This window comes from Gigantopelta aegis, chromosome 9 (assembly GCF_016097555.1).
Source record: "Gigantopelta aegis isolate Gae_Host chromosome 9, Gae_host_genome, whole genome shotgun sequence".
NCBI classification, from domain to species: domain Eukaryota; kingdom Metazoa; phylum Mollusca; class Gastropoda; order Neomphalida; family Peltospiridae; genus Gigantopelta; species Gigantopelta aegis.
This window is the reverse complement of record NC_054707.1, coordinates 44782902-44927080: the sequence shown is the minus strand read 5'-3', so window position 1 is coordinate 44927080 and position 144179 is coordinate 44782902. Positions and strand designations below refer to the sequence as shown.

At 38.7% G+C, this 144179-nt stretch overlaps 2 protein-coding genes across 2 annotated transcripts; both read right to left on the bottom strand.

The window, feature by feature from the left end:
- Positions 1-46204: 46204 nt before the first annotated feature.
- On the bottom strand, positions 46205-94731 carry LOC121381595. The gene is made up of 32 exons (XM_041510931.1): positions 94417-94731; positions 81324-81435; positions 80641-80740; positions 79744-80049; positions 78121-78175; positions 77048-77152; positions 75884-76033; positions 75610-75715; positions 74985-75132; positions 74411-74474; positions 73376-73481; positions 72733-72821; positions 72176-72287; positions 69378-69509; positions 68846-69106; positions 68162-68386; positions 67603-67743; positions 66996-67105; positions 64228-64346; positions 63040-63161; positions 62474-62606; positions 62109-62227; positions 61412-61549; positions 59456-59629; positions 58927-59083; positions 54461-54564; positions 53486-53614; positions 52486-52617; positions 51916-52107; positions 50821-51028; positions 46985-47273; positions 46205-46309 (listed from the first exon to the last, which is right to left on the bottom strand). The coding sequence occupies exons 1-32, from the start codon at positions 94729-94731 to the stop codon at positions 46298-46300; spliced, it is 4665 nt and encodes a 1554-aa protein (XP_041366865.1). The 3' UTR covers positions 46205-46297.
- On the bottom strand, positions 93020-102554 carry LOC121381860 (macrophage mannose receptor 1-like). The gene is made up of 9 exons (XM_041511237.1): positions 102387-102554; positions 101877-102033; positions 100904-101007; positions 100297-100425; positions 99247-99378; positions 98509-98700; positions 97617-97760; positions 94417-94705; positions 93020-93189 (listed from the first exon to the last, which is right to left on the bottom strand). The coding sequence occupies exons 1-7, from the start codon at positions 102505-102507 to the stop codon at positions 97633-97635; spliced, it is 963 nt and encodes a 320-aa protein (XP_041367171.1). The 5' UTR covers positions 102508-102554; the 3' UTR covers positions 93020-93189; positions 94417-94705; positions 97617-97632.
- Between the last annotated feature and the right edge of the window lie 41625 nt (positions 102555-144179).

The following is a 144179-nucleotide window of genomic DNA, read 5'->3' as shown; positions in this document are numbered from 1 at the left end:
TGAAAGCCACCAACCAGAGAGTTTTGAGATGGAGTCTTCTTCTGCAGGAATTCCCAATTACCATTGAACATATCAAGGGCACATCCAATGTAATCGCTGATGCCCTGTCCCGAAGTTGAACGTTGTGATAATGTGTTGACGTTCTTGATTTCTGTTTTGTTTTTATATATTTTATTGTATACCAGGTACTCAGAGACTCAGTGTGATTACTGGTAGTCACCTTATTATTATGTGTTATAAATGCCCGGATGCGTCGGTTAACGCATCTTTGGTTTGTTTAAATGTAGTATATTTCCCTATTTCTAGAGTAGAGGAAATATCCTTTTTGAGGTGGGGGTGTGTGACGGAACATGCTCTTATCTTTTCGCCTGTGGCGATGTTAATTGTTTTAGAGGGCCGTGTGCAGCTTGGTTACGTAATACCCCCGCGCGACGGTGGTAGTCTTGTGTCCCAATATGCACTTAGACCAGGTGGGCACTTGGTTACGTAATACCTCCGCGCGACCGTACCCCCTAATACACACTTAGACCACGTGCGGAGGCCATGTGGCCATTAGTTACGTAATAACTCCGGTAGAACGGTTTATGAACGGGGTATTTCTGGCGAACTGGCGACAGTATGGCTGGTCATCTAAGAAAATATACCGTCTCTGGGAGTTGGGGAACTATCACATGATAGGTGAGGTACTGAGTTGTGCCCCAAGGCGATATTCGGTCTTTATAATAAATAGCTAGGATTTTAGATATATCGAGGAGAAACATTGGAAGGCACCCGGGGAACGTTTGTCCGTCTGGACTGGTAAATATATATTTCTGCTCTGTTGTATAACCTTGATGTGATTGATGTGACTTTAAATATTTTAATACTGTATTATACCAATATTATTTGGACAGTGTTTCCGGTAATCTGACGAAGTAAATTGTAGACTTCACTGTTCTAAAAATATAAAGCTTAGCCGGTCATCCTAGAGGACCTAGGTAAACTGTAGGTTATTGTCTTTATTGTGATAGGTACCAGTATTAATTCCGTATTACAAGGTTACTGAATGAGTAGTTAAAGGTTAATTAAAGATTAACCAGTTAGGAATAGAGTTGTAATTCCTTTATTAATTAAGTTCCCCTGGCAGCGTTTCTCAATTATAACGCGTGTGGGTGTTGTATCACGGTGAAGTGATTAGAATATTGTGTACACTAGACACCTAGAGATTAACTAATTAAGTCATTAGCTCTGGGTTGTTATTATATTGTTGTTGTTAATTAACTACTGCGGCAAGTACATTTGTCAGCATAGTGTTAATACAGATTCCAAAGTGTATTGTGTTTTGTTGTGTTTTCTAGTGAACTAAACGTGCTATATTAGATCTTATCTCTGATCATACCTAGAGCCGAGCCACTCGGGTATTGGACTGCCCGATACAGAGAGATCTAATAGATATACAGTTAGGAGAGATATTTGGATAATCGTGTTTTATTCAGTTACGGGTATTATAGGATCCCCGTGACACCAGTGTTAAACCTAGGTTTTGATATAACCCGGTGTTTCGAAACCCAGACATATGAAATCGGCCCATAGGGTCTAAACAATTGAAAAGGATTATAATAACAGCAACCGTTATCAGACATTCAGACCAATACATTCGGCAAATTTAGGGGATAACCCTACTGTGTTTTCCGATTTGCGGACGTATATCGGTGGTTTTACTGTCTCAAAATTAGTTTAAAACGGTAAATTTGCTACTGTACGTAATATGAACGCTACAGAAATTGTCTTTATGATGTCATTACAAAACATATTCTACATAATCTGCATTGTCGCGTGTTCTCTTATTTCATTCTAATCAGTGTGTTCCACTTTCATTTTAGCAAGCGCTGTCGTTTACATCCAATTAATGTTCAAACACGCTGCTCTTGCTTTACATCTTTTTAAGTTTTATTTAACGACACCACTAGAGTACATTGATTTATTAATCATCGGTTATTGGATGTGAAGCATTTGGTAATTTTGACATTTAGTCATAGAAAGCCCGCTATATTTTTCCCTAGTAACGAGGGATTTTTTATAAGCACAATCCCACAGACTGGATAGAACTTACCACGACCTTTGATATACCAGGCCGTAGTGCACTGGCTTGAACGAGTAATAGCCCAAATGGGCCATCGACGGTGATCGATCCTAGACCGACCGCGTATTAAGCGAGTGCTTTACCACTGGGCTACGTCCCGCCCCTATAGGTAGTACTCAACCAAATAACTTCCGGTTGGGTCAAAGTTCGAGGTGCATCCAACTTTTGATAGAGAAGTGAACACCCTCAAGTTCTGCGATTGGTGATAAATGTGAGTGTGTTGGTTGTAAAAAAAAAAAAATTGTTTCATCTGGATAAAAAAATATGCAATTCTATTTCATCTAGTACCAATGTGTCAAGTAGCCTTGTGCTTGAAACATGTATGTCGTACCTGTTAAAAAGTACTCTAATTTTGTAGCAGAACTATGGTAGTAATAGACCCGACCCGTTTTCTTTACCGGCCTCGGTGGCGTCGTGGTAGGCCATCGGTCTACAGGCTGGTAGGTACAGGGTTCGGATCCCAGTCGAGGCATGGAATTTTTAATACAGATACCGACTCCAAACTCTGAGTGAGTGCTCCGCAAGGCTCAATGGGTAGGTGTAAACCACTTGCACCGACCAGTGATCCATAACTGGTTCAACAAAGGCCATGGTTTGTGCTATCCTGCCTGTGAGAAGTGCAAATAAAAGATCCCTTGCTGCTAATCGGAAGAGTAGCCCATATAGTGGCGACAGCGGGTTTCCTTTCAAAATCTGTGTGGTCCTTAACCATATGTCTGACGCCATGTAACCGTAAATAAAATGTGTTGAGTGCGTCGTTAAATAAAACATTTCTTTCTACCCGTTATCTCAGAAATGAGCAGCTTGACCCCGATTGTTTATGATTTACTTTAAGGGTGAGGGGTGGTAGTATTTATGTCCGTGGCGTTTGTCTACTGATACGCTGCAGGTATCAATTTTAGCCACATATGTTTCTATTGTCGTGTATGGGATTTGATTTGGTAATATACACCCTATATGGACTGTATATCAAGGAAATGAGTGATTGAGAGAATGTTGCGAGTTGTGGTCAGTCATACATTACACACACACACACACACACACACACACACACACACACACACACACACAAGCGCGCGTACACACGCTTGACATTTTGGCAATAATCTTATATTTCAGTTTCAGCACCATTTAGTAGGACAGTTGGTCTGTCATTATTTATTGTAGTAAAGTTCAACTATATATACTTCTGTTTAGTTTTCAGTCACCATGTGAACTGTTCTTATCTTGCAGATTAGAGTTGGTGGGAATGAATACCGTCGACACTGGCAATGAGCAAGTCAGTAAAGTTGACATTAAGCCTGCTGAGAGAATCGCAGTACAGAAGAACGACATAATCGGTTTGTGGTATGGCAGCCCACCAGGGGGAATCCCTTACAAAATCTGCTACGACGGCTCTGCGAAGGTGGTCTCGAGTCAGTATTCCTACTACTACGCCAGAACCTTCTACCCGGGCAAGGTTTTACAGTTCACGACGCGACTAAGGTGCCTTATTTTCTCGTTCGCCGCAGTTATCGGTCCGGTAAGTAGAAGAATTGCATTAATGTTGGTAAATAGCGCGTGTCTTGTGTACGGTCCTCAGTTTGCAGCCATTGTAAGATGTTTCCGACTATGTCGGTTTTTTGGCGACTAGGGTCGATTCCCGTCGGTGGGCTTGTTGGATTATTTCTTGTTGCAGCCAGTGCTCCACAACTGGTGTAACAAAGGTAGTGGTATGTAATATCCTATCTGTGGGATGGTGCATATAGAAGATCCCTTGCTGCTAATCGAAAAGAGTAGCCCATGAAGTGGCGACAGCGGGTTTTCTCTCAATATCTGTGCGGTCCTCAACCATAAGTCCCGACGCCATATAACCGTAAATAAAATGTGTTGAGTGCGTCGTTAACTAAAACATTGCCTTCCAATTTTGGCGAATGAAAATTACAAATTCAAATGTTTGTAGCAGTTATTTTTCATTTTACTTATTGATTGATTTATATCGTTTACGTATGCACGAACTTATTAGAAGGTACAATCTGGTTTGGGCTAGCACAAACATTAGGAAGACAACAGACCCCAGTTTTATACACTAATATTTTAAACAGGAAAATATATTTAGTATATAATTTTAGTCATTTAAAATACTCAGCTAGTCGTAAACCTGAACATTAGTAGGAAACACAGGAGAGTCCCGACGCCGGGACAGGGAATAGTTCAGTGGTAGAGCACCCTCCTGACGGGCGATGTGTTGTAGGATCAGTCTCCCTCGATAGACGGGAATTCGTAGTCCCAATCAGACCACTACTGGTATGTACTGTTCTATCAATTAGGAAATGCATTTAAATGCTGGATTTGGAAAGTTTATGACGGCTTGTTTCAATTCTAATTTTCCTGACCTGGGCCCGTTTCACGAAGCGATCCTAGCGCTAAGATCATCTCTAGTGTATAACTACCTTATGCACTTAAGGCGATCTTAGCGCTAATATCGCCATTTCGAAACGGGGTCCCAGATGACGAAATATTCCGATAGTGGACACCGAATAGCTGTTGAATGAGGAACGTGTAGCTCGGTTGATATTTTATACGTTTACCTGGGGTACTTGGGTCGTAAGATCGAATCTCCATGGCATACCCCTTGGGTTTTCCTATCCAGTACCCGACGACGGGTTTATCAAATACCTTGGCATGTGATGCACTGCCTGTGGGAATGTGCATTTAAAATAGTCCTTTTGGTCAATAACAAAAGGTAGCAGGGTTTCTCTGAAGACTGGCAGACTTGAGAAATATTTAATATCCAGCGGTCGATGAGTATTTGATCAATGTGCTCTAGTGGTGATGTTAAACAAAATTTGTGACGAGATGTGAGGTTAAGCATGTTTTAATATCGTTCCTTTAAGACGTATAAATCCGAATAAAATGTATTTAATATGATAAGCGTCTACAAATCTAAACCTCCACATTACCAAGTAACAAGACGAGATATAGGTATCACTGTCCTGGCGGGGATGACGGCGTTAACGTTTGACTTAGTTTAGATCCCTTACCAACAGTCCTAGATCAATGGAACTTGGTTTGTAGTTGCACCTATGGATGTTCATCACAATGCATGTGTACAGGATTAGACCGGCCTCGGTGGCGTAGTGGTTAAGCCATCGGACTACAGGCTGGTAGGTACTGGGTTCGGATCACAGTCGAGACATGGGATTTTTAATCCAGATACCGACTCCAAACCCCGAGTGCTCCGCAAGGCTCAATGGGTAGGTGTAAACCACTTGCACCGACCAGAGATCCATAACTGGTTCAACAAAGACCATGGTTTTTGCTATCCTGCCTGTGAGAAGCACAAATAAAAAATCCCTTGCTGCTAATCGGAAAGAGTAGACCATGTAGTGGCGACAGCGGGTTTCCTCTCAAACTCTGTATGGTCCTTAACCATATGTCTGACGCCATATAACCGTAAATAAAATGTGTTCAGTGCATCGTTAAATAAAACATTTCTTTCTTTCTTTGTGTACAGGATTAATAAATTAAAACATTTGTAATTGAAACATTTGTATTTTTAGCCTACAGTTCAACATTTGCATGTGGCTACGTTTCTACGAAGCCGTAGAGTCCCAGTTTCTAACGTGTATTGAAATGGATGTTTATGGATGCAACTGTGAGCAACACCCAACAAGTTTTATTACGCAGAATTCCTCTCTTCAAATTATCGTTAAATTTGTTCAGTCATCCTCCCATTAGTTTGGGTTTTGTTTATTTGTGTTTCACTATTTACACTTTGTTCTGACTTCTTCTAATTTCAGAGAAGTACCTAAAGCAGAACGTCTGGTATTATCGGAACACATTCCAGCGACAATACATTACGTCTTGTAATATTTGGAGTAGAGAATCATCGTGTGCAAATGTTAGTTCTTCTCTAATAAAACAAACTGCATCATACTGTCTGTTTTCCTATTTTCGACCTATATACTGCTGGAAAGAAATGAGGGAACACGTAAATGAAAATACTGACTGCTACCAGAACCCTCGTCCATAGTACGAGGAAATTAACCGCATTACTGTCATGCATCGACAAAGTACCGACATTCTATTGACATTCATCGGCAGTGTACAGACATTCATAGGCCGTGTACTACATTCTACTGATATTCATCGACAGTGTACCGACATTCTACTGACATTCAGTACCATTTGTATTTTACACCTGTATATCTACTCGTGTAGTTGAATTAAACTTAGTCTCAAATACCACGTGTTCCCTTATTTCCCTCCGTCAGTATGAATGAAATGAGACATTTGATAATTGTTTTAACAAATGGTGTTTTGACGAAGGGGTGCTTCAAGGGAATTGAGTAACTACATTACACGAACCAACCAAAGTGGCAATATCGGCAATCGGCTTGGCGGTCGGCTTGGCGGTTTCGGCGGTCTTGGAAAAAAAGAAATTTCAAAACAGTCGCCGATCGGCTATCTGTGTAAAACGTTTATTTCAACAATAATTACGTTTGCACTTCGCCCAACGCGTAGAACTGTTCATTATTATTCTATTGACCATGCTTACATATGTATTGTTATTAACAGTTTCATGTCATAAAAGTGAAACGTCAATTTTGTTTTGTGTATGTGTGTGTGTATGTGAAACTGACTCACGTGCAACTTGCATTAGCTGTGGAAGAATTCATTATATATGATGGGGATCAGTTTGATCCATTTGACTTTTTGATATGCTGCCGATTTTAAAACAATAACAAACAAAATTAATAATTTAAAAAAATGGGAAGGGGATGGGGTGATTTGAAGGAATGATGGTTAAAAACAAATTGGCTATCAGAAGAATTTGTTCCATGCCAATGACAACTTGCTGTGATTCTGCAAATTTGCGCTGGTCACTTTGCTGCGAACCTGTGACCTCTTTATCTGTCGATTGCTGTAAACTGCTGATATGTTACAAATTTAATTTTTAAAAAAAATAAAAAATTATGCTTTGACGTATTTTTTAAAAACAGAATTATTAAATTATCATACTAAAACTTATGATATTGATGTATTCCGATTGGCACCTTAAATCATTTACTCCATACTGATTATAATACACTTTAAAACCAAACCTATTATATAATTTAACTGACCCACAACCATTGTAGATAGATGAAAAACGAAAACGATTAGAAGTATTAAAGGAAAAAGGGCGTCACCGCATGTGTCGGCAGCGGGAGGGGTAATGCGGTTTTGAGAGAAAAGAAGTGAAATCGACAAATAAATTTACATGTGGCTTGCCTACGTGACGTCTGTCACAAGCGGCTAACACAACCTTCATTTTATGTTATTATTATATATAGTTTTGTTTTTGCCAATGCAGGCGCGTATGGAGGAATGTTAGCAGGGGTGGGGGTCTAGACTGGCGAGCCAAGTTTGTGGGGGTGGGTGGGTAGGGTGTTTACATAACAATGTACCAATACAGGCGCATGTGCAGAAAATTTAGTACGGATGTTTAGACTGGCGATGGATGTTTTATGGGGAGGTCAAAATGAAAATTCGGGAAGGGGAGGGGGTAGACCCTGAAACACACCCCTGTGCACACGCGCCTGCAATATCATTATGTTTGCGGCCAAATTTACCAATGGTCCAAACGATCGTAAGTCTACAACCTGCTTTGTTAACAGATTTCCAAAAGGAAGTTGGGTACAGGTTTTATCTGAGGCTGTTTGTATTGTGGATATATTCCCTCGAGCCCCCATTTACTTTTTTTCCACTAGCTGTACCGATATCATGATACATGTATGTTTACCGCCGATTTGACCACGGTCGTTAGTCATTTCGTCTGCGAGCTGCTTTGTTAATATAAAAATGTGTTGGGAGTGATTTTCGATAGGAACTTGGGTACGCAGGCACGTGGTAACAATATCCGGGTGTGGGGTTTGGAGCACAATATCTAATGAAGGGGGCTCAGTCTCTAGGGGGGGGGGGGGGACGGGACAAGCCATGTTTTAAAAATCTTGATTTATATACAGGTCCCCCCCCCACCCCCACCGCCCAAAAAAAACCCAACAAAACAAAACAAACAAAAAAAACGTACATATTCGTCGACCTGTGAAAGGGGTGTGTGCTCAGTGGCGTAGGCAGGATTTATTAAAAAAAATGGGGGGGGGGGGGGGCACCTGTGTAGTGGGATATGACACAGGAACCTTTTTAATGTTATTAATAAGCGAAAAGGTAAATATTTCTTGTGTGCTACAGGTGTCTGGAAGAGGTTTTGTGTGGGGATCTTGTTGCTGCAAGTATGTTAAATCTAACCCCATTTACCTTTTCACTAGCTGTACCAATATCATTCTGTTTACCGCCGATTTGACCAACGATCCCAACGATCGCCGGATGTTTGTGTGCTGATTTGTTAATATGAGAGTTGGCGTGATTTCCAAAAGGAACTTCGGCAGAGGTTGTATCTGGGGCTATTATTGTAGTTGTTGCAAGAATATTCTTTCTAGCCACCATTTACCCTTTCTTCACTAGCTGTACCAATATCATTATGTTGACCGCCGATCTGACCAAGATCCGAACCGTCGTTTCGTCTGCGAGCTGTTTTGGTAAATAAATGTGAGTTAGTCTGATTAGTAGTAATAGAGATAAAGGAGCGTCATTACTTGTGTCGGCGGCGGTAGTGGTGGTGGTGGTGTGTGTTGGGTGTATTGCGGTTTCGAGAAAAAAGAAGAGAAATCAATAAATAAATAAAAAAAAAAATAATAATAATAAATAAGGTGGCTTGCCTATGTGACGTCTGTCACAAGCAGCTAACAAAGGTTCGTTTTATTTGTATTATTACATATTATTATTATTATTATTATTATTTTATTTTTTAAACAATAATTTCTATTTTATTTTTTGTTTGGTCAATGCAGAAGCGTATGAAGGAATTTTAGCGGAGGCGGGGTGTAGACTGGCGAGCTAAGGTTATGAAGGGAGGGTGTTACTAAACAATGTACCAATACAGTCGCATGTGCAGAAACTTGTGCAGGGGGGGGGGGGGGGGGGGGGGTCTAGACTGGTGAGTGGGGGTTTATGGGGAGGATGGGTCATATCCATGGGAAATATATTTTTTAAAAAGAAAATTTGGGAGGGGGTGTAGATCCTGAAACACAAGCCTCTGTACACACGCCTGCAATACCGTTATATAGGAACTTTGGTACGCAGGCCTGTAGGAACAATACCCGAGCACAATATCTGTCTGTACAGACCCGGCCATATTCTTTAATTACAATATATATATATATATATATATATATATATATATATATATATATATATATATATATATATATATTCACTAACTACAAATTGCATTTTATTCACTATGTAGATTTTTTTTTCTTTTCTGTAAATATATTTTTACTCTTATTACCAAAACATTTTCTTCCATTATAGATGATTATGTTGAGTTGATAAAAGAACAGAGGGAATTCAGCTTAGATAGCTTAAAAGAAGCTGAATATTTAGATGAAGGTATGTTTTCATTTAATTTACATGTATTTCATTTATCCTGCATTATGTTGATTAGTTACCAATCACCTGCAGGTATACCAGTAAAGATTGTGTCAGTCATAATACTGAAATACAAGCCACTAACCAGAATTTGTGGGGGGTTTCAAATCATATTAAATTAACTTCAATATTTAGCATTCAGTGTCTTGTTGAAATAGCTTTTTATTTAGTAAGGTATCGGAAGTAAAGTAAAAATGGAAACTATGTAAATTGATAATTACAATAACGAATATATTATTTATGCTTTACATGCATGCATAAAATACCAAATGGCTTAGATGGATGATTTGCAGTGACACATGCATATACAATAGCTGCTCCACACCCTCATGTTGCTGGCCTATGTATACTATCAGTATATAAGGTACCGGTATGTTAGGGGAATATTTAGGAAAATGTTATTTTTGGTATGAAGCAACACACTAATACAATATTATTATAAAAATGTAATTTTGCAAAATTATGTAAAGATTACTGTAAATTATCTAAAAAAACGAAACACCCCCCCCCCCCCCCCCCCCAACAACAAAGGCAACAGCTGCTGCATCAGGTGGTAAAAGTACGAAGAAAACTGTGAAGGTTTGTGTTCATTTATTATGACTATGTTTATGCCTACTGATCCAAGACAAAAAAATTATATACAAGCCATATGAAAGTAAATGTTTTATCATTTAAATATTTAAAAACTGCTAAGCCACCTGGTAATCCACAAAGGTTTTGTAGTATTCAGCAAGTCTTAAATTGCACTCATGCATACTGAAATAGTTGGTAGTTGACAAGATGTTTAATGCAATTCTTTATTCTTCCAGCCCAAAGCAGTTATAGAGGGCATCGGAGTGGGTGGAAAGCAAAAAGAAGGAGAAACGTCTAAGCCAAACTAGTCGTATCAGCATCTGGCTGTAGAGGAACTTCAGAAAATCAGTGCTGTCGTACATACTGTACACAAAGAAAGATTAGAATCGACAAGCCTTGGCTCTCAACCTTTGAGTCCTCCTCCTGCCAACCCAGCTACATGTAGCTCACCTAACTCCAGTTCTGGTCCTGTCAATCCACCCGAGTCCCATTCTAGTCCTGTCTATCTTCCCAACTCTCATTCCAGTCCTCTTCCCAACTCTCATTCCAGTCCTGTCTATCGTCCCATCTCATCTTTCAGTTCTCCTGACTCTCCATCCATTCCTGCCTTTCTACTTCGCTCACCGTCCAGTCCTGCCTTTCTACTTCGCTCACCGTCCAGTCCTGGCTTTCTACTTCACTTACCAGACTCACCGTCCACTCCTCCTGTCTCTCCAATAACTCCCCTCCTTTCTTCAGCCAACACCCACACATTACAGACTACATTAGACACTTTGATCGACACAATACAAGATTTGACACAAGTCTTTGCACAACAAAACAAATGTAGATGTAGATGTACATGCGCAGGAGAAACCACACACCAACACACACCACAACCTGCACCACCCGAACACATGTCACCAGAACAACCAGAAGGCATCACTGACAGACGAATCTTGAACCTTACACCTTTTGAAGTATTCAAAACAAATTATAATCTTGCAGAAATCAAAACAGCACTGAGAGTCTTCAACAGAACCGAGAACATTGCCAAACAGGGAGGAGATCCTAGAGTTAATAAATCATTGGAGCTCCCCATCTACAGTGGCCAGAGAAATTATGAAGCGAATATTCACAGTTGGGGAACTGCTTGATAGAACCATGAGTGGGAAGGTGCAGAGTCGTCTGGATGATACAAAAATCCAGTATATCAAGGACATCATTCTGCAAAAATTCGGTGGCACTTCGCCCACATGTTGGACGAAGTGTCCCGAACCGATGCAAAGGTTCATACGATATGTGTTTGAATAGTTAAGGAAACATCAAATTAGATATAGATTTTAAATACCCTAACACTGTATTTCAGAGTTTCTGCCAGAGGGTAAAATGTGTATGGCACTACACACAAATTGTTTTGAAATTTTTTTTTTTTTCAAGTTAACCATTTAATAAAATTAATTACTCTTTATTATTACTGTATGATTTTCTTAACCGTAAGTCTAAACTTAACACATTTTCGTTCTGTGGGAGGCACCCCCATGCCCCGTTGACTGTGGTTGCATTCAATTCCATAGCGCCATACCCAAAACTTCTTTCTGGCAGAAACACTATATTTGTATGTAAAGAAGTTCCCATTACACAATTTTGATTTTATATAGTAAGAACGTTTCCCAGTTTGTAGACATTGTGATTTTCGTTTTTTAATTTGTTAATTTTTTTTTAGATTCTTGAGGATTTCATCTGATAATGTGACACAAAATCTGAAGCATAGAATCGCATTATATCTGTAGCCTATTTGATCCTAAATGTGTTATCTTATATTTCAATAATAATGTCAAGATGAGATTTATTTGTGCCTTTAAAAAAAATATATATTCTTTATTAAATATTACAAACACTAAACAAATGCAAGCATAATTTTGTAACTTTGAAATATATATATATATATATATATATATATATATATATATATATATAATTCAAGTTACTCGCATAAGTAATTAACTTATTCATCGGACTAATAGAAGTATTTTATTTTCTGATAAGAAATTTTTTTTGGGGGCAGCCCCAAAAATATGATCAGTTGTGAAATTATAAACCAAGCCATTTTTTTCATAACTTGATCAGTTTTTTAAATTGGGAGTTTATGCATTTAATGTTAGCCTACTTTGTAGGAAAGTATCACCATACATGTATGTGTCTATTTTAATGGTTACGAACTCGGGGTAGTCCACTTTAATAAAGTTTTAATTTTTTTAAATCAAATATTTAGAAGCTTTTTATTTTTATTAAAACAATATTTATATAAAATTGACATGATATATAATGATGGGATGGAATATAGTATCATGGGTGAGCATAAGGATTCGGTTCTAAGGCATATCAACATTATAAACAGACAGTTTTTATTCAAATAGCTACCTTTTTATTATGGTCGGACGACAGTCACTTTTCGCACCCTTGTTTTGGCTTCGTACAAAATAAATATAGCATATCTTACCGTAATTTCACTTGAAAACCATATTTCGTAAAAGGTACAATTTTGTGATCACGAGATTTTCTTCAAACACATTCAGGTGCATCAGTAATGTTAAAAAAAAAAAAATGCAATGGAATTTTTCCAGCATTTTTTAAACGGAAACGTTATGTACCCAGTGTGTATGGTTATTGTAAGGAGATTCAAAGTGAAGTCATTGAAGTAAAGATCACCGCACGTGCGTCAAAAATCAGCAATAAATATTGTTAACTTTGTAACCTGTTTCGGCTAGTGAAACGTTTAGATACAGCAAAACTTTGTAGTTAAAATCGGCGTAATATTTGTTTTAAACAATATTGAACCTAATCTGATTTAAAAACGAAATCACAGCAGACGTCAAGATCCCGACTTGTTTAGGGTCAGCTCACTTGGCACCTCCTCGCATGGTGTTTTGACTTGGGCATTAGACAAAACTTCACATATGTCGCGCTGATGGCTGTGACCAGTCAAGCGTTGGTAATCCTCTGCCACGGTCATGCCAGTAAATACAAATTAATACTTTCATTTAACATAACTACAGATTATCAACTACTGAGTAATGTCATGTCTTTAATTAAACATCCAATGAAGTAGTATTTTATATTGAAATAATATTGTGGAACCGAGTGTATAATTTGGAATTTTTCCGATTAAATGCGGAACATGGTGAAACGTTACGATATGTACAAGCGTAAGTTCAGCCAACCGCTTGTCGCTAAGGAGGGGCTGGATTTAATTCAGTCAGTGGAGTGCTCGGTTGAGGTGCTTGTCGCTAAGGAGGGGCTGGATTTAGTTCAGTCAGTGGAGTGCTCGGTTGAGGTGCTTGTCACTAAGGAGGGGCTGGATTTAGTTCAGTCAGTGGAGTGCTCGGTTGAGGTGCTTGTCGCTAAGGAGGGGCTGGATTTAGTTCAGTCAGTGGAGTGCTCGGTTGAGGTGCTTGTCGCTAAGGAGGGGCTGGATTTAGTTCAGTCAGTTGAGTGCTCGGTTGAGGTGCTTGTCGCTAAGGAGGGGCTGGATTTAGTTCAGTCAGTGGAGTGCTCGGTTGAGGTGCTTGTCACTAAGGAGAGGCTGGATTTAGTTAGTCAGTTGAGTGCTCGGTTGAGGTGCTTGTCGCTAAGGAGGGGCTGGATTTAGTTAGTTGAGTGCTCGGTTGAGGTGCTTGCGTCGCAGGATCAAACAACCTCGGTGGATCCACTCAGCTGAATTTGTTTTTCGTTCCAACCAGTGCACCACAACTGAACAAAGGCCGTGGTATGTGCTTTCATTTCTGTTGGAAGGTGCATATAAAAGATCCCATGCTACATCAGTAAAATGTAGTGGGTTTCCTCGGATGACTACGAGTCAGAATTACCAAATGTTTAACATCCAATAGCGTATGATGAATTAATTGATGTGCTCTAGTGGGGAAAAAACAAACGAAACAAACGTTTTATTAGGCCCTATAGGATTAAAATGTACTACTTTTAGACTACCTGTAAGGTATCCCCTGTTCTTGAATACCTCGTGTAGGGCTACAGCGTCTTTACGTGAAACCTCTTCCAGTGTTAAATTAGTATACATGTGTTTTATATTTATAATAAAATATTGTGCTTACATTGTATTTGTGTTTGCTTATTTGTTTTACTAAATAGTGTTTAATTACTGTGAGACAATGTTTGAACAACTTCTGGCAGGTGATTGATGTAGGGGTGCTCAATCTACGAAGTAGGGGTGCTCAATCTCGGGATGGGGGAAATCAGCCAAATTGTTTTTACGACAAATAATAATTTACAAACCGTATATCTTTGTCAAGTGGGTGGGAGGGGTAGGTGGGGGCATAGCATTAAGTACGCCAAAACGATGGAGTGGAGATTGTCTGTCGTGAAATGTTTGACATTAGTAGTTGCATTATTTCTTTTGACTTTTATCAACAATGTACCTTCGGGGGATAACAGCAACATATGCGGATGAACAAACATTTATTGTGATTTTTGTCACTTCCATGAAGGCACTGAAAAAGCAAGGAGGGTGGGTCAATTCCCCTCCTCGTATCCCCCCTCCCCACCACCCTCGTATTCCCCCTCCCCACCACGTTATTATAGGATATTAAACGAGCTTCCATTTCGTATCATGTTTATATCCCGAGTTATTTTCAATTGTCACGAGAGACATAAACAGAAGACGATATGGTAGCGAGTTTGACATCATATTTATTATCCATAATCGATCTTAATTTATACCACTCGTTTGGTCGACGTTCCTGTAAGATTGAAGTGCGCTAATCGATGACGTCAATATATTTTATGTTACCCCATAACATTGCATATCAATGTTGTTCCCCTCTCCATGTGGGTGCATGAGCACCCAATATAAAATCCAGTGCACGCAAGCAGGGGCGGGAATTCGCTCTCAACTGATGACTTGTACATTGTAGGATCGAACCAACGGGGTTTTCCCCCTCGTCTCAACCAGTGTCCCACGGCTAGTATATTAAAGGCTGTGGTTTATGCTGTAGGAAAGTGCATATAAAAGATGCCTTGCTGCTAATGAAAAACAAAATGTAGCGGGTTGCCTTGGCCCACGGGTCAGAATTACATTCCCTCATTAGTATGCATTTCGCATACACAGTACAGCACACACCACAACCTTATATACCAGTCATAGTGGAGGTTGCAATAGGAACGATGTTTGGCGTGTTATCGTCATATATGAACCTGCGTGTGTGTCACATTTTAATTTATTTTTAATCCATAAATTAGTTATAGGCTGAGCTGATGAAACTGGTATAAAGTGGTTTGTATACAAGTATGAACGGGTAGAGTAAGAAACGTCTGTTTAGTAGGACCACTCAATTCTCACGCGAGACGTTAATAAGATATTAAAAAGCCTGAGTAGGGGAAAAGTCGAGCTCTTGCCGGTATGTCGAAAACGCCTTCTTTTGAAAATTAGTTCACTCACTGCTGCAGTATGTTAAAGCTTATACGATGAGACAGACGGATAACAGTGTAAATGTGTTTGTGTTTGCTGCAATATCAAATTGTATGTGGTCTCCCTCGCTATCGTCGTATCGGGGGCGGGACTTATCTCAGACTCTGTGGTAGTCTAAAGCGCACGCATAATGCACGGTCAGTCTAGGATCGATCCCAGTTTCTCGTTGATGCCAGTGTATATCAAAGGCCGTGATATGTGATATCCTGTCTAAATGATGTACATGTACAATGTAGAAATTTCCCCACAGTATTAACCCACCTCCCTCAATTTAAAAATCCTATTATTGGTTACTATAAATGAGTTGTATGTAACGCAGTTTCAATATAATTTTGGACTTCCTGTCCGAACCAAAATGTTAACAACTACCAAAAATTGCTCTCCTACCTTTATTTTTCGTTAGATTTTACTCACATTTTGTCCTGACAGAAATTTAGGAAAAACCATTGCAATGACACAGATTCCACATACTAGATGATAACCAAATAAACCATGTCACCAATATCGACTTCGCTGAGATCGCATAGGGCAAAAAGCATGTAATTTTGTGCCGGCTGCCATTTTGACTTTTTATGGAATATTCTCCAAGAAGGGTGAAAGGATATGACTTAATCTAGCAACGTCATAACATGTTATGATATAAAAGCAAACGTGATGACGTCATATTAAGTTTTTAAATTATTTTTTGTTTGTTTAAATATACCACTAAATATCATTGATTTTATATTAATTATGTCACCACTGTTGAAGAGTATTCCATAAAAAAGCAAAATGGCAGACGGCAGAAAACTGCATGTACTTTGCCCTATGCTATCTCAGCAAAGTCGATAGTGGCGACATCGTTACGGTCTCATATGTGGAATCTGTTCACTGTAATGTTTTTTTCACAGCTTGTGCGTGGACAAAATTTGGGGGAAATGTAACAGTAATTAAAGGTAGGAGAGTAATGTTTTGTAGTTGTTAACATTTTGGTTCGGACACTAGTGAACAGAGAAAAATAAAATAATCCTCTGTTACAACAACATGCATTGATATTTCATGTGCCTTTTACCAGCTGCAGCCAAAAGAAGGATATTTGATCTGCTCTTGTAGTTTCTAATATAGTTATTAAGCTTAGCTATAAATAACCCTACCTCGTTTGAACAAATAGACCGGCCTCGGCGGTGACATGGTTAAGCCATCGCACATAAGGCTGGTAGGTACTGGGTTCGCAACCCGGTACCGGCTCCTACCCAGAGCGAGTTTTAACGACTCAAATGAGTAGGTGTAAGACCACCACACCCTCTTCTCTTCACTAACTAACAACTAACCCACTGTCCAGTAGCTGATATGTGTTCCCAGGAAAGCCTGCTTGAACCTTAATTGGATATAAGCACGAAAATAAGTTAAAAGAAATGAACAAATAATTGTGTAGTCTTTCAAAAATTAAGTTCTTCATTAATAACATACATGTTTCCTAAACATTAATCCCTTATCTTTATATCCCCCCACCCAAAAAAACAACCACAACCAAACACACAAAAACATGTATAACATTTTTTTTTAATTACTAAAATACATCTAAGCCATAGCAATTTTTAGGGCAACAATAAACAGTTTTATCATGAAATAAACTTATTAATGAATTTTAAAATAACAAAATAAGGTAAATTATGGGTAATATATAGGATATTAAACTCTTTCGTATCATGTTTATGTCTCTTGTGAAATAATTTTCTCGCTAAAGCTTGTGAAGACTGCAAATTATATCACTCGGGACATAAAAATGATGCAACACGGAAGCTTGTTTAATTGCCTATAATTATGACATAGGATAAAATGAACAAAAAATATTCGCATTGATAAAAATTAATTCATAAGAAATGTTTACATATATAATAAATTGACATAAAATATTCACATTGATAAAAATTAATTCATAAGAAATGTTTACATATATAATAAATTAACAAAAAATATTCACATTGATAAAAATGAATGTATAAGAAATGTTTACATAGATAAAGTGAACATATATTTACAGATACATATAATGCAATTTTCCATTACTGTGCTGAAATCAGAAGCTATAGTCGAGATAATGTGACATCCCAGTTTAAGATTGTCATTGAAGTAAGATTAGAAAGTCTTTACTATAAAACGAAAGGCAAGCTAACGAATTATGCATTGCATGTGAACCTACAACATTTATAATTAGTTGAAGACAACAGACACCTTTTTAATGTAGGAGCTAAACATTAACTACTAATAAAAAGAAAACAGAAGTTTTTTAAATGACCAAGCTGTCATGTGCTTTACACAAAACAGATAATAACCAGTAGCCTCACCGTTTTTGACCACAGTTGATGGCAAGACTTTGTACAGATGGTCAATGTAGTTGTTACATTATTCTGGTGTCACCATTTCCCAAAAAGTTTTTATTCCTTGAATAAGGTCATCTTTATTTTTTGGTTTGCACCGACTACGGATATACATTTTTAGTGCAGCCCACATATTCTCAATCGGGTTCATATCTGGACTCTCTGGTGGTGTAGGCCAATGGTTTATATCATTTTGGTTCATCCATTCCTTCGTGGATTTACTTGTATGTTTCGGATCATTATCCTGCCATAAACGATGGCCATTTGGGAAGTGCTTGTTGACATATGGCTGCAAGAGAAGTTTCTCAATTAAAACTCAAATAAATTTGATGTAACTGAAAAATTTGGGAAATTACATTTACATCACTATTCTAGAGTTTTTATCTTAGTAAAAAAACTATTTTAATGCAAGATTTTAAATATTTTGTATAAATAATATTTGTTTGTGTACAGGGATTTGTGCATTTGGTCTGCACTGGTATGCAAAATTTATAGGTGTGTGTGTGTGTGTGTGGGGGGGGGGGGGGGGGGTTAGTCTGGTCATGCTCCGACAGAAAATGTTTTTAAAAAAGAAAAGAAAAAAAAGACTCCCTAAAACTTTTCTACACACACTTTTATTGGAAATGAAAACACACATAATAGCAACTTCTGATATTCGACTTCAACTTAACAATATATTTCACTTTTAAATCTGGTTTTAGCTTTACTATATTATAATCATCAAAGGCTGTGGTATGTGCGGTCCTGTCTGCGGGAAAGACCCCTTGCTGCTTATCGGAAATAGTAGCCTATGTGGCGACAGCGGGTTTCCTCGAAAAAACGAAAGAAATATGTCAGCATGACCATATGTTTGACGTCTAATAGCCGATGATAAGATTAAAATCAATGTGCTCTAGAGGCGTCGTTTAATAAAAAAAACATTTTTTTTACTCTATTATAAAGTTAACCGTTAATCAATTTTAATTTCTACATGTATGCATAAATGATCTAGAACATGACATTTTGCCCTAAACATGAACATTTTATATTAGGCTACATATGTAAATGCTAAAGTATTTTAGTTGTCACACATATTTGTTTTTTACATGCAATGAGATGAAAGCACACACACACCCACACACACACACACACACACACACACACACACACACACACACACACACACACACACACACAGACAGACAGACAGACAGACAGACAGACAGACAGACATACATACATACATACATACATACATACATACATACATATATATATATATATATATATATATATATACACACACACACACACATACATCAATACATACATACACACACATTACATTTTTCCAATATGCCTTGATAAACATGGGAATCCATTCGTCCTGTAAATATGCATATATTTGTTGTACCCCGTCTTGATATCCCTGCCCAGACGTGAACCTGAAATTAAGCATGGGTTTTATTACATAGGTATATAATATCTTACATTTTCAGTGCAAATCAATGTAGGCCTATGTGATATTTTTCAGATCAAATCTGATGTAAATGAATGGAGGTCACGACATTACGTTTATTGACATTTAAGTAAATTGACGTATGCATTCGGTCATCAAACAAAAACATTTCAATAGCAACGTTACATTGAAAGCTACCCAGCGTTCAGAAAACTAAAAAAAAACGTTAAGCACTGTAGTCCGTCCCATCATGCTATAAACATGTGTTTTGTAAATAATTTCACTTGGGTTTGACGTAAGAAAAAAAACCCGAAAGTGTTTTAGAAATAGCAAGAATGTACTATTAGTGTGTGCAATTTATAAATCAATCCGCTCAGACATAAATAACGTGTAGTCAATTCCAGGAGATCCAATATGGCGGCCGGCGAGAATGGTGGTTTGTAAACAGTGGCAACAAATTCAGCCATATTGTTAACTTAAAGTATTATTTACAAATTGAGTTATTGTTTACTATCAGCTAGGAGTCTTCCGCAAGTGTGTACAAGTTTGTAAGTCTGTTGTTTTGTTGTGTACTTTGTAAATAGCTTCGGGGCTATTTTCTATTGTTTACATTGTGTTGTGACCTTGGCAAGTATTGCCAGATACGTGCCGGGTGTGAACACGTGTTTATAAAGATATTTTAGCTCTCCTGTTCCAACCATGTCATATGATGCTACCGATAGGGTTATTGCCAATTTGGACAGGAGTTTAAACAGTTTAAACCATGTCGCGGCTACTGATGCTGTTGATAGGGCCAATCTGTCAGTCGCTTCCTCCCTCGGGGGGGGGGGGGGGGGTTGGACCTGTCAGATTTGCCGGACGTGTCACATGGCGCTCAGAGGTCCCTGGCGTGGGACGCGTCAGGAGACACGGGTATGGTAGAAAAATTAACACCGCGTTCAGCCTCTACACCGTCGAAGCGACCCAGACGCGACACTCCACTCCCTGATGGTGGCCTTCCCCTCAGGGTAGATAGATACCTGGGGGGGGGGGGGGGGCCTGCCCGGGGGAATGAGTTTTTACACACGGAGGATTCCGATAGTCTCGCCCGCCAGATTCAGTTTGACCGGGAACTTGAATGCAGCCGTATTACAAATTCGGTTGGTGATAATTTGTCGATCACCAACCCCACCCGGTCAGAATTTTGTGTGGTTTCAAACAGCTCGGGGGTGACCAGTGAGAAGTTGGAGTCAGAATATGACAATAAAGAATTAAATAAGTCAGTCTTTTTTATTGATGGGGGTGAGATAAGTGCCGCAAATTCCGAGTCACCAACACTCTCAGCCGAGCAGCCAGCCTCACCGAGGTCCCCGACCCCACCCCCGGGAATGGTGGAAGAACCCAGAAAGAGGAAGATACCTGCTGCTCGGCTGGGAGTCGCAGTACAGATGAAAAAACAAGGTGAGAGTAGGCGTAACAGCGGTATTGATAGTAATATTTATGCCGTGCCAACCAGCAACCCCTTCGCCGCCCTCAGTGGTGCCTCTTCTCCTGCTCCTCATAACCAGTCTAAAACTAAGTTAAACTTAAATGCAACCACTCCTAAAAAAGGAATTCAAAACGTGCCGGGTTTGAGGAGAGTGATGTTTGGTAACTTTGACCCCACCCCTTATGGTTTCGAATTTTTTCAGGCTACCATTAGAGATTTACAGAGTAAAGCCCCCGTGGGTGTTTTTAAAGAAACTGCTTTTTTCTACTCTAGATTAGCGAACGGTCAAACGTTCATTCAAGCATTCGATAACGTTCCCTTTGCAGCCCTAGGGTCAGTTCTTAGCATGAGGCCCCACCCTGATAGCTGCGATGAGGTTGCTGTGTTGCTTAAGGAGTGTACTGACTACCCCAGGGACAAAGATAATAATAATTTGTCAAATAGACTGTTGGAAAATAATTATGTGCAGGCTTTTGGAACCGGCCCTGGTCAGAGCTTGGCCCTGGCAGGCTCCATACATAGCAGCATTAACAAATCCTTTAGTCCCCGGGCCGACACCGCTGTCATTGTTGACAGTCAAAAAGGTGTCGAAACGGGGATTCAGACTGCCAATAAGCCACTTGTGCAGGGCTACGATTGCGTCCGCGCTCCGATAGCGGAAGCCAGTTTCGATTCCTTTTTTGAGCGAACTGGTAATTTTGCACGTACGCATCGTGTCAAAGTGCCGACCGGCGTGGTTACTCGACCAAACCCGAAGCAGACTTCGGTAACTCCCGGAGAGACTTCGGAGGGCAATACTTCGTGTGCTGCAACTCCGGATATCGACGGGAGTAAGTCCCAGTACTTTACAAAAGCGTACGGCTTCTGGGATGGTTGTGTCGCCGAGATACAAGCCCGGGACCCCCACGGTGGCGGGTTCAAGGAAGTTATCCACAATAAGAGAAAGCGCCGGTATGCAAATTCTTTCGACTCTAATATTGCTGAATCCCCCACCGTGGGGGATTTTCTTAAAACTAAAACCGTCACTCCACCCCCCGCCGCTAAACGTGTTAGAGCCAAACGGAGGGTGGAATTAGCTTCCACTAAAGGCAACACGAGTTTGCCTACAAAATTAGATTCTGTAGAGATGGAGGTGGACTCGTTCCCCCCACTTGGGTCGAGTGCCCCGGGACCCCGGGGAAAGGTGGGGGAGGTGTCTGATTTTTACAGAAAAGTCAAGCCGACGAGAGAGGGTGGGGGAGCGAGCCAGGTGCGGCCACCTTCCACACCCACTACAAATGATGTCCCCTATCAAACTGTAACTAGAGGAGGGTTGACTCAACAGGGTAGAGCCAAGCCTCCCCCCTCTTCTCTTAGGAGGATAGTAAAAACTGATATGAGGGGAGTTCAGGGCACTGCACTGCTCCATTCTATCAGAACGGCCAACCCCAACATGTCCATCACCAATGCCACGGTATGGAACAATGGCTACTTGGACATCCTCTTCGCCCGCCCCCCCCCCCCCCCCCGGGACCGGGGTTATTCGGGTAAGGGGGGTGGAACATGTACTCCACCTCTATCAGGCAAAACCTGTTAAGTGCGCCAAATGCCAGAGGTGGGGCCATACCCAGAAAAAATGTAGGTCCACACGGGAGCACCCCATTTGCTTTAGGTGTGGGGCCGCCCACCCTAAAAGAACCCCCGATAGTCCGTGCACTAGACCTGTCTCTTGCGCGAACTGTAGGGGAGATCACTGCACTCACTTTAAGGGGTGCCCTGATTACAGGAGAGCGGTCCGCCTTATGGCGAGAGTGGTTGCTCCGGTGTCTACTATGGGTAGTTGGTCCGATGTCCCTCACCGTCCTGCCTTGGTAACTGGCGCATGGCAGACTACAAAGACTGAGCCGTTGAATGTGGCTACCAAATCTACCAAATCTACCAAATCTAAAACTTACGCCGGCGCTGCCTCTGGGGCAACAAAATTTCGAACAACCGATTACTGTGCTCGATTTGGTTAGGATTATTTCTGGCATTTTTCTGACCCGAGACATTCCAAAAGCCCCAATTAAAAAATTCTTTCTAGATGACATTGTAGTGGCGTCTAGAGATGCGTGCAGGGTCCTGAATGATCACCTGGCCATTAAGATTAACTCAGCTGCCATTGAAACACGTAGTGTTTCATGGTATAAGGCCAGGGATCTTGTTGTTCTGGAGACGCGAGCTAACACTAGTGTGGATTAACTTTTTGTAGTTTTCTCCAACTAGTACTGTTCCGTCCCCCATTATGTCGTTACATATTAATACTAAGTATAATATTGATATTAATAATAGTGGTGTTAACGGTGTTAACACCAATAATAATAAGAAGGTTGACCATCTAGGGCTTACCATTTTACAATGGAATGCCAGGAGCCTGCGCGCAAATGGACCCGAGCTTAAAAAATATTTACAATTTAATAAAGACATAGATATTATTGCCATTCAGGAGTCATGGATTGCTAATGTTACAGATAAAATTAAACGTACTAAATTATTCGTTGAATACAAAATTTCAGGTTACACCGGACTCTTTTTTACGAATGACAATAGTACTAGGGGGGGGGGGGGGGGGGGGGGGAGTGGCTACCTTTGTCAAAGATAGTATCTCCCACTCTCAAATTAAGATAACCAGGGGTCATACAGGAATCGAGGCGGTAGGAGTAACCATACATGCTAAATCTGGGGATATTAATATATTTAATTATTATGTACATCCTACTACTTCCGGTACTAAGTATAAATTAAATGATTTTCTGGCACCGATTGGTAACTATGATAAAAATTTAATTATTTTAGGGGATTTTAATTGTAAAAATAAATTATGGGGTTCTAAAGTTACCAATCTTCAAGGCCGTACTGTGGATACCTTTATTGAAAAATTAGGGTTAGTCTGTTTAAACGATGGAAGTAGTACCTTTCTTTCGGCCTCCTATCATACTTGGTCCTGTCTTGACATTACCTTGGTGTCGAGCACTCTGGCTGCAGGTTGTGAGTGGGAGGTCCTTGATGACCTGGGTAGTGACCACCTTCCAATTAAAACCAAATACAATATCTCGGATTTATGGATTAATAAAACTAAATATAAATCTAAATGGAATTTTAGTAAAGCAAATTGGTCCCAGTTTGGGCGACTGTGTGCCGAATTAGATCATGAGCAGATTAGAGATTTAAATATTGATAAATTTAATAATAATTTAACTAAAGCTATTATTAATATTGCCAAGCAATCTGTTCCGGTCTTTTCCTTTAAAAATAACCATAACCCAGTCCCTTGGTGGACTGAGGAACTTACTAAACTAAAGAAATCTAGAAATAAATGTAGAAAAATATTGCGGAAAGCTAATACTGAGGAAAATATTAATAATTTTAAGGACAGTAAATATAAACTTAAACTCAGTATTAGTAAAACTAGACAAGCCTCATGGACTCAGTTTTGTGGTTCGCTTAACAGGAACTCTAATGTTAAAGAGGTGTGGTCAAAGATCAAAAGGGTGAAAGGGAAGCCATCTAATATTAAAACAATTCTTAAAAATAATGTTAATTGTAAAACTAACCAGGATAAAGCTAATATCTTAGGAGCTGCTTTTAGAAATAATTCTTCCACTAATAATTATAATAAAGAATTTCAAGATAGGAAAATTACTATTGAAAAGAATAGTCCGATCCCTCATGAACCCTGCTCCTTGAAGGATGACCTACCGTATAATGCACCATTTAGATTCCAAGAACTTCTTAGTGCTTTTGGTGGCCGAAAGGCCACGGCTCCTGGCCCTGATAATTTTAGTTATATTTTTCTGAAAAATATGCCCACCAAAACTCTAGAATTATTCTTGGAATTGTTTAATTTAATATGGAGTGAGGGATACCTGCCACTTGAGTGGAAGCACGCAGAAGTGTTTGCACTCCCCAAGGTGGGTAAGGATCTCTCCCTCCCTACTAATTATAGACCAATTTCATTAACATCAAGCGTCTGCAAGACCATGGAATCTATGGTAAACACTCGCCTTATCCACTTTCTGGAGGTAAATAGTTTGTTGTCTACCTTCCAGAGTGGTTTTAGGAAACATCACTCCACCACCGACCATATTGTACGTCTTCAAACCGAGGTAAAGGATGCCATGCGGAATGGACACAAAGTTGGTGGAGTGTTTGTGGATATAGAAAAGGCTTATGACATGGTCTGGCGAAGCGGTTTGTTAATGAAAGCGTATAAAATGGGGGTAAAAGGTGCAATGTTCACTTTTATTTCACAATTTTTAATGCAGAGAACATTTGCAGTTAATGTTAATGTTTTTTTTTCTCCCCAATCTTTACATTGGAAAACGGTATCCCACAAGGCTCAGTGATAGCACCCACCCTGTTTGCGATTTTTATTAATGACTTGGCCGAGGTGCTTATCACAAAAAACAAAAGTATTAAATCTAAGGTAAGTATCGGTCTCTTTGCAGACGATACAGCCTTCTGGAGAATCTCAAATAATTATGAGGACCTTCAAAAAGATCTCCAGGTAGATGTTAATAACTTAGCCCTATGGTCCAGAGCTTGGGGTGTTACCATTTCCATAGCAAAAACTAAAAGTATCATCTTTCATAAGAAAAGGCAGTTTAAATCGATTTGTGACCTTAAATTAAAATTTAACGAAGTGATCATTAATCATGTGCAATCAGTCAAATTTCTTGGAGTAATCTTTGATCACAATCTTAGTTTTGGGGAGCACATTACTGAGGTGACTGGTAACTGTACTATATACCTTAATTTATTAAGGGTACTATCAGGCACACCATGGGGCGCAGATCGAAAAACTCTGCTTATGATCTTTGAAGCATTCATTGTGTCGAGACTGCAATATGGCGCACAGGCCTTTGGCTGTGCTAGCCAGACCCAGCTCAGGAAACTTGATAGCGTATATGGTAGGGCTCTCAAAATTATAGTTGGGGGTGCTATCTGTACGCCATATGATAGTGTTCTTGTTGAGCTGGGAGTAATGCCATTAGCCCTTAGGAGGATCAGGCAAGGTTTAAAATATATCAACAAAATACGTAGTCTGGTGCCTGATTCTCCAGTCAACCAACTTAAACCTGTACTAATTAAAAATATTAACAGAGATAGGGACATATCTGTTATTTCATATCTTAATAAGTTTGCTAATGACTTTGGGATAGTCGGCCTTCCATTGGTTAGTTTGGGGATTAACCCGACTTTCCCGTGGCAGGCGGGCTGCCCCAGGGTTCATTACCACGTCAGGGAAAATATTATTAAAACAGAAAATCTCAATTTCAAGAAAATAATTTTTCAGGCAGTGGTTGGGGAACTCTACCCGGATGTGGTTCAGATATACACAGACGGGTCGAAGGACCCAATCACTGGTAAAACAGGGATGGCCTTTATTGTTAAAAATAGTAATAAAAATCCGATAGCTATTAGGGCTAGGCTGTCGGATAATATATCAGTTTATACCACCGAACTCATGGCCATACTGTATTCCCTGAAGTGGGTTGAAAGATATCATAATTATAATGGCCCGAGCAGATATGTTCTTTTCTCTGACAGTCTCAGTTCCTTGCAGGCAATCAATGGCGCCCATAGTGTCAGACCCGAAATTATTTCTAAAATTGTCAAAAGCTATAATAAATTGTTGGATAAAGGAATTGAGCTAGCCATGGAATGGGTCCCAGCTCATATTGGAATAACTGGTAATGAGTTGGCCGATGCAACGGCTAAAAGGTGTTTGCTGGACCCAGTAGTCAGTGTACCAGTGGAACATAACTTTAATGAAATAAACTCAATAGCTGACCCACACTTTGGTAACCTGTGGCAGACCGAATGGAACCACAGAGCCAGAGTGTGGCATTCTTATATTAAACCAAGGGCGACCACCCCTGGACCGGTTTCATTTAATGTCAAGGCAACTAAAATTATTGCAAGATTACGTATGGGTGTCTCTTCGGGATTAAACGATATCAGATTTAAAATTAAGAAAATTAATTCACCCAACTGTGTTAATTGTAAAGTTGTTGATAGTGTTAACCACTATCTTCTTGAATGTACTAAATATACTAAATTCAGAAGTAAATTGGTAAATTTCTTTAATGTAAACAATATAAAGTTTAATGCATTTAATGTATTAAACCCATCTAAAGAACATAAAATGACAATCGACAGGTTAGTGGTCGCCTTTGTTTATCAAACTAAAATATATATATAAATGTTTAATATAGATTGGGCAGCGCCTATCGCTGGTAGGGGTGGGGGGCGGCCGCCGCTAAGGCATTGTTAGATTGGTGCGAAGACGGCCGCCTGCCGCCATGCTGGACGTGTATGGTGCTGCTCTTTTCCTTTCGATGGTTGCTCTTGGGCGTGTCAGTACTGCTCTTTAAACTTTAGTTGCCTCTTCTCCCGTAGGGATTTGGAAGGACGTTGACCGCCCCTTCTCTCCACTTCTCGGAATCCTCCGTGTCTTTGTCGCGCCTGGCAGGCTTTGGAGTAGGCGTTTCATTTTATTTTAAACATGTACCGAATTTTAAACTGTATATACATTTATATATAACTATTTTTATAATGTCTATATTATTATGTATGGTTGGTGATGGATGAATGTTTTATTACTCCGAGCTGATAGTTGGGGGTGCGTTATCTGGCAGTAACAACCCCCCTTCTCGCCGGTCAAATATATTGTATAAATCGTTTCAATTTTTATTTTGGTGTTTATTTTTTAAATTAAATAGGTTACCAGCGTGCTCTTTTAAATATGTGTTTTTTATGATAAGTTATTTATGTTTTTAACCTCTTTTTATAATAGGAAATAGGAATTTAATAGGGCGGTGCGCTGCTCCTATCCTAGGGTATGCAACATGGTTCTATACCATACTTGTATGCGCTAGGTTTCTAAATTAAAGCGGTGCCAGCGTCTGATGAATGGCATAACGTTCTGTTTCTCCAGGATTATGGAGAGGCGCCCCTGGACTTGGAATCGCCAGGATACGTTTTTATATTGCCAGACTCACCAGACGCTTAACTTTCCCTGTTTAAATACTTTTTAAAAAAAAAATGTATTATTTATTATTATTATTATTTTTTTTTTTTTTTTTTTTTATTATTATTTTTTTTTTTTTTTTTCCTTCTCTGGTAGAATCGTTGGCCCTTGGGCCTAATTTTTGATGGGGGCACCGAGACTGGAGGGCACGACGGTTGGGTTGGCCGGGGGGGGTGCTGGGTGGGTGGGGGATACTCCACCGGAAGATGGTTAGGGCGGTAGGCGTAGGCGGTTTTGGTCGTAAGAGTTGTTAGGTTTGTCCGGGGGACTGCCCCCCCCCCCCCCCCCCCCCGGAACCTTCCCCGGTTTCGGCCACACCGAAGTCCCCAATACGATGGGTGCCCCTAAGGATGGGGGCACCGAGACTGGAGGGCACGACGGTTGGGTTGGCCGGGGGGGGGGGGGGTGCTGGGTGGGTGGGGGATACTCCACCGGAAGATGGTTAGGGCGGTAGGCGTAGGCGGTTTTGGCCGTAAGGGGTGTTAGGTTTGTCCGGGGGACTGCCCCTCCCCCCCCCCCCCCCCCGGAGCCTTCCCCGGTTTCGGCCACACCGAAGTCCCCAATACGATGGGTGCCCCTAAGTAAAACATATTTCCCTATTAAAAAAACCTTTTTGTGGCTGAAGCCTAACCTCTTAGTCACCTGCCACCCCTATTTTGAGGGCTAATTAATATATTTAAAAAATTATTTTAAAATATATTTATATTTAGGACTGCCCGATCTAAATTTGCGTTACAAATTGTTAGTTGTTTGCTGTATATTAAATATTGTTTGGGAAAATAACGCACAAAATTATTTATTGTAAAGTCCTTTTTCCCTGTTTGTTTAAATATCAAAATTGCCCCAGTAATTGTTCTGTCCCAGGTTGGACTACTGGCATCCGGTGGCCGAACCTGGGATAGACATGCTCGAAACCTTCGTGGTATAGGAGCATGTAAATATTTTATTGATTAACAACAAATGTCCAGTTCCTCTGACTATAAAAACAGGCTACTCATTGGTGCATGATTAGATTAATAAAAATAAACCTTATAATAACATAAAAAGAAAGACCACAATTTGGCACTGAATCGTATTTTGCGGTGGCGATGCTATATTCACTTTATCGCTGGTACTTCTATACTACAGTGACGTTCCAAATGTTTGTTATTTAAAGCTCATTATGCGATGTTTGTATTTTTCAGCTTTTGTGACATTTGTGCATTTTTGTTTACGTTAAACCTGTTTTCAATCTTTGTAAAATTATAGGCAATCCCATAGAATGTCTACATATATTCCTTTAGAGATAGAATAGCAGCAGATAATTTAGGCGCCTTAGCGGTCCGTGCACATTTCTTTAAAACTTTTGGCTCGACTCTATACTGAGCCTTCGGTCTCAAGTTACAACAGTTGTAATATACCGTTGCCTACTGGTTTGCCGCGCATCAAGTACTAAAAATCAGTCTAAAACATTTGCCGGAATACTAGTAGTATGTCTGCGCGAATAAATTTCCTATAATCGTGAAGTTTGCGAGTTTTAATTTCTGACAGGTCACGACGTAACCGATTTGCGGTTCGCGTAAATTTAATTTTGCTTAACCGACACGCGAACAGAACGGCGGTTCGCGTGAAATAGTGTGCCCTGCTTTACCACTGGGCTGCGTCTCGCCCCTCAATGTTGTATTAACGACTAGCACTGCTAAGGTACACAACTAACCCTAACCTAACTTTATCATTTCGATACACTTGCCATTTTTACTCATTAGTTGTAGTCCATGTACAAATGAAAAGTTATCAGATTGCAATCTGTTTGTTTATAATCCAAATTTTAATAAACTTTACCCGATAGTCTGGCATTTGTTTAAAATCACCAAATACGGTCAAAAGCAGGCTGAAAAAGAATCACAATGGTTGTCGACACTGAACCCGACGATCACGCCTCACATGTCAAGTCGACCACTAACCACGCCTGTCTGAAGATTTCGTACACTCGTGCCTTTTATGTACCTATTGTGGTGCACGTGCAAATACAATCACGCGTGACACGCCCAGAAGCGTATGCTATGCATACGAAAACAAAGTAACACTGTATTTCGCATGTATCTGTTTAGGTCAGCGGATCTAAGGGACGTCACAAGGGTTCCTTGACGCCTTTTAGGGGGGTCACAGGTCAGCTTATATTGCATTAAAATAAATGCTGTTCATCATTCTCGGATCAACAGATTGAACAAACACATATGTTTGGAATCTCCTAAGTCAGTTATTGCTTCTTTGTCTCGTGTATTTCATAACATATTACAAGACTCCTCGACGTATACGAACACAAAGTTGCAAGTTAAAGTTTAACTACATGACTAGAGCGCATTGCTTTATTTCATTGTAAATAAGCACATTAAAATAAATAAATGTACTCTAGTGGTGTCCTTAAATAAACAAACCTAATTTCGAGGATTGTGACGAATGAAAACTCGCTATGGTCCAGGGCCGACTGGGCAACACCGACTTCACGAAACGAGCATTCTGACCATCTGCCTAGATAGAATTTGTTTGTTTTGTTTAACGACACTACTAGAGTACATTGGTTTATTAACCATCGGCTATTGGATATCAAACATTGGTCATTTTAACATATAATCTTACAAAGGGAAAAAACGAAAGTTTGTTTTGTTTAACGACACCACTAGAGCACATTGGTTTATTAATCATCAGCTATTTGATATCAAACATTGGTAATTGACATATAGTCTTAGAGAGGAAACCTGCTACATTTTTCCATTAGTAGCAAGGGATCATTTATATGCACTATCCCACAGACATGATAGTACATACCATGGACTTTGATATGCCAGCCTTGGTGCACTGGCTGAATCCATAAATAGCCTAATGGGTCTACCGACAGGGATCGATCCTAGACCCGACGGCGAATCAGCGCTTTACTGTCGGCGGGCCCATTGAGTTATTTCTCGTTCCAGCCGGTGCTTCACAACTAGTGTAAACATATGCCGTGGTATGTACTATCAAGTCTGTGGGATAGAGCATAATATAAAAGATTCCTTGCTGCTAATTAATCAAAGATAATGCAGTCCAAAATAGGAGTGGCGGGAACGAGTTTCTTAGTTCGCGTTATTTGTCACTATTAATCATACTGGCCTCGGTGGCGTCGTGATTAGGCCATCGGTCTACAGGCTGGTAGGTACTGGGTTCGGATCCCAGTCGAGGCATGGGATTTTTAATCCAGATACCGACTCCAAACCCTGAGTGAGTGCTCCGCAAGGCTCAATGGGTAGGTGTAAAACCACTTGCACCGACCAGTAATCCATATCTGGTTCAACAAAGGCCATGGTTTGTGCTATCCTGCTGCTAATCAGAAAGAATAGCCCATGTAGTGGCGACAGCGGGTTTCCTCTCAAAATCTGTGTGGTCCTTAACCATATGTCTGACGCCATAAAACCGTAAATAAAATGTGTTGAGTGCGTCGTTAAATGAAACATTTCTTTCTTTCTTTCTATTAATCATAATACGTTCGAAGCCATATGACCGTAAATGAAAATGTGTTGATGCTTCATTAAATAAAACAATTCTTTTTTATTCTTTTTGCTACTTATTAGCTGTAACCCATGAACAAATAGGTATCGTTGGTTTGTCACGTGACAAGATGGTGGTCAAGTGTTTTTCGTTGTCAAGATTGTTCGGGTAAAACAAACATTATCTGGCCTACTCGATGAGTAAAGACCCCAAAACAGCAACTCAGGTAAACTTTGTTGATTTTACAAAGTCCCCAGAACATGGAAACCCTAACATTCAACTGCTAGACCTAACAAACCGTCAGATGCAACAATCACCATTCCAGCCAGGTCCGACAATGTGATGTCCGCCATGTTTGTCCGAACAACAACAACAGCAACTATTCACTCAGTTACCACAAACCAATGTTAACACGCAACTAAGCGGTATAATGGGACCCCCCATGTGGGCACAAACACTCGGTGATCAAATCACTAGATTGACTATGACTGTAAGTGAAATACATAAACGAACTGAGAAAATTGAAATCATTGAAACGAAAATGTGTACCATCGAAAACACGCTGAGTCAACTGAGTGCTGGTATTAAATCTGCCCATGACCGCATCAGCAAAGTAGAAGACAGCTGCCAATTCATCAGTAATGGATTTGACGCAATAAACTCTGAAACTAATACACTTAAACAAACTGTTCATAACCTTTCAAAAAACATGAACATAGCTCAGGAAGACATACGCTACCTGTCGAAAGGTATGAATGACATGCAGATTGAAAATGACTACATGACGATATTCTCTATCTCCAGCACCGGTCCATGCGATTTAATCTTTTATTTTATGGTGTACCCGATGGTGGACAAAGTGAGAACACTGAAACTGTACTGGCGTCTTTTCTCGAAAAGGAAATTGACATTACCGATGCACCCGTCCAAGTGACACATACACTTGGCCCGTTTCGTGAGTCCCAGACCAAGCCTAGAACAATTGTGGCACATTTTGTAAAACTGAGTGATAAGGACAAAATCAAACTCGCAGCAAAAAAACTTGCAGGAAAACCATACGGAATTAGCGATCAGTACCCCCAAGAAATCGCTGAGAGTAGAAAACAGCTCTACCCATTATACAAAGAAGCCAGGAGAAACAATAGAAGGGCATTCCTGAAAGTTGACCGCCTTTTTATTGATGGACAAGAAGTATTTCCTGAACAAAGGTACCATGGACCAACACCCATATACACCTCTACAACTGCTGAAAGGAAGACATCACCACCAAAGTCATCCCCACCTAGGAAAAAACACAGATATGTCTCACCCACCCCAAACACACCTGTACCTACCTCTAATAGATTCGCAGGTATGCCAGAAGATGCAGAAGCTGGAAGCTAGGACACGCAAGGTCGACTGCATATTTTGAAAACGCCTAGTATCCATCAGAACTGCCCAATACCAAATACAGGTAAAATGGAATATCCTTACCACAATGTGGGTGGTCTACAAAACTATGGACCTAGTGTTATTCAAGCTAGGTGTGACTATGCTGATACACTTTTGTCAGTACATAGTGATATTCCCATTATTAATCCTACAAGTGACTTACCCATACATAATTCACATAACATCAGAGACACAGACTCTTACTTTACTTACCCTGGTCATGATAAAACTGTTGCAGACTGGCCAGAACATGGTGATGAACATGCTGATCATTATTCCTATGTACATGCATATAACCGAGTTGACAAAGTACATGACCATGTTAATGAATATATAACAGTAGATAATGAACTGGTTACTAACCTCTCCCCAAATGTATATACTGATACTTACCCCAATCATCACACTGATATAGGTACATGTATACCTACACACAATGAGCCAATAAGTAACAACACTGCTAATACATTATCAGTGAGCAAATTTCAAACCCCTTTACATACTGATAACTACCTTATCCATTCTAGTTATCAAAACAATCTCACTAACGCTATATATGTTAGTAACTCACACCCTATTATAAGAACTGATACTTACCGAACTACATGTACCTATCACAGATGTAATAATGTACCTGAGGGTAATCCACAATGCACTCTATGTAATGAAGCTTGCTTTAATTATTCACAAAATATAGTGAATATTGATACTGATATTGCCCATGACAAGTGTCAAAATACAGATATGTTATCTCATGAGTTAATTATTAATAATAACAGTATTAATAATGAACGTCTTGTGAATATGTCACATAATCTTGTACATGTTGATACTCATCCTTATAATTACTCACAATATAGTAATAGAGATACACATATGATCTCACATAATAAATTAACCATTAACTGTGATGCTAGTGACCTTGTGAATAAGTCAAACAATTCTGTACATATTGACACTTACCCTTGTAATTATTCACAGAATAGTGTACATGCTGATGCTGATACTACCTATAGCTACCATAATAGTCATGCAACTATGATTGCAGATAGTAATACTACTTATGGTTGTCAAAATAGAGAGACAGACACCATTCCACATTTTTAACAGTTCTGCTACTGACCTATTTGTAAATAATTTACCAAATGTTGTACATACTGATGCTTACTCCCCTAGTTATTCACAAAATAGAGTACATGTTGATACTCCTTACAACCATATAGGTAAAGATAGTTCACATAATGAGTTAATAGACATTAATGCCTACTTTAACTTACACCATTCTGAACAGACTGTGATTTCTGACCCCCATGTTAACAATCCAGTTAGCATTTCAACTGTGAGTAACTCACAAAATCTTGTAAATACAGCTACTCACCAGAATCTTGGTTATGCAGAGCAAATTATCATATCTAACCAATCTAGTAGTATCACTTACCAAAATAATTTACCTTTCATTGTAAAGCAACCCCATACTAATAGTAATACTCACTGCAGAAATTTACTTCACACAGAAAATCAGCCCCAAGATAGTATTCAGAACAAGAAGACAGAACATTCTGTTGAAAATACACAAGTTACTGATGGGACAGAATACCCTGATATTAACACTGATTGTGTCAAGTTAAAAATTCTAAGTTTGAATGTCTGTGGGTTAAAAAGTAAACTAATTATACCTGACTTCTTACCCTTTATTTCAAAATATGACATTTTATGTTTCACTGAAAGTAAAACTGATGACTCTGACAGTATGCTAAAACTTATTCCGGGATACACAACTTATTTCAATAATAGAAAAGGTATAAGGTCATCCGGCGGCATTGTTATTGGTGTAAAAAATGAATTAGCTAATATTGTCAAAGTCACCGAACAAATATCCTTTCAATATATATCTTGGTTTAGTATCACAGACATCCAAACTCAGAAAGGTGATGGTAATTGCTTAACAGTAGGTGTTGTATATATCCCACCTACTGGATCACCATATTTTAAAGAAGACACTTTTGACATTATAGAAAATGAAATCTCTCAAAATGTAGAATCAGGAAAACCCTTGCTGTTATTGGGTGATTTCAATGCCAGAACCAAATGTTATCCTGATTATATTACTCTTGATGATGATATCTTTATTGATAATATTGATATGGAAAATTTCCTAAATGATATATCAAAGCTGGATAATATCGATATTCCTAGAGATGGGGCAAGCCAGGACAAGGGAAGGGTTAATGGACATGGGGCAAAACTTGTACAGCTGTGTAAAGTACATAATATATATATTCTAAACGGTAGATGTGGAAATGATAAAAACATAGGGAAAGTAACCAGCAAAGATTCAAGCCTGATCGATTACGCAATCGGTACCTACCATGTTTTTGAAAATGTAACTAATTTCGATATCTGTGATTTTGACCCACTTTTCTCAGATATTCATTGTGCATTAGCACTTACATATAAATGCAATACTTACTCAAACACGCATGTTGATATTAGGAAGAATATAAGTGATGAAGTCGCGCTCAGTAACATTCGTAAGTGGATCCCAAGTAAACGAGAGGAATATATTAATAATATCGATAATAACTTAGTTCAAACAATCCTCTTAGTAATCTGTTGATATACAAGCACGTGTTAACCAAGCAGCCGACACGCTGAAAAATCTATTTTTAGACTCGGCAGTCTCAACATTTGGTCAGGTGCGTGCTCGCGCTAACAACCGTGATAAAACGTCCACTGCTAATAAGCGACCCTGGTTTGGGGTAAGATGTCAATATTTGCGAAGGCAGTATCATGAATCAAAAACATTATACTCAAAACACAAAACAATAGAAAATAAAAAGAGGTTAATTAATGCCAGTAAGTCCTATAAGAAATGTATTTCTAACGCATACTCACAACACAGATTTAAAACTGAAAGGAAAATGAGAACATTACGACTAGACGATTCCAAGGGATTCTATAAAATATTAAAGGGACCACGCAAATCGGACATAAACGTTCCCCCAGTAAATGAATTCTTCAATTTCTTCAGTAATTTAAACAAGGGCGAACCGAATGAGGATAATACACCCGAATTTAATATGGACGAAGCACTAAATGAAGTAAACAATGACAGTATTATTAATGGACAATTCAGCGAAGATGAAATTTTAAAAGGCATAAAACAACTTAAAAATGATAAAGCTGCTGGTATTGACAAAGTCGTTAACGAGTACATTAAATCAACCGCAACAATTCTCTTGCCAGTTTACGTTAAACTTTTTAACATACTCATCGAGCACGGTGTTTTGCCGGAGGAATGGCTCAATGGTATCATCATACCAATTTTTAAAAATAAAGGAAACCGCCTATCGCCTGAAAACTACCGACCGATCGCATTGCTTTGCTGTTGTTCTAAGTTATTTACATCTATACTCAATAACCGTTTAAATATATTTATTGAAGAAAATAATATCATGAGTGAAGTCCAGGCTGCTTTTCATAAAGGCTACTCCACAACAGACCACATATTCACCTTACATAATTTGATAGATATCTTGAAAAAAAGAAAAAAGAAGTTGTACTGCGCGTTTGTTGATTTTCAGAAAGCTTTCGACATGTTTTCACGAACTAATCTATGGCAAAAGTTATTATATAATAATATAAACGGAAAATTCTTTAGAATCATACACCAGATGTACCAAGGCCTTAAATCACTTATATATGTAAACAACCAACACTCCGGGCTATTTCCATGCAACAACGGTATCCGGCAAGGCGAAAATTTATCACCTGTTTTATTTTCTTTATATTTAAATGATTTAGAAGACTACTTATTCAATCATGGATGTGAAGGGCTTTCCCCTATCCCAGATAATCCCGAAAACCCAATTGACGTTGGTCTTCAACTTATCTGTCTGCTATATGCTGATGATACAGCCCTCTTAGCAACAACTGCATCTGACCTACAACATACGTTAAACACCTTTTATGAATATTGCAAGACATGGAAACTTAAAATTAATATCACTAAAACGAAGGTAATTATTTTTAACGGTACAGCTAAAGACTACAGACATATTTTCAAGATAGGAAACACTGCTTTAGAAAACATCAAAGAGTATAAATATCTAGGAATTACATTTACTAATAAAAATAACTTCCGAATTACAAAGATGAGACTTAAACAACAAGCTACCAAAGCAATGTATTTTGTACTTGCAAAAGCCAAATAACATTTTCTGTCAATCGACTGTAAACTTAAAATGTTCGACTCGATGATCCTTCCAGTTTTACTACATGGGTGCGAAATTTGGGGACATGAGAAAACTGATATCTTAAACGCTGTCCAAATACATTTTTTCAGACATATTTTACCAGTAAAAAAATCGACACCACTATTTATGTTATATGGAGAGCTGGGGAGAATGCCCATCGAGCTAACTATATACAGACGAATGGTCTGTTATTGGGCACGAATTGTATCGGGGAAACAATCTAAACTATCTTTCTTATTATATAGAGCAATGTTATTAGACCATCTTAGCAATAATACCAATTATAACTGGATCACTACAGTAAAAAATATCCTGAATAATTTAGGAATGAGCGATGTCTGGCTTTCCCAATCTTTTGTATCAGTTAAGGTCCTCTCTCAACAAATAAAAAATAGACAATATGACCAATATTTACAAACATGGAGTAACGAAATAGAACTCTCATCGAAAGGCACTACATACAGATATTACAAGGAACACCTCAGTCTAGAAAAATATTTTACTATTATCCCTGAAAAGATGTGGACAATTATTTTGAAATTCAGATTATCTAATCACTATTTGCCTATTGAAACTGGACGCTGGAATAACATACCTAAGAAAGACAGGCTATGTAACCTATGTGATGAAATAGACATTGGTGACGAATACCACTATATTTCCGTCTGTAAATATTTTCATGATTCCAGGGTCCAGTTTCTACATCCATATTATTATACACGACCAAACACTTTCAAATTCAAACAACTCATGAACAGTAAACGAATCAGTGTATTAAAGAATTTATCAAAATTAATAAATGTTATTACTAATATCTTTAAACGCTCAAAATGCACCCAAACTAACAGTATTTAAGGATTGTACTGTTTATACTGGAAAATAACTTATTTACTGCATATATTGTCAACCACCATCTTGTCATGTGTATATTGTGAAGTGAATGTGTGTACATATATACATTTATATTGTAAATCCCAAATTCTTCATATATATATATATATATATATATATATATATATATATAATATATATATATATATATACATATATATATATGTTCCTTTATATTATGTAGCCCTCCTATGCCGTTGCTGAACGGCCAGAGTGTAAATAAATTCTGTTCTGTTCTGTTCTGTTACGACTCTATATATATAACTGTTTGGTAGAAGCGCCCTAATTCAATTCAATTCATTTATTTTCCCTTATGCCTCACGGCACATAAGAACAAAAGAATATACATTTAAATCAGAAACAAGATTTTGGCAAGATTGTAAATATTATAACAATAACGGTAACTACAATACAGTACTATAATTATAAGACATAATAGTAAATATTTTGTGTACATACATGTAGAGATATATGTTTAGGACGATTGATTCTAGTGTGCGAGAGACAGTACAGTACAGTTACAGTAAAGTTATACGCTTAGCTGTAGCAGCATAAATAAATTTACAGATGTTGTTAATAACTTTGACGCTAGGGTTGCGTCAGATGAGTTCAGTTAAAGGTTTTTAAATATATTAATGGCCTGCATAATAACTTGAAAGTAATGTATTGCAAAATAAGTTTGTTTGTTTGCTTTTTGTTTGTTTGTTTGGTTGTTTGTTTTGTTTTTTGTTTTGTTTTGTTTTGTTTTTGTTTGTCTTTTGCATTTTTAAAATTATTATTATTATTATTATTATTATTATTATTATTAATGATATTTGCTATTATAATTGTAACAAACTATTATATTGGATTGTTTAGCTCTTCAGTTAAGTAATTACTTTATTGGATCCAACACTTTGGTGCATGGTTGGTGTGCTTATATATTCAGTATATATACACTTTTATTATTAGTAAAACACACACACACACATTCACGCACGCACGCACGCACGCACACGCACACACACGCACGCGCACGCACACGCACTCATCCACACACACCGATACACACACACGCACACACACACACACACACACACGCACACACGCACACACCCTAGTGTTGACTAATTTCCGCGGTCCCTGTGTTTAATAATATTAAGGGAAACTTCTTTCCGAGCTACTAGAGACAGTCGGGCGACCTTGACATACTGTTTATATACACAGTGCACTGCAGGGGTTGACATACTGTTTATATACACAGTGCACTGCAGGGGTTGACATACTGTTTATATACACAGTGCACTGCAGGGGTTGACATACTGTTTATATACACAGTGCACTGCAGGGGTTGACATACTGTTTATATACACAGTGCACTGCAGGGGTTGACATACTGTTTATATACACAGTGCACTGCAGGGGTTGACATACTGTCGTCCCGACCGCTTTTTGCCGGTCGACATCAGCACGGGCCGGAAGATTTCGTCTACAGGACCGATAGTTAAATAAAGTTTATATTCACACATTAGTCTGAGTCTGAGTATTTTCTTACACACCCGCTGTTGAGAACACCATTCGTTATTTGTTCACACATATACGTGCGTTAATATTTTAAAGACGTACCATCCAATGAAAACAAAAAACCGGTCTAATCGATCACTCCGTAACGTACAACATAACCTGAATTGACTTGTCTGTGACGCACAAGTTATAGTTAAGCGCAAGGGTCGTAAATAGGTTTTCGTTGGAAAAGGCATTTAAATTTATTTTAGAAGTTTTTTTTCTTCAGAATATGTAAGAAATAGAATACAACATTCGTGTCAGTTAGATACCATTTATCTTACAAGTCGTTGTTTAAAAACGTATCCAACTGGCTTTCGCTCGTTAGATACGTTTTACAACTCGTTGTAAGATAAATGGTATCTAACAGCCACTCGTGTAGTATTCTGTGTATCAAAGTAAGAACATGTCCTTAGTATATAATTTTAATCACTGAACAAAGGTTTAGCCAAAAATATGATAAAATGACAGCAGTTTTCTTTTAGTTAATTTTTGTTTTACAAAGTACATAATAAGGTATATTACCTGTGGAAATCCTCCGTTCTGTGTAATTTTAACAGTGCACCTAGCTTTATACACCTGTAATAACAGAATCGTGACACGACCAGCCGGAATGGGACTGATTCGTATCTGTACTCAAATAGATTTGTAAAATCGTCCGCAAAACTCAATAGGCTGTACAAAACAAATCGGAAATAATCACTGTTTGGCGGCTTGCAAAATGAAATATTATTAATAAAGAAAACTTTCACTTTTCGAAACCATAATGAAGCTACTTACCATTGCTGGTAGAGCTTTATATGTAGGTTCATTTTGTGGAAATTGTTATTCCCACGCCCCTCCAGACTGTGATTAAGTGAGATTAGCAATAAATATTGTTTTTATTAGGCTAGGGAGAAGACAGTCCATGCTATATACATTGTATTTTATTGAATTGTACAATAATGATCACTATGGAATTGTTTTCCAATATTATTAGTAATACATCTGCATTTGTTTGTTCCCCCCAGCCCGCTGTTCTAATATGCATGCACGTTTATGCGTTTGCAAACAGAAATACTTTATTTTAGAAATATAAAGCTAAAATAACTGTTACCCTCGGCCTCGTACGTAAGGAATATCCCATTCATTTACCTACGAGTATTTTATTCGTTTTTTGTGTTTCGTCCGCTCCACACTTGTTACGAGTCCCACAAATTGTATATATTATCAGATGAGCTATTACAAACATATTGTCGTGGCCACGCCCCAAGGGTATCCACATCCACAGACAAGAAAGTCAAAAGGCTGCAGTTTCTAGGATTATACATTTATTTAACAGATATGTGAATGATAATAAAAACAGTATTCACGGGTACGTTTCCAGCAGATAGATATATCTCTTCCTCCCATATCCAGTTATATTAAAAGTTAAACCAGTATACCAGTAAAATAGATGTAAACTTAATAACTAAGTGTAGATTCAGATTGCTTATAAATAATACTTTTTATAAATCTATTTAATTAAATAGAGATAGGAAATTAATAACAATTATTGTTAAAATATGTTTTAATTATTTCAGCGTCAATTTATGTGTATATGATTTAATGATTGTTAAACTTGGAAAGTTGGATAAGGGGACATGAATTTAACGATTGATTGCCAGACCACGAACGAACGAAAAAATTTTGACTTCCATGGTCATGGCCATAGGGTTTAGCGTACACATTCATAGCAAGTTGTTGTAGCGCACGCCTGTCATGAGCAATGGTGTCAACTTCCGCCTCCTCTGTCCAACTCAACCGGCCTCGGTGGCGTCATGGTTAGGCCATCGGGCTACAGGCTGGTAGGTACTGGGTTCGGATCCCAGTCGAGGCATGGGATTTTTAATCCAGATACCGACTCCAAACCCTGAGCGAGTGCTCCGCAAGGCTCGATGGGTAGGTGTAAACCACTTGCACCGACCAGTGATCCATAACTGGTTCAACAAAGGCCATGTTTTGTGCTATCCTGTCTTTGGGAAGCGCAAATAAAAGATCCCTTGCTGCTAATCGGAAGAGTAGCCCATGTAGTGGCGACAGCGGGTTTCCTCTCAAAATCTGTGTGGTCCTTAACCATATGTCTGATGCCATATAACCGTAAATAAAAATGTGTTGAGTGCGTCGTTAAATAAAACATTTCTTTCTTTCTTTCTGTTCAAAACCAACAAGTGAACTCTTTTCGTGACTGAGTACACAAGGGGGCTAACTGCCATGGTTTCTGAAGTGCTGTTTTTAGAAACATTATTCTTCTAAAAATAAAATTGCACCAACCATTTCCCCCAGAAATAATACATTTTTGTCCAGTCGATTCAGCAAATGACACCGGTGAACCTAAAATAGTAATGGAAATCACTACGCATGCAAATGTGTAAGAGGTCCTTCCATTAACCATATACATGGGAAGGTGTAAATTGTGTCCTGTTTATTGCTAATGGTATGTAGGTGTTGTTGGATTATCACAAAATGGAATAAAACATATTCATAAAAAGGGGCGAGACGTAGCCCAGTGGGACAGCGCTCGCTCGATGCGCGTCGATGTGAGATCGATCCCCGTCGGTGGGCCCATTGGGCTATTTCTCGTTCCAGCCAGTGCACCACGACTGGTATATCAAAGACCGTGGTATGTACTACCCTGTCTGTGGGATGGTGCATATAAAAGATCCCTTGCTGATAATCGAAAAGAGTAGCCCATGAAGTGACGACAGCGGGTTTCCTCTCTCAATATCTATGTGGTCCTTAACCATATGTCTGACGCCATATAACCGTAAATACAATGTGTTGAGTGTGTCGTTAAATAAAACATTTCTTTCTTTATTCACGCCTTAAGGTAGAAGATCAGATTTATTTGTGAATCTTCGGCTGAGATTTATGCACACCAGCCACTGACATCCTCGATGCCCACCTATGGTTTCAACATAAATAAACATACAGGTACTTTTTGTCTCAAGGAAATTACAAAAAGGGTCATAATTATAACGAGGAGTCATTTAAATATTTTTAGTTAAATATGTATCTTACTTTCATCATAATGTGCCCAAACTGCATGATTTTGGGTGCATGTTTGACAATATTCACACCCGTATAAACCACACCCAAGCGTTGGCGGATATGCTTATCAAACCTTACAAATATTCTCATTTGAATAACATTTAGCTATTATGTTTTTCACAAAATCAGCTTGTTTGAAAAATACCCAAATTAATCGGTACCCACTTTTGTAACAAGGAAAACCAGATGCATGAATACCAAGCCTCGTTATAGCTAAACAATTCTCGTTAAAAACAAGAACACAAAAAACAAAACAAAACACACAAAACACACACACACACAAAACACACACACACACACACACACACACACACACACACACAGACACACACACACACACACACACACCCTCATATGCTATCACTAAGCATAATAATTTACTTCCTATTCAAAATAATTAGTCTTCAAACATGGATATGTGCATAACCAAGAAGCGAACTCTTTTCGCGGAGATAATTGTATATTGCCGGATACACAAGGGAGCTAACTGTATACTGCTACCTATAACTACGTCAAAATGACAATAAAAACAATCAATGTTAATTTTTGAGAATTTCATGCATGATTTTTTTTTTTACTATTTTAATAGAAATTAAATACATTAACCCAATATTGGCACATGCTATTTTTAACGTAAAAAATTAATTGCTGTTAAATCTAATTTCAGGTTTCCCAGATATATACTGAACCGCAAAAGAAACGCGACACATGTGTCGCTGAGAAAATATGTTTCAATTTATTAATATCAAAGATAAATTTTGAAAAATCTGATAAAGTCAATTTATTGGATGCACTTTGACCACAGTCTCTGGGTCGTTTGCCTGTGTTCAGGTAGTGGGGGGATCCAGCACATCGAGATTGTAGGGCGTGACATGTTCAATACCGTGTATGTCCTCCCTGGGTATTCAAAACGGCCATACACCGTCGGTACATGGAGTGCACGAGGCGGTTCACAAAAGCCATTGGCACCTGTGCCCACACCCTCAGGAAAGCTGCCTCCAGTTGCACACGAGTTGTCGGCCGTGGGACCACCTGGTTAAGCCGTCTCTGGATTTCATCCTACAGGTGTTCAATCGGGTTCAAATCAGGTTTGAGAGCCGGCCACGGCATGGTTCTGATGTTGTGCTGACGCAGGAAGTCCATGGTGATCCTGGCCGTGTGGGGGCGAGCATTATCCTGCTGGAACACGTGGTTATGGTGACGCGTGAAGAAGGGCACTATGTGAGGTGTTAGAATCTGGTCAACGTAGCGCTGCGCTGTGATGCCATTCCCTCTGCCTGCACCAACATTTTGGAACAAATGGGGCCCAATTCTCTGATTCAGGCCTATAGCACCCCAAACCATGATGCTTTGGCCACCCCACGGGTCTCTCTCCAGGACACATGCGTCTCTGTAGCGTTCACCCCTCCTACGCCACACCCTCACTCTGCCATCCGAGTTGGAAACGCAGTACCGGCTCTCGTCAGAGAAGACTATCAACCTCCATTGTTGATGCCGCCAATGTTGGTGCTGTGTAGCCCACTGTAGTCGTGTCTGACGGTGGCGGGCGGTGAGGACAGGTCCTCGAGCGGGACGTCGGCAAAACAGGTTGTTGGCGGCCAGTCGACGTCGTACCGTGTCGTCACTGATGGGTCGCTGTCCAGTGCCAATGGTCGCGCGAGCTGTCATGCTGGCCGTTCTGAAGCGATCATGGAGGTGTTGCCGGTTGATGTAGCGGTCCTGCCTGGGCGTGGTCACCCGGGGGCGCCCGCTGCGGTGACTGTCTGCAGTGCTGTTGGTGTTGATGTACCGCTCCTGTACACGATGGATGGTGCTGACATGGACATTGTAAGCGTTAGCAACAACCAGGGCACGCTGCCCGGCTTGCAATCGGCCGATAGCTTGTTCTCTCTGCGCTGCTGACAATCGGGTCATACCTGATGCGTGCAAATTACGAATGCCAGGAACGCGGTTCAAGTTGTTTTTTATACCCATAACCTCCACGAGATGCACGTGCATTTCGGTTTTCATGACAATTGTTTGCGACTGCCACCCACGGCCTTCGAGACAGGTGCGTTTTGGCGTGTCGTTTCATGGAAAGTTGAAAGGGTACCTGCAATTTGGGTCTCAGTCATAAACCAGCATGTCTTGTAATATTGACAGTTACATCCCCGAAATAAATTGTTATAATTTACCATATAGAAATGACATTTAAAAATCTCGCGTTTCTTTTGCGGTTCAGCATATTACCAAAACCCACTTTTTCTCAGTGCCAACTTTTACTCAAACGCCATTCAGAGCCATGTACATTGGTTATTGCCAAGATCATGGTCATTGAAAACTTGCATCGTCGAGTGACGGCTAACTAATCAATCAGTTAAGAATTGACTGCAATTATATTTTGGTTCATGCAAGTATGAACCGACAAAATCCCCGATGTACACGCTGTATGACTCTGCAGAAGGAACATTATTTGATATGAAATTTTTTTTTACTATTGGACAGGTGAAGTTTTGTATTAAGGTCAACATCGTTCTGAGTCTCTATGAATAGATCAAGTATTTTATATTTCTGCAGTTTCCTTTATTTCTAACTCTGATGGGTAAATCATTGAAAGGTAATCTGTGGTATTATTTTTAATAAATGATAAAAAGGTCATCAATACATCGACAAGTGAAATTATCCATTTGTTGTGCGACAGACGCTTTTATTCTGATTTAGCCAGATTAGTTAGAAAATCTGATTCATATACACAGAGAAACAAATCGGCGAGGACTGGAGCATAGGTGGCGTCCATGGGGATTACGACTTCCCATTTGTATATCGTGTCCCCAAGACTGACATATATAATATGTTGTCAATGAGGACCTCCAGCATTTCACATATGACCGTCTAAGTATACCTTTGTCTTGATTTCATTTCAATCTTAACAACTTTTCCAAATTCATTGAAGTATTGAAGGTAGAAAGAAAGAAATGTTTTATTTAACGGCGCACTCAACACATTTTAATTACGGTTATATGGCGTCATTCATATGGTTAAGGACCACACATATATTGAGAGAGGAAACCCACTGTCGCCATTTCATGGGCTACTCTTTCCGATTAGCAGCAAGGGATCTTTTATATGCACCATCCCACAGACAGGATAGCACATACCACGGCCTTTGATATACCAGTCGTGGTGCACTGGCTGTGACGAGAAATAGCCCAATGGGCCCACCGACGGGGATCGACCCCAGACCGACCACGCATCGAGCGAGCGCTGTACCACTGAGCTACGTCCCGCCTCTCATTGAAGGTAGTTTTATATTTGTATCTCAGTCCACCTGCCCCTTGATTACCGCCATTTCTTTATCGCAGGGACTCCTCTTGAATCTCTGGACCCAATATGTAGAGACCCATTTGTTGTCATAAATAACAATACGTTCGATTGATTACAACCTAGCTTACCAGTGGTACATAAATAGCAATACGTTCGATTGATTACAACCTAGCTTGCCAGTGGTACAGGTTTCACAATATGTATAAAAACAAATTGGTATTTTTGTATGATTTTATTGTGATTAGTCAAACTACAATTCTTGACTCGTAGAAGCATCTATGACTGGACAGCATTTGGTTTACGTTGAGCTTCATGTACTCTTCTGAAAGTAGATCAAACGAAAACAAAATAAGCAAGGTCAATACAATATCTTTGATTCGTTGACGTTGCATAATGATTCTTTTTTTAAAGAAGAATTAAAAAACAATCTTCACTACCAGAAAATCTATATATTGCCTTGGAGATTCAGAAATCAGTAAGTAGTAAACATGACCATCGACAGAGGGTTTTGTATAAAACGTTTATAAGACTGCAATTTATTTTAAGAAATGCCACTTCTGTACCAGTTTTCACAAAACAATATTTCGGGGTGTTTTTTTTCCTTGTGAGAAATTTATTTCCTAACACACACCACATTTGTGTGTCTGTTTACTTGTAATTAACATATAGTCTTACATATGTATGACTTTATTAAAAATACACAAGTTATCTATAGTAACTGTTACTACACACTGTACATAATGCTAAGTATTATAGACAATTACAACATGACAGTGATTAATGGGAGCACTCTCGACCTTGTCAAAACAAGGTTATGTCTGCCTTGTGCAAAGATATGACACATAACTGTTATTCCTGCAGATTACGTACCGTGGAATCATGAGACTAAACGAGGTATTGATTATTATTTTAAAAATTCGTGGGACCAAACAGGTTCAAGGAAAACTAACAAATAAGACCACAGAGTTAACCGCTTCAGCAAATCCACGTCACTTACGGGGCCAACAAGGGCGGTGAGAGAGAAGACACGACAGCTGAAGCTAGTGCGGAACTGGACGACCTTCCCGACGGTGAACTTGTCGGCGCTGGAGTAATACGTCTTACTGTAGACCACCTGCACGGAGCTGTCTGAACACTTGTCAAAGGGGATTCCACCTCTTCTGTAGCCGTAGTACACCCCTATTAGGTCGTTATTCTGGACAACAATTCTGTCGGCCGGTGCAATGTCGACTCTTTGCAATCGTTTGTCTTTAGTGACGATTTTGTTCTGTCCCACAAACTCAAAGCTGTACAATAAAAGCAATAACTGCATGCGAACAAATACTAAAATTGATAAAACTTGTTTTCCCATGACAAAATATAACATGGTTCAGGCATGAATTAAAACAAAAATAATATTTTCCCCTAGCCTTTCCATTCCCATTAATGTGTGCTCACAATTTACCAATAGAAATATTTAAGGGTTCTTTTAAAGTACCATTATTTCTTTATATATGTAGAATGAAAATAGCATAGTCATTAACAAAATCATAGCCATTAACAAAGGCTTTGAATAAGATAATTAATACCATGTGTGTGTGCTGTCTGCAATAGTAGAATGAGTAAACCAAATTTCCAATTTCTGGTAAATATAGGTCTCTAAATTAGTAAATCATACCAATGTTTCACAAACTGTTATAAACATTTTTAAAGTACGAGTTGTAAGATGCATGGTATCAAACAGTCATTAATATAGTATTATATTCATCACCAACCTACAGTTACCGCGACATTATTTTGGCAATATATACATACTACGCCATGATGTATTCATTTAGTATATTGGAAATCGGTATCTGCAAATTTAGAAGTAAACCACCATGATAGCTAAATGTAAGAAAAGACACACAAAAACAACAACACGGTAATGCGTTTCATATATATATGTGTGGATTGATGCAAACAAACTAGTGTCAAACTCCCCCCCCCCCCCCCCCTTCTTCCGCCCATTCCACAGCCCACGCCCTTTTCCTTAACTATCTTTTAATTACCAACCACTGAATCAAGACTTCCTTGGGCGTGGATAAACTTCCCCCTTTCCTGGTAACCTGCCCCCCCCCCCCCCCCCTCCCCCCTTTTTTTTTTTTTTTTTTTTTTTTTGAATAGACTTTGGGGCAATTAAATTGGTTAAAAATAATTAAATTAAAATCAAACTATGATTGTTTTTTATATTTGGGTTGCCCAATCAAATGCGACAAAATTTAAATTAGATTTAGAGTTCTGTATTTTATAGTGATAATTTTTTGGGAAAATCGCAAATAAGTTTTAATTAATATTTTAAAGTCCCATATTTTTAAATTTAGAAATAATAATAAAAATTGTCCCGTAAAATTTTCTGCCCCGAGTCAAGCCACTGGCATCCAGAGACGGGACTCGGGATAGACATGCTCGAAACCTTCGTGGTTTGCTGCCCCGAGTCAGGCCACTGGCATCCAGAGACGGGACTCGGGATAGACATGCTCGAAACCTTCGTGGTTTGCTGCCCCGAGTCAGGCCACTGGCATCCAGAGACGGGACTCGGGATAGACATGCTCGAAACCTTCGTGGTTTGCTGCCCCGAGTCAGGCCACTGGCATCCAGAGACGGGACTCGGGATAGACATGCTCGAAACCTTCGTGGTTTGCTGCCCCGAGTCAGGCCACTGGCATCCAGAGACGGGACTCGGGATAGACATGCTCGAAACCTTCGTGGTTTGCTGCCCCGAGTCAGGCCACTGGCATCCAGAGACGGGACTCGGGATAGACATGCTCGAAACCTTCGTGGTATATGAGCATGATAAAACCTTCAAATAAAGTCAAGGAAACAAATTATAATCGAAATGAGGTCAACAAGAATAGTATAATACGGAAACAGTTTTTGGATTCTAACCTAGGTAGTGTTAGTAGTGGTCGTGTTTTCCAGTGTAAATTTCACAAACTTTGGAATGGTTTTTGGCCGCATTATAACTGGTGTTATAACATTCTGTGTTTATATTGTGTGTGAATAATATGATATTCGTGCAAAAGAGTGGAATTATTAATATATTCTTGTCAAGCAGAAGACTGATATTCAATAAAACTGTTAGGCCAGTGTGTCGACAGTTCTATAGGCATGGGCTTGGTGAGGTCAATGAAATCGCTGTGGAATGGAATTTCCTCCTCTGTGTCCACGTGATCAGCTGCTGATTTCACGATGATGCATTTGAAAACTCATTTAATAATTGCATGTTGACGGTCCAAGCAGAGGGAACTATAGGTCCTGTATCCATCCTTCAGTCTGTCTGTCCAACATATAGTTGTTTTTATTCTATATTAAGACACTAAGCTGAAATTTTGTATTTAGCTTTACTGTGTACCTTTACAAATCAAGTTTGACTTTCATACTGATTTACTAATTTCTGACAGAGTTATAGCCCTTGAACTTCGAATATAGGACAGTTTGTTTAACAGACTTTAAACAAAATATACATCAATATATTGGGCTGGAATTTTGTGTTAAAGTTAGTTAGCTAGAGCACTTTAATTATCGGCTATTGATTGCAAAACATTTGGTAATTTTGACGTATAGTCTTAGAGAGGAAACCCGCTATATATTTTCAATACCACGACCTTTGATGTACCAGTCGTGGTGCACTGGCTGGAGCAAGAAATAGCCTAATGGCCCCACAGACAGGGATCAATCATAGACCGATCGCGTATCAAAGCAAGCGCTTTACCACTGAGCTCTGTCCCGCCCCGAATTTTGTGTATTACATTCATATATACAAATAAAAAGTTTGTTTTGTTTAACGACACCACTAGAGCACACTGTTTTATTAATCATCGGCTATTGCATGTCAAACATTTGGTCATTGTGATAAATAGTCTTAGAGAGGAAAGCCACTACATTTTCTCATTGGTAGCAAGGGATCTTTTATATGCACCATCCCACGTACAGGACAGCACATGCCACGGCCTTTGATATACCAGTCGTGGTGCACTGGCTGTAACGAGAACTAGCCCAATGGGCACGTCGACAGGGATCGATCCCAAACCTACCATGCGGGGGAACACGGTATTTTGTTTTATTACATCTGAAGTTCCAGTTTCAATGTTTATATTATATGAACATATTCTTTGTTTTGTTGTTACACTCGTCTATGTTTTGTGCATTACTGAGAGTATCAAACAGCCAAATGAAATACCAGATAGTAGCACAAGTTATACAACTTAGTAGGCCTTCTCCATAATGCATGCATATTACGACAGTAATATATTTTTGCAATTTAAATATGAACAGAAAGAAATAATATTGAAAAAGAGAAAGAAGAAAGAAGAAAGGAAACAGAAAAAAGACACAACAAAGTTTTCGTTGTGTTCTAGATTTATATAAAGATACCTGACAACAGTACATTATTAAAACATGGAATACGTGACAGCAGTGCACAGTTAAATAAGGATACACGATGGATACCCAACAACAGTACATTTAAATATGGATACCCGACAAAAGACACAGTTAAATGTGGATACCCGACAACAGTACAATTAAACACAGACGCCTGACCTGGCAATAGTACACAGTTAAATACAGATACCTGATATAAGTACACAGTTAAATACGGATACCTAACAGTATACAGTTAAATACGGATACCTGTCAGTACACAGTTAAATATGGAAACCTAACAGTACACAGTTAAATATGGATAGCTGACAACAGTACACAGTTAAATACGGATACCTGACAACAGTACAGAGTTAAATATGGATACATGATTACAATTCACAGTTAAATATTGATACCTGACAACAGTGCACAGTTAGATACGTTTACCTGAATTCTCCTAATTCTGTTTTGGGTCTCCAGACTTGCAGCGCCACATCCCCTGCGTGCTTGCTGTAGAAATGCCAGCTTCGGATTTCTCCGTCACGTTCGATTCGGAAGTCGTCGGTGTTTCCCGTGAACACGAATCGTTTGTATCCAACTGATGCCCGGTCTCTAAGATCCACAGCATTATTCGGAGTAACAGTGTCGCTTAATGCTGTTGTGAGGAGAAATTCAAAGCTTAGCACATGTGATACATGACACTGGCAGTAAACAGTTGTACTATATGCACGCTGTTCCAAACATTGAGATGTCCGAGACGTTTCAGGATATATAGGAGAAAGATAGAGGTAGGCAGAGACACACACACACACGCACGCACGCACGCACGCACACGGAAATATGTATATGTGTACGTGTGAGTGTGTCCGTGTATGTGTCTGTATGTGTGTGTGTGTGTCTGTGGCGTATTTATGTCTGTGAATATATGTGTATATGTGTCTGTATCTGTGGTGTGTGCGTCTGTGTGTGTCTGTCTGTGTGTGTGTTTCTCAGTGGTGTATGTGCGTATGTGTGTTTGCGTGCGTGCGTGTGTCCGTGTTCGAGTGTGTGTTTTTTAGCTTATTTTAATGTTTTGCCGAATTACTATAGCAGGTGATTGAGGTCTTGTACACATTTAAAGTCTGTATTCAATGGAAATGTTAATAAGTAACACATAATAAGGACATTATGAACTTTTCGTCTAAACATTTTATCTGTTATGTGTGTAAACTCTTAGTAGTTATTGTAACATTAAAGTCCAATATTATATGTGATGGGGTGTTTTTTGGTTTTTTGTTGTTGGTTTTTGTTGTTGGTTTTTTTGGGAGGGGAGTGTTGTTGTTTAAATGTAAATTTAATAAAACATTTTTTTTTTTTTTTTCTGACTTGTACTTTGTCCAGTAGGATCTTTAGCCGTAAGGGACTTTTTCCATGTCGTTTGTTTGATCTAGTGATGTTTTCAATGAAATCATAATCAGAAGTACATAAGTTGTATGACATTAATATAATATGTTAAAAAAAAGACCTTTGCTTATATTCTAATAGAAATCAACTACTACATACCAAGGCAAACTGGTGTCTTTCCTGTCAACAACCCACAATGGTGACAAGCGCGGACTAAGTTGCCGGACACGAGTATATATCCATCCTGGCAGTCGTATGTGACAACCGAACCCGTCGTCATGTTTTTACTTGTTGACACAAGAGTCACGTTGGCACTGGGCTCTGGAGCAATACACACTGTCGCTGTATCAGCTAAAATATCAGTCAAAAAATATTTTAAAATATTTGTTTGAAGTTTCCTCGAAGACGTGCTGCAACCATACTAAATAAATGAAATCAAAAACATGTTGTATATTAAGTTTTGCCAACCTGTTTTGAAATAGCCATTTGTTTATAAGCATTGCCCCGACTGCACCACGGCGTAGATATTTCAAAAGTACTAATCGTTACTACCTGTTAGGGGTGGGGTCTGACGCTCAACGTCCACCAATGCTGGCATCAAGACCATTCCATAAACACTGTACTTGTTTCACAACGTTATTACAAATGTAAACTAAAAAAATATATTTCTCAATTATTATTTTTTTAATTATCTACTAAATTTGGCCTCATTTAACATAATTTATTTACCATCACTGGGACATTTTCCACACGTGAAACGGCATTCATTGTCTGCATATTCCGCGTGATCATTACAAACGTTAGGGTTCTCGTCCAGTATTTCCTCACATCCTGAAATTCGGTTTTCACAGACAGATGGGACTGCAAAGACGAAGACAATACACAAATTGGGACTATCTTGTCAAAGAGAAATACAATGTAAAATCTAAAAATATTTGTGTATTGTCACAGTGAACTGCTGTATATTTGTGAATAGGGGTAGCCATTGATGCGCGATAGGTTGCTCAAAAATGTCTATCCACACAGACATCAGCAGCGACTGTAATGTTAAGCCGTCGGATTTATGGCTGGTAGGCAAAGGGTTCGAATCGTGGTACTGTCTACCCTACGCAACGGCTCAGTGGGAAGGCGCGCGGAAGCAAATGACATTGACGTCTCTCTCGTTGACCATTATTAACAACTAACAGTTAACCCAGTGTCCTAGACATGGCGCCCTGATAGCTGATGTCTGTCTGCCCAGTACGAACAGGAATATGAAGTTAAAGTCAATTGAAATCTGACTGCATCTTTGCATAACTGACTCCTAGATGTGTCTTCTTAATTGTTATGCTTTATGTATTATATTATTTTCTTGGCATTACCTCTTTATATCTTTAATTCGTTTAGGTGTTAATGGAGCTTAATTTGTTTTAAATAAAATTATCTTTGCATAAATGCTACTTGTATTTCCCTATATAATTTCTGGTTCAATGTCAAAACCTTCTAGCTGCGTTGGGGTTTCCAACTGGCATCTCTGGAATGTTAAAGGTTGTACTTTACTGAGCAGAAAATAGCTCATCATTAAAACATGGTGTCAGGGTGTTGTTAAAGAAAGATTACTTTGATTTTCGTATTAAAATATTTCAACGTTTTAGTACAATCACGAACGTCTATAACCACAACTCCTGTGTGTATATTAAATTAGCGTTCAGCTAAAGTTACCTTTCTTCCGTTGAGTTTCGAATCTTACCTGTTTTAGTCTTCCTGCACACGAAGGGGTGGTTGTTGTACCACACACAGTCCACGTCCTTCCAAGTGTTGTCTCTGTCTTCACCACCGATGACAGCACAATCTTCATCATTCCAATTGTTCGGCTGATCTAAATTCAAGACAAAATGATTAAGATTGTAAAATAAATATGTACATAGTCTCTTCAGGTGAAAATAAACAATAATTTGCATCGCATTGCATTTAACTGTATAACTCTCGTTTCTCGTTGAATAAGCATATGGGTCGTGAGTTTGAGTGTGTGTGTGGGGGGGGGGGGGGGGAGGTGTTAATTCCTACCATGGACAGGGAATTGAGTTGTTACTGATGAGTATGGAATAAACCCTACCACTAGCATGGAATTGAGATATTGCTGTTGAGCATGGATTAATCCCTATCACGGCCAGGACATATTACTGATACTATGAAATAATCCCTACCACTAGCAGGGAATTGAGATTTTACTGATAACTATGGAATAATCCCTACCACTAGCAGGGAATTGAGATTTAACTGATAACTATGGAATAATCCCTACCACTAGCAGGAAATTGAGATTTAACTGATAACTATGGAATAATCCCTACCACTAGCAGGGAATTGAGATTTTACTGATAACTATGGAATAATCCCTACCACTAGCAGGGAATTGAGATTTTACTGATGACCATGGGACAATCCCTACCACGAACAGATAATTGAGATATCAGTGATCAGTATGTAATAATCCCTACCACGACTAGTGAATTAACATGTTACTAATGAGTATTGGGTGATCTCCACCACGATCAGGGAATTGATATGTTACTGATGAGCGTGGGGTTCTTTCTACCCTAAACAGGTTGGACAAAATTGGGAATGGTCCCATTTAGCTTTTTTTCTTTTGGGTTTTCTATATTTTTCGGTGTTTTGGCGGACTACTAAATTGCAAAACGAGGTTAATCATTAAATACATTACTTGCTGCCCAGTTGGTGTACGTTACATTCGTTCCATCAGGCCACACCCACTGGCCCTCTGTTTCACGGTCATTGGCTGATAACCACATCTTCCGAAGGTAGACTCTACACAAAATAAATAAATATTTAAATATATATATATATATATATATATATATATATATATATATATATATATATATATATATATATATATATATATATATCTTCTTGACCATCGCTATTATCATTAGTATCAAAAACATTATTAATAAATACAACTATTATTATTATAACTACTATTATTAGTACATTTTTTCATCGAGTGTCACCAAGCCAGTTCCTATGGACTATTATCCTGTTCAATTATTTAGACCCAAAGTTTTTAGCAAATGTTACGTTTATTTCCTTTCGATATTTGTTTTCTTTGCATTTACATGAAAACAAACCCAAACCCCGACAGGTTTTATATACAAATCATCATATAAAATGCACGAAGTTGACTTAATTCCACTTTTTAAAAATCTCTGTGTCGTTTGCATGCACGTTATTTCCTCTATAAATAACTGAGGTCATTTGCATATCAAAAGCATCATTCTATAGTGCGTTTCAAACTAATGTTCGGTTCTATCGTCCTATCCGCACAAATCGTAGTATGACCTATATTTAAGAAAATATCTGTAAACATGAAGTGACAAAACCTCAGTTTGAAAAAAAAAATATGTATCAAATATTATAATTATATTGTGGAATACACAAGCGCGCGCGCTGAAGGGAGAGAGAGAGAGAGAGAGAGAGAGAGAGAGAGAGAGAGAGAGAGAGAGAGAGAGAGAGAGAGAGAGAGAGAGAGAGAGAGAGAGAGAGAGAGAGAGAGAGAGACGTCATTTATGTAACGACGCACTCAACATATTTTAATCTATGGTTATATAGTTATAGGGAGAGAGAGAAGAATATGGTATGCATGCGATTGGTGGAGGTGTGACCCTCTGCACAACCCCAACCCCACTTAAGGCTTCTTTTGTATATGGAGCGGGACGTAGCTCAGAGGTAAAACGTTCGCTCATGGTAGGTCGACTGATCGATCCCACATGGTGGACCCATTGGGTTGTGTCTAGTTCCAGCCTGTGCACCACAACTGATGTATAAAGGCTGTGGTATGTGCTATCCTGTCTATGGGATGGTGCATATAAAACGTCCCTTATTGCTTATCAAAATTGTTTATCGGAAACAGTGGCCCATGTGGCGGTAGCGAGTTTCTTTCTCACTGTCATAATGCTCCTTAACCGTTTTGTCTGACGCCACATAAACGTATATCAAATGCGTTGAGTGTGTCGTTAAATAAACATTTCTCTCATATGTATGTGTAGTCTATATGCATTTCTAGTCGATTAGTTTATAGGTTGTTAGGTTGTTTGATAGTGAATGATATGGAAATAAATAGTTTTTGGTGTTAAAGAGTTCATGCATACATTAAAGTAATACTCCTAATGGGTATGGAGAAATAACTTAATCAGTCGACGAACTCATTTCTTCATCACTATCTTCGTTAAGGGGGACTATCACAGGGGGTATTTTATTTCTTATAAAACTATTTTGTTTTCTAAAATCTTCTTCGATCTTTATTACATGTTTAACTGCGTCAGAGAAGTGTGTAGGTGTGACAGAGTTCAATGCACGTGCAAGTTCTCTCCGCACCGTGGTCATTTTACCATCATTATGACGAGCTATGTGCCCTTTGACTTGACTCCAGATCAGTTCTATCGGATTGAGTTCAGAATGTCTTGGCGGCAGTCTTAGACACAAGTGCCCATGGCGTTCAGCAATATCATCAGTAACAAATTGCTTTGCACATTTGTTACTTTTCACAAGTTCATAAAGAACTGGCTTTGTCATGTTACTCTCAAAAGGTATATTTTAGTTTCGTAGCCACGACTGAATTTCTTCCTTTTTAGCGTTTAGTGCAGGACATCGTGTAATCTCAGTTAATTTGTTGTGGTAGCTTGCGTTATCCATGACGATAACAGAAGGTTCTGGTAGAGAAGGCATAAGTTGTTCTTCAAACCATTTGATAAAATTGTCATGATTCATCTCACCATGATAGTCTCCGTCTGTTTTTGTAGTCTCAAAGATCAATTCACAACCATCTATCAATCCATATTTATCACAGCCAGCATGACAAATAATAAGTCTTTTTCCCTTCCCAGTCACCGAACAGAGTTTAGGAACTCGATCAGCAGCGTCTGATTTCGGCAGGTGATTGGCGGTACTTGTGCCCGGGTGGATATCTGTCCAGTGGTGGGATGTTGTGTGGTTGACATTCACCCAGGTCTCATCTTGATACACTATTAAATACCCCTGTTCTCGTAAACTGGATATTTCATGGAGATAGGACAGTCTCCTGTCTGATATATTGGCATCCTCAAAAATCACTTTTCCGGTTGTAGACATATGTTGGTATTTAAAATCGAGGTCATGGAGTGTTCTTCGTAAAGTTGATATGGATATGTTGATTCCACATTCCTCCCTTAAAGCCACGTTAATCTTATGTAATGTAGGTAATTCGCCCTCTTTATAAAATCTGTATACTCGTCATCTAATAAAATCTTTCTGTTTTCGGTCGCGTTTTTTAAAAGTGATTTCTGTGCTTGGATTCGTAGAGCTTAGATTTTTCACAGTTCTTTTTACTGTTGAAACCGAAACTTTAAGTGCAGCGGAAACTCGATCGACAATTCGATAAGAAGCATACCTAGGTCTACCGCGCTGATATTCATCTTCAAAATAATCGAAAACGTTCTTAATACACGATTTTACATCAACTGAAGTGTTTTTCGATTTACCCATATTTTTCCTCAAATAACAATAACAAGAATGTCGACTAATACATTTTCAATGAAGTTATATACCCTACCTAACTTGTATTTTACGTGGTTTACACATTGCAGTCATAGATCGAAATAATGATGTTATTGACCAAGCAATGCTATCGTATTTTGAACATTCAAGGCTGTGTCTGCGGGATGAAAAAGTGGTTGAACCCATACGAGTCCGAACAATAGCCCTTTGGTTTTTCGCATTACAAATGTAACACCCCACCCCCAAACCCCAGCCCCTAGCACCACCCTAAATACTATATATATATATATATATATATATATATATATATATATATATATATATATATATATATATATATATATATATATATATATACGTATGAGTTCCCAATTTAGAGGCAAATTAAATAACATTTTAATTATTATTTGATGTTAGTGGCCTTTGACATTTTATCCCCCCCCCCCCCCCGGTCTTCTGGGTCCGGCCCTGCATTAAATTTATTTATAAATTTGGAAAGCACATTCCTGCGGTGTGTCAGGTGATTTATGTTTATTACTGTGCTACACCTCAGTTGTGTTAGGTTAGGTATGGTACGCTAATATATAATTGATATAATAAAATAAAAATACATAATACATTATAATACATTAGCTAAATTGATTAAATATAATGCACCTACAAGAAAGGGTTACATGTTCTGTTTGTTTACGTCTATGTTTAACGGAAAGATTAGTCAATGCTGTTACACACTGCAAAACAATAATAACCTTGATTTAGTGAAACAAGCTATAATGGCCTTCACGTAGCCTCAGATCCCAATGTTTTGATATGCAAATGACCTTAGTTATTTATAGGCGAAATAATGTGCATTCAAACGACACAGAGATTTTTAAAAAGTGGAATTAAGTCATCTTCGTGCATTTTATATGATGATTTGTATATAAAACCTGTCGGGGTTTGGGTTTGTTTTCATGTAAATGAAAAGAAAACAAATATCGAATAGGAAATAAACGTAAAATTTGCAAAAAACTTTGGGTCTAAATAATTGAACAGGATAATAGTATTATTATGTTAATGTTTATTATTATTATTATTATTATTAATGCAGTAATATAAAATGCGATTAACATTCGTTGGGTTGTCGACAGACATTTAATCTTACAATGTACTACATTGTGAACTAGCAATTAATTTTGATGATGAATTGTACAATACGTCGTTATATATACCAGTGCCTACGTCATTGTGGTTACAAAGAAAGATATGTGATATAGATCAAAGTGACACCTTTTCTCAGTTCAAATGTAAATGAGCTGTAGTCTCATGGAATCCGTTCATGTGATATTTTGTATCGATCAAGAACACTTGACAGTGAGCTTCCATGACCGTCTGTTATTTCGACTTTGTCAAAACATTACTGGACATTTTTCTTGTGCCGAGATGAAAAGGTGAGTATCTCCATCCTTTAATTAAAGATCAAATATTTATCCTGCACACACAGGACATTTTATTATGTGGGTCGACTGTCGTTGCAGGGAAAATGGTCAATAAAATAAATAATTAAAATAAATTAAAAAACGAGGGTTGTAGGGGGAAAAGCTTATTTAGCATAATTATTTTATTTCCGATGGCAAGTGTTATGTCTATTCTCACCTCAAGGACACGACAAAGTCGAGAGTCTCTTTGTCCGGAGTCGGAGCTAGTATAGCGCCATGGCTGGCACACGCAGTCTCCGCCTCAGAGTACTTGAGTTTGTCTGGGAAGTACTTGTAGCAGTGGCCTTTGTGTGCTACCCATCCAGCGGGGCAAGCTATACGAGAGAAACGCTGTTATTGATATTTTCTTTTTTCTTTTCATATTTACTTTACACCCAGCTATAGTATACTAATACATTTCACCACTACATGTACGAATGTAAAAAATAAATAATAATAATACAGAAAAATAAATAAATAAATAATAATAATAATAATAATAATAATAAATTGAAATAATAATCACCACTTTCATTATCTTTATAGTTATCAAATTATTAGCAACAGCAGCATCAGCAACATCATCGTCGTCATTTTCAAAGATATTATCATCATAATTATTAGTAGCACCAGCAGCATTTTTATAATTATCATCGTATTCGTCACCATCACCATCATCTGTGATAGCAGTATAAGAAAGTCGTTACCTCCACACACGTAGATGCCCACTGACCAGGAGCCGCTGGTGAGACACGTCGCTGATGTCGTCCCGTTGTCACTACGACAGCGGAGCTCCACCTCTTCGCCAACGTCAAACGTCGTCTTTGTTAATAACACGTCAGAATCAGCAACGGACGGACTTGAACATTGTATGTCAGAAGCTGTATAAATGATTGAAACAAGTGAATTTAAACATAGTATACCGTACTGTTGACATACATATAACTTCAAAGTAGTGTATTCATTAAAGACCATTGGTCATTAATCATAAAAGAAGTTGGGAGTGTTTGTGTTAAGTCAGGGAGGGACCATAATTTGAGGGTAATTGAATTGCAGATTTAACAAATTTATTGTATGGGTAACATTCACATTCACAGGCTAGAAAATAAACTGGATGGAAGCTTAGCTATTGCATGATGATCTCTTTTCTCCCATCCCTAGTGATGCAAGACAGACCCATTCTTTGACGTCAGCTCATGCGGAATAAATCTTTCTTGCCCACTGGACAGGGTTATCCAGCTTTTGTACAGTGTTAGAAAAATCTGTCTGACCCTAGGGTTAGATAAATCTGACTGATCCGATGGCTAGACGATTAGTACATGCGCGTGACGTCATAACTCATGTTTTACGATGAATGATGTCAAAACTCATGGTTTTCAAATTTGTTTGCCATTTCACGTTGAATCATTGTTTTAAAAATATTTTTAAAAATTAGTATTTTCAACTTTATATTTATTGTTAAGTTGTTGCATTTTTATGTCGTTGCATAAGTTGGACTATATTTTTCAGCGTATGATTAAATGAGTTTCATTTTTTGTAGGTGAAATGTTTACAAATCGATCAACAACAAACAAACCGTACGTAGCTTACAAAATTAATGTTTTGTTACTGTAATTAAATGGGCAAGAAATATAATCATGACAAAATGTTTTTGTAAGGGTCTCGGTAAACCTCGGCTCTCACAAAAAACATTTTGTCCCTCGGTTTGGAATTGCCTTATCTATACCTCACAACGGTGATAAATTCTATTAGTCTTGTATGGGTTATGACGTCATTGAAGTTAACATGGGGAGTATTACGGCGTTGGTAATATATGACGTCAGATCAGTGCGAGTTGGTTAGTTTAGATCAATATTTTGTTATTAAAACCTTCATTATAAAAACTATCTTGTTAATTTGAAGTGTTAAGTTATATTTAACACATGAAATAGACTCCATCATATGGGGTCATGTGGGATAGAAAAAGTAGACCCTCAGTGGTGGAAATTTCGACCCTGGGACTCGGCAAGCCTCGTCCCGGGTCGAAATTTCCACCATCTCGGGGGTGCTTTTTCTATCCCACATGACCGCATATGATGGAGTCTATTAATCTCCGATATAATTTAACCGACCTTAATTCCTCAGGATTGGTTTACATTTACTACATGTCTTTATCTCAATCTGAACCACAAAACGGTTATCCGTGATCAATACCATATTTTGAAGTGAATGGGCTTTTGGCAAAATAGTGGTGAACTCCATGAATCCCTATCTAATGCCTCAACTTTAGAGTACAGCCACTCCCGATGAGCTAATGTTGCAGAACAATAGGTCGTTTGGACCGCTACATAGACGACTTCCACTCAGACTAGCTTTATACTGTTTGTATATTTAAATCTACGAAGGTCACTGAAATTAAATTTGTATTATTCTTAATATAGACACTTCATAATTGTAACACGTGTACTATAACTAAAGGAGCATTTAACGCGGAACTGGTGGAACATGTTTAGCCTGGGTTCAGTGGTGGCTTCAAGTGTTGCTATATACTGGTAACCATGTCTGTGTTTAGCTAGTGATAGGCGTGTACTTTCAACAGTCTCCAAAACATTTATCTTAAATGGGCTATACATCGTAAATACTAATAAAAGTTCCTAATCAAAGGTAATAAAATGATTGCTTACAGGCCACAGGTATATCAGGAAGGTGAGCCAGGAAGGTGTCCTCACAGGTCAAACCGCATCTGGTGAAAGCATTCGGGTGACTTGTGCAAAAATCTGGTCCTTCGTCTACACAATCGTCAGCTGTATCATACATGTTTTCTGAGAGAAAAACAAACAAGTAAAATAAAACAACAAATCTTATTATCATGTTTAAAGACACAAGAAACATATAACACAGAAGCAAATACTTCGTCATTGTGCCTCACTGTGATGGAGCTGATAATGAAATGACCCCCTCGCAAAATACACACTCACACTTATACCCTCCTTTTCTGTAATATACCAATAAACCAACACATTATATTTGTATTATTAATTTTATTTATTTTTAAAATAAGGTGTTGGTTTCGCATATTCATAGGCCATTCAGTGCTGCAAAGCTATAATGCACATAATACAATGCCTGTCGAATTAGAGAAACAAAAACTTAAATAGATCTATATATTTTCCAAAACAGATTGGTTCGATAAACGTTTTGACAGTTGAGGTACATTGTTAGGTCCCTGACAAAACACAGAACTAAAGTGAAATTAAATTAACCGTATGCACGATGTGTGCATACTTTTAAATACCAATGCATTGTCTTAGTGTGGTTTGTGTTTATGTTCCACCATATGTGAAACTAATACTACTGCATCTGTGTTTGTGAGTAACCTACCGAAAAGACATGGGTCGCAGTAGTTCCTGTCACAACCATTAAGATCGGTGTAACACCATGTTCCGGCAGTGTTGTCAGGGTTACGGCAATAGTTCTTATCCAGCCCCTTGCCGAAGTCTCTGTAAAGTATTACACATCTTATTATTGTATGTTAACCGGAAAGCAAGCCCCAGGATCCCAAACCCATATCAATATCGGGCGCTCGATGCCTGCGATCTGTCAGTCACCCCTCAATGACGATTTGATTCCACGGTTCCTGTCATTCATAAGTACTTAGAATGGTAATATTACAGTAGCAATGCTATTATTGTACATGGCTGAAATATTGAAACAGATACCATTTGTGATGAAAATATAAATCTTACTTTGGATTAAAGGGATTGTGACGACACGACGTCGTCTCCGCCCACGGGAGACAGACCTTCATGTCACGGGTGAAGTTGACGTTGCCGCGGTAGGACGCCCCCTTGTCTTCAAGACTGTAGCACAGATCTTCAGCTGGATGGTAGAAGCAAACTCAGAGTATGTCAGTGTTATTTCATTGATTGACCTACTGTTGTTTGTTTCTTTTGTTTATGTTGTGTGTATGTGTGTGTGTGTGTGCATGCGTGCGTGCTTGCGTGCGTACGTGTGTTCGTGTGTGTGTGTTTGTGTGTGTCTGTTCATAGACTCACAGGGAAGCAAATAGAACGAACAATTTGTATAATTTTCATTGTATATTCCATTGTATTTTGAATATTTTGAAGTCCTCATATAACATTATACGGTCAAAAAGTATACAAAATGTACACATAAATCATTCAACTTCGTTATTCTCGGATGTTAATTTTAATATAGAAAGCACGATGTCCAATTAAAAAGGCATAGTGTCTTTATCTCTGTATACGCTTAACACTCCACCCCATATCAGCTCCTTCTGTTCTGCACTTACGGAATATAACATCTACTGTTGCGTTGAATCCTTTGTTCGATCCAGCCATGTTTGTCCGTAGTCTTAATTTCAACGTGTTGTAAATGCTCCGTACGCTTGCTTCCATGCCGTCACCACAATATCTGAACATATATTATATAGTGGTATTATGTCACCATGTGTGTACCCAAAAGGACCCTTGCTGTTGAATGGCAGGGGCGTAGGCATAGTGTTATTGCTCTCTCACTAACACATTATAATGTTTTTAGGAAGGTTGGGTGGTAGAATTACGTGCTTGTGTCATCGTGCTTGAAATGTCGTTGGTTACATCAAACACATGAATTGTGATGCCACAAATCTAGACATTTACCTGGTGGGTAATAAATAGATGATTCGTCAAGATTGTTTTTATAAGGAAAATATCAATCGAGTCTACGTTAATCAGAATTGGGTGAACCTCTGCCGAGACAAATACCAATTAACTAGACGAGTTTGATATCTTACATATTACAAAAACCCACGAGTAGCAAATTCTATTTATCCTATAACACTTCTAAAATGATATTTAGTAAATCACAGTACCAAAATAGCCTCCATCGGTAATATGACATCATCACGATTAGCACAAATTGGTTTCATGTCACGCATTGTAACTAAATCTTTGAAACTATGAAAACATTACGCTCAGGTATACAGGTCTTGTTGGCTTGTAAACAAATGACCCATTGACGGCAACACATTATTACATAGATACCTTGCATTTGCCTTTAAACTTACATACCAGTATTGCACGGGTAAGTTATAGGATAAAATGTTTTACACATCAAAACCTCTTAATTGCTATCAAATTCCATGGGTGTTGGTTGAAAATTCTCCAATTTCCCATTATGTTGTTATTTATGTTAAATTATTATTGATGCCAATATTATTTTATGCAGAGAGCATGATGGTTCGGGAAATGTGTGCCCAATTCCCTACTTTTAAAACGCAATAAAATACATTTCAATCAATCATAGCTGTGTTTTAAAACAAATGAGCGCAATACGCTAGTCCATATGAGATCTCGGTTTAACCCTTCGAGTTTTGGTACAACAGTTTTCGAGATATAAACAAAATTAATTTATCATGGAAAAACAATGGAACAATTCTGACAATTAAATAAGACGCGTGACTGTGTAGATGGTTTTGGAGAAATAACAGTGCGCTTACTTAGGTCCTGACTGTCCGAGCCTGGCGTGACGTATTTCTAGAGAATCTTTGCAGGTTTCTCCTGATCTCTCGATGTCAAAATCATTGAAGTTGAGAACGATCGTTGTGTTTTCAGGTGCCTAAATAAAATTGCAAAACAAATAAAGCCATTTACACCAGTGTGTTCATTTAATAAGCACGACTATCATTGTACACATATTATAAAGTGATGATGATCTGATATGTGCTTGCGTCACAGGATCGAACCACCTAGGTGGATCCATTCAACTGATTGGGGTTTTCCTGTCAAAGTTCGTGGTATGTGTTTTTCAGTCTGTGGGAAAGTACATATAGAAGATCCATTGCTACATTTGAAAAATTGTAGCGGGTTTACTCTGATGATTACGACTAAGAATTACAAAATGTTTGATATGGCCAATAGTTAAGGACCATGATGATTAACCCGCTGTCGCCACTAACCAATCTTGATTAGGGTGATTTGTCGTAGAAATGAAAAACACAGTCTCAACTGATATGTTAAGTATCGTTGCCTAACGAACTTCAGCCTGTAGAATGGCCTACCAGACGCCACCAGAGCACATGACATGTCTAACTTAGCTGAGATGTTTTAGTGAGGATGTCTCAACTGATATGTTAAGCGTTTGAATTTCAGATATTTTAGTGAGGATGCCTTGAATTTCAGATATTAATACAACAGTATCAGCAGAGTTGATCAAGTGCGTTGATCTTATGTGGAGACGTCAGTAAAATATTCTGAGTGTAGATGACGGAAACACACTCACCTATAAAAGTGTGTGTCAATAACCATAAAACACCCCAGCCAATGAAAATGGTGAGATACTAAGTACCCGCTGACAAGCCACTCTTACTTTATAAATAAGATACAACATGAGCTATTGAGTCACCTTCTATCTTGACATTTATCAGTAACATAATACGAATTTAAATGACAAAACTGTAAATATAATTTCTGACACACATCCTTTTTATATGTTTTTTTTTTCTTTTTTTTCTGGCACGAGTCTCAAGCAATTCAATCCTTGGAGCTCGCTAAAGCTCGCCCCGAAGATTGATGTTCTTGAAACGAGTGTTAGAAAAAATCTATAAAAGAATGAGTGCCAGAAATATTTTCTTGTTTAATTAGTTTAATAGTTTGAGTATATTTATCACAAAATTGACTGTGCGTTTATTGTTATACCGTGACGTCACGCCTTGTTTCAGCTGATATATATTACGTCACTAGAAGGAATGCATTCGGTGTTACATAGAACATGATGTCGCATAATAACTTTGCTTCTAACATGACGTAATCGACAAGTATCAACCACCGTCTACCTCCTGAACGAGAGACCAATAAACCAATGAAAACGTCACATTAGATGTGTACTAGATGGTTTTCCTAGCATGGCTTTCTGACACTTTTCTACAAGTTGACTGAATTAGAATACGTGATCAAGGCTGTAATGGTAAAACGATGGTTGATTCCATGAATCAATCTCGCGTTTCATCTATAGGATAGGTGCTTCCGAGGAGATCCTTTATTATAGTCCGCCCGATCCTGCTACAACATTTTTGTAAATACTTTCAGTTTTGTTTGATATAAGAAGAACAAGTAAAAGTGTTTTGGATATAAAACAACCCAGCTATTTTTGTGAAATAAATAACTTGCAGTCAATCAGTCAATTCCATAGCATGAAAACGGTGTTCACTATGGGACAGACTATATATATATATATATATATATATATATATATATATATCATTCTTGCTCCGCTAAAGAGGACTGCCACTAACAGACTAGTTTATTAAATCAAACCTAGTACACTGGTTGGTTAATTATCTTAATATAATACTGGGAGGAATTTCATTCAAATGGTCCTTCTAAATTGTATATATTTTTATGTCTTCACACTTTACCAGTGTGCACTGGAAAAAAAAGTCTTAAGCAGGACGTGATCACATAAACAAAGTGAGAACCAGGCCTCGTCCTTTTAAAACTTGTAGAGTATAGACTTAATGTTTAATGACGTCACGCACGTACAGTTTGTATGGCGTTGCCATAACGTTAAAGTCTCAGATGTTTGAGTCCAGACTCCAAACATTTTTGATTAATTAATCAATATGTTATAGTGGCATCGTTAAACAAAACAAAATTTATGAAACATGCTATAGGCATGGGGCCAGTAAAGCCAATCATGAAGGCCATTTTAGCTCTCCTGCTCGTTAACACATGTGACAGTGAAGAATACGTCGTGCAAGTTTTATGAAGATATACGGCTTACAAAACCACTGCCATCTGTACCATGACTGTAAACGTATATCTTGACCAGCTCTCACCAAATAGGTTTGCCACATGCCACACGCTCTATAGGCACAGTTTTACCACAAACCACTCCTCTCGGTCAGACCTAAAACAGTTATCCCAACTCAGATTGAGATCCAAGAGGAGAAAAGGTTATTAATGTCTATTCTTACTTTTGTGTTATGCCCAATGGTCTACATAACGATTTGGAAGAGTGCATTTGTGGACCTGTCTTGCACACAAGGATACCATCAAACAATGGAGTTAGTAAACATGTTGGACTCAACATTTTTATTATCTAGTCTTGAACTTGTACTATTCTCATATTGCACGTTATTACCCACATGGTTAAAATATATTGGTTCATATGAATAGCACTCACGCAACAAAAACGTTCGAGTTAAAGGCCACTTTTAACTGTTTATCACCTTTATACACAAATCTCAGTTGTAACGCCGAATTTTACCTTAATTAGCCAGTGACACTCCATATCAGGTGCGTAGTTGTTGGGGAAGCCAGGACTGGTGAAGGTTTTACTTGGTTCTGTCTCTGTTAGGTCGATGATTCCACCACAGTCTACATAAAGACGGCAACAAAATACGTTTACAATAAAGGCAGAATGTCAGATCACATAGATTTGTTAATCATCAGCTATCGCATGTTAAAAATGTTCACACATAGTCTTAGAGAGGAACTCAGCTACATATCAATTGCTAGCAAGGTGTATTTTATATGCACCGTCCCACAGACAGGGTCGCAGATGCCACAGCCTTTGCTATGTCAGTCGTACCGAACTGGCTAAATCGAGAAATAGCCCAATGCCAGTAATGGGCCCATCGTTGGGGTTGAAATTTTGTGTTGATGGTGGTGCTGTGGGTATATATGGGCTTTTGAGTTAAGGAGGATGCTGTTGATGGTGGGATAATGTATGTCCATGTTAATGATATTGAAGGTATACTGTGCTGTCTTAAAGGTTTTGTATTTGTTTCAGTTTGTTTTTGTATTACAATTTTTTAGAGCACTTATTTTATATAGCTGTTAATATGGTAAACACTAAACAATAATTTACAAACCTTTGTTGTAGGGACTGTAGTAACAAAAATGCACATTGTATTTCGAATAGGATAACGAGATATATGGGTAAGATCCAGTTAGATTACTAACTCCCTCATTGTGATTGTCAAATGTGTATTTCTCCTCTGTCGCGTACATGCCTAAAATAACAAAAAAACAACAACAAAAAACAAGCAGTGGATTTGTGATGGTAAATTATTGTTAGTACAGTCGGACAGACAGACATACCAGATGTTTATTTCTGATAGTGTGATTGTTTTAATTGTGTAGTCATGAGTGATTTCACGTTTGAACATTACATATCAATACAGTTCAACTCGAATAGAAGCGATCCTTGGGGCATATTAATTCCCAATTTAAATTGACATGCTGGCAATAAATGAATCATTATATTATTATTATTATTATTATTATTATTATTATGGCCGGAGAGACCGACTAAATATTTACTTCCGATACTGCATTTATTGAAATATCATATCCATGAATAATTACAATTTTGAACATTCCCCATCAACACATAATTTAAATCATGAGGTACATCAATCCTCGACTTACCTTTTACCTCTTGGCAATGTTGGTACCACTTTCCATACCGCAAAAGTACTAATGGCTTCGAGTTTGGAATGTCTATTGGGTCATTGCGGAACCCATCATCCCTACAACAGTAAAAAAACTTTGTGTTGTCGTCAAAAACACCATCCGGAATCGGTTCGTTGATCGTCTTGTTCTGGTCAGCTGATCGAATCTCGTCGTCGTAAATAGCAGATCCCTCGGAGAAACCTTAAAGATAAACAAGGTCTTAAGTCCTGCTTAAATTGCTACTTTACGACATATGATATTATGGTTGGTGATATACATACCGATATCCACTTAGGTAGTCAGACATCTTGCTAATGGGGGTAGGGGTATGTAGCTCAGTTGGTAGAACGCTAGTATTAGGTTAGAGGATCAATACCTCTATATGAACCCATACTCGGATTGGGTTTTTGCCATTACATCCAGTGTTTTGTGACTGGTCTGTCAAAGGTCGTGGTATGTTATGTCCTGTCTGCATGGAAGTGTGTTCCACTTGATGACTATGTGTCAGTATTACCATATGTGTGTTATCCAATAGCAGATGATTAATTAATCAATTTGTTTTAATGGCGTCGTTAAACAGAACAAACTTTGTATCTGGGTAGTCGAACAAACTCAAAAACTGTGGGTGTGCAGAGCCTGATGAATAAAATATAAAAATACCTTCAGGGCAGGTTCCTGATTTTCTCATGATACAGTACGCTCCCCTTGGCCACTTGCCGCCACTGTTATTGTTCTCCATGACGCAGAACGAGTAAGTTGTATATTTAGACTGGAAATCGCCAGCAAGGTGGAAACTCGACGACTTCATGCTGCCCCCATCACTCCAGTGTGTGTAGTTTCCCTCTGTAAATCCGTCCGGACAGCCATCGATAGCTGAGAGAAGTGCGTAGCTTCCACCCGGCCACGTGGAGATGCCTGGATCTAAAAATGAAGTAATTCATCAATTCATTCATTTGCAGCTGTATGCGGGTTTTCTTTAATTATTCAAACCAAGTATTAATAATTGTTGAAGGTTAATAACAGAGATGGTGATGTCGTTTTCTAATTCCACCCTCAACGAACCATTAAAACTCGCTCTCATCAAAGAAGGAAGCAACCTTGTGTTATAGATATTAGTTACTATCTATAAGTAATACCCTCCCCCATCCCCAGTTGTCTTCAACAAACCAGCTTCAAGGTGAATAGCTCATACCACTTGTCATGACAGTTGAGCACCCTGTGCTTCGGTTCAGTCCCTCTACACACATACACGAACAGACTCCATCGATCTGGGTGACGTAGCCATCGTTAACGCATTCAGTTGTGAAATCCGAACAGTACAAGCCTGCAAAATAATACATGAAAAACATCGTGACAATGTCACTAATATCGAAACAGTTACAGTAACAGTACAACGTTACAAGAGTATAGTATTTGCATCACTCTAATTATCATCATTGTTATCATGGGGAGTTTATGCTCTTCGTCGTTGTCGTCATGAGCAGCAGCAATAGCAACAACAGCTGTATCAGCATTAACTTCGTCATCATTATCATCATAGTTGGAAACAAATAACATCTGTCTGGGTCAAAGGTTCATCCGATGTTTGATAGCATAATTAAAGTTTGTTTCATTTAACGACACCACTAGAGCACATTGATTAATTAATCATCGGCTATTAGATGTCGTAATCGTCAGAGGAAACACGCTACATTTTTCTTAATACAGCAAGGGATCTTTTATATGCACTTTTCCACAAACAGAAAATCACATACCACGGCTTTCGACTAGTTGTGGTGCAGGGGTTGGAACGAGAAAAAACGATCATGCGACGCAAGCACCTCGAGCTAACTCCTGCCCCCGACAGCATGGTTAAAGTCACCTGTACAGCCACTGGTGATACATGTGACAGTGTTTGGAATCTAAAATAAAGTCTTATCTGGCTAATAAATGTATGCAATTCCATGACATTTAGTACTACTTTTTCAAATAGCCCTGTGAGGTAGCTTTAAAGCTATGTACTACAATTGTAAGCGAAACTAGGGGTGTTGTAAAAATAGTGAAATTTGTCATCAACTCTGAACAAACAGCAGTACACTTTCACATATCACGATCTTTTACGTGTTACTCTTTCCTTGTATAGCCAGGGAGCATGGACCCCTATTTGTGAGTTTGCGAACACTTCTTGTCGTGAAAGATAGCGCTGAGATTTTGCTTTAGCTTAAGATATTCCTGAACATTTATATATATATATATATATATATATATATATATATATATATATATATATATATATATATATATATATATATATTAATTAGCCGTCACTGGACCAGGCAAGTACATCAGTGTGTGTGTGTGTGTGTGTGTGTGTGTGTGTGTGTGTGTGTGTGTCTGTGTGTGTGTGTGTGTGTGTGTGTGTTTCGTATATGTGTATGCATATATGCATATGTGCATGTGTGTGTGTGTGTGTGTGTGTGTGTGTGTGTGTCTGTCTGTATATGTGTGTCTGTCTATTATGTGCGTCTGTTGTTTGTGTACGTTTGTGTATGTATGTGTGTGTGTTTCTGTCTGTATATGTGTGTCTGCTGTGTGTATACGTTTGTGTATGTATGTGTGTGTGTCTGTTAGTCTGTCTTTATGTGTGTGTCTGTCTGTATTTGTGTGTGTATGTCTATATTTGTGTGTGTGTATGTGTGTGTGTCTGTGTCTGTGTCTGTCTGTGTGTGTGTGTGTGTGTGTGTGTGTGTGTGTGTGTGTGTGTGTGTGTGTGTGTGTGTGTGTGTGTGTGTGTGTGTGTGTAACAGGGTTATTTCATGTATAATCTTATTTTAAAATGTGCTTTATTAGTTGTATTTCAGCACTCGGTCTCAGCAGTTTACTTGCTTATAACAAGCTGTGCACTACTCACCTGAACACGTGCATGTTCTCTGCCCTTTCCCTTTGTCTTATACTTCTATAGCTTGGATATTAGGTAACATACCTGGGTAAAATATGCACAGCCCTTACATTGTGGACATTCCAACTCGGACTTTTGAGAGAGACCAAACATACAACTTTATGTCATTTTAAAGAGTTGACCGTTTCCAAGATTTGGACGATCACAGTAATGTTAGTACATAACATATAATGTTAACCCGCTAGTTTGTAGTTCATAGCATTAAATATAATTAATAGCTTTAATATATAAATCCAAATGTGTTATGTGTTAGAATATTTATTTAGGTACTGGCCTCGGTGGCGTCGTGGTTAGGCCATCGGTCTACAGGTTGGTAGGTACTGGGTTCGGATCCCAGTCGAGGCATGGTGTTTTCAATCCAGATACCGACTCCAAACTCTGAGTGAGTGCTCCGCAAGGCTCAATAGGTAGGTATAAACCACTTGCACCGACCAGTGATCCATAACTGGTTCAACAAAGGCCATGGTTTGTGCTATCCTGCCTGTGAGAAGCGCAAATAAAAGATCCCTTGCTGCTAATCGGAAAGAGTAGCCCATGTATAACATATATATATATATATATCATATAATATTTAATCATTCGAGTTTGACGTCATTTCCATTAAAAAATACACCGCGCCACATATTCTTACGTCATTTCAATATCTAGTTATGGCGGGCTGGAAGTAAAGTTGCGTGTACATTTTACAAAAACACGTTGCATTAAGTTTGAGCTTATATGATAAAGAGATTATTACCCTCGTGTATTTTGGTATCGTCGATATCATATATTAGGAATAAAAATAATGTATTATGCTCGCATAATACAATTTTTATTCCTAATATATGATATTGACAATACCGAAAAACACTCTGGTAATAATCTCTCTCTCTCTCTCTCTCTCTCTCTCTCTCTCTCTCTCTCTCTCTCTCTCTCTCTCTCTCTCTCTCTCTCTCTCTCTCTCTCTCTCTCTCTCTCTCTCTCTCTCTCTCTCTCTCTCTCTATATATATATATATATATATATATATATATATCACATTTAAGCAAAAGACAATATTTCATATCATCTCACCTTTGCAATCGTGAGCTGTGACAGCCTCATAGAACATGTAGAAGGTTTCACCTTTAATGCTTAGCTCATCATACAACACAGTCATAGTAGGTCGGCCACCAACGTTAAATCCCTAAATAAACAGAGAAAACACATGACACTGTGGTGATAATATACGTTAACACTACATGTATATCTATATTATTTAAAACAATTAATGATAATGATTATTATTTATTATTCTTATCATTATCATCATCATCATCATCATCATCATCATCATCATCACCACCACCACCACCACCATTATTATAACATATTTGATTGTATATATACTGGAAACGTTGTTTCAATCAGTTAAATTGCTTAATAAAACAGAAACAAAATTAAGATGAAATCATCATCATCATCATCATCATCATCATCATCATCACCACCATTATTGTAACAAATATTTGCCTGTATATATGTGGGAAGCATTGTTTGTATTACTTAAATTGCTTAAATAAAACATAATAGAAACAGAAAAATAAAAAAATATGAAATTTAAAACTATAAATAAAAATTTAAAATCTCACATAAGTGCCATAATGCATCCTTGAGGAAAGATCATAACCATATGTAATGATAGAATCAGAAGCCACTTTTTTGTACCATTTCCAGGAATCTGAAAAATAGAGCATGTTTTCCAAATACGTGTATAAGATCGCGGCTCAGTGGTAGAATAATTTGACTGATATTATGTGGTCACAATCCCGACTTCCCCCTATGGGTTTAGACCATGGTTCGCTTTACCCTACCGATGAGACGTCGTTGTAACGGTAATCCTGCTCAGTATGAGAGGAACCAGGGTTGTCCTGCACTGTCTGACCTATAATAAATGGCATGCATTATCAGTGTGGTGAGGTGTTTAATTCATTTTAATTTCAAACAATCAATAAGATAAAAGCTCGCTGTTCCTAGAATAATAGAGATCAGTATTACGTGTATCTGTATCTCATTGTATGTTACAATTTAAGTAACCTCCTAAACGGTATGTATTATGGTACTTAAAATATTTACAACATAATTAACAACCTTTCGAAGATGGCCTCTGACCAAATAGGGAAAACATTTGATGCATGTTGAAGAGACTGTACCGGGAAATGCATGGCATATTATCCCAATGAACTAACAATTCGCAGCGATATACTCCAAACGTCTTGAACAAAAGTGTTTCACCTTTCTTGATGTTTTTCCAGTTCACTCGAATCCAGTCGTCTCTTAGTGGACTCTGGTGCTCGTGCCACATTCCCAATGCATGTCCCAGTTCATGGACGCAGGGACTCTGTAGAAAGGGGAACAGTTTCATAAAGACCCAATATCGCCTATCATTTATCATATTATTTTAGTAATGCATACACAGGTACGGAGTTAAAGGTGCAACATTTAGTAACCGTGGCTTTGAAATATACCTATTACACCTTCAACTATCTACCCATAAACATTAAAACTAAATAATTCAATTGAATAGTTAAAACAGAGATACGTCTGTAGTGGACGACCAATGGAATTGGGTGCATTCACATGAGGTAACAGATGAGCAAACCGCTGCATGTGGCCGACAGCATTGAAAATCATTCGATAAGTTTAACACAAAGCGTATACACCAGACCTTGTATATGTTGAGTAGCATAATTCCTTCTACACATTCATTCGTTTTTTCAGTAACTACAATGCATTAGCAACAACGACAATACAAGAATGAAGATAATAGAATCTAATCTGGAAACATGTAAGAGCGCTGACCAAATCGCACTTCGCACACCACGATGGATGACTTCGTTTTAGTTGCTTTCTCAGAAATCTCGTGATTGGCTCTTGTGACCAAACAAAGGCACGAGGCTGAATTCTTAATAACTAAAATTACAAATCTAATTTATTTTCGTGTTTAGATTGTAGATCTTTATATATTTAATGTTTCTGGTCATTTTAAACTTCATTGTATTTCCTGAACCTAGTCTACATTTCGTTTTCGTACGCACTCATATTACTGAAATACTGGTCTACTAAAACATTAAGACGATCAAAATTATGTTGTTTATACTGACACTGATATTTGAAACAAACAAAAAATGCATTTGAGATGTCCGCAACGCCTGGCAATGGCAGCAGACCAGGAACAATCTCTGAGAGAGGAGTTACTTCCCTTTTACATCAAATTCACATGAACGGTGTGTTAAATAACCATCATTTCTGTTTATAACAAAATCTTACCCTGTTACAACACGATATATTTTGACCGTTGCGGTTACGTGAACGTCCTTGCACTGACCAGCATCTGTGAAACAAATTCGTACAAATTTGTAGTGGTACTAAGGATACCTGCATTATTTCGATTTCTTTTATCGCCATGTCAAACTGACCCCAGCTCTGCAGTTTTTAAATATTCAACTATTGTTGTTTTTTCACCATTATTTACTTCATTCGAAAAATACTGCAGTGGCACATAGTCTGCTAACTGCCTTTTGTGTGATTTTGTTATAATCTACCGAGCTCAGTTGGTACATCACTGGAATATTGCACAGCAGACCCCAATCTCGAACCTAGGGGCGAATCCAATGTAAGGGCTGGAAGTGAGCATACCTTCATCGAAATATCACAAATATATAATAACAACATCCGATGTAACCCCCTACCCAGTTCCGCCCCAATAAAACCTTAGCGGATGTAGTGTTGATATGTAGGAAAATTCAAGTTTCATTTAGTCAAACATCAAACACAATCAATAGTTTGATAATAAAACAATTACTTAATTCAACTTCTATTCGGTTGTATATTAGCAACGTACCCATTACGTGACACAAACTTCAGATGACTTTCATGGTTGATCCCAAACTGAGAAGAAGTCACATCCTTCGTCCATGGATGAAAACGAAAACACGTGTATTTCTCATATATACGCTGCGCTATCTCAATCTCCTTCTGTTTGGATGCATCTGGAACAGTAATACATACATTTATTGGAACGGCGTCAATCAAATGTAATACATGCATATATATATATATATATGTACATCTGGGGGTCGCCACTGTGTAGATTGGACGGTGGTGAATTGATGCCGAGAAGAAAAAACATTAACACAATGTACGAGAGGAATACTTGCTTGCATTTGCCAGACAAATATCAAACATCCTACCTATAACACAGGGTAACTGCATTCCATGCTACGTGATAAAGACACCATGCCACCATTTGTCGTTAGAAGAGAAATTAGGTTTTGTTGTTGTTGTGTTGTAGAATATCCTCATAGTCACCTAACATACACCCATCTATCCAACACATTCTTATACACGAATATTCGTACACAATAAGATATAGTCGTATACCTGTGCAGCCATGTAGACTTTACATATACACGCACATAGACAGGGATGTAGATGTACAATAGTAATAATTATACAAGTAAACAAACCAATGTCAGATGTGTATTCAAAGGGTATGATACCCATTGGCCATCGTTTGTCGGTAGATCCCACGACAAATCTCTTCCTATTATGGCTACCCATCCCAGGTGATGGCTGAAACACAATAAAAAATAAATAAATAAATAAATAATGACAGTAAGCAATAGGAGAACGGGGGAAACTAAAGGAACCAATATGACACCTCGGCACACATAATAAACAAAACAAGATGTAATGCAATAAGCTTGAACAGAAAAGCTTGCCAAATTCAAGGATACTCACAGGCAAATCAGAAAGGTCATCATCAGGGTCAGGTAGTGGGGCATCAGGATGTTCTTTTCGGTATTTCGCGATCTTCGCCGCTCTTTCCTCTTGTTCTTCTTCTTCCAGGAGCTTGTTCTGATATTTGTTGTTGTGGGTATCCAATGTAATCTGGAAAAATAACAGTAATATTTTGGTTGTGAGTATCGAATAAATTCTATGAAAATAACAGTAATATTTGTTGTAGTGAGCATCGGATGAATTCTATGAAAATAACAGTAATATTTGTTCTTGTGAGTATCGAATGTATTCTATGAAAATAACAGTAATATTTGTTATTGTGAGTATCGAATGTATTCTATGAAAATAACTGTAATATTTGTTGTTGTGAGTATCGAATGTATTCTATGAAAATAGCAGTAATATTTGTTGTGAGTATCGAATGTATTCTTTGAAAATAACAGTAATATTTGTTGTAAGTATGTGTGAACATACAAGCAATTTATTATTCCCAGCTTATTTTGCATTGGTTCAACCAGTCATTTGATTGAGTAGTTCAGTTCACTACAACGAATGAACGGCCACGTACTAAATGAAATGCAATAAACATTGACATTGTCTAAGTTATAGCAGTAGCAGTAATTTCTAAGAATTGCTTGATTACTTGTCAACATAAGCAAAATATCAACAATACACTGGCGCACCAGCACACATTGATTTCAGTTAAATAATTTAGTTGAGTATTGGAACAATACGTTTTACAAATTAAACTAGAATGAACGTAAGATGCATGCACACAGTTCTCGCTTTGTTATAATCAGTTTTTAAATAATCTGCACTTAGAAAAGTTACAAATGATAGAAAAGTGTTAAAAACGAGACGTCATGGTTTTGCAAGAATAATTCTTTGACGACGAATAAATATATGGTTTATACAGAACATAACTTTATACACACACGTACACTCACGCACACACACACACACACACACACACACACACACACATAACACAAACACACCCACACACACATATATATATATATATATATATATATATATATATATATATATATATAGAGAGAGAGAGAGAGAGAGAGAGAGAGAGAGAGAGAGAGAGAGAATGAGGTATTATTTGCATACGCCTATGATATTGTCCACATTAATTAGAGTAAAGACAGTGCATACCTCTCCGTCGTGGTGTACGTGTTGGACCCCGTTGTGGTTCACGATGTGGAAATCGTTCTCCTCATTACCGTCGTCGTCTTCAGCATCACGTCGGTGCAGCGAGTCCTAAATATTCAAATATCACACGTTTATCCACTTTGAAATGAAAGGAGTATTGGTCTTTACCTCATTTTTAATGTACGTCCAGGGTTTTATCATCTATGTTTCTAGACTTCGATAATTGTCACCACAAACCCTTTCGTAAGCCTATATCGTTTGTTATTCCCCATTTCGGAGTAACAATTTCCGATCGTATTAAATGAATAATTCCCAATTTTATTATTATATTTTTATAATGATGCTACCACTTGACAAACACACCTTCCCTCCTCCGTAACATTTCATAATGCAAAATAAACGCAAGTACATGTGTAGTAATATCTTTCAAATTCTAACTTAAATTAATGAGAAGTAAATGTTCTTCTTTGTTTCAGTATATTTTCCAGTGGAGCATGACTCGACCCCCACCCCTCCGGCACTCGAGCCTGAGTTTGACCAACATGTTAAAAACGAGACGTCACGGTTTTGCAAGGATAATTCTTTGACAACGATCAAATATATTGTTTATACACACACGTTTTTCAAATGAAACTAAAAATTCCTAAAGTTTTTTGTCAAAGCCATGGGCGTCAAGTCAAATTTGAGTAATAAAACCCTGACGTCTTCTCGATGTCTTACGTGTGGTTACTTCGATGCGTAGAACGGATGGGGGGGGGGGGGGGGGGGGATTGCAGTAGCGATAACGAAAATCTACTGCCTCTATATAGACTATTCTTACTACAAGTAACAATATGTATTTCATATTCACTCCCGTTAGTAGGAAATCGCATATGTTTTACTACCAGTAATACTAACACGCTGGCTAGGATGGTCAAAGCCAATCGTTCGTCAGTTGGGAGCGTTATCTACTCACCAGAAGACACTCCATTTTTATAAAGTGTGGCCAATGTAATTTTGATCTAAATTAGTATAAAACATGTCTTCAGCACAAATATTGGAGCAGGACGGATTTTATCGAGAGAACTGTGTCTTACCTGTTCGATGCAATGACAGAGGCATATCAATCCGAGTAGGATGGGAAGCTTCATCCTGAAAACATAAAGAAAGTGATGTTTGATTTACAAGCAATCAGCACAATTCAATTTACATCTGTTTACCATTGCGCCACTTGAGATAGAGATTGGGGAAAGAGGCACACGCCCGCAACATCCACCTATCGAATAGTAGCAGGGTTCTTCCACAGAAGGAGCAACACTCTACCTTTGATATACCAGTCGTAGTGCGCTGGAGACCTGAAAACCGGGACTGAAATTATTTGTATAATTTGTACATTAACAAATGCATAAAGTGTGGAGACGCGTGTGTAGAGGCGGATTTCGGGGGTCGAACGCTCATTCTGCTGAAGTAAATGTTCTTCTTTGTTTCAGTATATTTTCCAGTGGAGCATGACTCGACCCTCACCCCTCTTGCACACGAGCTTGAGTTTGACCAACATGTTAAAAACGAGACGTCAGGGTTTTGCAAGGATTATTCTTTGACAACGATCAAATATATTGTTTATACACACACGCACACTCACACACATATACACACACACACACACACACACACACACACACACACACACACACACACTCACACAGACATACACACTAAACACACACACACACACACACACAAACACACACACACATACACACACACACACACAAACACACACACACACACACACACACACACACACACAGACATACACACTAAACACACACACACACAGACACACACACACACACACAGACAGACATACACACTAAACACACACACACACACACACACACACACACAGACATACACACTAAACACACACACACACACACACACACACACACACACACACACACACACACACACGTGCAAGTGCAAGTGCAAGTGCAAATAGAATATCATCCTGATTATTGTGATAGAATTGAATCGATGAATTCACATGAGATTGTTAAAGAAAAAGAAGCCGAGATGGGTTACAGAGATGCGTATGTTTTCTTTTCTGTTCGAGTACAGAGATTAGAAGCAAAATTGTAGAAAAGAGGTGGGTCAAAACGTAGTGAGCATGAATCAGATAAAAGATCATCAAAGTCGGCGAAAAGTATAACTGAAGAACAATTAGCAGAAAGTTTAAAGGAAGCTTTTTGATCCACCAATACAGGAACACAGGAATACCTAGTGAACAGTTAGAACATTTAATGAAGGCAATTACGTCGAAGAAACAAGAACTGTTTGACCAGTGGAGAGAACGTATTGAACCGGAATTGGATTAGCCAGGTTACACAGACATTGAAAGGACACATGTCGCTATGACTTTGTTAGTAGGTGAGGCAAAACGAGTGGTAGCTTGATTGAAATATGCGTCGTTTGACGAAATTATGAACAGGCATAGTGAAGTATTAGCTAAGGTATACACATCAGGTCGTCCAACACAATGAAATTTTTGACTCTGGGATCCAAATAACGATCCTTTTCCAAATTCTCGGGTATGCCGTGAACAAATTTCACTCGAACGGTTGCCCCAATGATGTCGTAGAGGGGTTGCCATCGTGTGTAGAGCCAGATGATGCGTTGGGGCGGGCGGGTGGATTATACCGTCCCTCAACAATGTGTACACCAAATAACTCTTTCTACACGACGTGGATCCCGACACGATCATGGTGAAGGGATGGATTAGGAAAGCAGGAGCCATAGGAGCCGGTGCAGGAGCTATATGAGCAGGAGCCCAAGGCGCCGCAGCAGGAGTCATAAGAGCGATGCGAGCATTAGCAGGAGCCCTAGGAGCCGGAGCAGGAGCCCTAGGAGCCGGAGCAGGAGGCCTAGGAGCAGGAGCCACAGGAGCCGGAGCTATAGGAGCTATAGGACCCGGACCAAATGAACTATAGGAGTCATAGGAGATATAGGAGTCATAGGAGCTGGAGCTATAAGAGTTATAGGAGCCATAGCTATAGTAAACATAAGAGCCGGAGCTATAGGAGCCGGAACTATCGGAGCCGGAACTATAGGAGCTATAGGAGCCATAGGAACCAGAGCTATAGGAGCCATAGAAGCTATAGAAGCCCTAGGAGCCGGAGCTATAGGAGCTGGAGTCATAGGATCCTGACGTTGAGTTGAATGGAAGGTCGTCCAATGCAGAGACGATCTGCTGTTCATGACATGTTCATGAATAAACCAATTCTGATTAATAATGTTGACTGTTGAAGTGCTCGACGTGAACTGGCGATGTTGAAACTGTCACGCCCCTTTTATAGTCTTTTTAGAAATGCTTCTGCCGTTTCATAGGCCTTTCCAACCCGTACCAAGTTGTTGTTCTTGTTGTTTCCGTTTTAGATAGGCCTTGGCTTGCTCTACCACCTGTTGTGTGGGGAAAACCATAACCACATTGGGTGCCGGGGGCTTGTTCTGTTCCTCTTTTTCTTTTTTCCACGTGGGATCGTAGAGTTCTAGACATCGATCCACCCTGAGCTGACTTTTCCCGCCTAGCTGAATTTCGTAGTGAGACTGAAGTTTGCCTTGTGCTTGCAGCTTGTAGAAACGGGTCCACTGATCCACGTCGGGTACATACAACTTGTACTGATCTGACGTGTTGCTTCTCTGAAGCTTCTACCTCAACTGACGAATTTTTAAAAACTATTTTACTTATATACCGTTTTCCACCTACAACGTCCTGTGACTTTCTCCAGAGTATGTTCTTTTCATAATTTGCATATAATCACCAGGCTCGGCACAGTTTAACAAATAGTGGTAGGGCTCGAGGTTGCCAGACTATCCTTTCAAATTCACCTGTGAAGGATATTTTTACAGATACAACAGATATAACACACACGCATACACAAAATGTGGTCGTACCGTCTGCAAACATCTGAAGCGGTTTGTTTTAGTTTTTTGTTACTTATTGTTTTACAAGAAATGGTTTTTATGGCTATTGATTACGTTTGGTGTTGAAGTCAACTAGGATAAAAAACAAAAGGCAATGTGATAAAAACGCCCACGTGTGTGTCCACTGTGAACACAAAAACAACAACGCAATAGACGTTATACAATGAAGGCAAGAAAACACCCTTTTTATACGCTGAGGGGTGCATCTCAAGGTCAGTCCAAGGACAGCGGTACCAGTCCAAGTAGGCCAAGGCCTTTCCAAGGTCATTGTCTCCTACCAAGGTCGCACACCTGCACCAAGGCCATTGTCTCCTACCAAGGTCGCACACCTGCACCAAGTATGCCAATGTCTCACCCCTGCCCCAATGTGACTCCAAGGTCACACACCTGCACACCAAGTATGCCAAAGTCGCGCCAAGGTCACACACCTGCACACCAAGGGCACGTGATCACGGAAAAGTAGGTCATACCCCCAGGTAGGCCCTTATACTACTATTAGACGTTGGAGGTGTAGTGCTGTGCTGAAATACAGATCCTGAGAAGCCGGATCCGTCTGAACGAGAGGGAGTATCAGACTAGGGTATAGTCCAGTCGTCATAAGTTGGTATAGAGGTGCGGACGGGCCCGACTCCGGAGGATACGAGATGGTATCGATATAAAACAAAGTAAAGTCTAGAAAAGAGTAGTAGGGGCCGACCCCGCTTCCCATTTCTTCTTAGAGTGGGGCGGTCAATCTTCCAGTGCTGATAGGAAAGGCTCGAACATGTAGATACTAAACGCGCACAATGGCCGTCATACGAGTCACGGAAACACAGGTCGACATAGTCAGCAGGAGAAATGACGTGGAGGCAAGAAATCTCGCTAAAAAATAATCCAACCTAGTGGTGCAGGCTGTCGAAACGAGAAGCGTTCCAGCGTTCAATCAGTTCCAATGGCCGCATGAATCCCAGTAAAAAACTCCATTTCGCTGACAAAAACAAAACAAAATGCTGGTTTCCTAAGTCGAGCACACGAAAACACATGCAGTATGCACAAGCGAAACAAATACGTCTTACCGCGTCGAGCTCCAGACTGGGAATGGAAATGCCTTGGCCGGTTTTGATTATGTATTTGGAAAACTTCGGCCACGTAAATGTATTCGTAGGTTCAATCAGAACACATCGGCCATGCCCGTCTTTACTTTTCATTTAGTTACAATCGGAACAACTTGGGTTGAAAATGGGCAGAATTTAGAAAATAGCAATTAGTAAAAAAAGTTAATAGAATAAATAAAAAAAATAAAAAGGTTACAAGCCAAACAAAATAAATAATTGACTGCTCGGCCGAATATTTATATAATTTGGAGCATTTTATAACGACTGTCCAAAATTAAATAAGAGAAAGAAGAGAGGATCGGACTATTTAATAATATTTAAAAAAAAGAAGAAGTAATGTCGACATAAAATTTTAACGCAAAAGTAAGCAACCAAGACCATTTGTTCAGAAAATGTCATCTTTACCTGTGACGGAACATGCTCTTAATTTTGTTTTCGCCTGTGGCGATATTAATTGTTTTAGAGGGCCGTGTGCAGTTCCAATATGCACTTAAGCCCAGGTGGCCAGTAGTTACATAATACCTCCGCGAGTGCAGTTTTTACAACCGTGATTTTGGCGACTAGGCGTCAGTGAGTCTGGTCATCTAAGAGAAAATATGCCGGCGTGGTCGTTGTGGAAATATCACTTGATAGGGGGAGGGCCGCGATGTACCCCCAGGCGATATTCGGATTTTTATGATAAATAGCTAGGGTTTTAGAGATATCAGGCAGAAACATAGGAAGGCTTCCAGGGATCGCTGTCCGTCCGGACTGGTAATTATATATGTTCTGCTCTGTGTATAACCTTGATGTGATTGATGTGACTTTAAATATTTTAATACTGTATTATACCAATATTATTTAGACGGTGCTGCCGGTCATCTCACTCAGTAAGCTGTAGGTTCACTGTCTAAATAATTATTAAAGCTTAGCCAGTCATCCTAGAGGACCTAGGTAAACTGTAGGTTATTGTCTTTATTGTGATAGGTACCAGTATTAATTCTGTGTTACAAGGTTACTGAATGAGTAGTAAGGGTTAATTAAAAATTAACCAGTTAGGAATAGAGTTGTAATTCCTTTATTAATTAAGTTCCCCTGGAAGCGTTTCTCAATTATCACACGTTACTGAATGAGTAGTAAGGGTTAATTAAAAATTAACCAGTTAGGAATAGAGTTGTAATTCCTTTATTAATTAAGTACCCCTGGAAGCGTTTCTCAATTATCACACGTTACTGAATGAGTAGTAAGGGTTAATTAAAAATTAACCAGTTAGGAATAGAGTTGTAATTCCTTTATTAATTACGTTCCCCTGGAAGCGTTTTTCAATTATCACACATGTGGGTGTTGTGTCACGGTGAAGTGATTAGCATATTGTGTAAACTAGACACCTAGAGATTAACTAATTAAGTGATCAGTTCTGGGTTGTTATTATGTGTTGTTGTTAATTAACTACTGCGTCAGTACATTTGTCAGCGTAGGTTAATACAGATTCCAAAGTGTATTGTGTTTTTGTTGTGTTTTCTAGTGAACTAAACGTGCTATATTACATATACTTTATATAAGATCGTATCTCTGATCATACCTAGACGAGCCACACTAGGGTATAACCGCCCGTTACAGAGAGATCTAATAGATATAGAGTTAGGAGAGATATTTTGATAATCGTGTTTCATTCAGTTACGGGTATTATAGGATCCCCGTGACAATTTGAAAGAGTCAGTGAATCTGCACCATTTACTTATGTTGGTATGCATTTTGCTGGAACTTTGTATATTACAACTGTAGTATGGTGACAATCAGTAATCAAAGTATGGTGAAAACATTAACAGTATTGTGGCAATCAGTATTCTGAAGTTAATTTTCTGTGACGATCTATATATGAAAATTATATTGTCAGACGAAAACATTAATTATTTCTGGTTAAGTCATGTCTTCCGATTGTGAAAAAACATTGTTGGAACTTTGTAGAGAAATATGTTCTATCGTGGTTATAAAATGTTTTATCTTCTGGTGAAAACCTTGTGTAACAAAATAAATCGTAAATTCAAAGGTTTGCATTATTTAATACTTCATTGTCAATCTAATCATTCCTTGGTTAAAGATATACGCGATTGCTGCTTCATTCAGTTACAAAATATCATAACAATAGCAGACTTAGTTAACCCTTTAACTGGATGATTAAAGACTTATTTTCAAAAGCCATACACATCTACAGATTTAGCCGATATCGGTATCTCGGATATCATGCAAAACTATTGGCTCGCAACCAGATCAAGGATGGCAAATGGATGTGTGCGCACGTGCGTGCGTGCGTGCGCGTATGTGTGTGTGTGTGTGTGTGTGTGTGTGTGTGTGTGCGTGCGTGTGTGTGTGTTCTACCAATATGCTACGGCCGACATCTGTGATTATGTAATATCGCTGTAAGGAGGTGTAAGGCTCTGTTAAAAAAAAAAAAAACCGGCCTCGGTGGCGTCGTGGCAGGCCATCGGTCTACTGGCTGGTAGGTACTGGGTTCGGATCCCAGTCGAGGCATGGGATTTTTTATCGAGATACCGACTCCAAACCCTGAGTGAGTGCTCCGCAAGGCTCAATGGGTAGGTGTAAACCACTTGCACCGACCAGTGATCCATAACTGGTTCAACAAAGGCCTGTCGTGAAAAGAGTAGCCTATGTGGCGACAGCGGGTTTTCTCTAAAAACAGTGTCAGAATGACCATATGTTTGACGTCCAATAGCCGATGATAAGATAAAAAAAATCAATGTGTTCTAGCGGCGTCGTTAAATAAAACAAACTTTACTGTTAAAAAAAATTGATAAATTGCCACAACTGTCAAATGTCATATGTAATAGTACGGGATATATCTATATGCAACAATTTAGCTCAATATATCGAGGCACTGCAAAAAACAATGTCCCGAAAACTAATTTTCGTTGGCCAAAATTCAAAGGGCATATGTAAATCGAGACGAAAGTCAAACTTTATCTGTAATGGTACAATATAAGGAATACGCAAAATTTCAGCTTAGTATATTGAAGCATTGGGGAGAAACAAGTCCGGAAAACAACTGTTTGTATCATCTATGTTCAAGAGCCGTAATCGGTTCAAAATGTGTAAATCGTCATGAAAGTCAAACTTGGTCTGTAATGGTATATGATCAAATTAGATTTTTAAAAAATCAGCTCAAAATATCGACATTCCCAGTCTGGAGCTCCACGCGGTAAGACGTGTTTGTTTCGCTTGTGCACACTGCACGTGCTTTCGTGTGCTCGACTTGGGGGTCCTTCATTTCGTTGTTTTTATCAGTGAAATGAAGTTTTCTACTGGGATGTATGCGGCCATTGGAACTGGTTGAACTCTGGAACGCTTCTCGTTTCGACAGCCTGCACCACCAGGTTGGATTCTTTTTTAGCGAGATTCCTTGCCTCCACGTCATCTATTCGTCTGTCTGTCGACTTGGGTTTTTTTTCGTGACTCGTATGACGGCCATTCTGCAGAACGCCACGGTTGTTCGCGTTTAGTCTCTACATGTCCGAGCCTGTCCTAGCTCCTAGCAGCACTGGAAGATTGACCGCCCCACTCTAAGAAGAAATAGGAAGCGGGGTCGGCCCCTACTACTCTTTTTCTAGACTTTACCTTGCTTTATGGTGATACCATCTCGTATCCTCCGGAGTCGGCCCGTCCGCACCACTATACCAACCCATGACGACTGGACTATACTCTAGTCTGATACTCTCTCTCGTTCAGACGGATCCGGCTTCTCAAGATCTGTATTTCAACACAGCCCTACACCTTCAACATCTATCGACTGTCAATCTAGGGGTTTTCTTGACGGGATGCAACCCATCTCGTCCCTTTAAGCTGTGCACCCAAATGGCCTTAACGAGGCCACTCGCGTGTGCATATCGATCGGACTTTAAATTTTTAGATCTGCGTTCAAAATTTTATTAAATAGTCCGATCCTCTCTTCTTTCTCTTATTTAATTTTGGACTGTCCTTCTAAAATGCTCCAAATTATATAAATATTCGGCCGAGCAGTCAATTCTTTTTTATTTTTGGCTTGTAACCTTTTTATTTTATTTATTTATTCTATTAACTTTTTTACTAATTGCTATTTTCAAAATTCTGCCCATTTTCACCTCCCCCCCCCCCCCCCCCCCCCCCCCCCCCCTCCATCTCAAGTCAGGCCACCGATCTTATCGGAGGTCGGACTCGGGATGGGCATGTTCGAAACCCTAGTGGTATATATATGGGCACGTTAAACTAGTTATCATCATCAAAATATCGAGACATTGTGAAATGTTTTTCCAAAAACCTTTATGTGGGACAGACGAACGAACACACAGATAGGCAAACGGAGAAGGCAGCTATAACTCTCTCCGGTTGGAACAATAGGGGACTAATAATGAATATGGATTGTATTCACTGAATAACACTGAATTATTATCAGTCCAAAGTTCTTTTAAGAGACAATTAATGTATTCAGTTTTTAAACATAGTAGTGGAAAGTGCATATTATATGTATAATAATAACTAGGGGAGTGCAAATAATTCAAGAGTAGTTCAAATTATACGTATAATAATGACTGAGACGTGCATATTACTGGAGAGTGCAAATGTACTGCTACACCGGGTTTGGCGAGATCCCAATAAGCGTTACGCCGAGGTCAACATTTAAGCTCATGGCCATTTTCGATGGCGATCAGTTATGGAGGTAAAAGAGTCAAATTCATCCTCTCTGCCACGGCCATCAATGTGTGTTCCATCTGACCATGTCAAACTACGCAGACGTGAACATTTCACGTTAACTCATTGTCTGATAACGCATTTGTGATTTTGCAGTAATTCCTATTAAAATATATAATGATCAATCTCCATTATTTAATGTTATATTTGATTATCCTCTGCTTATTGTGAACAGTATATGATAATGCAGCTTTTAGTGCGCTACAGCCTGCATCGTTCTGTTGAAACGATACAGTCATGGCGTGTTCGCGGAAACACACAGATACTCTCAAACGATGGCCTTTCAAAGCACCGCCGGTGGTATAGCAAAGTAGTGCGTGTCATCCACCTAGTATCGTAATCGCGCACACATCTTGTCATAACTTAACAGAGTCCTCTTCCTCCAGTTACAAGGAAGAAGAAGAAGGAAATGTTTTATTTAACGACGCACCGAACACATAGTTACGGTTATATGGCGTCAGACATATGGCTAATGACCACACAGCTATTGAGAGAGGAAACCCGCCATCGCCGCTTCATGGGCTACTCTTTTCGATTAGCAGCAAGGGATCTTTTATATGCACCATCACACACACAGGGTAGTACATACCACGGCCTTTGATATACCAGTTGTGGGTCACTGGCTGGAACGAGAAATTGTCCAATGGGCCCACCGATGGGGGTCGATCCTAGACCGACTGCGCAAATAGCGAGCGCTTTACCACTGGACTACGTCCCGCCACCTTCCAGTTACAAGGAGACTTGCATTTGATTATATCTCCTGAAGCCCACATGTAATCATTTTGTCTTTGTATAAAGTGAGAAGCCTTGTTTATATTATCAACGCCACCCATTACATTACATTAATAGTACACCACCACCACCCCAAACATACCCTCACACACACACGCACGCACACACACACGCACACGCACACACACACACACGCACACGCACGCACACACACACGCACGCACGCACACACACACACACACACACACACACACACACACACAGACACACACACACAAACACACATTTTAAAAGTCTAAGTTCACTCCTGTATCTTTCTTTTTTTTCGGCTCCAGTTCAAAATGTTATGGGGGGGTTTTTGGTAGTTTTTTTTTGTTTTTTAAATAGTCCGACGTATTTTATTTTAGCAGCCTGTTAAAATTGCTCAAATGACAGTTTATTTGGGGCTTTTAATTTTTCCAGCCATGAGTAGAATATAGGTTCTTTTTTTGGTTTAGATTCCAGACTTAACTTCTAATTTGGTATTCCAAGTTCCATCCACCTCAAAGCAAGGCTCGATGGGTAGGTGTAAACCACTTGCACCGACCAGTGATCCATAACTGGTTCAACAAAGGCCATGGTTTGTGCCATCCTGCCTGTTGGAAGCGCAAATAATAGATCCCTTGCTGCTAATCGGAAAGAGTAGCCCATGTAGTGGCGACAGCGGGTTTCCTCTCAAAATCTGTGTGGTCCTTAACCATATTTCTGACGCCATATAACCGTAAATAAAATGTGTTGAGTGCGTCGTTCAATAAAACTTTTTTTTCCGTTCATTGTTTAAAGGCTTCTTATTTGAGTTTCCCAACTTTTTTGAAGAGGTATACCAAAGCCTGTGGTATGTGCTGTCCTTTACGTAGGTAAATATGCAAGATCACATGCTGCTAACATAAAAAATATATCGTGTTCTCTGTCAAGACTGATTCAGAAACATCCAATAGCCAATTGTTCATTCATCAATGTGCACTTGCGTCGTTTAACTAAGGAACCGTAACCGTAACGTACAACTTAAATATGCATGTTAATATTTCAATGTTTGTATATTTTTAAGTTTGAACTTCATTTTGCTACATACGTTAAATATACATGTTGATACTGTTCAGTTATTATTACGTTTTATTTTTTAATTTTATTTTAGCTCGTAGATTGGGGCATTATATTTTTTAAACAGTATAACTGCCACTTACCTGACTACGAAATGTTCACTCTGTATGCAAAGCTAACATTGAACATTGTTTTATACTTATCTAGCAACATATTGTCGATAATATTAAAACGGAATCGATTTCTATCTTCAAAATAGTCCATACAAGCATCTTCCGCCATGGGCAATAGGCTATATAAAATAAATCGAAAATAGAAATAATAACTATCACTCTAATGATTATTATTAATAAAGAGAGAGTCCAATTTGTTATTCCATACACACATTACTTTGCTTTGGTGGAAATGTCGTTTAATTATTTTTGTTTGATGTTGTTGAAATTATTAATTCTTCCCTCCGACGAGAAGACAGCTCACCTGTTAGCACCTGTTAGCAAAATAACGTATACTTTTCAATTCGTAATAAATCTAAATTAGTTTTAACGATACCAGTAACTGTGTATATATACTCTTCAAAAGAAGAAACGCAAAACCACATTGTCGTAACATTTGGAGAATTGATTTAATTATTGAATGGTGAGTCCGATAATTACCAAATGTTGCAGGATTGTTCACAATTCACTCTAGTCCATTGTGAGTAAGTGATAGGACACACCACCAAGGTCAAGGTCATCTGGAGTCAATACCGGGTGTGGCCTCCGCGTGTGTTGACAACTGCCTGGCACCGCCTGCCCATTGAAGCAACCAGAGTACGGATGACGTCCCGGGGGATGGTGGCCCACTCGGCCTGCAAGGCTGCTGCCAGCTCGGACAGGGTCTGGGGCTGTGGTTGTCGCTGTCGGAGGCGTCGGTCCAACTCGTCCCATAGATGCTCAATTGGGTTCAAATCCGGTGATATCGATGGCCAAGGAAGGACATTAATGTTGTTGTTCTGTAGGAAAGCCGTTGTGAGACGTGCTGTGTGAGGCCTGGCGTTGTCATGTTGGAACACTGCGTTGGCGTTGGCCATAACTGGAACGATGTGTGGCCGGAGGATCTGGTCAGTGTAGCCCTGTGTATTCAGGTTGCCCTGCACGTGGACCAGGTCAGTTCTGCCAGTGTGTGAGATGGCTGCCCACACCATGACACTACCCCCGCCGAATCTGTCCACTTCCTGCACGCAGTTTGCCGCATAACGTTCACCACGACGCCTATACACGCGACATCTTCCATCATGACGTCGGAGCAGAAATCGGGACTCGTCACTGAACCACACCTGTCTCCATCGCAGTTGAGGCCATTGTCGATGAATCTGGCACCACTGCAGTCGGAGTCGACGATGTTGTGGTGTTAAGATGACACCTCGAACTGGACGTCTGGCACGAATTCCTACCTCACGTAGGCGGTTCCGTACGGTCTGGTCGGATATCCTGCGCAAACCTGGTATTGCTGCGGCTGTGGAGGTGGCAGTAGTCAATCGTTCCCGAAGGTGGCGTACCCGGATGTAGCGGTCCTGCCCGGGGGGTAGTGACCCGTGGTCGACCGGATCTAGGGAGGTCACGTGTTGATCCATGTTGCTGGTAACGGTCCCACAGTCTGGAGATGGTGCTTGGGGACACATGGAATGCCCTGGCAACGGCCGTTCTGGATTCGCCTGCGTCTAGTCGGCCGATGGCATTGTTTCTCTGCGGTTCACTGAGACGTGGCATGTCCTGGATTGTCAACTGTCGGCCAGATACAGAGGCCAGGCAAGCAAACACCCTGCACTTTTATACTGTCGGTGTTCATGTTGCACGTGCAGACAACGCACGTGCAGTGGTGACATGGTTTGCACGTGGCTGCGTTTTTGCGAATATTCACATTTTGGAACTTTATTGTACAGTAGCTGCGTTTTATCGAATGTAACCGTGGGAATGTGTTTGGGACATGCAATGACCTTATATTCACAAAGCATGAACCGGTAGGAAACATAAAATCGGAGTTATAACCCATTTGTACCCTTTTGCGTTTCTTTTTTTGAAGAGTATACAACAAAACGTTATTTTATAAATATTGCCTACTTTTCTCTGCCACATAATATGTTTTATATAGGTTTTGTCTTCTTTGTTTTGTATTTATTTGTTTGTTTGTGTTATTTATTTATTTATTATTATAAAAAAAAATTTGGTCTCACATTAAATGATTCCTTTCAGAAAGCAACACCTGCATCCGCTTTGATTTCTTCCTTCCTTCATTCATTCATGGGGCGGATCATAGCAAAGTGGAAAGGCGCTCACTCGATGCGTGGTCGGTGTGGGATCGATTCCCGTCGGTGGGCCCATTGGGATATTTCTCATTTGAGCCAGTGCACCACGACTGGTATATCAAAGGCCGTGGTATGTACTACCCTGTCTGTGGAATAGTGAATATAAAAGATCCCATGCTGCTAATCGAAAAGAGTAGCCCATGAAGCGGCGACAGCGTGTTTCCTCTCTCAATAGCTGTGTGGTCCTTAAAGGAGAGGCCACCTAAGGCATTTGGCCTGGTATGCATATTCAACGATATATAATGAATATTATTGCTTAATATCAACACGTATAATCGTATAGTTAATTAATAAAACGGTTAAATGTGACGGCTGTTATATATAATGGGCGGAGCCATTTTGTACCATCTCAGTGAGTACGCCCTCTGGCGAGCTGGTGGTTACGTCATACTTAACGCGTAACGTCAGGAATGAGCCTTAGAACTAGAGAAACACAATCTACCTGGTTTTTGCGGGATGATAAATAGTCATACATTGCAATGTTCTGTAATAAAACACATCCCAGTAAGCCAGCAATAAGTATATCCAGTACTATACATATATTATTTTTCAATACAAAATAAAATACCATTGACAAAGTGGCTACACAGCAAGTCGAAACAATTAACAATGTTTTGCCCATGCATTAACCTACGTACTGAAATGATACACGGAGTGTTTTCTTAGTTAATTGGTCTATGCTGTTAGTTGCTTCTACCTGTGATTCTTGATTGGCAGGTGTGTATTTGATTGGTAACCAGACGAGCCAATTAATTGACGCTGTCTAGACACAAAAATACATACTGGTATTGTGGAATATTACCTGTCGCCCCTAAAATTGTAATGGACATGGTTTATTACTGTAAATAGTTCTGTAAAACTATTGATTAAGTAGACATTTCCCATCTAAAGCCACAGAACTGACCAATTACGTAGTCCAAAAGAAAAGAAAATTATCGCTTGGGTATCGTGGGTTATCGTTTTTGCTCCAACGTAGCATATCAATAGGCCTAATAGTGTACATTTTTCCTTTGGATTATTAAACAGAGAAAAATACTATGACCCCATTTTGTTCCGTTAATGCAACTTTAAATATATTTAGTTAAATAGTTTATTATATTAGTACGTCATTTATGCTGTTTTACAAGTCAGGTTGATCAAATAGAAGCGCCTTGTCGAAAATTACTGCTTTTGTTTACACTGTACATACAGGAGATGGTCAGGAGCTGACGTCACTTCGCCGCAAGCTATCCCACAGGACGAAACAAAATGGCTGCCCCCAGTTAGCAGGAATAATCATGTTTTTTTATTAACTCTAAAATTACGCGTTTTTCATTTGCTAAAGTGTCAGTATGTGTTGGTGGTCCGGGTATGCATCTTTCCAACACATAAGGCTCTTGTTTGAGTTGACCCTACCTTTAACCATATGTCTGACGCCATATAACCGTAAATAAAATGTGTTCGGTGCGTCGTTAAATAAAATATGTCCTTCTTCCTTGTAACTGGAGGAAGAGGACTCTGTTAAGTTATGACAAGATGTGTGCGCGATTACGATACTAGGTGGATGACACGCACTACTTTGCTTTACCACCGGCGGTGCTTTGAAAGGCCATCGTTTGAGATTATCTGCGTTTCCGCAAACATTCCATTATCATATACTGTTCAAAATAAGTAGAGGATAATCAAAACCACGACTGGTATATCAAAAGCCGTTGTATGTACTACCCTGTCTTTGTGATAGTGCATATAAAAGATTCCTTGCTGCTATTCCAAAAGAGCAATCCATGAAGTGGCGACAGCGGGTTTTCTCTATCAATATCTGTGTGGTCCTTATCCATATGTCTGACGCGACATAAATATTGAGTGCATCGTTAAATAAAACATTTCTTTCTTTCATTCATTCAATCATTCATTCATTTTAGTTTGCTATTCGTACTTATATTCAATATAGTCGTTGATTTAACGATTAAGTCATGTGACTGAAGACAGGCAGACACTGAGTTCGGATCACCGTAGCTTACAACAGGTACATTTTTCACAATATCTATAATAACAAATTGATAATACTGAATGATTTTATTGTGGCTAGTGAAGGCGTTCATTCTACGATTCCTGACTCCAATGATCACACGACGTGTAAGCGTCTGCTACTGAAAAGCGTCTGTTACTGAAAAGAGTTTGGCTCGACATCATTCCTGAAGATCACAAGAAGTTCAGGTTCAGGTACTCTTCTGAAATAAAATAAAAGGAAAACACAATAAAGCATTACAGCCAAACAAATTAAAAACAAAAAAGGCAATGGTAATTAGAAAGAACTCGGATCAATAAAGTCTCTTTCATTCGTTGATGTATCATAATTTGTTCTTTTTTTAAGGGACATACCCTAGTATTTAAACATTAACGCATATTTTTGACTATTATAACTGTTTTTGATAACTTAAATCATACTTTACTTTGATTTTATTGTTTAGATTATCAATTCCGTACATTCTTAGTGTTATTGGTCATCCTAGTGTTTTTACTATTATAAAATGCATTTCTCATATTTTTAAAAATGCACGTGCGTCTGAGAAGTAACACTCATGGAGTCGAGATTTAGTCTATATTTAGAGGGTATTTCACCATTTCAAAGTCACAGACTCATGTTTCACTCTATTGTAACTTTATCCAAATGTGTTACAGGTGTGTAGATTAACTAAACTTAGTGTTAATTTTCACGGGTTGAAACTAGGATATGTCCCTTTAAGAAGAACTTTGAAAATTCACTAGTACACAATGTATATATTACCTTCTAGACCTAAAAGCCAGTAAGTAATACACATGAGCATTTACAGAGTACCTAACATGAGTGTTGTATACAACGTGTATAATGAGTTTATGGGAATACCATTTCACTTATAACCAGTACCAGCCTTCACTAAAAGTGTTTCATTTTGTTTTTCTGTGTCAGTAAGTTCAGGTTTGCGTGATAAACAGAACATTTCCTAATATATTTTCTTTCGTTTTTATCAAACTGAAATCTAATTAACGAAAAACACTTTAAGTCGATGATGGAATAGGCTATACGTCGTAATTGCGGGTCTGTTTAATTGCAAATAGAATATTATACTGGTACATATGTATGACTGTTTCTAACTCCCACTAGACATTTCATAATGCTACGTATTATAGACGACAACATGACTATGAACACATAACTGTTATCCATGCAGAGTACATACCGGGGTAGCATGAGAGGAAACGATTATTCACTATTATTAACATTTTCTGTGGGTCATAACAGTCTCAGACAAAGACCCCCCTCCCCCCAAAAAAAAACCCCCACAAAACCCCCCACCCCAAAACAAACAAACAAACAAACAAAAACAAAAAAAACTCCAACCACCCTACCCCCCCCCCCCACCCCACACACACATCCATGGAATTTAAACCAATCTACGAGATACCGTGTCCCTTACCGGGCCTACAATGGCGGTGAGAGAGAACACTCTGCAGCTGACACTCGTCCCGAACTCAACAACCCTTCCGACGGTGAACCTGTCGGCGTTGGAATAATGTATTTTACTGTAGACCACCTGCACGGAGCTGTCCGTACATCTGCCATAGGGGATTCCACCTCTTCTGTAGCCGTAGTACACCCCTATTAGGTCGTTATTCTGGACAACAATTCTGTCAGCCGGTGCAATGTCGACTCTTTGGATTCGTTTGTCTTTAGTGACGATTTTGTTCTGTCCCACAAACTCAAAGCTGTAAACGAAAGACACTAACTGCATGCGAATTGATATATATATATATATATATATCTCAATGTATCAATGTATGTATGTATGTATGCATATATATATATATATATATGTATGTATGTATGTATGTATGTATGTATGTATGTATGTATGTATGTATGTATGTATGTATGTCTGTCTGTCTGTCTGTCTGTCTGCCTGCCTGCCTGCCTGCGTGCGTGCGTGCGTGCGTGCGTGCGTGCGTGCGTGTGTGTGTGTGTGTCTGTGTGTATGTATGTATTGGTGTATGAATATCTATATATTGTATGCATGTCGAGGTTGACTGTATATGTATTTCCCAAGAGCAAATATAAAGGGGTTCAGGCATAAATTAAAAATAATTATTTTCTTTACGCTTTCCATTTCCAGTTTTGAGTGCATATACTTTACGTTAGAAATGTGCTTAAAAGAATTATTTTAATTCTACTGAGATTATAGTTAAAATATCACAGCCGTTAACAAATGCCTCGAATTAGGCGTCTAGTATATTGTGTGTTGTGCCTTCAAAAGTAGAATGAGTATAAAAAATCTTCAAATTCTGGCCAATAGAGGACACTAAATGAGTGGCCGCCTGATACCATTTGGCTTACCAATTTTTCGACTTACACAAAGTTACAAATAAACCACTATAGTAGCTAAATGTAAGAAAACTCGGACACCAAACACGTAATAGCGTTCCCTAAATGGCTGGACTGATGCAAACGAAATTATAATACAAACTATACCTGACAACAGGACATATAGAGGATATTATATGAGTGTCCATGACAGACGATGTTTACGACACGAGTGCCTAAATTATCATATTTCCCGAGTGAGAGCGAGGGAATGCGAACATTTAAGCACGAGTGTCGTAAACATCGTCTGTCATGGACACGAATGTAATATTCTGTTTATTACCGTAGAACTGTCTTGCTAAATGAACATTCCATTCTAAATGAACGTTTCCTTAACGGCGGAGTAATGTTTGTTCATTGATGTCTTGAAAACCAAATCACAACCTGTTCTAAAGTTACGTGATATTTATACGCCCATAAGTAAAGAGTACACATGTATCAACAGCTGTAAATTGTAAAGCATGTGTATACTAAAAAGCAAACAAATACACAGTAATTGAAATAATTAGTTTTGAATTTGAATGCCGTCAGTATTGCAATGACGTCACTTTGCATCTCCTTACAATAACTATAAATTGGGTACATGACGTTTCCGTTTTAAGAATGCTGGAAAAATTCCAGTGAAAAATTGCTATTGATTTTTTTTTGAACATTATGAACGCACCTGAATGTGTTTGAAGAAAATCTTGTGATTAAAACATTGTACCTTTTACTAAATATGGCTTTCATGTGAAATTACGGTAAGATATGCTACATTTATTATGTACGAAGCCAAAACAAGGGTGCGAAAAGTGACTCGTCGACCTTAGTATAGATTTCTAACAGTTGTGAACGTTATATTCATAATTAAGTGTTTGATGTGTCACAACTACATCGTAATATAATACAAGTTATCATAAATAATCAATTAATGTTTTATTAAATTAATTGAAAACACCTATTTGTCATTACGGCATGTGATCAGCTTACACTCGAAATAAAAATGTATTAATGAAGAAAGTAATATCTGTGGAATGTCGTGTCAGCGAATCAGAAAGAAATGTACTCTTACAACAGCCAATAGTTAAACGACCATGTCAGGAGGACATACGATTTAGTTATGACATACGAGGAAAACGTACGATAAATATGACCCTCGTTATGCTGTGCCTCGTAGGTAATAAAGTTAAATACAGATACCTGACAACTGTATATAGTTAAATACAGATACCTGACAACATTACAAAGTAAAATACGAATACTTCACAACAGTAGAAAAGTCTAATACGGATATCTGACAACCGTGCATAGCTAAATATGGATACATGACAACCATACACAGTTAAATACGGATAACTGACAACAGTACAGTTAAATACAGATAACGGACAACAGTACAGTTAAATACGGATAACTCACAAAAGTACACAGTTAAATACAAATAACTGACAACAGTACAGTTAAATACCGACAACTGACAGCAGTGCAGTTAAATATGGATAACTGACAACAGTACAGTTAAATACGGATAACTGACAAAAGTACAGTCAAATACGCATAACTGACAAAAGTACAGTTAAATACGGATAATTGATAACAGTACAGTTAAATACGGGTAACTGACAACAGTAGTTAAATACGGATAACTGACAAAAGTACACAGTTAAATACGGATAACTGAGAAAAGTACAGTGAAATACGCATAACTGACAACAGTACAGTTAAATACGCATAACTGACAACAGTACAGTTAAATACGGATAACTGAAAACAGTACAGACAAATATTCATAACTGATAACAGTATAGTTAAATACGGATAACTGAGAAAAGTACAGTTTAATACGGATAACTGACAACAGTACAGTTAAATATGGATAACTGACAACAGTACAGTAAAATACGGATAACTGACAACAGTACAGTTAAATACGGATAACTGACACCAGTACAGTTATATACGGATAACTGACAAAAGTACACAGTTAAATACGGATAACGGACAACAGTACACAATTAAATACGGATAACTGACAACAGTACACAGATAAGTACAGGTACCTGATAGACACAGTTAAATACGAATACTTGACAACATTACACAGTTAAATATGGATAGTTGATAAGCAGCGTACAGAGTTAAATATGGATAACTGACAACCGTACACATTTAAATAAATACGGATAAGTGACAACAGTACACAGTAAAGCACGGATAAATGACAACAGTACACAGTCAAATATTGATACCTGACAACAGTATACAGTTAGATACAGCCACCTGAATTCTCCTAATTCTATCTTGGGTCTCCAGACTTGCAGTGCCACATCCCCTGCGTACTTGCTGTAGAAATGCCATCTTCGGATTTCTCCGTCACGTTCGATTCGGAAGTTGTCGGTGTTTCCTGTGTACACGTATCTCTCGCTTCCAACCAATGCTCGGTGGCTAAGGTCCACGACATTATTTGGAGCAACAGTGTCTCTTAAGGCTGTTGAAGGGAGAAATTCAAAGCTTAAGAAAACCAAAAAAAACACTGGCATCAGCTTTACCATTTTTATTATTTTTAGTTTCAAGATTGCAGAGGAGAAAGAGAGATGTGGACAAATACATAACGAGACATACAGAGATAGACATAAATACACAGAGAAAAATAGAGAGTTGGAGAGACAGAGATAAAGAGAGAGAGAGAGAGAGAGAGAGAGAGAGAGAGAGAGAGAGAGAGAGAGAGAGAGAGAGAGAGCGAGCGACAGGGAAATCATGATATAATTCATCTCGGCTTAGCAGTTAATAACTAATACGAACCCACCTACTAGAGGGTTAGTTTAAAAATTATATCCCCATCATTTTGAGAATACTTAGATCCATGCAGCCCATGTGCTGATCATATTAATAGTTATCGCCAATACTGCGCGTTCGATGCTGCAGTCAGTACTGATCTGTATTAGTTATTGGTGTACAGGCAACACCCAATCTTCCACCTGATAGCTCGTGCCTTTGGCAAACCTGTCCGAGGAACTCTAGTGAGCTGCACAAAACAGGATTGATTGAACCAAATGGTTGATTGACAAACGCATCACAGTCCAAGCTAGAATTAAGGATAAAAAATACGTGTATGTTTCTATTTGATCTTGTTTTGGAGTAGGGTGATTCTTGCTAGATAATTACAACTTACCAAGGCAGCCTGGTACTTTTCCTGTCAACAGCCCACAATGGTGGCAAGCACGGACTAAGTTGCCATACACCAATCGATATCCATCCTCACAGGCGTAAGTGATAACGGAACCCGTCGTCATGCTTTTACTTGTTGACACAAGAGTCACATTGGCACTGGGCTCTGGAGCAATGCACACTGTCGCTGTTCCAGCTAAAATATATTACAACGTAACTAGATATATTCGTAAAGTTGACAAATAATAATCGTAATTAGCGCAATTCAAAATAGATGTATGAAGAGTTTCTTTCAAGATGCAATGAAATCATGCGAAAGGAATGGAATCAAAAGAATGTCTGTTTATTTACTTTTGCTAAACTGTTTTGAAATGAGATTTTTATATACACATTCCTCTGACTCCACACCATCGTACATATTTCAAAATATATTAATTATTGCTGCCTCGTACAAGAATAACCGATTTCATAGCAACCAATGATTGCGCTGAAATCTTAATGTTTGTCTTGGCGTAGTTTGCTATTTACTGGGCATTGTACTCATGTTTAAAACTCAATCTTTCAACAAGCCCAAATATGTGCTATTGATACAAATTACTAAACAGCAACCTTCGTTCATGACAATAATAAGAAGGGGGAAAAACATTAAAAAATAAAAGATGACTGACATGTTCTTATAATTTGTTTCTAATTCTCTGATTCGTTTTTATCGACTACGTCTTGTCTCATAGAATACATTTACCATCACTGGGACACTTTCCGCACGTAAAACGGCATTCGTTTTCAGCATATTCCGCGTGGTCATCACAAAAGGTAGGCTTCTCTTTCAACATTTTGTCACATCCTGAAATTCGGTTTTCACAGACAGGTGGGTCTGCAAAGACGAAGACAAATATAGACTGATGGGAATGATCGACTGGTTTCACAAAGTGAAATATATTGGCAAAATTATCAATCGTTGTATTGTTGCATGGAACTGATGTAGATGAGAGCCATTGATGCATGGTAGGTTGCATAGACCTCAGCAAGGGTTCTATGGTGTAGTGGTTAAGCCATCGAATATATGGCTTGTGGGCAATGGGTTCGCATCACAGTACTGCTCCTACCTCCACCCACAACGGCTAAATAGGAAGGCGTTAGACCGCTACATTGACATATCTCTCGTTGACCACTATTAACAACTAACAGCTAACCCAGTGTCCTAAACAGGGCACTCTGATAGCTGATGTCCGTCTTGCCCAGTACTGTGTGCTGCATTCTTAATTATGTACAGACAAGAATATCAAGTTAATGTAAAATAAAATCCGATTCTATCTTTTCTTAGCCAATTCCAAAATGTGTCTGATCATAAACATGTACGCTCATGTCTCGATGGACTTTACTTCTAATTCACTCAATCGACCCTCGTGTCAATGGAATAAACGTTTTATATATATTATTTATGTATATTGTTTTTCTTGGCTTTACTTCTTTATATGTTTAATTAATTTAGCTGTTAATGGAATTTAATTTGTTTTAAATTAAAATATCTTTGACAAAATGCGACTTGTATGTGGCTACATAATTTCTGATTAAATTTGAGAAACTTCTATATGTTTTGTCAAATGTTCTTCACTGCTGACAAACTATATCTAAATATCCAAACACAGTGTCAGGGTGTTGTTGATTAATCATTATTTTAATGCAATCACGAGCACCTATATCCATGACTCCTCGTTGCGTATAAATAAGTTATATATTATAATAGCGTTCAGCTAAAGTGTCCTTTCTTCCGTTGAGTTTCAAATCTTACCTGCTTTAGTCTTCCTGCACACGAAGGGGTGGTTGTTGTACCACATACAGTCCACGTCATTCCATGTGTTGTCTCTGTCTTCACCGCTAATGTAACCACAATCTCTATCATCCCGATTGAATGGACGCTCTAAATTAAAGACAAAATTATTAAGATTAGAAAAAAAAAGTATTTATATAGTCTCTTTAAATGAAAATAAACTACATTTTCCATTGGTTTTTTTTAAGTTTTGAATTTAATTTTATCACCTCGTTTCAATAGGTGTATGGGTCGATGGGTATGGCTATGGTCACTACCGTGACTTGGGAACTGAGATGTTTCTGATTAGTATTGGGTGATCCCCACCACGACCAAATAATTGAGATGTTACAGATGACAATGTAATAATTTCTACCACAAAGAGTTTGGGCAAAATTGAACGTTTTCTTTATTTTATTTTACTGATTTCTTCTCAATTATTATTATTATTATTATTATTATTATTATTATTTGGTGTTTTTTGTTTGTTTGTTTGTTTTTTGTTTTTTGTAGTTTTTTTGTGTGGGTTGTTTTGGGGGGATGTCGGTCTACTAAGCTAAACAATCGGTTTAGTCATCAAATACATTACCTGCTGCCCAGTTAGTATACGTTGTATTCGTCCCATCTGGCCACACCCACTGGCCTTCTGTTTCACGGTCATTGGCTGCTAACCAAATAGGCTGAAGGTAGACTCTACAGAAAAACAAAATCTTGACCATTGTCATTATCATTAACATCATCACAATAACGATATCTGGAGGTGGGGGGGGGGGGGGGGGGGGGGGGCACAATATCTAATGGAGAAGGGCACATAACGGGGATCACGTGCCAGATTTGTACTACAAAGACAAGCCGTACAGGCTCCCTGGGCCCGTGCTTATATAACTTAAAGTCCAGACTTTAATCAAGTTCAGACTTTAACGTAATGCTATTTGAATGGCGTTGCCATGACGTTAAAGTCTGGACTGTATTAAAGTCTAGACTTTAAGGTTTATAAGCACGGGAGCAGGTTCCTACGGGACTGTATTATTATTAGTATTCATTTAATAATATACAATCCTATGGAAATGCAGCGGATGTTCGACGAACACGCAATCTAAACATTTACTACATTGTCAATCGGCAATTAATTGTGACAGTGACTTGTACAGTAAGTGATTTTAAATATATATATTGCTCGTGTTATTCACGCTTTATGCGCACAGCTTGCCTTATGCGAATTTCGGGTCACGTGCTCCTGTTTGACTTAAAAATATATATCGGTGGACTGCAAAATGATTGTATGGCTTCTCATCACTCAGAAAAACCCCCACTGTTGGTAGTATCTTCCATGAACGTCTATTGTCACCACTTAATCAAAACATCACTTGACATTTGATGAGTTTCTCCATCATTTAATCTAAGGTCAAATATTTATCCAGAGCACACATGTTTTTTTTATTATGTGGGTCGACTGTAGGTACAATAAAGATTGGTCAATAAAATAATATAAAATTACATGAGAAACGAGGGTTGGGGAACAAGGTATTTAGCATAATTGTCTTATTTGGGTCTCTGCTCACCTCAAGGACACGACAAAGTCGAGAGTCTCTTTGTCCGGAGTCGGAGCTAGAATAGCGCCATGGCTGGAACACGCAGACTCCGCCTCAGAGTACTTGAGTTTGTCTGGGATGTACTTGTAGCAATGACCTTTGTGTGGTACCCATCCAGCGGGACAAGCTACAAGAGAGAAACGCTGTGTCAGATATTTTATTTTTCATTTAGAATCTCTTATTTAACTTTTTCTCCACTTGCTCAAAAATTAATAACTAGCAAATAATTATTTAGATTCCACATACAGCTATTATATATTGATATTATTTCACCCCTACATGTAATTGTGTAAAAACATTTTAATAAACACCCCACACATTTTGTCATGATAATCACCGTCATCTTCTTTAGAGTTATCATCATTATCGTCATAGTTATTATTAGCAGCATCATTTTCATAATTAATATCATTATTTTGATCATCAGCATAATCAGTATCACCATAAGCATCATTTGAACTAGTACAAGGAAGTCGTTACCTCCACACACGTAGTTTCCCACTGACCAGGAACCGCTGGTGAGACACGTCGTTGACGTCGTCTCGTTGTCATTGCGACAGCGAAACTCCACCTCTTCACCAAGACGGAACGACGTCTTCATGGACAACACATCGGCATCGGCAACGGCCGGCCTTGCACACAGTATTTCGGAAGCTGTATAAATGATTGATATGACTGAATGTAAATATATTTCACAATATCGAGGATGTAGAACTTCAAACTAATGTGTTCATTAAAGACACTCGGCTCTTCATCATTTAACATTATTATTACAGAAACAGAAACACAAACGATACACAAACATGACGTTGGCGTGGTTTGTGTTGAAGTCAAGGGAGGGGCCATAATTCTATGATACACTGTTTACTCATACAGAATACAAATTTAATTACACCTTTAACAAACTCATTGTGTATTTAACAAACACATATTTCGTTATCTGCCATGATGGAACACCAAGTCACATTGACATGTTCTAAATAACTAAACATGTCAGAGTCCCATTGCAAAGAGCGTCAACATGGAGAAAACTGAATGTGTTAGTGACTCGAACTGGCAAGGAAGTAAAGGGCGTGACCGCTCAGCTCTTCCTTTAGTTACCTCCAATATAATTTATCCGACCTTAATTCCTCAGGACTGATTTATATTTATTACACATGTGTATCTCAATATGAACGACAGGACTGTTATCTGTGATCAACACTGTATCTCTGCGCAATCATAGTCGAATGGGCATTTGGCAAGATAGTGGTTGATTCCATTAATCTAGTGTCTCGTATTTGGATAGGAGGACAGCCACTCCCGACAAGATGTTTTACTTGACACTGTATCTTTTTGACACTCCCACACTGGTTTACTAAATTAAAACTAGCACAGAACACAGCTCATTGGAATAACTACGGATGTGATGGCATGCATTTATGAATCACTGTGAAAGCAGTGATGATATCAGGTGTTCGCGAAACATGAGCATATCCTGTCCTGTCGGTCACACCCGTCGTGAGTACTGACACTACAGCTGTGAAATGTGTGGCTCCATCTAAACGATGAACACATAAATGCACAAGAGTTTGAGCAATAAGATAAACATTTTTTGCCCACTGAACAGGGTTATCCAGTTTTTGCACGGTGCTACAAATTATTATTTTTGCCTCTCGGGTTGGAATTGCCCTATCTATACCTCACAACGGTGATAGATTCTATTAGTCTGCACAAGTTCAAAATATGGAATAGCATCAGCCATCATTTCGATCAGTGATGAATACACAAACTGTTTTAGTTATATATAACATTATTTCAACTAATATATAGTCAAACAGGGCCGTTCCTAGTGGGTTTTTGGAGGGAGGGGGTGGTGAGGCATATGAATTCTGCGCATACCTAAAACTCCTCAAACGGTTAAGAAGAGGAGTTTCTTTAATTTTTTGTTTTTTTGTGGGGTGGGGGTGGGGAGGGGGCAACTCCCCCTTTACCCATCCCCTATCTACAGCCCTGTTAAAGTATTAATATGCTTGTTTATCTAGACAAATGTATCTTCTACGAAAGTGCCTACAAAGCATGTTGTTGTAGTTTTCTTAATGTGGACACGTCATAATTGTAGAACATGTACTGCAACTATGGGAGCAATTAACTTGGAACATGTGGAACATAGTTTGCATGGGTTCAATGGTGGCTTCAAATGTGGATACTTGTAAAAGTTGTTACGATTTACATATACTGATGGAAAGAAATAAGGGATCGCAGGCTTATGTTATCTAAGTTTAATTCACCACTTATTTAACAATTAAAGAAGAACTCATAAACATAAAATTGTTTGATTGAACGTTAATAACGATTGTGTCCTCCATATACCCGGGTAACTTCTGCACAATGGCGGGGCATACTCTGGATACGGGTACGGATGGTAGCCCTTGGGATGTTGCGCCACTCTTCTTGGAGGGCGAAGAACAGTTGATCCCTGTTTTGGGGTGCATTAGGACGTTCACGAATACGACGACCAAAGCCATCCCATTCAGATCTGGGCATTTTGCTGCCCAGGGTAAAATTGGATATTGGCATTTGCTAAGCAGTTCATTGAAACACGAGCTATGTAAGGGCGTACATTATTATGCTGGGATTCAAAGTTGCGCTCAGCTATGTGGGAAAATTGCACCACAACTGGCTACAAAATTTCATCCCTATATCGAACACCAGTCACTCTTCCATCAAGCCGTATCAAATCAGTCCTGTTGTCGTAAGTTATCCTACCTCACACCATTACGGAACCGCCACCATATCTGTCATGTTGTTTAATAGTACAAGCATTACGACGACGTCAAACGCGCAATATTCTATCTGCATAGTCATGGTTGAATCGAGTCTCGTCACTAAACATTGTATAGCGCCAATGACGCATTTGTGTACCCGGTATTGACGCACCCACTGTAATCTTAGTCGCTCGTGTTGGACTGTCATGTTGATTCCAATCACTGTTCGTCGACGTTTTAAACCTGCTTCCTTTAGCCGACCGGCCTCGGTGGCGTCGTGGCTAGGCCACCGGTCTACAGGCTGGTAGGTACTGGGTTCGGATCCCAGTCGAGGCATGGGATTTTTAATCCAGATACCGACTCCAACCCTGAGTGAGTGCTCCGCAAGGCTCGATAGGTAGGAGTAAACCACTTGCACCGACCAGTGATCCATAACTGGTTCAACAAAGGTCATGGCCTGTGCTATCCTGCCTGTGGGAATCTGTGTGGTCCTTAACCATATGTCTGACGCCATATAACTGTAAATAAAATGTGTTGAGTGCGTCGTTAAATAAAACTTTTCTTTCTCTTTCCTTTAGCCTATTGCGTACTGTTCGATCGGTGATGCTTAGCCGAGAGACAGCCCTGAACTCAAAGTTTATTTTGGAAGATGGTTTAAATCTGTCCCGTAAAGAAATCAGCCGAATTTGACGGTCCTGCCGAGGGGTGGTTAATTGACGTCGACCTTTACCAGATCTCATTTTGACATTGCCGTTTTGTCGGTATAGGTTTCATAACCGTGATATCACACTAATAGACTTCCCAATAGTAATTGCAACCTGTCTCAGTGATTTTCCTGACCTCACCATACCCACAGCCGACCATGTGTCTGCTAATGTCATGTATTGCCTTGCCATGCCAAAAACGTTTACATACAATAACTTACATTCTGCAGTGACTTTTATGCCCGCAAGAACAACACATATAACGTGGAAACATGTTCTGCACGTGCATTACAGAAACTGGGGTGTGTTTTGTCACAGTTAATAACGTTATGAACAAGATGGGCATTAATACTAAATGTACAATCATGACGATATATAGTTATAGTAATAAAGCGATTCCTTGTTTCTTTCCATCAGTATATTTTGTTTCGTGCAACAGATTCTCCATTTAGCTAGTGATGGTTGTGCGTTTTCACGATTTGCCAAAACATTTACCTCAAATGGGCTACAATTTGTTAAATACTAATTGAATAAATAATTAGTAATAAGATTATTGCTTACAGGCCCTAGGTGTATCGTGAGTGAGGAAGGTTAGTTCACAGGTCAGACCGCATCTAATGAAAGCATCTGGGGAACCTGTGCAAAAATCTAGTCCTTCGTCTGCACAATCGTCAGATGTATCATACACGTTTTCTGAGAAAGAAAGAGAGTCAAAATTAAACCATAAACTATCATAGTTTTAAATTTGTACGCCAAGTCCCTTTGTTATGTTTTGCTTGTTTTCATAAAGCAACACATGATATGGTTATTATTAATTTTAATTTTATTTATTTATTAAAAATAAAGTTGTTGTTTTGTATTTGTTTGTGTTATAACACAGAAACAAAGACCTCCTCGCTGAGCCTAGCGGTGCACTCACTGAAATGGAGACGGTAATGGAACGACACCTCCACCACCATGTTTGTAATATACCAATAACGCAACACATGATCCGTTTATGATTAATTTTATAATATTAATGTTAATATCAACTATTAGACAGAACATACGTTTTGACCACAGGCATCCTAGTAAAGAACGTTCACGTCTGTTTATCAGCACACTGAAACACATTCCTATTTTGCACATGCACCACGCAGTAGCCCCGTACACGTGCATGGGGTGTCATTCTCGATTTTGACAATTTCCGGGAAGGTCCATTAATCACTGTGGAACATTATTTCTGTCCATAGTATCAAACATACTGTCGAATTGTTTGTCATTAATAAATGGCGTTTACAACAATCATGTTGTTATATATTTATGTTAACTTGTATGATCAGCAGCAAACAAGCTGCAGTCTCTGACCATCGGTTGGGCTTGCATATATATATATATATATATATATATATATATATATATATATATATATATATATATATATATATATATATATATATATATATAGATAGATAGATAGATAGATAGATAGATATATCTGTATTTTTGTATAGGAAACATAGTATTTTATATTAATAATTAGCCAATTGAGAAAGTTATCTTTTTCATATTTATGAAACCAAACATGATATTATTTATTAAACATAATAATATTTCCTGCCTTGGTTAATATCCAGGCTTTTACTGCATCTCATAGTTGTTGGTCTCATTGCACCCTACGAATAGCTGTAATATATTTTCAGGATAATTACAACAAAGTGGTCATATTCGAATCGACGTAACGAATCATATGTAAAAAAACCCAATTATTAGTAGCTAAAATTCTTTGAACTAGTGTATATTGGAACCATAATAAAGTTCAACCATTCACGCATTAAAAATGTAGCAAATAGTACTATTCCCAATCACTTGGTGTAAAAATAAATCCTTGATTCGTGTATTTAGTTTGTGATTTTGACGTTACTGGTTGAAGTTTATTATATCGTACACATCTGTGCATATTTTTTGGTTTTTAACAATAGTTTTAGTTTAAATATCGCTACACCGCATTTGGAAATAAATTGTTATTGAGTAATAAGAAAATGGTATAACCCGAAGCAGCATATAAGTCGCAGGGGCAAGTTTCAAAGTTTTAAAACGTATAGCCCTCGGGCTATACACGTGAAATTACGGTATATGAAATTTCTTGTTCTAAGTTATATATTTATAAATTTATCATAACACAAAACATCACTTTGTTCATCGAATAGGTCACTTATGAAAATAATTCCCTTGTTGGCATAAAGTTATATTATAAATAGTTTTCGCTCTAAAGGGGGTGTCACACTGTCCCGAGTTTCCCTACGACATGCGGCGATATACGGCGAAATAAACTCGCCATAAATCGCCGCGGATAGCCACGAGTTGTCAGCCAAATTTGTTGTCATAATATTAACACGAGTGTACCACGATATATCTACGATATGTTTGGCGAAATAGTACGAGACTTACGAATTGGTAGGAGTTTCTACGACATTCGTACGAAAATCCTGCGATAGTTGTTCGACATTACTACATGTACGTGTTTGTACGAGTTTATAAGAGATGTGTACGAGTAGGTACGAGTTTGTACGATGTGGTACAATATATTGCGACATTAGTACGATATTCGTACGACTTATTTCGGCATAATATCGTGCTATGTCGCAGCATGACGTACGGTACTCGTCTTATATCGTTCTATGTCGCCACGACTCGGCAGTTGTTTTGGGACGGCGAGATCACTCGAGAACACGCGACAAGAGGCGACATTGAGTACGACAGTTGTACGACAATGTACGAGTGAGTAGCGAGATTGATAAGAGAAGACCTAGGACCTAGGCTTAAAGAATAAACCCACTTGGAATTATTTACAAACAACCTTAGTATAAACCACGTTTTTTAGCGATCATGAAGTTACTTACGTTTATCAGTTTGAGTCCTTCCACTTTATAGTCTTCAATTATTAGATTACGTTTTAACTTTTCAGGTTTATTCTGCCAAATAAATGTAAAAAATACTGTATTTAAGTTTTTAAGAGATGTGTTATAATTGGTAGTATTAATGTTTTAAGAACAACTATTCTACCTAAGACTTAATTTTCTTATAGACGAACTTTTCGATGAATTTTTAATTTCTAGTATCTTAGGGTTGAAATTAAGTTCATTAATATTGTCCAAGTCGACTGTTTACAGTTGTGGTACAATAACCCTTGGATCAATTTCAAAGCATAAAACTAAAGTGAAATTAAATTAAACATAGACAAGATGTGTGTATGCTTAATGCCTCTATTTTCCACCCTATATGGAACTATTATAACTAATATGTGCATGCGTGTGCGTGTGTGCGTGTGTGTGTGTGTTTGTGTGCGTGTGTAACTGACCGAAACGACATGGGTCGCAGTAGTCCCTGTCACAACCATTAAGATCAGTGTAACACCATGGCCCGGCAGTGTTGTCAGGGTTACGGCAATAGTTCTTATCCAGCGCCTTGCCGAAGTCTCTGTAAAACATTAGACATTTTTATCATTGTATGTTGCATTTATGAATATACTACTATTTAAAAATATTTGTATAAATGTTCTCAGCCGTGTTCGTGAGAATTAGTAGCGTAACTGTCTCTCCAAAAACATTTTTTCCTCCTGCAGATAAAATCTTCTTGATTGTCCAAATTAAAATTGACAGAAAATGTTGTCCATTTAACGAAAAACCCCCAAAACAACTTCATTCCGGTCTTCAAAGTTGTTCTTTTTTCTCCCTTGCTTCAATATTTTCACACGCACGACCGTCCGTCACAATTCTCCTTTACAACATAAGACACAATAGCTTTGATTGATCACACTTATCATTTGCATATAACAAAGTTCAAATTGTTTTCGTAATATTTCAACCAATAGAACAAGGCATCTACAAAAATTGCGTCGTGACATCTCTTGCATATGACAGAGTTCAAATTTTATTTTCATAATATGTCAACCAATAGAAAGAAATGGGTGGAGAGAGAAAACCCGCTGTTGCCGCTTCATGGGCTACTCTTTCCGATCAGCAGCAAGGGATCTTTTATATGCACCATCCCACAGACAGGATAGCACATACCACGGCCTTTGGTATACCAGTCGTGGTGCACTGGCTGTGTCGAGAAATAGCCCAATGGGCCCACCGCCGGGGATCGATCTCAGACCGAGCACGCATCGAGCGAGCGCTGTACTTCAACCAATCGAGCCAGCCATCTAATTACACATGCCCACATATTCACGGCAGTTCCCAAGAGAGATGTACTGCACGATACGTCTGTTGAAAAGCATGCAAAGTGCGGAGTTGTAGTTAGCGTGGTAGGGGTGTCAGCTAACCATCTTCAGTAAATTCCCAAACCCTTTCTTTTTAAATAATAAATACATTTTATTTATAGTTCTACATATCACGAATGGTGTTTTAGGCGATTTAAACATAAAAAAAAAATGTTCTCGGAGATTATACTTTACTTCCTAATTCCTCCACACTGTTCCCTTCCCTAGAACATATAACTACGTCGCTGAGTTTTAATACATTACAATATCAGAGCTGCGTGCAACCAGACCGAACAGAAAAACGTTCGGCATACTGCTGTATGCCCTTTACGTTAAACCAAATGGCCCCGTCGGGAACTAGTCAAATAGTTCGCGAACGTTAGCGAAACGTTTGCTGGCTGAACTTGGCACAGGACACTGCCCTAACGCACAATGAAACTGCATTTGCACGTGCGACACGGTAAACTGTAAAATAGACAGTTTCAATACTCGAGAACTAAATGTGAGGGTCTCGACGTCTGCTCCACGTTATTTTCGTTTAGTTGTTTTATTACTTTCTAGTTATTGATCATATTTGCCTTAGAACTGATATAATAATAATCCACTCGACCTAAGGTGGGGTACAAGTCAGTTATACCCACACTTACTCGGTGTATGGGCGAATATCCCAACAGTTTTGGTCGTGAGAACCGCCCCAGGACCAAAAGTGTAGGGATATTCACCGATACACCTGGTAAAGTTTGGGTATAACTATTACTTATTCTAACAATTTAATATATTACAGACCGTTTATAACGTACTATTGATATTTATCTTACTATTGTTGTTACAGTTACAACTACAACTAATACACCGCCGCTGCCGCTGCTACTACTATTACTGTCACTATTACTACGACAACGGCGGCAACTACGAGGTACTGATGATACCTCTAAGTCAAATAATACAGTCATGTTATGTGTAATAGTAGTAGTGGTAGTAGTAGTAGTAGTAGTAGTAGTAGTAGTAGTAGTAGTAGTAGTAGTAGTAGTAGTAGTAGTAGTAGTAGTAGTAGTAACAGCTACAGGAAAAGTAGTAGCAGCTGCAGAAATAATAATTATAGTAGTAATAGTAATAGTAGTAGTAGTAGTAGTAGTAGTAGTAGTAACAGCTACAGGAAAAGTAGTAGCAGCTGCAGAAATAGTAGTTGTAGTAGTAGTAGTAGTAATAGTAGTAGTAGTAGTAGTAGTAGTAGTAGTAGTTTTAGTAGTTGTACTAGTAGTAGCAACAGCAGCAGCAATAGTAGTAGTAGTAGTAGTAGTAGTAGTAGTAGTAGTAGTAGTAGCGTCATCCAGACATGTCAAAACCAGGGGGTTGAATAATACGGAATTAAAAAAAATATTGGCATATCATCGTATTTGCGGTGATGAATATTACATGCAGAATGTAGGGAACTGCATTTTGTGACATCTAATTTTCATAATGTTCAGGTGAGGTATAACTCCACCTTCTACAATTAACGCATCCACTACCATGAAAATCAAACCAGTTCAGCCAATTTTTTTAAATACGAGGTCCTACATATCAAATTGAAAATAATACATTGCGAATTGATAAAATCCATGATATTTACAATTGTAATTGTAATGAATTATTTGATTGTATCGAATATTTGTTCATCGTTTATTTATTGCATTTGATCCAACAATCTGGTACATGACAGCGGTGTTTATATATTCATCATACATATGCACAGAGATACGGCCCGCATGTATTATGGTTTTGTCGTTCAGATTGTATGTATATAAAACTTATACATCATGAAACATGCATCTAAAGTGTGCTGAATATTATTTGTTGAATGCTCAAAATTGTATTTAAGAACGCCCCCCGTTGCCAGTCTCCATCCTCCATTTTTCTGTCACACCCGAATGTTCATTTGCTTCCACCATTCCAGTCGTCTTCATAACTACTTAGAATGTAATTATTATAGAAAGAAAGAAATGTTTTATTTAACGACGCCACTTAACACATTTTATTTACGGTTATATGGCGTCAGACATATGGTTAAGGACCACACAGATTTTGAGAGGAAACCCGCTGCCGTCATTACATGGGCTACTCTTTCCGATTAACAGCAAGGGATCTTTTATTTGCGCTTCCCACATGCAGGATAGCACAAACCATGGCCTTTGTTGAACCAGTTATTGCTCACTGGTCGGTGCAAGTGGTTTACACCTACCCATTGAGCCTTGCGGAGCACTCACTCAGGGTTTGGAGTCTGTATCTGGATTAAAAATCCCATGCCTCGACTGGGATCCGAACCCAGTACCGACCAGCCTATAGACACCGATGGCCTAACCACTACGCCACCGAGGCCGGTCGTAATTATTATAGAAGCATAATAGTAATGTTAGAAATCTATATGACTGTAATATTAAATGTACAATGGAGGTATACATCTTACTTTGGATTAAATGTGTGGTGTCGACATGACGTCGTCTCCGCCCACGGCAGACAGGCTTTCATGTCACGTGTGAAGTTGACGTTGCCGCGGTAGGACACCCCCTTGTCTTCAAAACTGTAGCACAGATCTTGAGCTGGATGATAGAGACAAACTCAGAGTACGTCTGTGTTATTTAGTTGATAACCTTGCACTGTTTTATCCACAGATCAGTTTTTCAGTACCACAATAATTCTATATTGTTTATTTAGTCCTCAAATATCATTAATAGGTAAATTTTGTTTTACAAAATTTGCACCTAAAACAGTTTTAAAAAATGTTATTCTTGGGTGTTAATCTTAATGTTTCCAATTACAAAACGCATATACTGTGTATATTTTTATATATGCCTAGCACCCCATCCCATCACCATATCGCCCCTGCGTGTGCTGTAACCTCACCGTGGTGCAGGGGTGTAACATTCTCTTTGAGAATGGCCAATACAGCACAAAATTGAAGTTTTGAGTAAAATTCAGTATACGTAAAATTCTGTGATATTTGTGTTTTTGCACAGTTCTTTACACTGTTTTTGTTTAAGTCTTGAATTTTTATATTGATGTTGATCATCACTTTATTTATTTGCATTACCATAGTTTGACACCCAATAGCCGATGTATTTTTCGTGCTGGGGTGTCGTTAAAGATTCATTCATTCATTCATTCACCATATCGCCTCCATTGGTTCCGTTCTACACTTACGGAATATAATATGTGCGGTTGCGTTGAATCCTTTGTTCGAACCATCCATGTTTGTCCGTAGTCTTAATTTCATCGAGTTAAAAATGCTCCGTACGCTTGCTTCCATCCCATCACCACAGTATCTGAAAATACACTGTATAGTGGTATTATGTCGCCATGTGTGCACCCAAAAGAACCGTTGCTGTTCATCGGTAAGGGTGTGGGTACGGTGTTATTGCTCTAACACGATACAATTTATTTTTAGGGAGGTTGGGAGTTCTGTGCTCGTGTCATTGTGTTGGAATCTGGTTGGTTCTATCAAACACATGAACTCTATATTGACGCGACGTTAACGTCATGTCACTATTAAGCCGCGATCACATTTATCCGTTTTTTACTCTCCGCTCCCGCTCCCGCACCCGTTATCCGTCGTCCGTTGTCCGTTGCTTACGAACACATCTGTCAGTAATGTTAACAAAAATGCATGTCTACAGTTGCTGCACGAGAATACTTTATATTCACGTGTGTTGTAGGGTATATATACTTCGAAGCATACAACAAATATCCCTAATTATTCGACATGTCGAAATACCTACAAGTCCGCTGCAATGATGATGATGATGATGATGATGATGTTTTGCTAATGTATTGGTATGAAAAAAGGAGAAAGAAGACGATGAAGAGGTTGAATAGAAGATGGTGGGTACACCATATTAATACGAAGCGCCATGAATACGGGGAGTATCACAGACTAGTTCGAGAACTGCAACTGGATGAAGATAGATTCCACCAGTATTTCCGCATGACGAGGGAACAGTTCGCACAAATTTTATATTTGGTGGAACCCCACATATGTAAACAAGACACACAGTTGACGGAAGCCATATCGGCACGTGAAAGACTAGCTCTATGCATAAGGTAAATTTATTTATTTAGTTAATTGTTTAAAAAAATTAAATTAATGATGGCATTCGACCACTTATTCATTTGTTTGCCTCAAAATATTTTTTTTAAATAAAATTTAAATACAAAAGTCGTTAACGTCTACTTTTGGGGGTGGTTTGGTGGTGACGGGGGAGGGGCTGTATATTAGGCCACCTCTTGGTAAAATCCTAAATTCACCCCTGCATTATTAATGCATTTCCAACTAGTCATAATATACAAGTATCACCATTAATGTGTTTTAACGATACATTCTTTAACAGGACGACCAACTTTTTGGAATTTTTCAGAAAATTACGGAAATATTCTCCTATATCCCGATTTTCTTTATTCATGCCAACTATCCAGACGTTTTTTAAGCAACCATTTCTGAAAACATAATTTTTAAAATTAAATATGCTTCTACAAGTCAATTAATAACATTACATATATACATTATAACAAATGTTTATTGTTATTTATCTTTTTAATTATTTCAAAAATACATTTCGAAATTATTGTTTTTCAAAGTGCGGTCGCGCAAATAACAATTAAAATGAAATAAAAATTCTGAAAAATAATTTTATTAGGTTGGTCGACCTATGTTACAAAATAAACAATGAATCCAAAATTTATTTCATACGCAATTTTATTATATATTTATGTTGCTACTGGCATTGCCAACTTGTGTGTTCCCTTGGTTGGTTTGATCGGGGTTAGTAATGTATGCGCTGCTGAAAGGAACCTGTAAACTGTGGAAGGTGGCTGGGTATTGGAAAGTTGGGTGTTGACTGTGCAAATTTAAGTTGGAAGGAAACGAGCTTGTGGGACACTGAACATGTGTAGGAAATTGTTTCCTGTACAAGACATTCATTATTTCCATTTTTGCTTCTAAACAAGCCTTTTCTGGCAAACATTTCATTTGTAAAAGACAAGATTTCATAAATAATGAGTCTGCATCCTCTTGTTCATCGGTCTGCATCCTCTTTTTTTCCTGTCCTCCAAAAATTGTATCATGGCCGTGTCAACTGGATCTGGTGATTCACGTTTCTGGCTCTTTTTCTTTATCCCTCTACCACCCACTAAAGTTCTTTCTTTTTTTCCAATTGTGTAGGCATTTCTGGTTTTAATTCCAACTTTTGTAAAGCCCCAGATGTATCTTCTGCCCAGGCAGCAGTACTGGACATGGATATGGAGGGAGACGTTGATCTACTCCGTTGAGAGTTTGGAGACGTGGGGAGTATCTGCGTTGACTTCCTGAAAGTATATAATTAAAACTTTTAATATTTATTTCCAGATTTCTGGCTACGGGAAACAGCTACAAATCGTTTGCCTTCAGCTACAGAGTTGGTGCATCCACTATTGCAAACATCATTCCTCAGGTTTGTGCTGTTCTATGGGATCAACTAGCAGGTATATACATGAAAATGCCAAAGGATGAGGATGGATGGCATATAATTGCAAAAAACTTCGAATCCACATGGAATTTTCCACACTGTGTGGGTGCAATTGATGGAAAGCATGTTTTGATAAAATCCCCAAACAAGACAGGATCATTGCATTTCAGTTACAAGGGTACATTCTCAGTGGTATTAATGGCATTAGTTGATGCCCAATACAAATTCATTTACATTGACGTTGGTTCATACGGACGCAACAGCGATTGTGGCAGTTTTGCACACTCATCACTTGGAAGAGCTTTGAGGGCAAATGACTTACATTTTCCACCTGACGAACATTTGGCAGATGCACCCAATTTAGGTCCAATGCCATTTGTTATTGTAGGTGATGAGGCTTTTCCCCTCATGCGCAACTTGATGAGGCCATATCCAGGAGGGAAAAAAACGTTACAGGAGGGTCAACAAGTGTTTAGTTATCGCCTATCAAGGGCTAGACGCATTGTTGAGAATGCATTTGGTATTATGGCATGCAGGTGGCGTATTTATAACACCAACATGATGGTTTGTCATTCTACAATCAACAAAATAGTTAAAGCGACATGCGTGCTGCACAACTTTCTACAGACCACATCAACACCAGCGCAGATAGCATCCATGACGGCTGAACCTATCGATGACAAGCCTGCAGGAATGCAGCATTTTGCGAGAAGTGGCAACCGAGGTAGCACTGAAGCTTCTTTCATTCGTGATCAGTTTAAAACATACTTCACAACAAGTGGCAAAGTATCTTGGCAATATGATGTGGTACGTAGAGGAATGTTTACAGAATAAAATTAAATTTACCTTGAATCGTCATCAGATTTTTCAATATCGGATGCATGGACAGTCTCTCCGTCATCACTGGGTTCTTCATCATAAATGTGTAAATTTCCTTCAGTTCTGTGAATATATCAAGTTACTGATAAAGTGAATATTATGGTACTTTTATGAATATCGTGCTTATGAATCATGATGCAATTGTATTAAATTATCTATACATGATACCAAATAAAACATAATAAACATCACAAGTTCTTACTTTTTCTCTTCTACAAATGGGTCCAAAAAATATAAAATTGAATAATATTTCCATTTCTGTTGCACTGCACTGGCAGACTGTCCACTTCGGGTCTTTGCATTTCTTAATCTTTTGTATCGATCTCTTTTTGACCACCATTTGCGTTTGGCGTCTTCACCTGAAAGTTTATTACATGTATTAATATAATTTTATTATGGCGATGCCGAAGGAGAACATGCTAAATGATGATAACAACGAAAATAAAGGTGATGAATATGGTGATGATGATGATGATGATATGTAAATAGATGTACAGATTCCTTTACATATTTTACAACTACCCCTTCAGTCACTGATCCCAAGCTAGCGTCCGTTCAAGGTGGCGTGGGTCGTCTGATCGATTCCACTTACTAAACCCATTATGCTATTTCTCGTTCCAGCCAGTGCTCCACAACTGGTTAACAAAGGACGTGGTATGTACTATCCTGCCAATGTGTTGTGAATATAAAATATCCCTTGCTGCTCATCGGAAATAGCAGCCCATGTAGCGGCGGCAGCGGGTTTCCTCTCTGAATCTGTATGGTACTTAACCATATATCCCATGCCTATATAACCGTAAATAAAATGGGTTTGGTGTTGTTTTTTTCTCTCAATGGGTATGTGTAAACCACTTGCACCGAACAGTGGTTCATTACTGGTTTAACAAAGGCTATGGTTTGTGCTATCCTGCCTATGGGAAGCGCAAATAAAATATCCCTTGCTGCCTATCGTAAAGAGTAGCCTATGTGGCGACAGCGGGTTTCCTCTACAAACAGTGTCAAAAATGACCATATGTTTGACGTCCAATAGACGATGATAAAATAAAAATCAATGTGCTCTAGTGGCGTCGTTAAATAAAACAAACTTTACTTTACTTGTTTACTTTCTTTACTGTACTGCACTGTACTGCACTGTGCCGTACTGTACCATACCGTAATTTTCATATATAAATTAGGATTACATATTTCAAAAATACATATCTTTACTCTTTTTTTTTTTATTACATGCATTTTTATTTACATGCATTGCCATATTATAAGTAGGCCTACACAAGATGCTAGGGTTATACAAACCTGATATTTTCATGACGTTGCCAATGGACATCCATATATTTTTATGCATCTGTACGTCTTTGTACATGTGGTGTGCAGGATTATATAACATCTCCCTCTCACGGACAAGTCCTATAAGCTTCTCGTAATCGAAGTCGTCTGTTTGTCTCGGCATTTTATAACACTGAACATCAATAATAAAATTAAAATAAACAATTTTATTTTAGTTTGGTAATATTAAATTTTATATAGAAACAAATTAGTGTAATAGTCAATATTATATGGAACCTTAATTTCAATTAACCAAATTTTATAAAATTACTTCTCCATTAGAATTACAACATGAAATGTAAAATAACAAAGTTATGGTCAGAGTACATATATGATAATTTTATAATTTTAGTAACAGCGAGGAAGTTACTTTTGTTTGCAATGAATGGGGTATTTCGTTTTTAATTACTTAAATAGTAACCTCGTCCCACTTCTGTATACGGTTCACTACCCATTAATGTTGAATGAGAGAATAAAATTTTAACGAAAACATTTATAAGGAAAATAAAGCATTTACCAGAAGTGCCAGACCAACAACCTACATAACTACGTACCTTAGAAACATATAAATGTCACCAGTAAAAGACAATGCAGACAATAACGTTTTCGTAATTATAGCAAATTGATTACAAATTACTTATAGCCATTGGTCGATATTAAGTGATATTTCAACAAGAAATTCATGAATACTGTGATTTCACGTGTAAATGTATTCAGTGGCATACCTGTATCACTTATTTTTCGTGGGAATGGGTGGTATTTGACCTTTAACAAAATATGAAAGTACTTGATGGGTTGGGGTATGTTTGAACCCCACCTTACCACAACCCCCCTATAAAAATTAATTATGAAAATATTTACATTGGTGGAATAATGTTACACACACAAACACACAGACATATATACAGACACACAGACAGACAGATATTTATGTAATTAGAGCTGTATCTACGAAGAATTGAATCGCGAGGTCAGGAAATACCCTAAATATGACGTCACACTGTGGGAATCCTATCCGCATCCATTGTCCGCTTCAGTGAAAATCGGTCCAGGAACGATTTGTGCGGATGAGTGTAAGTGTGCGGAAGCGGAGATGAGTAGGTCTGTTTGCACGCATTGATTTCAATACAATCGAATTTGACTGACGACGGATAACGGGTGCGGGAGCGGAAGCGGAAGGAAAAAAACGGATAAATGTGATCGCGGCCTTAGTGGTAACATATTGCACTCAGTAATAGGGCAGCAGAATCACCGAGCCAGTATATGTAACCAAAAAACCAAAACCAAACCTCAACCTGTATACTAACAGGATGTGATCACGTACGTTCGAATTGTGGCGGAAGCTAGAGTCGAGCTGTATTATTCGCAGATAAAACTCAACCTTCAAAGTCACAGCTGGTTTGTCTGGATTGTGTTGATGTGAAATGGACGACTTTTGTACGACAGTCTTGTGATCTAGATGTTTGACAGGTGGGTAACAAAATGCAGTTTTATGTAACTTGTGGCTCTTAGCTACTATCAAATTTCATGTTGTGTTTTTGTTGAGAGGTTTTGACGACAAACCATTCATTAATCTCAGTGTTTCATTATGTTATAATTCTGTATGATTATATACTGAATAGCAAAAGATAAGCGAGAACTTTCAAATCGATGCAAATAATGACTTGTATCAAAATTAGAATTTTTTTTATTATAACTTACAGGAAAATAATACGTTTTTCAAAGGTTGCTGATTTAAATTTACTAAAGCTTACCATTTTAATGTATTCTACTATGAATAATGACGAACAGTCGCCATTTGCACGTTCCTCATGAAGTCCGTGTATTTGTTATAGTTCAAGAAATTGATGTTTTGACCAACCTATTGGGTACAAAAGTCAAAACAAATCGATAGTGCGTTGTTAAAGCATATTAAATTGTGTTTTGTCAATGCCACGTCTTAGCATAGATGACAGACACCGAACCTTATGGTGTTTACACGCCGGATGGATAGTCCCAAGAGTAGCCAGAGATGTCGGGGTACATCAGTCTAAAATATATGGACTCATCGAACGATTCCAACAAATCAACGCAGTTGCAGATCGACCACAAAGCGGAAGACCTAATAGACAGGACAGACACATTGTGACGTCACATCTACGAAATCGTTTTTTAACAGCATCCAGGAGAGCTCAGCAGATCATTGGTGCACGCAACATACCAATCGGCAGTGATACAGTTCATCGCCGTTTGAGACAGACACGACTGCATGACAGGCGTCCCGACTAGCTCGGCGTAACTGGGCCCAGGCTCACCGGAATTGGAGAAGTCGACAATGGGAACATGTCATCTTTTCAAACGAAATCAGATTTTGTATTCATATGGCCGATGGTCGGATACATGTATGGAGACGTAGTAGAGAACGCTTCAGAGATACATGTGTCCTTGAACATGATCGTTGGGGAGGCGCGTCGCTGATGTTTCTGATTTTATGGGGTGCAATATGTTAGGGACGTCGTGTTCCGCCTGTTATCTTATAGAGCAATGGAGGTGGTCGTGGTGGGGGACTGACTTCAAGGCGGGGCATTGATGAAGTGCTCCAGCCTGTACTGTTGCCATTCATGGCTGGCCGACGTCGGATGGTTTTCGAACAAGACAACGCAAGAGCCCACAGCGCACATTTGACACAGGACTTCTTAGCTCGGAATAACATGACTACAATGGACTGACCAGCTTTAAGTCCTGACTTAAATCCTGTAGAACACTTATGGGATGAAATAGAGCGCAGGATTCATCAACGTCACGTGCTTCCAGCCACATTACAGGAATTGACCAATGCTGTTTTGTATGCCTATAACACCATCTCTAGAGGGTTCGTAAGGAATTTTTTCGATCCATGACACGACAATGTGCTGCAGTGTTTGAAAATAACGGTGGTGGCATACGTTATTAACTTTGTGCTATCTTTAATTAGCAATTTCCAATTAATTATGTGCAAACTGTCGTGTTTGTGGATTAATGCAATAAGTTTGTTTATTGAGCAATTCAATGTTATGTTTTGTAAAATGATAGTTGACATAGTACTTATAAATTATAACCCCACAATTGCACACAATTCTATTATGATTTGGAATCTCGCGTTTCTTTTGCTGATCAGTATATATACATATACTTTCAATACATGATTGTCGGCAATTTTATTAAATGCAGAGAATATAGTACTTTGGAAACGGTGTGCCCAATCTCGCACTTTTTAAACATGCAACAAAATACATTCCAAGGAATCAATTAAGGATGTTTCTTGCACAACAAATGCGTGCAATACCAAGTTCCTTTGACATCCCTGTCTACCCTTGGAGTTTTGGTTTAGCCGTTAAACAACATATTTCGTGGGAAAAACAAGTGAAAAAGGTAACAATGACACAGCAGTGCGCTTACTTAGGTCCTGACTGTCCGATCCTGGCATGTCGTATTTCCAGAGAGTCTTTGCAGTTTTCTTTTGATCTCTCGATGTCAAAATCATTGAAGTTGAGAACGATGGTTGCATTTTCAGGCGCCTAAATAAAAAAATTAAAGAAATAAACATGATACAAAATGGAAAGTCATTTAATTCCATATACCTCCAATTTACACCAATTGTCATGGGCCCCGTTCCACGAAATAATCATAGCTTAGGTTAATTGCAGTGACTTAAGGTTAGTTTTACAGCTGGCACCGTAGCTTTACAGCCGTTTCACAAAGCTACCGTACTGTAATCGTAATTGCCTCATTAATGATTAAAATCTTTTTCTGCGAAGAAATACAAGTTAGTTAAATAATAAATTAGTTACTGACATTTTAGAACAGCTTGGATGTTGTCATTGGTATCGGACATCCATAAAGTAACTTTGTCTGTTTATTTGCTAAGTGATAATGGCCGAATGTATAAGACATAACAGTTATCTCCCGTATTTTAGTATGAAGGTCGTATGACTTAGAATGACAAGAATCGTAAAAGGTATTTCGTATATGTTAGATCCATTTTACACAAAGCGTTAATACCCTTCATTGAAAACGACCAAATCATCATCTAATTGCCATTTGACAGCTACGTTAGTCGCTTTCAGATGCCACGACAATAAGCTAATCCGCGCAGTGGAACGGGCTGGCGATTGTATAAACAAATTAAGGTGGCCATGGTAGGTATTTACGTCGATAGTAGTGCTAAAATCACTTCGAGGAGTGCCGGTTAGGGGGGGGGGGGGGTTGATGTGTCTGAACCTTAAATGGAATACTGTTAGGTGTTCGAGTTAAAGGCCACAGTTAAATGTTACCCACCTTTAAACACTAGTCTCCGTAGTAAAGCCAACTTTTACCTTAATTAGCCAGTGACACTCCATATCTGGTGCGTAGTTGTTGGGGAAGCCAGGACTGGTGAAGGTTTTACTTGGTTCTGCAGTTGTTAGGTCGATTATTCCACCACAGTCTACATAAAGTCGGGAACAAAATACGTTTACAATAAAGACACAGAGCCCAGTTTACAACCTTTTTGTAATGCATGTGTTTAAGCTTGGTAAATGTATGTAGTTATATGCATATAAGACATAGACACAATGTTCACATGCATATATGGAAAAAGGTTAAAGCTTAGAGAACTTTGATTTATATAATCTAAATACCGAGTTAACTTCACTAGAAAGCATGCGACTGTGACTTGTATATGGAGATACACGGTCACTTGTTATGACGACCAAAAAGAGACAGATAAAGAGACGTGTGTCAGGGGTGGCACAGGGGGTCTAATGTTGGAGGCTTAACCCCCAGCAGCGGTCGCTTCTGCGACGCCAGCCACCAGGAAGCCCGATCCGACACCGGCACAGGTGGGGGACCAAAAGAAATGGCTAAACCATCAGCATCTACGCCGCCCCCACCTAGGACATCTCCAAAGATAGCAACATGGAAGGAACGGGTTGAACACATTATCAGCGTGGACAACCCTACCAGTCCGGACTCTGCTATGGCGGACTCACTGCCCCCCACCCGCAAGGCCGGTCCTGCTGTTTTTGGAGGACAACCCTACCAGTCCAGAATCCGCTATGGCGGACTCACTGCCCCCCACCCGCAAGGCCGGTCCTGCTGTTGTTGGAGCTCAGTCAGACAAGCGACGGAAGTTGTCAAAGGATATTTCCGAGATGTGTGTAAACTACTTCCACCTGACACCGGCAAGGCGAATATGTGATCTACCAAACTACAGCGACTTGCGGGAAGACTGGAGTAGCCATTATGTGGCACTGCCAATGTGTTTCACACAGGAAATCCTGGTCCCGCCTATGTATACTCAGGCAATCCACATAATCATATTTGGCGATGTCTATGTGTACATGACGAAGCAACCTAGTGCTTAGAAGAAACACTTGCCAAACATCACGCTCTATGTATAATTATACAAATGCAAGTCGTATTGCTGCTGTTGTTGTTGTGGGTATATATGTATTTTAGTTAAGAATGAAAGAAATGTTTTATTTAACGACGCACTCAACACATTTTATTTACGGTTATATGGCGTCAGACATATGGTTAAAGACCACACATTTTTGAGAGGAAACCCGCTGTCGCTATTACATGGGCTACTCTTTCCGATTAGCAGCAAGGGATCTTTTATTTGCGCTTCCCACAGGCAGGATAGCACAAACCATGGCCTTTGTTGAACCAGTTATGGATCACTGGTCGATGCTACCACTTTCCTTAATAGTAGTAGTCATCACCATCATTATGATTATCACCATCATCGTCATCATCATCATCATCATTTATTATTATTATTATTATTATTATTATTATTATTATGATTATTTCGGACCGATCGAATGTTTGCTCCTGATACTGCATTTATTGCAATCTCTTAGCAAACAAAAATTTTAATTTTTGAATTTTGCACATCAGAAAATACTTCTATTCCTCTAAAAGTTAACCTTGAAGTATAGCAATCCTAAACTTACCGTTCACTTGTTGGCAGTCGTGGTACCACTCTCTGTGCAAGAAAAGTACTAACGGCTTTGAGTTTGGAATATCCAAAGGTTCATCGTGGAACCCATCATCCCTACAGCAGTAAAAGAACTGCGTGTTGTTGTTGAAAACACCATCTGGAATCGGTTCGTTGATCGTCTTGTTCTTGTCTGCTGATCGAATCTCGTCGTCGTAAATAGCAGTTCCCTCAGAGAAACCTTAAATATAAGCAAGGTCTAAAGTATTGTTGAAGTTGTTGCTTTACGACATATGATATTATTGTTGGTGAATAGGCATAACGACATACCGATATCCACTTAGGTAGTCAGGCATCTTAGTGATGGGGGTAGGGGTAGGGTATTTAACTCGCTTGGTAGAGCGCAAGCATTGGATTAGAGAACCATAACACATCGGGGACCCATACTCGGATCGGGGTATTTCAATCGCATCCAGTGGGCTGCGACTAATCCATCATATGTCATATGTGTTGTCCTGCCTGTGGCAAAATGTGTTTTCTTCGATGACTATGTGTCAGAATTAACAAATGTTTTCAAGACATCAACTAGCCAATAATTAGTTGGCCAATGTGCCCAAGTGGAATCGTTAAACAGAACAAACTTTGTATCTGGGTAGTCGAACAAACTCAAAACCTGTGGGTGTGCTGAGCCTGATGAATCATCTGTAATCTGAATAAAATATAAAAATACCTTCAGGGCAGGTTCCTGATTTTCTCATGATACAGTATGCTCCCTTTGGCCACTTGCCGCCGCTGTTATTGTTCTCCATGACGCAGAACGAGTAAGTTGTGAATATAGACTGGAAATCGCCAGCAAGATGGAAACTCGACGACTTGTAGTTCCTCCCATCACTCCAGTGCGTGTAATTTCCTCCAGTGAATCCGTCCGGACAGCCATCGATAGCTGAGAGAAGTGCATAGCTTCCACCCGACCACGTGGTAGTACCCAGATCTGAAAATGAGTTCATTCATTCATTTATTTTAACTTAACTGTCGTGGGTTTTTTAATCAGTTAATTTCAAACAGACTGTCCTGGATAAACACGTCAGCTGAGTGAATTTTCTATTCAAAACTAGGGTTATTACTTGTCTGAGGTTTATGATAGTGATGCTGAGGCCGTTTACCAATTCAATGAACCATTAATTAAAACTCACTCTCATCCAAGAAGGAAGCAACCTTGTGTTATAGATATTAGTTACTATCTATAAGTAATCCCCTCCCCCATCCCCAATTGTCTCCAACAAACCAGCTTGAAGGTGACTAGTTCATACCACTTTTCATGACAGTTGAGCACCCTGTGCTGCGGTCCAGTCCCTCCACACACATACACGAACAGACTCCATCGATCTGGGTGACGTATCCATCATTAACGCATTCAGTTGTGAAATCCGAACAGTACAAGCCTGCAAAATAATATATATATATATATATATATAAAAAGCATTGTAAATATATAATTAATATCGAAACGGTTTTCTATGAGTCCAATGTTACAAATGTAGAGGTAGTTGCGTCACTCTTAGCATCATTATTGTTATCATTTTATTATATTTGTCGTTAGCATCATCATCATCATTATCATCATCATCATCATCATCATCTTTGTCTTCATCATCATCATCATCATCATCATCTTTGTCTTCATCATCATCATCATCATCATCTTTGTCTTCATCATCATCATCATCATCATCATCTTCGTCTTCATCATCATCATCATCGTCGTCGTCATCATCTGTATCTTCATCATCATCATCTTCATCATTAACAACAACCATATCAGCAGCATCTTCGTCATGGTGTAATAACACGTAGCTGGGTCAAAGCTGGATGTTCACCCAACCTTCCATAACATAATTAATACGACCGGTCCTGACGCTGTGACAGTGTGTTTAAAAAATTTTTTAAAAAAGTTTTATCTGGGAAAAACAATTTATGCAATTTATGCATAGTCATGTGGGGTACCTTTAAATCTAAATACTACAGTTTTGTGCAAAACTAGAGCTGTTGTAAAAATGAGCACAGTTGTTCATCTACTTGATACAAACCGTGGCACACCTTTTCATTTTCTAATGTTTACATGTTACTGTTATGGTTGAGATACACAGTTCCTGAGTTTGTGGACACTTCATTTCGTGAAGACCGGCCTCGGTGGCGTCGTGGTTAGGCCATCGGTCTACAGGCTGGTAGGTAATGGGTTCCGATCCCAGTCGAGGCATGGGATTTTTAATCCAAATACCGACTCCAAACTCTGAGTGAGTTCTCCGCAAGGTTCAATGGGTAGGTGTAAACCACTTGCACTGACCAGTGATCCATAACTGGTTCAACAAAGGCCATGATTTGTGCTATCCTGCCTGTTGGAAGCGCAAATAAAAGACCCCTTGCTGCTAATCAGAAAGAGTAGCCCATGTAGTGGCGACAGCGGGTTTCGTCTCAAAATCTGTGTCGTCCTTAACCATATGTCTGATGCCATATAACCGTAAATAAAAAATGTGTTGAGTGCATCGTTAAATAAAACATTTCTTTCTTTCTTTCATTTCGTGAAAGGTTAGCTTGCCCTTTTTTCAAACATAAGACCTCCTTAGACACGATTCCTTAGGACATCTTCATTTCGGTGTAAGTCACAGTGAACATTTACCTACTCTTTATACTACGCAGAATTGTGCTGGTCGCAAGGATGAAAGCTATTTTCTTGTCTTGTATACCAATATCAATGGAACTATACTCTTCAAAAAAAGAAACGCAAAAGGGTACAAATGGGTTACAACTCCGATTTTATGTTTCCTACCGGTTCATGCTTTGTGAATATAAGGTCATTGCATGTCCCAAACACATTCCCACGGTTACATTCGATAAAACGCAGCTACTGTACAATAAAGTTCCAAAATGTGAATATTCGCAAAAACGCAGCCACGTGCAAACCATGTCACCACTGCACGTGCGTTGTCTGCACGTGCAACATGAACACCGACAGTATAAAAGTGCAGGGTGTTCGCTTGCCTGGCCTCTGTATCTGGCCGACAGTTGACAATCCAGGACAGCCACGTCTCAGTGAACCGAAGAGAAAACAATGCCATCGGCCGACTAGAAGGCGAATCCAGAATGGCCGTTGCCAGGGCATTCCATGTGTCCCCAAGCACCATCTCCAGACTGTGGGACCGTTACCAGCAACATGGATCAACACGTGACCTCCCTAGATCCGGTCGACCACGGGTCACTACCCCCGGGCAGGACCGCTACATCCGGGTACGCCACCTTCGGGAACGATTGAAACCTCCACAGCCGCAGCAATACCAGGTTGCTTACCGTACGGAACCGCCTACGTGAGGTAGGAATTCGTACGTCCATCATCTTAAACCACAACACCGTCGACTCCGACTGCAGTGGTGCCAGATTCATCGACAATGGCCTCAACTGCGATGGAGACAGGTGTTTTCAGTGACGAGTCCCGATTTCTGCTCCGACGTCATGATGGAAGATGTCGCGCGTGTATAGGCGTCGTGGTGAACGTTATGTGGCAAACTGCGTGCAGGAAGTGGACAGATTCGGCGGGGGTAGGTCATGGTGTGGGCAGCCATCTCACACACTGGCAGAACTGACCTGGTCCACGTGCAGGGCAACCTGAATGCACAGGGCTACATTGACCAGATCCTCCGGCCACACATCGTTCCAGTTATGGCCAACGCCAACGCAGTGTTGAGACCACTTGCCAACATGACAACGCCAGGCCTGCACCGCGCCTCACAACGGCTTTCCTACAGAACAACAACATTATGTCCTTTGGCCATCGATATCACCGGATTTGAACCCAATTGAGCATCTATGGGACGGTTGGACCGACGCCTCCGACAGCAACAACCACAGCCCCAGACCCTGCCCGAGCTGGCAGCAGCCTTGCAGGCCGAGTTCCCCCGGGACGTCATCCGTACTTGGTTGCTTCAATGGGGGCGGGTGCCAGGCAGTTGTCAACACACGCGGAGGCCACACCCGGTATTGACTCCAGATGACCTTGACCTTGGTGGTGTGTCCTATCACTTACTCACAATGGACTAGAGTGAATTGTGAACAATCCTGCAACATTTGGTAATTATCGGACTCACCATTCAATAATTAAATCAATTCTCCAAATGTTACGACAATGTGGTTTTGCGTTTCTTCTTTTGAAGAGTATATGTTATGAATGGTATGAAAATGTTCATAATGAGTATACTAACTCAGTTGAATAAGATTATAGTTATTAACGTCACGAACAAAAAATGTAAAACGTTCTTAATTTTAAATTATTACTATTATTGGTTTTGGGTGTTGTTGGGTTTTTTCCGGGGGGGGGGGGGGGGTTGTTGGGTTTTTTTGTTTTGTTCTCCCCAAAGCAATGTGTAAAATGTTATATTATTTATTAGCATAATAATTACATAATATAACGTATAAAACATTATTTTTAAACATTTAGCTGGTTTGTTCCTTTAGGGTTATAATGTCCAACATTTGGAGGCTATAACTATCAAATATAAACTGACCAAAATTATGGTTGATGTTTTTTTTTTATCGTTTTAGATGGAGTGACATACTTGATAGCTGTGGTGGTAGTACTCATGACGTGTGCCACAGGTGGAGTACAATATGCTCAATTTCGCCAACACCCGATATCATTACTCTAATTAATGAGCTAGATTTGATTTAGTAAACTGGTCTGGGAGTGACAGTCCTCTGGCATTGCATTTTACTTTCTTGGATGTCAATGACTCAAATCTGATAAGAACGAATTACTTTCGTCATTCTGAATATTTTTATACCAAAAATGACCATGTAGCAGTCACCAAATTGCTACATGGTGCTAAATGTATGTCAAGGTTTCACTTTGACCTACACTGATTTGAAAAGGTTTCCCTCGGGGTTATTATTCAGGATGATCTGAAGTTTCAAAACAAACCAAGAATCTTTTCACGTCAGAACGTGTCTCTGACTAGTAAAGTGTTTGATCAGAAATATCGGAGTATGTATTGTATCTCACCTTTACAATCATGAGCCATGACAGTCTCGTAGAACATGTAGAAGTATTCTTTAGCAATGCTAAGCTCGTCATACAGCACAGTCATAGTAGGCCGGCGACCGATGCTAAATCCCTAAATAACACAAACAAACGCACAAAAATGTATAGATGTATTCTCTATATTATTCGGTTCCCAAGCCAAAGCTGAGAACCTATTGTTTTTGGTGGGATTATTATTATTATTATTATTATTATTATTATTATTATTTATTTATGTCTCCTCTGGTGTGTCATCTTGTAAGAACGGTTCTGAGCCGATTTAGCTGTAGGTAGTTAGGTACATCAAGGTGACTGGTTGTATTTAAAAATTAAATGTATTGGCATCAATCGCGAATTTTGTTGTTATTTGTATTAACAATAGTCTTGTGGCGTCTGTTTTTTGTCATTTTGTAAGACACGTTCTGGGCCCATACAAGTGAAATTTGGTAGGTAGATAGGCCCACCAGGGGATTGATTCTATTAAAAAATTGTATTTATAGATTATGTGTATTTCGTATTGTATGTCAGTTTCTATAAATTTACACGTAAAAACTCATCGAAAGTCTAGATTCTATTTCTACTGGCTATGTACAGAAAAAGTGTCAAACTACTGAATTAATCCACTGCTTGCTTCCGGGGGAATTGGGATATCTAATGTTAGGTCACGCCCCTTTCGGGCATTTTTCTTCGTTTTTAAAACCTGAAAATCAGTATAAGTCGAGAAGTGTTAAAGTTACAAAAATATTGTTTTCAATATTGCAATCCACTCGTTAGAGCGTAATAAACTGTTGATTTTCAGTTTTTAATTTTTAAAATTTTTCACATATATTTTGTAATGAAAAATGCATATATTTGTGCAGTGTGTATCTTTAAGTCAATGAAATTGGCAGCAATAAATGCTAGGATTGAGAATTTAGTGCTTTATTAGCATGTAAACTATGAACCAAGTGCAATGTTATTTGTTAATATGACAAGACAAAATGAAATAGCACTAATAAATAGAATCAGCACACGTATTTTCTGGCCAGTTGTCGAGCTGGCAATACGCATAACAAGTAGTCCTGCTTGTGAGCGGTCAGCCATCGATATCACTAGAACAGAAGTCACTGGCCTTATTGTCCAGCGATTGTGTATTCTTCTTAAAGCACCTATATCACTGGGACAGAAGTCGATGGCCTTATTGTCCAGAGATTGTGTATTCTTCTTAAAGCACCTATATCACTGGGACAGAAGTCGCTGGCCTTATTGTCCAGAGATTGTGTATTCTTCTTAAAGCACCTATATCACTGGGACAGAAGTCGCTGGCCTTATTGTCCAGAGATTGTGTATTCTTCTTAAATCACCTATATCAGTTTTTGTATGTGGGTTTTTAAAAAGTATTATTGTTGTTTCGCGTGGTGGTGGTACGGGTGGTTTCGCGTGGTGGTGGTACGGGTGGGGGTGGGGTGGGGGAGTTATTAAATAGCGTACAAGTATGTCTGAGTAATATACAGCTATTACAGCTTGGGAACCCGTCATTACCGCTTGTATGTATATTTCGGCAGGGTTGCTTAAATTACTTAAATAAAACAAAAACAAACAGCAATAAGAATAAATAAATAAATAAATAAATAAATAAATACATAAATAATGCTCACATAAACACTATAATGCATCCTTGAGGAAAGATCATAACCGTATGTAATGACAGAATCAGGAGGCACTATTCTGTACCATCGCCAGGTACCTGAAAAAGGGAACATGATTTGTAAATTGAATGCCGTAGTGCAAATATGAAATCGAAAAATCACACGCGCGATATTCAATGGTCACAATGTCGACCTCCCCTTATGGATTCAGGGTTTGTCTCTGTCCAAACCAGTGCCACATGACTCGGGCATATTCATTCCGTCTGGTCTATGGGCAATTGAATTTCTCTTTAATGCGGTGAGATGTTCAATTTGTTTTAATTTCAAGCCTTCAGCAAAATAATAATAATAATAATAATAATAATAATAATAATAATCATTATCATCATCAACAACAACAACAACCATATCAGCAGCATCTTCACATCATTACTAAACAAAATAACATGTGGATTGGTCAAAGTTCGAGTTTCATCCAATCTAATCTGTATCTCAGTGTATGTTACAATTTGAGTTCCCTCTTTCACGGTCTGTATCATGATACTTGTAATATTTACAACAGCATCAACAATATTTTGAGGATGACTTCTATCCAAATAGTGAAAATATTTTATGCATATTATACCAGGGAATATATGGGGTTATCTTGGTGAACCAGCTCTTTTCTGTGTTCACCACTACGGACTGAAAATGTTTGAAAATAGAGTCAGGCTGAGATAAATGGGTTTTACCTTTCAGGATGTTTTCCCAGTTCACTCTAATCCAGTCTCCTCTTTGTGGACTCTGGTGTTCGTGCTTCATTCCCAGTGCGTGGCCCAGTTCATGGACGCAGGTACTCTGTAGATACGGAAATATTTTGGTTCTTAAAGCCCCAATATCTCCTCTTCATCATTTAACATAATAGCATTTTAGTATTATATAACTACGACCTTAAAGGTGCTTCAACTATATATCCATAAACAAATTACAACTAAATAATTTAATTCCACAGTAAAAAAGAAAAACCAACGTCGAACTTCTTTAACGGATGACCGATGGAATTGGACACATTAACTTGAGGTCACAAATTTGTAAACCAGTGTATGTGGCCGACTGCATGGAATATAATTCGAGAATTTTCAAGAACAATCAGGGCACACAGGAGTTACGTCCTTTTTACACCAATTTCTCTTTCACGCGAACATTATTATCCCTTGGAGTACTAAAGCAATGAACATTCTGTTTATGATATTGTCGTTTTATAATACATCTATAAGACAAGATCTTACCCTGCCACAACACGATATACTCTGACCATTCCTGCTTCGTATACGTCCTAACGCTGACCAGCATCTGTGAAATAAATTAGTACAGTATAGATATTAGTTGAGTTGTAGTGGTACTAAGGCTGGCTGCGTTATTTCTGTTTCGTGTGTAACCTTGCTATTGTTGTTTAAAAGTGGACCAAACTCTGCAGTTTTCAAATATGTGTTGTGTCCTGTTATTTCTTAGTTTTCTGCTTGGTTTTCCCCCTTATTTCTTTACGTTGAAGAATAGTGCAGTGCCACATGATCTGCTAACTGCCTTTCGTGTGATTTTATAATATGGGGGGGGGGGGGGGGGCGGCTAAGTAGCCCAGTGGTAAAGCGCTCGCTCGATGCGCGGTCGTCTGGAATCGATCCCCGTCAGTGGGCCCATTAGGCTATTTCTCGTTCCAGTCAGTGCACCGCGACTGGTGTATCAAAGGTCGTGGTATGTACTACCCTGTCTGTGCATATAAAAGATCCCTTGCTGCTAATCCCTTGCTGCCAATGAAGTGGCGACAGAGGATTCCTTCTCTCAATATCTGTGTGGTCCTTAACCATATGTCTAACGCCATATAACTGTAAATAAAATGTATTGAGTGCGTCGTTAAATGAAATATTTCTTTCTTTTTTGTAATAGAGAGAAATGTGTTTGTTTTGGGTGCTCCCACCAGTTTTTATAATCTACCGAGCTCAGTTGGTACATCACTGGGATATTGCTCAGCAGACCCCAATCTCGAACCTATATATATAACTATGATTTAATAAGGTGTTTGTTTGTTTTTTTAACGACACCACTAGAGCACATTTATTTATTAATCATCGGCTATTGGATGTCAAATATTTGGGTTTTTTTTGTATGTACATTATTCAAGAGGAAACCCTCTACATATTTCCATTAGTGGAAAGGGATGTTTTATAAGCACTACCCCACAGAAAAGATAGCACATGCCACAGCCTACCAGTTGAGGTACATTGAGAAATAGCCCGACGGGTCCACCAACGAGGATCGATCATAGACCGACCGCACATCAAGCGAGTGTTTTACCACTGGGCTACGTCTCGCCCCTTATGACTTAAGATGTAACATCATAAAATTTTATCCACAGTCGTATATTAGCAACGTACCCATTGCGTGACACAAACTTCAGATAACTTTCATGATTGATCCCAAACTGAGAAGAAGTGACGTCCTTCTTCCATGGGTGAAATCGAAGACATGTGTATTTCTCAAATCTTCTCTGCGCTATTTCAATCTCGTTCCGTCTGGGTGCATCTAGAACGGTAAAACATACATGTACTGGAAAGGAACAAAGTGAAATGTAATGCATGTATATGTATATATGTAGTAAACACTTATTAAAGTTGTGAATAACCCAGGTGATAATACTAACTAATATGAATAAGACCACTCCGTATTATATTTAACGACGCACTCAACACATTTTATTTATGGTTATATGGCGTCGGACATATGGTTATGGATCACACAGATATTGAGGTAGGAAACCCCTTGTCGCCACTTCATGAGCTACTCATTTCGATAGCAAGAAGGGACCTTTTATATGAACCATCCCACAGAGAGGGTAGTACATACCACGGCCTTTGATATCTCAGTCGTGGTGCACTGGCTGGAACGAGAAATAGCCCAATGGACCCACCGATGGGGATCGATCCCAGACCGACCGCGCATCGAGCGAGTGCTTTACCACTGGGCTACGCCCCACCCTTAGAGATACGAGAGTCTTGACAAAATAGAAATGTGACAGATAAAAACGCACAAGCAACAATGATACTATTGGTTGGATACTTGAAAAATGTCCGCAGGATATAATTAGTATTTTTATCACGAACATTAAGTCTTGGCATCGAAGGATTAGTGATAGGTCACTGACCTTAAGATTGTTCGCACCCGAGCACCGGCTTGCAGGGAGAGGGAGTTCAACACGTGTTCATGAAAAGGTGCAATGTCGCAACACAAACTTGTCTTTTACTAATCATTAACAATTATCCATTCTTGCCTCCAGAGATACCTCGCAGAATTTTCCATCCTTACCTTCACATGATCAAGCCGATATCCTACGTCACTAACTAGTTATTCTCTATATGCATTTGCACAGACAGGGGACGTAGACGTACTAGACTAATAATTATACAAGTAAACATACCAATTTCAGAAGTGTATTCGAAGGGTATGATACCCTTTGGCCATCGTTTGTCGGTAGATCCCGCGACGAATCTCTTCCTACCTTGTCCAATCATGCCAGTTGATGACTGAAACAAAGAAAACATAACAATTAATAAAAGAAGTACAAAACGAAAGGGGCTGAAAGAAACCAATTGTTACGGGGACCCTATAATACCCGTAACTAAATAAAACACGATTATCCAAATATCTCTCCTAACTGTATATCTATTAGATCTCTCTGTATCGGGCAGGCTACTACCCGAGTGGCCCGGCTCTAGGAGTGATCAGAGATAAGATCTGATATATATATATATATATATATATATATATATATATATATATATATATAGTTCACTAGAAACCACAACAAAACACAATACACTTTGGAATCTGTATTAACTCTAACGCTGACAAATGTACTTGCCGCAGTAGTTAATTAACAACAACAATATAATAACAACCCAGAGCTAATCACTTAATTAGTTAATCACTAGGTGTCTAGTTTACACAATATTCTAATCACTTCACCGTGATACAACACACACACACGTGTGATAACTTGAGAAACGCTACCAGGGGAACTTCATTAATAAAGGAATTACAACTCTATTCCTAACTGGTTAATTTTTAATTAACCCTTAAATACTCATTCAGTAACCTTGTAATACAGAATTAATACTGGTACATATCACAATAAAGACAATAACCTACAGTTTACCTAGGTCCTCTAGGATGACCGGCTAAGCTTTATCTTACCAAATACTCGTATAAACAACAGTGAAGCCTACAATTTACTTCGTCAGATTACCGGAGACACTGTCTACAGAATATTGGTATAATACAGTATTAAAATATTTAAAGTCACATCAATCACATCAAGGTTATACAACAGAGCAGAAATATATAGTTACCAAGTCCGGTCTGAACTAATATAGTTCGTTCAGTTGAACAACGTCCGTACCCCTGGATACTTCCAATGTTTCTCCCTGATATATCTAAAATCCTAGCTATTTATTCAAAAATCTCAGACTAGTCCGGAGACAGCGAATATCGCCTGGGGGCACAACGCGGTACCTCACCTATCATGTGATATTTCCACAACTCCCAGAGACCGCGAATATCGCCAGGTCGCTAGAAATACCCCGGTCGTAAACCGAACTACCGGAGGTATTACGTAACCACTGTGCCCACCTGGTCTACGTTCATATTGGGACGCAGGACTACCACCGTCGCGCGGGGGTATTATGTAACCAAGCTGCACACGCCCTCTAAAACAATTAACATCGCCACAGGCGAAAACATCAGAGCATGTTCCGTCACACCAATATACTCCCTAGCATGAATAACACACAAAACAAATGAAATAGCCTTGAACAGAAATGCTTGCCAAATTGAAGGATACTCACAGGCAAATCAGAAAGGTCATCATTGGGGTCAGGCGGTGGGGCATTAGGATGTTTTTTTTCGATATATCGCGATCTTCGCCGCTCTTTCCTCTTGCTCTTCCTGTTCCAGGAGATGGTTCTGATATTTGTTGTTATGTGTATCGAATGAAATCTTTGAACGTAAAAACACGTTATTACCCCCAGCTTATTGTGCATTGGTTAAACTGGTCATTTGATTTGGTAGTTCAAATCAATGTGACTAAAGCACGGTCACGTAATAAATCAGAGCCAAGCAGTACTTTTTGAGAACTGCGGATTACAAAATATCAAAGATACAAGGACGCACCAGCACACCTTAGTTTGAATTTAATAATTTAGCTGGGACACTGGAGACAGACATTTTACAAACTAAACGCGAATGAAAGTAATGTAGATGGATACAGTGTTTGCTTTGTTATAGTCTGTTTCTAAATAATCTGCACTTAGAAAAGTCCATGGGTGTATGCATAAACACATAGAGGCTGGGGTAATACTTAGAATATTAAACTCGCTACTATGTATTATTAAATTTAAGTCCCTCGAGAAATAACTTGTCTTTGTTACTTGCTAAAGACAACGTATTCACTCGGGACCTAAACTTGATAATACACAGAAGCTCGATTAGTATCATGTTTATTTGTTGTCTTAGTGCGTCAGTCTGTGAAAATGGTAATACTGTTTTGTTGTTATGTGTATTCAGTCTTAAAATCACATTTCATTAACAGACAACAGACGATGTATTTGTTTTCTTTTGAAGAGTCGTTAAACGCTAATTAATTCATTTATTCATTCATTCATTCGTGTATTTAATGGAATCTGTGAACATAACAGTAATATTTGTTGTTATGAGTATTCGGTCTTACATGTCTCGTTTCTCCTATATGTCTCCATCAGGTTTGTTTTAACATTATTAATGTATTGTCCCCAGAAACAACAGCAATATATGTCTCGTGTCTTGAATATGTCTCAATCGGGGGGGGGGGGGGGGGGGGTCAGGGTTGTTTTATTAGTAATTTATTATCCCCAGAAACAGGAGAAATGTCAAGGGTAGGGGCCTCGAATCATTACTGTACAATTGTATGTTGTATACAATTTTTGTTTTTATTATTATTTACAATTGTTTATACCATATGATTTATAATTAACCTGCTTTTGTGTAATATCAAAGACGTTTTAATAAAATATATAGATAAATCAAATTCAAACACCACACACATACACACGCCAAAAACAAAATAATAACATAATAATAATATCAATAATAAAAAAAGAAAGAAAGAAAGAAAGAAAATGAAACAAGAAGAAATAAAAAAGAAAGATAATGTTGTGGATCAGAAAGAAGAAGAAGAAGGATAAAGAAAGGAAGTGAAGAAAAAAGACGTGAGGACGGGAAAGGACGAGTTTGTATCCTCCCGCTCTGCAGTATGAGCATAACTAAAACATTCATTTCTAATATACCTTTTCATGATATAAGATGGGTTTTTTACTTGTTCTTTTTCTATGTATTAAGATTCAACTATGGTGTCCAATTTTCGGTGAATTCTTTATAATCACAGCTTTTAAAAAGAATATATTTCTCTATTGCAAATTGTTGTTGTAAAATATTTTTAATTGCTAATATATATATAAATTCTGTTTCTTGGTTCTTATTCTGTAGATATAATATTTTATGTCAGTTGTAATCCAGTTTACAAATCTGCTTTTTTTTTCATTGTCTATCATATCAAATATTATTATTTTCTTTTCTTTTTAACTGACGTTTTACACCAGTTTCTACCACAGTCCATTTTTCTATTCCTTGCCATAGTTCATATACTATTTTACAGTCATAAAAAGATGTTGTAATGTTTCAGGTACTAAATTGCAAAACAACTGCATGAATTTGATTGTATATAATGTATCCTGTATAAAAGAGTATTGGTGGCTATATTTGAACCACAATAGTGTTGAATCTGTGTCTCCAGCAGTTGATTTTTCAGTAATAAATGTTTTTTCTGATACATACATAAAATATTTTTATTATGTTCCCTTATAATCATATTATGTTCCCTCATAATAACATTATGAGGGAACACAATATTTATTATGAGGGAACATAACATGATTATGAGGGAACACAATAATGATTATGAGGGAACACAATATTTATTGTGAGGGAACATAATATTATTATGAGGGAACATAATGCTTTTATGAGGGAACATAATACAATTAGTTTCACGTCTGCCATCTCCGGGGCTCCCTAGATACACCTAGATATGTTTCGTTTGATTTAATATGCATAGGGAACTTGTAATGTGTTTACATTTATCATCGAGTGGCAATTCAATACTGAGACGTTTGGCTGGACGTTCCAACATGTTCAACATTGATATGGAAATGAAATGCTACTACAACTTTTGAACAACGCAAACCCAAGATTATTTTTGCTTAATCTTTGTTTTGCCAAATAAATGGGGGTTTTGTAAACGAAAGGCAAATTCCAACAATAGGAAGGTAGTGAATTAAATTAATTGTCGTTTTGTCGATCTTTGCAGCAAATCATGAGACTCGTAAGGGTCATGTTTGTGAAGGGTCTTTAATCACTTGATAACTTAATCAAACACCTAATACAAGCCTTAACGCAACTTATCTGAACTAACTTCAAGTGTAATAAAGTTTTGTTATGTTCTGTTCTGCTCTGTTCTGCCTACCCGAGCATGTGCTGGCGTCGCACTGGTTTTCGCAAACAATTAATTCTGACCCAAGTGATACCCAGGGCAATTAGTGGTGTTGTAATGATTGATAACGGCCTGATCCTCCGGTTTTCGGAGGTACAATGTACATTAAATAAACACACTGAGATTGAATTTAACGTCCTGTTGTACCAACAGATGGGTTTGTGTTATTGTTAGACGAGAGTGCTATTGTACTCTATATTTAGTGTTAAAACAATCTTACCTCCTCATCGTGGTGTACGTGTTGGACACCGTTGTGGTTGACGATGTGGAAATCTGTCTCCTCGGTAACTTCGTCATTTTCAGCGTCACGTCGGCGCAGTGTGTCCTGCATTTTCAAATGTCATAAGTTCATCCATTTAAAATGGAAATGAGTATTGGTTTAACTCATTTTGCTGTGCGTCTATTCGGTATCAGGCGTGTCATTACGTCGATACTTGAGTCGGATGGGCTGGGTGTCTGGGAAGATGGGGAGTATAAATAAAGCGTGGAGACGCAAACCTGGGCCTGGTATTATAAAGAAGTGTGGTACGTGGACGCAATTATTAAGTAACCAGAAGAATGCGTAGAGCACACACTTGTTCATAGTCGTAAAATGTTGACATGGCTAGTGCTTGAGGTCGTGTAAATATCAAAACCCATAACAGTTGGCTTTATAGGTATTCATGTTTATAATTTCGTTGTAATAAGTTCGTTTCTAACAGCCATTCCGTGTTGATTAGTTTGAACATTTTGATGGTTTTTGTTGGCATCACCGTTGTTTGCATATTCACCACAGTTCGTTTGTATCCAAAAGAACAGATGAACTGATATATAACTCTGTACTGAATTTCGTTATTATTCATATCAAAGCATATTGTTTTATGTCCATAGCGACTCGTAAATCATTTTGTTTGCAAAAAACACTGTGTAAAATATAAAACATTTTACAAATTGACATCAAATTGCACCAGTCAAATTTGTGTTTTTGATACAGTATTCAGGATAGGTGATTGAGGGTCAGTATCAAAATTGGTAACATTTGGGTAAAAAACAACACGCAAAGTATGTTTAATATTCAATAAGAGTTCTGGAGTAACAGACTGTAATACTTTGCAAGCTTAGGCTGTTCTATAGTTTTAAACAACATAATAATAGTTTTAAAAATGTTTTCTGCCCACACTGTTACCGCCATATTATAGAATGTAGGATCAATAAAACATGCTTGAAATAATATTTATATTATGCGATGTGTTCATAGCGCTTTTTGTGACATCCAATTTTAAGTATATTTTTGCAAGATGAATGTCATATGTGTAATATCTAGTTTGTACATGGTGTGTCCTAAGAAACTAATTGCCTTAAATATTTTAAAATATGGTATGATATGGATGCTCAAAATATCAGGAGCAACAGTATGGTCAGTTAAGAGTTAGGACACTATATTTGTAATTGTGTGTACTCGGCCACGGTCAAACATGGAATGCCTAGTTGGTACATGGTGGATTCTTGAGAAAGAATGATGGGAATATACTAGAAGATATATTTTCAAAGCAAATATTAGTGATGGGGGGATATGATCGAGAAAAGTGTGTCTTACATGTTCGATGCAGTCACACAGACATATCAATCCTAGTAGGATGGGAAGCTTCATCCTAAAAACATGAAAAGAAAAAAAAACCGTTTCAAATTACTTCAGTTTAATGTCTACCATTCCGCCGCATAGGATAAAAAGTGAGAGAAGGGATACACACACTAGCAATGTTCACCTACCGACTAGCAGCAGGGGACGTATATGTGTTCTTGTCACAGAAAGGTCAACAAACTAAATTACATAAACCAGTCGCGATGCGTTGAATACCTGAAAACTGGGACTCAGATTATCTATATATTTTGTAAATTAAAAGAGCTAAAAAAAAGTGACCTACAGGTTAACAGTAGGACGTCACAGCTTTGTGTGTATAATTATTTGACGTCGAATAAATAGCTGTGTGTTTATATACATATATATATATATATATATATATATATATATATATATATATATATATATATATATATATATACTCTTCAAAAAAAGAAACGCATAACTGGTATATGTTAGGATTGGATTGCAAATTTATAGCATCATATCTTTGCTCAATGCCAGAGCAGTAAACTTGAAACTTGTTAAACATGATCAGATCATCACTTGGAATGAAATCGTCTATCAAATCAACAGGATTAGGCCACCGTATCAAGGTCACGGTCATGGACACTAATATCGAGTATGAGCCCCATGAGCAGCAACGACGACTTGGCACCTCCTACGCATGGAATCAAATAATGCTTGAATCACAGGCTGGGGAATTGTAGCCCATGTTTGTTGCAAAGCCTGGAGCAAGGGGTAGCGTTTGTGGCGCAGGGTTACGTTGTCGTAAACGTCGATCTAGTTCATCCCACAGGTGCTCGATGGGGTTAAGATCAGGTGATCTTGAAGGCCATGGCATCACTCCGACATTGTGTTGATTCAGGAAGTCTGTTGTTATACGTGCGCTATGTGGTCGTGCATTGTCGTGCTGGAAGATGACATTTTCTGCGTTGATGAAAGGTATGGCGTGACGCTGGAGAATTTCGTTGCAGTAACGTTGGGCTGTTAGCTGACCTGGGACATGTACAAGGTCTGTTCTGCCAGTGTAAGTGATGGCCGCCCATACCATAACACTCCCCACTCCATATCTGTCCACCTGCCGCACACAATTATTGGCATAACGCTCGTTACGTCGTCGGTAAACTCTAGCTCTGCCGTCGGCGCGTTGAAGCAAAAAACGCGACTCGTCGCTGAAAGCCACTCTTCGCCATTGCTGTCGACGCCATATCAGACAACGTCTGCACCATGTAAGCCGTAGACGCCTATGTTGCGCGGTTAAAATTATCCGTCTAGCTGGTCTTCTAGCTCGGATATTGGCTTCACGTAAACGGTTTCTTACGGTCTGGTCCGAAATTCTTCGCATCCCAGGTATGGCAGAAGTTGATGATGAAGCAGTTAGGAATCTGACACGTAAATGTCGTAGACGTATGTATCTGTCTTGCGCCGGTGTGGTAACTCTGGGACGACAGGATCTGGGGCGGTCACGTGACACTCCAGTTTGCTGATAACGGTGCCAAAGCCTAGATATTGTACTCTGAGATGTGTTGAAAAGACGTGCAACTGTTGATTGCGATTCCCGGCTTCCATCCGGCCAATTGCGTTGTTACGTTGTGGTTCTGTCAGCCTGGACATAATTTCAACGTTACGTAGCGACACTATCGATAATGCGTGTGTGAATGTAACCTAATTTTCTGTCAAGGGGTAGTGCACGTGCTGTACGTGCATGATTTGTAGTGATAAATGTGAGCTCTGCAACCATTATTATGGATATTGTGAAAAACATATTTGCACGTGCTTACGTCAAATCATGCGTTTTGTCAGCTTCGGAATTGCATGATATCATATCCACTAGCTATAGAATAAGATAATACTAAAACATTCACTATTGTGTTATTTCAAAATTAATGTTATGAAAAATATGCTCTATGCGTTTCTTTTTTTGAAGAGTATATATATATATATATATATATATATATATATATATATATATATATATATATATACACACACACACACACACACACACACACACACATTTCTGTTTAATTTCAAATAACAAGCAATTATTTATGCAAAGTGGTAGCACATAACAATTCGATATAATTGGGTCAGTCATTGTGCAAGGATTATGCGTGGGGTAGATTAATTGGAAGGTGTGTTTCCCTACAAATAAGAGAAAAAGTAACCAAATGAAAAAATGTGCAACTGTACTGTTCAAAATAGGTAGGGGATATTCGAAATCAATAGTGAATAATTATTGAACGAAACAAGATATAATATAAGACCAGATCCATTATGCACGACGACGTTTCTACTCAAAGCATCCCCGAACACAGCCGTTCGTACCAAGGGAACCACATGAGCGACGGTCGCACGTGCTTAGTGTGCAACTGCGAATGTACCACTTTGTATTTGCGTACAAACTGCACACACTGTGACAGTATCGCTTCTTATTTTTTGACATAGAGACTAAATCTGAACCCCAGAAGCAAATTGTAGTCAATATTCGACCATTTTATAAACATGTGACGTCTGTAACGTGAGGAAAGACCCAGGGTTGGAACAAAAGAGCTAATTGTCGTCCAAGCACTCAACGTGTCTCGGGCAGTCATCAGTGGTTTATAGATCGGAACTTTAGTGACTCAAACCGTAAATAATCGGTTTCGTTGAGGCCACCATAGGGAAACACACTTCAGTTTATAAGATCGCCTCATCAGAACGTGCACTTATTTATTTCATATATATTTAATTTGTCTGTCCAAGCCACTTCTAATTGTAATTAGCTTAATTACAATCGACATCGATATATTTTGTTTCAATTAATTTAATGGGTTTTTTTTTCCACAATCTTTATTGTAGGGGTGATTACATCCGTTATCCAGAGGAATAACGAAACATCAGAACCCGCTAGGTGTTTGATAAATGGAACTAAGTTACAGTCGTGTTAAGGTATGTGGGTTTTTTCTAAAACGTTAATATGATTCAAAGCAAATCCGTTCACGTTATTGAGAAGATAAAGTAAGTGACATTCCAGCAACACCTTCATCTACACCTATTTGGTGTCAAACATATGTTTATTACAACACTTTGTCTAGAAATATTAAAAAGGAAACCCGCTTCCACTTCTACCAAAGTTAATATGCATATATAAGTGGTACGTTATAGTTTATAATGGATGTTATAATGTTTTGGTCTATAAATTAAATAGGACGGGATTTAGTTTATATTAGTACTTCATTAATGTTTCATACAATAGACATTCATAGTTTTTAATTTAAAATTATTTTTGCTACATGCATTATATATATATATATGATGAAAACAAACCGGGGGAATAATTGTTATATATGCGTTTAAAGAGTGTTCCATGATGCATCGTTTGGTGCAAAAATCATGGCCATAGGTTAACAGAAACTGGGAGAAATTTTGACCAAGTGTGGTAGGGGTTAAAAAAAAAAACCCACTTAATAACGGGTATGACCACCTCTTGACTTGACCACTGCAGTGCATCGCAGGCGCATAGAATTGACTAAAGTGTTGATTTCTGCCTGTGGAATATTGTTCCATTCCTGAATGAGCGCTTGACGAAGTTCGTTGACGTTAACGGGTGGGTTGGGACGACGCCTCAATCGTATGTCCAGACTATCCCAGACATGCTCGATGGGGTTGAGATCAGGACTTTTAGCGGGCCAGTCATCAATGAAATCAATGTTATTTGTCCTAAGAAAATTTACAGTGTCTCTAGCTGTATGAGAGGTGGCATTGTCATGCTGAAAAATCGAGATGTTGGCGTTGTTATGGAACAGAGGAATGACGTGATGAGCGAGAATGTCATCGCGGTAATGTTGAGCATTTAAATTGCCATCAATGACGAATAGTGGTGAACGATAACCATGGGCAGTGGCTACCCAGACCATGACACAACCCCCACCCCCGAAACGATCTCGTTCAAGAACACAACAGTCAGCATAGCGTTCACTTTTCCTACGGTAGACCCGCACCCTGCTATCACCACGTTGTAAAGAAAATCTGGATTCATCCGAAAAAAGAACGGTATTACAGCGTCGCCGTATCCACTGAGTGTATATACGTGCCCAATTAAGACGATTTAGACGATGACGTTGCGTTAAAACGCATCCGACGTAAGGACGTCGTGCATGTAAACCGTTGACCACGCGTTGTAACACGCTGACGTCCACGACGTGGCAAGTCGTTGGTGTTTCCTGTTGTTCGAAATCATACGCGAAGATTTCGTATCGCTCGACTAGAACTCCCAACATGCCTTGCAACGTCTTCTGTCGACATGCCAACATCAAGCATGCCAATCGCCCGTTCGCGTAAATTATTGGGTATTCTTGGCATACTAAAAATGCTACAATATAAAAAAACGTTAATTATTTTACAAATTTTGAAGCGTTTTCGTTCACTTGACAACAATGTCAGTAAGACAAGTAAAACAAATTGACCGAATACTACACGGGACATGTCGAACCAAGCATGCACGTGCAAATTGAATTTCACGTTGTCGACGACTAACAGTGCAAAAATAATCGATAAAATTCATGAATCCTGATAATACAGCTCAAGGCTAATACTACCTATGTAATTTCATTAGACAATGAATTATTTAACACAACAAATACTATATGTACAAATCTGAAGTTACTTTTTTTGTTCAGTATATATAATTATATTGATACTGTTTTGTTAGTATTACTTTTTATTTACCCCCCTGCGCGTGCTGTAACCTCACCGTGGTGCAGCGGTGTAACATTCTCTTTGAGAATGGCAATTACAGCACAAATCCCCTTTTTTTTCTTCGAGATAGAATTAAAATTTAGAAATTTTGTGATATTTGTATTTTTGCACAGTTCTTTACACTGTGTTTTCATTTAAATCTTGAATTTTTATATTGATGTTGATCATCACTTTACTTGTTTGTATTACCATAGTTTGACACCCAATAGCCGATGTATTTTTCGTGCTGGGGTGTCGTTAGACATTCATCCATTCGTTCATTCATTCATTCATTCATTCATTTT

What these genes read in the sequence shown, in the direction of transcription:
- LOC121381595 (XM_041510931.1), bottom strand. Translation starts at nt 94,731, where the DNA reads ATGCAGTTAGTGTCTTTCGTTTACAGCTTTGAGTTTGTGGGACAGAAC. An exon ending in ATGACCTTTCTGATTTGCCT is followed by an intron (nt 75,716 to 75,883) that starts GTGAGTATCCTT and finishes ATTGTGTTTCAG; the next exon opens with CCATCACCTGGGATGGGTAG. An exon ending in GACTTTGTCGTGTCCTTGAG is followed by an intron (nt 54,565 to 58,926) that starts GTGAGAATAGAC and finishes TATTTTGTGTAG; the next exon opens with AGTCTACCTTCGGAAGATGT.
- LOC121381860 (XM_041511237.1), bottom strand. Translation starts at nt 102,507, where the DNA reads ATGAAGACGTCGTTCCGTCTTGGTGAAGAGGTGGAGTTTCGCTGTCGC. An exon ending in GGGAAACTACGTGTGTGGAG is followed by an intron (nt 102,034 to 102,386) that starts GTAACGACTTCC and finishes TCTCTCTTGTAG; the next exon opens with CTTGTCCCGCTGGATGGGTA. An exon ending in CGGAAAGTGTCCCAGTGATG is followed by an intron (nt 98,701 to 99,246) that starts GTAAATGTATTC and finishes AATATATTTTAG; the next exon opens with CTGGAACAGCGACAGTGTGC.